Raw genomic sequence first — 123348 nt, 5'->3', positions numbered from 1 at the left:
CTCTGGGCTCTGCTGAGCGTGGGGCCATTGGCTTTTAATCAGGGCTTTCAGAGTGGGGGGCATCGTGTCCAGGTCGTGCACAGGGTGAGCTGTGGCGAGGCTGAAGCTGCTGTGCTAGAGGCTGTGGCGCTGCTGGCTGGCCTGCCCTGCCTGCCCTGCCATGCTCCTGGCTCCCCCCTGCCCTGGATTCGAGCAGGGACCTCCAGTGTCTCCCTGGAGGGTCCTGTTGGGCTGAACCATGGCCCAGCTGGAAACAGCTCCTGGCCTGGGCAGGGGGACACTGCTGGCACGCAGCCCCTGCTCTGGCCCCGGGCAGGGGGACACTGCTGGCACGCAGCCCCTGCTCACCTGTGTGTGCCAGAGCAGCCAGGGAGGGCTTCCCCTGCCCCGAGCCCCCTGGCACCCTGCTCCTGCTCTGCAGCGGGCACTGGGAGAGCACTAGGGCGGTGTCCAGGGCGGGTCACTCGCAGGGGTCCCCGCTCTGTGCCCGCCGCGCCGCCTCCCGCTCGCTCAGCAGGTACGTGTCGATGAACACGAACAGCTCGTCGGGGCTCACCGGGGCGATGTAGCGCTCGCGGTCCGTGCCCGCCTTGTCCAGCAGCACGGCGTTGAAGTGCGAGCGTGTGAGGTGCAGGTAGCGCCTGCAGGTGCGAGGGGTGGCTGCTCAGGGCGCTGAGCCTGCCCGCCTCGCAGCCACGCTCAGGCCCTCCTGCAGTGGGGCTCCCATCCCTCCCCGGGGGCTGGGAGCGCTGGGGAGCTCTGGTGCCGCTGCATTCAGGCTGGCGGGGGTTCCCCTGCTGCACGAACCCTCCGGTGCAGCACAAAGGGGCCGTTCGTGAGCCCAGCTGCCACCTCGTGCTTAGCCATCGCTAGAGGCATTCCCGTTCCCCGTCCCCTGGAACAGCCACCTGGCTGTGCAGGACGGCCCCGCCTGCCCTACCTGAGCTCCTCGATGATGCCCAGGGACAGCCGGTGCTCCCGGATGCGCCCCACCTCGTGCGGGGGCTGTCCCAGCAGCTCCACGGTGGTGACGTGCCGCAGGTCCAGCCCGCAGGCGGCTTGCTGCGGAGGGGGCAGTGAGGGGCGCTGGCTGTGCAGCTGGCCCGGGGGGCGGCAGGAGGCTCTGCTCACCTGCAGCATGGACATCTGCATCTTGTAGTAGCGGTTCGAGGGGTCGGGGGCCGAGATGACCAAGAGGCGGCGCTTCTCGTGGAACTGATCCAGCAGGCTGGCGGCCGAGCTCACGTCCGTGTTGATCTGCATGGCTGGGGCACGACACGAGCGCGTGGGGAGGCGCCACGGTGCCCCCCGTCACCCCTCGGACCCACAGGGCAGCGCCCAAAGCTCTGCCCGAGTCCTGCCCTACACTTACGGGCGCAGAGGGGCTGGGAGCCCGTCCACTGCTGGCTGGACTGGCACACCCGCAGGGAGGTGCCCTGCCGCTCGAAGCCCCCGTCGCACAGGTACTCGCAGGTGGCGCCGTAGTTGTTGCCGTCGGAGGTGCAGGAGATGTACCCGTTCTGCGGGGGCTTGAGGACAGGGCAGCGCCTCACTGCGGAGGGAGAAGGTGCCTGAGGGTGGGCGCGGGGTGCCCTGCAGCGGCACCGGTGCAGGCTGCAGCCGGGGCAGCCCCGAGGGCCTCCGGCAGCGCTCTCACCGTGGACGCGGATGCTGAACTTGCAGCTGGCGCGGTTGTAAGCCTGGTCGTGGGCGGTGTAGCGGATCACATGCTCTCCTGCCGGGAACTCCGAGCCGGGCTCCGGGCCCCGCAGCGTCACCCTGACCCAACGGACGGGTTTGTGCATCGGCACCCCGGGTACAGCCTGCAGCCCCCGCTGGCAGTGCCCGCAGCATGCCCGCCCTCACCTCTTGATGACACCGTCAGCAGAGTCCCTGACCCGGGGCGGGTCCCAGTACACGGTGGCCGTCAGCTTGCCCGGCTCTGCTATGCGCTCCCGGGAGTCTGGGCAGCGGATCTTGGGAGGCTCCAGGTCTGTCAGAGGGAGAGAGGGATTCATGGAACCTGTGGGCGCCCTGGTTGAGCCATGACAGCGGTGTTGAACCACCCCAAAGCCTCGGAGCCACCCGGAGCTGCTGTAAAACCAGCGCTGAGTGCCCCAGTCCGGGCTGGTGCCCGTGCTTCAGGGCTAACGACACTGCGGGGACAGGGACAGGGCTCCCGAGGGAGGGAGGTGCAGAAATGTCCGGGTTGGCTGTGGGGTGACACCTGCAGACACCCCAGGCACGGGTGATGAGCTCCTGCATGCCCCAGCAGCGTGGGGTGAAAACTCACCTACACAGGGTGAGGATTCACTACACGGGGTGAGGATTCATCTACACGGGGTGAGGATTCACCTACACAGGGGGTGAATTCACCGACACGGGGTGAGGATTCACCTACACAGGGTGAGGATTCACCTACACAGGGTGAGGATTCACCGACACGGGGTGAGGATTTATCTACACAGGGTGAGGATTCACCTACATGGGGTGAGGATTCACCTACACGGGGTGAGGATTTATCTACACAGGGTGAGGATTCACCTACACAGGGGGTGAATTCACCTACACAGGGTGAGGATTCACCTACGCGGGGTGAGGATTCACCTACGCGGGGTGAGGATTCACCTACACGGGGTGAGGATTTACCTACACAGACTGGCTCGCTGCCGCTCCAGCGCCCATCCTCCATGCAGACGCGGCTCCGGTCGCCCTCCAGCTGGTAGCCGGGCTGGCAGGTGTAGTCGCAGCGGGAATCCATCTGCACGCCCGCCGAGCACACGTAGGAGCCCCGCAGCACGGCGGGCAGCACGTGGCACCGGATTTCTGGGATGGAGAGAGCAGAGAGGGCGGGGAAGCGGCTGCGGGCCGTGCGGGCGGGCAGAGCCGCAGGGCCGGGTGCCGTGGGGATGCCGGCAGGACACACTCACGTCGGCAGTAGGCCATCCCCGACCAGTGGCGGCTGGGCAGGCACCGCACGGCGCTCGGGCCCACCAGGCGGTAGCCGCGGGCGCAGCTCAGCTCGCAGCGCGTCCCCAGGCTGCTGCGGTACGAGCTGCCCCGCGGGGAGTAGCAGGCGGCCTCTCCGCGGTGGATGCTGAGCGTGGCGCACCACTGGGGCACTGCGGGAGAGCGGGCGGCTGACGGAGCGATCCGCCGTGCCTCGGTGTCCCCGCGAGGACGCAGAGGATGGGCTGGGCGCGGTTACCTCGGCGGTAATCCAGGGCGGGCTCAGGCGGGGGCTCCTCCGCGTACACCTCGTTGGTGTGGCTCTCCAGGTAGTAGCCGGAGCCTGGCGGGAAGGAAGAGACGAGCAGGCTGCGGGGCAGCTCATGGCTGCAAAACGTCCCGCGGCTGCCAAGGAGCAATCCCAGCCCCGGGCAGAGCCTGTCCTTGGGGCTGCTGTCAAGGGTTAAAGCGGGCAGACGGGAGCGCAGTTCCCGGTGGCACGGAGGGCGCTGGCACCAGCCGCAGACTAAACAGCGGCAGCCGCGGTTGTGGCAGGAAACGGGCGCTGGCGCGGAGCGGGCTGGCACCGACCCCCAGCTTCTGCTGCCGGGAACCCCTCCACCGCTCCCATGGCACCGCCGCTGCCACGGGGCATCCCCAGGGAGGGAAGGAAGCTGCTCCTTCTTGCCCTTATCTGCCCTTGCCTGCCCTTTCCTGCCTTTACCTGCGCTTTCCTGTCCTTTCCTGTCCTTCCTGCCCGTCCGCTCACCCAGGAAGGGATGGCGAGCCCTCTGCCCGGCCGGGGGCTGCTGGGGGTGCCCGTGCTTTAGGGGAGGATGGAGCCGCTGGAGGGGCTGGGCCGGAGATGCGGGCCCCTGGCCAGCCGTGCTGCGCAGGGGGCCTGAGGACAGCCCCGTGCCATCCTTGCGGGCCGCCCTGTCCCCTCACGGGCACGGTGCTCGCGGTGGGGAGGGGGCCGTGCAGGGGCCAGGCTGCCGTCCTTGCCCGCGGCCCCTCGGCGCCTCGGCCGGCCGCGGCATTCCCCAGCACTGAGCTCACGTTTCCGCCGCCTTTCCGCCGGCCCCCGCCGGCGCTGCCCCCTCCTCGCCGCCCGCCCGGCGCTGCCCTGGGCACGGGGATGCTCGTTCTGGGCACCCCCAAAGGCCGCAGGCCCGCCGCGCCTGCACCGTGTCCCCCCGTCCCTGCCCCGTTTTGGGAAGGGGATATCGCCGGGGGCAGCCCGAGCAGGAGCCCTCCCGTCACGGGCAGGAAACTCCATGACGGATCTTCCCAAAGTGAACTTGACTGTGGAGCGGCTCCCCCGAGCCCGCCCGTTCCACAGCGCCTTTATCCAGCTGCCCGTGCACGCTGCCGTGGTTCCTCGGGGAGCAGAGGGGAGGGACGGCGCCGTGGGGATGGATCCGTGGCCTGGGGAGCGAAGTTGTTTGCGGGGAGGCTGCCAAGACTCCGGCCGGGGCCTGGGGACAGAGTGCAGCGTGTCCCCGCAGCAGATGTGCTATTTAACGGCGATGTTCCCTTCCTCTGCCAGCGCTGCCTTTTCCTTCTCACCTGGGGCCAGCTCAGCCCCGCAGGAGCATCCCCAGGCGTGCTGCAGCATGGCCAGGGAGGGGATGGGAGCAGGGAGGGGAAATCACCCCAAACAAGGCCCGTGAGCTGCTCGCCCAGCCATGGGTTGTTCGGGAGTGTGGGCTCGGGCCAGCGCACATCTGCGGCCCCGCGGGAGCCGGGAGGCAGCGGCGGGCGGGCTGTGAGGAAGGCAGGCTGGCGTTCTGCTCCTCCCTGGGTGCCTGCCAGCACCCCCTCGGTTCCTGCCCGTACCCACGGCTCACCCGCACAGCCTCCCCATTCCTCGGGCACCGATGCTCCCCCGGCACCGCCGTTCCCGGGCTCCCTCCACCCCTTCCCAGCCCTCAGCAGGAGCGGAGCCGCGCACGCCGCCACCCCCGGGAGCCCGCGGTGCCCACGGTGCCCGCACTCACCTTCGTGCCACGTGGATGCCACCAGCCTGGCGAGGGCCAGCAGCAGCACCGGGGCTGCCATGCCGCGCTGGGCTGCCCCGCGCCGTGCCGGGGCCGGGAGCGGCCGCGGGCCCTGGCGGGGATGGAGCGGGGCTGGAGGCAGGGGACGCCCCCTCGGCCGCCTTGTCACCGCACAGAGGTCTGGCCCTCCTGCCTGGCCGCTCCGCTTCTGCCGAGCAAACTTACTGTCCCCCTTGGCTGCCCATCCCCAACATTCAAAAGCCGTGAGTCAGGCCCAAAATGATGAGATTGTAAAAAATAGTAAATCCCGGGATCGCCCGTTTTGCGACGCGCCTCCTGCTTCTCCGGGGCTTTAAAAAGTTGTAAGAGGCTTTCTCCTGCGAGCAGAAGAGCCAGGAGCCTGTTTGCACACAGGAGAGAGCCAAGCCGAGCCCGTGCCAGCCCTGACGGGCTCCGGGAACGCGGGGCCTGCAGGGGCGAGCAGCAAACCGCAGGAGCCGGGTCCCCTTTCCCACCTCCTGCCGGAGAGAGGGAGGGGAGGAGTGAGGGAGGGAGGAGAGACCCCGCTGCAGACGGAAGGCTCCGAGAAAAGCGCTTCCAGCTGGGGTCTGTTCCCTGCCGCAGCCCGGGCCCCGAGGAACAGGGACCGCAGCGCTTTGTCAGGGGCCGCTGGGGTCGGGCAGGAGCCGGGCATGGGGCTGGGCACCGCGGGGCAGGGAGAAGCGAGGGATGGACTGGCACGGACAGGCAGGAGCTCTCCGTGGGGTGTGCCAGGGGGGACGCGCTGCTCTCTCAATGGGCTAATTAATTAGTGGAGGCCAGGCAGGGAGCGCGCTAATTAATGACTGTCCGGGCAGGAGAGGGCAGCCGGGGGGGGCTGCTGCTGCCGGGGAGGGGAGCCCGCAGCCCCCCGCAGCCCCCGCCGGCCGGGGACACCCCGGCAGGGCTCAGCCCACGGAGCCCGGCGCTGTTGGTGCCATGTGCCGGGCGCGGGGTGGCTGTCCCGCTGGACACCTGGACACGGCGTGGGACACGGCAGGGCTGCAGCAGGAGAGCAGGGACTGGCGCTGGCTGGCACCGCGCAGGAGGTGGCACAGGCACGGCACAGGCAGGGGGTGGCACCGTGGAGGCAGGGAATGATGGCATGGGTCGGGCAAGGGATGGCACGGGGTGGCACGGGACAGGCGGGAGGTGGCAGCGGGTGGCGCCAAGCAGGTAGGAAGTGGCATGAGGCAAGCAGGGGGTGACACCGGCAGGCGGTGACACGGGGGAGGCAGTGGGTGGCACAGGAGAGAGGGTGACACGGGCTAAGCAGGGAGTGGCACTGGACAGGAGGTAGCAGGGATAGTTACGGGGTGGCACGGGCTAGGCAGCAGATGATACCGGACAGGCTGTGACAGGGGAGGGACAGGCGGGCGGTGACACCAGGCAAGGGGGTGTCACAGGACAGAGGATGGCCCGGGACAGGCGGTGTCACAAGACAGATGTGTAATAGGACAGGGGGTCACAGCAGACAGGGGGTGACAGTGGATAGGGGATGTCACAGGACAGGGGGTGACAGTGGATAGGGGGTGACAGGGGACAGTGGTGTCGCAGGACACGAGGTGGCCCCTGACAGTGGTGGCCGGGGCGCCCTCTGCTGGCGGAGGGGCGCAGAGCACGGCGCCGCCGGTACGCTCGGCCGTTTCCGTGAGCGCTCGGCTCCCTCCGGCTGGGGGCGGGCCGGGCCCGTGCGGGGGCGTGTCCGGGGCGTGTCCGGGGCGTGTCCGGGCGTGTCGCGAGGCCCCGCCCCGGCCCGCCCGTGCCGCAGCCGCCCCGTGTCGGCCATGGCGTCCCCGTCGCGGCGGCTGCAGACCAAGCCGGTGATCACCTGCCTCAAGAGCGTCCTGCTCACCTACACCTTCGTCTTCTGGGTGAGCGCCCGCCCGCCCCTTCCCCCGCCGCGGCTGCGCCGCCCTGTCGCGATAGTCGCGAGCCACCGCGGCTTTCCCTTCTCCCCGCCAGGTGTCGGGCATTGTGCTGCTGGCCGTGGGCATCTGGGGTAGGGTGAGCCTGGCCGTCTACTTCTCCCTGCTGGACGAGAAAGCCACCAATGTCCCGTTCGTGCTGGTGGGCGCTGGCACCGTCGTCGTCCTCCTGGGCACCTTCGGCTGCTTCGCCACCTGCCGCGGCAGCACCTGGATGCTCAAGCTGGTGGGTGGCCTGGGACACGGCGGGATGGAGCCCCCTCCTCTCCTGATCCATCCCGACCCGTCCTGATCCATCCCCAAACACCCCGTCCTATTCCTGCCTGGTCCCATCCCTGCCCTGCCCCGTCCCGTCCTGTCCTACCCCATCCTGTCCTCCTCCTGTCCCATCCCGTCCCATCCCATCCCATCCCATCCCATCCCATCCCATCCCGCCCCATCCCATCCCATCCCGCCCCATCCCATCCCATCCCATCCCATCCCATCCCGCCCCATCCCGCCCCATCCCATCCCATCCCATCCCATCCCGCCCCATCCTCCCCTCCTCCACTCTCCCCTCCTGTCCCATCCCCTCCTGTCCTGCCCCATCCCCTCCATCCCCTCCCATCCCATCCTTTCTGCCCGCAGTATGCCATGCTCCTGTCCCTCATCTTCCTCATCGTCCTGGTGGCCGCCATCGTGGGGTTCGTCTTCAGGCACGAGGTGAGTGTGGGTGGTCACTGCCGTCTCCCAGTGCTGCACAGTGAGTTTGATGCTGCTTTTGCCCCAGTGTCACCGAGGGACAGAGGGGCTGCCTGGGAGCGGTGCTTAGCTTGGCAAAGATAGGGTTAAACCAGCGCAACGAGCAGCTTGGTCCCTGTAAGGACCCAGAAGGAGCAGCCTGGGTGCGGGGTCAGTCCAGCACAGCACCTTGTCCCTCCATCAGGACAGGCAGAGTAGCCCTGGACCGTAATTTCTGGCTTTGGTCTATCTTCTGCAATGATTTCAGTAATTAAAGCTCCTGCGAGGGTTTCTGTGCCTGCTTGGGAGGGCGCTGGCCCGGTGCAGCTCCTTGTTATTACACACAGCATCCCTGCTGCCACGGTGCACCCAGCCTGCCCTCTAATCCAGCCTCTAATTGCCCGTGCTGGGAAATGGCTGCTGGCCACGGCCGGAGTCACTGCTGCCATCGGGGGTGACTAACGTGGGATGGGAGGGACAGCAGGGACAGCAGGACAGGGCAGGAGGGACAGCAGGGACAGCAGGGACAGCAGGGCAGGGCAGCAGGGACAGCAGGGGCAGCACTGTGGGGCAGCAGGGACAGCAGGGCCCTGACACCTCTGTCCTACAGATAAAGACCAGCTTTGAGAGCAACCTGGAACTGGCCTTGAAGGACTACAATGCAACTGCAGATCCACACAGCGAGGCCGTGGACACCATCCAGAGAACGGTGAGAGCCCCAGGTGGGGATGGGAGAGAGCCCCTGGCTGCCAGCAGGTGGGAATGCTGCTCTGGCTCAGGGCATCCCCTCTGGCCTCTGTGGCACCAGCATCCCCTCACAGGCTTTGGAATTTGGCAGATGTTGGTGGGATGGGGGAGCCGTGGCAGTGGTGGGGGAGCAGGGCTCGGTTCCCTGGTGTGACCAGGCTCCCCACATGTGCTTCCCACTCCAGCTGCACTGCTGTGGAGTGCAGAACTATTCTGACTGGGAGAAGACGGAGTACTTCAGCCAGAGGGGCATCCCCCGCAGCTGCTGCAAGAACCAGGACGACTGCTCCGAGCAAGATCTCAAAGACCCAAACAAGGCCCAGCTCAAAGTGTTTGTGAATGTAAGTTAAGCTCAGAAAAACCTGCCTGCTGCTCCTAGAGGTGGGAAGGGCAGGGATGGGTGTGTGCAGGGGGCCAGTCTGTCCCTGGCAGACTGGAAAGGACAACTGCCCTATTGATGCTGATGTTCAGTGCCCCAGGGACTCCCCTGGAGTGGGTCAGGGTATGGAATCCTCCCTTCTGTCTGAGGTTTCCTCACTCCTTCCTTCAAGGTCAGGGCCCAGGCAGACCCAAGCTCTGGCCTCTGGGGATGTGTGATTTGAAGAACAGGTGAGCAGGGAAGCAGCTGCCCAGTGAAGTTTGTTTCAGCAGTGCTGCCATCTCTCTCCCTTGGGTGCAAAGTCCTGACCCGGCGCTGAGGGTGTGTGACCTCATCCTCGGGGATGGTTGGGTGATGCAAGGGCTCCTGTGATGAGTCACCTGGCTGGGGCTGGGAGCAGCCCGAGGGCAGTGCTGCCCTTGATAAGGCATCTGGGCTGGGGCAGGGGAATGGCAGTGCTGGGGCCTGGCAGGAGGGGTGAGCCCAGACCCCCCTGCTGCCTGCACAGGAGCATCTGCCCCTGCAGCTGTGGGGAGGAGCTGCTCTGTGCCCCTGGGCTGGAAGGCACTGCATCCACGTGCTTGCTTGGCTTCCTCTGCAGGGCTGTTTTTTCCTGGTAACGTCAACAATGGAGTCCAAGATGAGCGTTGTGGCCGGAATCTCCTTTGGCATCGCTTGTTTCCAGGTAAATCTCCTCGTCTGGCTCGGGAGGAGGGCAGGGTGAAGCCAGCACGTCTCCAGAGGGATTTCATTTCAGTGCAAAGTCTGGTGTGTACAAAGGGCTGGTTTCAGCCAGGGAGGAGCAGCCACTCTGTGGATTCCCCTTGCATTCAGCCTGACTGCTGTGCAGGCCCCGGTCTCTACACCCAGGGCTGAAACTCCAGCTCTGTTTCCTTGAGGGCAGGTTCATTATTATTATTGTCTCCTCTCTGAAACAACAGACTCCAAGAAAACACAAACGGAGATGGCTGAACTCTGTGCCTGCTGTTGGCAGGGATCAGATCTGTGCCCTTCCTTTTCCAACCCACCCTCACTGTTATTGGGGGTGTTTGGCATCACTCTTGTGTGGTGGGGTCACCATGAGTGCCAGTGTGGCACTGCTTGTGCTGGTGACCTCCCTACCCTGCCCTGTGCCCTGTCCTGCAGTGTCTCCTTCACCTTCCCGTGCAGGGCACTGCCTGCAGCAGCAGCAGCAGCAGCAGCAGCAGCAGCAGCAGCAGCAGCAGCAGCGTGCTGGCCAGCCCCAGCCCCAGCCCCAGCGCCAGCCCCAGAGCTCTGTCCCGGCAGGAAGCAGGAGGCCCCTGCCCCCAGTCCCGAGGTGCTGAGGGCTTTCCTGGCTGCAGGATGTGCAGCTGGCCCTGCTCCAGCTGCACTGGGCCAGCCTGCTGGGCTCTGGGCTGAGCAGGCAGCCCTCGTTTGGAGGGGCTCACACTCTGCCTCCCCTTGGCCCGGCACCCAGCGGCTGTGGTGTGAGCATCAGGGTGCTGCTGCCTGGGGCTGGGGACAGGAACCTGTGAGGTGCTCAGCTGTATGAGCCTGTCACTGTGTGTTTTCTGTGCAGATGGGCTGGACTGGGGAGAGGTGGGAGCCTGCAGCTCGTGGTACTGAGGGCTTTGGGAGAGCCCGAGCTGCTCCGCTGTGCCCGCTGCTCCCCGCTCCTCTCCAGCTGGCTCTGGGCTCACTGAGATGTGCCTGATTCACCAGTGCTGACCTGCACACACACTCCCAGCTGCAGCATTGTCTCAGCTGATGGCAGGCTTGGGCATTGTCACCAGTTCCTGGCTTTTATTGCCCCTTCCACAAGCTTGGCTGGGTCACGCCTCAGACAGGGAGCTGATGTGCCTCTAACCTGGCTTGTGGAGGTCCCAGTCATGCAGGGTCTGGCCCTGGAGCCTGCACAGGTGCTGGGAGGCTGCGTTGTGATAACAGGGCACGTATGATAGCAGTACCCTCCTGATGGGAGAGCAGCAGCCTTGCTTCCCCAGCGTCCTTGCAGCAGGGAGAGGTGCTGCCATTCTCCAGTGGCTGTGCAATTGGCCGTGACGCTGCTGGTACCTGTGTAATCTCTGCAATCACCATAAAACAGTCAATGCTTCGTGAAGCAGCTTATAATGGGATGGGACCTGGGGCATCTCTAGTGAGGAGCTTGTTTAGTTGGTGTGCAGGGATCCTGTGCTTCGGCACTGTCGGTGATTCTGAGGCAGGGTGCAGCAGCCTTGTGGTGGTTTGCAAACCCCACTGTCCATCCTTGGATTTCATAAAGCCCTGGATCAGTCTGTCAGGTTTTCTCCTGAAAACACCTCTCCCTGCTTTTGGCTGCCTCTGACATGCAGGGTTTGTTTTTTTCTCTTTTTCAGTTGATTGGCATCATCCTGTCCTGCTGCCTGTCCCGGTACATCACCAACAACCAGTATGAGATGGTGTAGCTGGCCCCCAGGGCTCTGTGCCTGTGGCTGGGTATGTCTGTGAGCCTGGGGGCTGCTGCTGGTCACCCATGGGGTGGGGGTACCACGTGTGGGGGGTTTGGGGTTAGAGGGCACCTGCAAAACCAGGTCTGCCGTGCCTTTGACCCCGTGCCATTTGAGCCTGTGTATAAATCCATGTAAATCCATCCTGCCTGCTAACACTCTCTGTGTGATTGCAGGGAATGGCTGGGGAGGATGCCTCCACCTCAGGTGTTCCCCTGGATGCCACGTCGTGAAATCTTGCTTTGAACTGACTGATCTTCTTCTCAACTAGCTCACAGAAGGGAGTGCAGCAGCTGTCCTGCTGCACTCGGGGACTTGTCCTGACACTACTCTGCTGTGCCACTGCCTGGGTGATAACTGGTGTGGCTGCGGTGGCTGCAGCCCGAGTGCCACCCTGTGCTGAGCTGTCTGTGCTGCTTCAGCACAGCTCCCGGGTGTCCCAGTGCTCATCTTCAGTGCCTCCACTGGGAAAGGGGTGCTCCCCCTTGCCTTGGGCAGCCCCTGGACACCCCCTCACTCTCCAGACACAGTTGTTCTTGAGACAGGGCTGTTAAACTCAGTCCTGCCTGCCTGAAGCCTTGGCTCAGCAAGGTTGTTGCCAAGCTGCCTCCTCCCTGTCTGGGTTTTATATACTTTTTTATAGTTGTACTTCTTTAAGGACGGGCTGTAGTGGTTCTTGTAAGCTGTAGTGAGGTTTGGTGATGTAGCTCCTGGTGCCTTTACCTTGGTAGGTGTCCTTGCACCGATTCAGCTGTGACTTGATTGTCAGTATTATATGCTGCTTCAACTCATTTTATGTATTGAGTAGAATTCTTTTTTGTCCCCAGACACAATAAATATTAAGATATTTTACTCTATGAAACCTCCTTGACTTTTCTTTTCATGTCCTGGAAATTCCTCTGCTTGAAGAACAGCAAATCCCCCCAGGCTGATCTGCTCACTGTGGGCCAGCCAGGTACCTCTGGCCACTGCAGTTTGCATTCCTCCAATGTGCACTGGTGCACTTCTGCCTGCAAATAACTTCTGTAATTGAATTTTCTTCATAACAGCCGTTGTGTAACAGTGCTGGAGCAGAGGGCCTGGAGCTCCCCAGCCCAGGAGCAGGGTGAGTAACTTCAGCCCAGTGTGAGCCATGCTTGGCCTGCTGGCTTGGAGCAAAGGGCAGGGCAGTGCCAGGCCCCAGCTGCTCCCCAGGGCAAGAAATGTGCATGTAAGCTCCTTGTGCCAGCTCCCTGTGCCTGTGCTGGTGGCACCCCTGAGCTGTCGGCAGCTGAACTGAGCTCGGCAGAGCAGGCTGGAACAGGTCAGGCCATGCTGAGCGGCCCCCAGCAGCACCAGGGCCCTCCTCAGGCTGCAGTACACACACTGAGCTCTGGGTGCTCCCGGACGCGGCCCCGCAATCAGATCCCTTCGCAGACCCACCGAGCACCAGACTGACACTAAAGGCCTTCAGTTCTCTTTGCAATCGCTCATACAGGACATTTATTATTGGCCTCTTGCCGCCCAGCCTGGCTCCCGCGGTCCCGCGGGGGCAACGCAGGGTGCGGGATCACGGGCACCGGCTGGCAGGGCTGGAGAATCACCGGGCAGGGTGCGCGATCACCGGGCGCCGGCCGGGCAGGGTGCGGGATCACCGGGCGCCGGCCGGGCAGTGCCCCGCGGCGCTGTCGGTGTGCCAGCGGCTCCTGGAGGCGGGCAGCGGGCACGGCCCGGCTACACCCTGCCCAGCATTGGGCACGGCCCCGCTACGCCCTGCCCGGTTACACCGTGCCCGGTTACACCGTGCCCTGCTACACCCTGCCCAGCATGCGCGCGATCCACCAGTTGCAGGGCATGATGACCCGGCAGATGACCCTGCCGCCCTGGTAGCAGTACGGGTACGGGTGGTAGCCCAGCAGCGGCTCGCACACCCGCCGGCAGTAGCGGTGGGCACGGCGGCACTGGGCACAGCAGTAGCCCAGCTCATCCCACAGAGGGTGGAACTCCAGCCCGTTCTCCGACTGCCGGCAAGAGACGCGGTCAGAGGGGGCTGCGGGGCTGAGGCACCCGGGAGAGGGGACAGGACAACCCCAGGGGAGGAGCAGGGCTCCCCGGGGCCATGGAGACACCCCAGGGCATGCACAGGGCGTCATCATCCCAAGGAGCACAAGCTGGGGCACACGGTGGGCAGGGCAGCCCAGGGTGGGCAGCCCAGGGTGGGTCCCTCACTCAGGCAGGGCAGCCCAGGGTGGGGGTCACTCACTCACTCACTCACTCACTCACTCACATAGGGCAGCCCAGGGTGGGATTCTCTCACTCACTCAGGTAGGGTAGCCCAGGGTGGGCAGCCCAGGGTGGGATTCTCTCACTCAGGCAGGGCAGCCCAGGGTGGGATTCTCTCACTCACGTAGTCATTGACGGGCAGATCCTCCTCGGTGAGCTGCCGTGCCCGACGCTTGGGCCCTGCCCTCGTGTTCTCCTCCAGCTCGTGTTCGTTCCCCCCGTCCAGCCAGCTCTGCCTGTCCATCTGCAGCTCAGGCTCTTCTTCTTCTGCCCCTTCGAGGTTGGCCAGCTCAGGAGCTACAGGGAGAGTCCAAATGTCGCTGTCAATAACCACGGAACAGGGGACAAATGCAGCAGCAGGAATTAATGTCTCTACCAGAATTTGGTGCCAGGGTACACGAAAAGCCCACTGCAAAGCAGAGCTCCATTGCCTCCTGCTGTCACCCAGCCTGGGCAGCGCTGAGGGAGACAATGGCCCATCCATCCGCATGCCCATGGGTGAGAGTGCCCATCTCCTGCGTGGGGCTGTGGGTGTGCAGAAGCACATCCTCCTGCTGGGCTCTGCTGCTGAGGGGTGGGTTTGTAGGGTCCCATCACAGCAACATGATCTGGGGCAGCTCATGCCCAGCTTCAGCTCTCTTAGCTTAGGAAAGAACCGCAGCAGCAAGAATTTCCTTTGCTAGGGAAGGTGCCAGGCAGCCTTGGCACTGCTGTCCTGGCAAAGGCTTTGGATGCACCTTGGCGCACTCACTGAGCCAGGACACTGCTGCAGGGGGGCCCAACAGCAGGGACAAGGAAGCAGAAAGGGGACAGCAGTCGGGGACACCAGCCTCTCTGCACCAGGCAGCTGTGGTGCCCAGCTGCCCTGCAGAGCACAGCTGAGCTGGCCTGTACCTGTGATCCATGCCTTGTGCCTCCGTGGCTGCAGAGCAGAGGGAGTTTGCTCAGCAGGGACTTTTAAACTGCCTCATTGGGCTGGAAGTGGGTTAGAGAGAGCAGGTAATTACAGCAGCACATCTCAGAGGCCACAACCTCTGCGAGGGCTGTGAGGTGAGCAGCTGGAGGTGGCAACCCCGCCGTGTGATTTAGATGCAGATGTCTGCTCGCGCTCTGATGTTCGTGTGGGGACGAGGATTTGGGCGTCCCAGTTTCCAGCAGCGCCGCTTTCTCTGCAGGTACAAGGGATTATTTTTTTTCTCTCCCTTGTTATGAGGAGGGTGGCCACTCTGCAAAGTGCAGGGCGGCGGGGAGCTGGCAGAAACAAGTGCTTTGTGCAGAGGATCTTCAGCCCCTGCTATTACACTGGCCAGGATCTCCTGTGGAGCTCATGCCTGAGATGTACACGAGGCTGTGAAAGTGGGATCCCAGCATGGCACAGAGGGGACATGGCAGAGGGCCACAGGCAGGGCCCTTGGGGAGGAGATGGCTCCTTGTACCTGCTATTGGAGTGGGGTGGATCCAGAAGATGGTCACGTTTTTGCAGATGTCAAAAATTTTGGAGCTCCTCAGGAACTCCTTGTTCTGAATGGGCTTTTCCCCAGGCACCCAGACCACGGACTGCTCAAAGTAGGTGGTGGTGATTTCCTGTCCCTGGAAGAAGAGCAGGACATTACCCTGGTGTGGTGAGACACCTGCCCTTGGCTTAGAGGCACCTCTGCCCTCCCAGAGAGCAGCTGGACCTCACCTGCCTTGGCTCGTGGCGCTCATGGGATGCACATGCAATACCCTGACAGCCCTCACCACCCTGCCCTCCTCTCTTAGTTCATCACCCAAGACCCTTTTCCAGCCCAGTCCCCACTATCTGGAGGAGCCTTTTGGAGCCCCCCTAATCATTTAAAACACAAGATTAAACCACCTCTGCTCTACTTTGCTCCTAGGATTTAATTCCTCTCTCCTTCTGCTGCTGATTTTTTGATCGAACACTTTAATTTACTCCTCACAGAAATTCCTTGCACGGCTGTGTTCAGTAATTTATACCACACGTCTCTGCCGTTGCATTAGTCCATGGTGTGTTTTGGCAGGCACTTAGGGAGGGAGATATATAAAGATTATGGGATGGGTCTGCATGAGCTCTCTGCCAAGGCAACGTTCTCTGTGTTGATGGTGGTAGCCCATGGAGCAACCTGGCAAAAAGCGTTTTTCTCTCCAGAAGGCATCCAGAGCTGTATATCTCTTTTATAGAGTTTTTCCTTACGGCTTTGGGAAGTCACAGGAAGGAGCCAACACAAAGGAGCCAACCCAGTCTGGGTCATTTGTGGAGCCTGGTGGGAGCTGCAGGGTCGGGGAGGTGCTGCCTGCAGGACCTGGCAGCGTGCAGGCTCCAGGAAGACAAGACTGGAGCTTAAATCTACATTTATCTCACCGGCTTTTACATCTCAGCTCCCTACCCGGGGCAATGTTCTGCTACAGCCTGGCAAGTTATATCCCTTTTACGACGGTGGCTGGGAAGATCTATGAGCTTCTTAGGGCATAATCAAAGAATCGGTGTCTGGGAATTTGGGTCATGATTCAGGGAAATGTTTCTGCCCACGCTTCATTTCAAACACGTGTCCTGCTGGCGTTTTATCTGCAGCAGCTTCCCTGGGGGGGATTCAGTCTGCGAATGGGGGGGCAGGAATGGGAAGGCTGTGCCCTGTGCCACCTGCAGGGATGGGGACAAAGGACACTGGTGTCCCTGCAGGCCCCACTGTCAGGGAGGGGTTCAGTCATGGGGCCCACACTCTTCCATGCAGCATGCAAGGCTCCTTGCAGCGGGATGCAGGGCAGTTAAACATGTCAGGAAGCAATCAGGCACATCAGTGGCACAGAGGCCCATGCAGGACAAGGAAATGGCCCCAGCCCGGTGCTTCCCACCTCTCAGGTCTGCATGCCAAGGGTTTTCTCAATTTGCATTTCTTAAACGTGCCTGCTCTTTTAAATCCCTCATTTCTGCCTCATTCTCTTTGCAAGCATGAGGCTCAAATCTTGGGGAAAACAATTTGATTGACTTTTTGGTGCCTGCTAATCCTGAGCTGCCTTACGACCTTTTGACTACAACAGGATTATTGTTCTTGATCTCTGGTATTGTGCTGAGAGGCTTTTGTCTGTTGCTTTCTAATCCCGTCTCTTTTCACTTGTTTTCATAAGCAATCCTCTGAAATAAGATCAGTTTATGAAGCGATCACAACTCATTATTTCTTTATTGCACATCTCTGGGAAGGCGGCAGGGGTGGCAGCCCAATGCCAGGGAGGGCAGTGGGTTTCACAGGGCAGAGGGAGCCCTGCTCCATTCACCTACCTCAAGCTCAGGGATCTTGGCCTCTGTTGTCTCAGGCAGGACTTTGGGCTGAGTTTTGATGAAACATTTCTGAAGTCCCACAAAGAAGATGCCGGTAATTCCCTACAGGATCGAAGCAAACACCCAAAAAGCAGTCAGGGCAGAGAGGAGGATGGATAACCCACTGGAGGCAGGGTACAGCTGGAGGAGGAAGGTTTAGTCATATTTTTCCTGTTGCTATTTTTGTGCCAGTTCCGTTCAGCAGTGCTGCTAAGATGTACTAACAGGTTCTCATAAGGGATATTGCATTTTATGGTTTGGGAGAACTGGGCTTTTTACAAATATTTTAAGGCAGGTAGTCATAAAATTTTACTCTGCTCCTCTTCTCCTGATAACTATCATGAGCTCTCATTATAATAAATAAAAATATGCAGAATAGCATCTGACCGTTATGGTTATATGAACATTCAGCCCCCAGTTCCTGCTAGGTTATTAGCTCAAAATTCTGCCATATGTCACTGCACAGGGTATTTTCCTACAAATTTTAATTAGGTTTCACAGAGAGCCTTCTTCAGTGCCATGAGGTTTTAATGCTCTCCAGACAGACAAATGCACTGGACTCAGATAGACTGATGATCATTGCCTTCCTTTGCAAGGGTAAATCCAATAACTGACTCTGCTTCCAAGATGTATTTCACTGGAACTGAAGCACGCCACTATTAAATACAGGTGGAAGCTCATGTAGATAGCACATCTCCTTTCCTTTGAGAGCATCCCCAGCGTGTCTGGGTCCTGCTGTCCCTGATACAGGAATAAATAGCCCTGGGACTTGCTCTGGGGACTTCAGAGTGTCCTGCAGGAGCCATCAGTCCCTCTGCAGGACTGCAGGGCCTCAGGGACAAGCTGCCACACTCACGTTTTTGAAGTCATGGATCTCCAGGATCTCCTCACTGCCATTCCCGCTGCTGAAGGTCTCTGTCCTGGCCAGGGGGTCAATCTCCATCACAATCTTCTTCTTCTCACCGTTGCTGAAGAACGTGTGCTCCATGTCATAGACCTGGAGGCCAAAGCCACACAGGGGTCTGGTTTCACAGGCTGTCCAGCGGGTGGGCAGGCTGTGCTGGGTGTGTGACCATGGCTCTGGCTGCTCCCTCGAGCCCAGCTGTGAGCCAGAGCAATCACCAGGACAGCAGCTGGGGAGGCAGCTCCCAGGCAGGGCCCGGGCTGGGTGAAAGGCAGGCTGCAGCCAGGACAAGGGGTGTAATTAATGTGTGTCATGCCTGGGAGGAGATGCTGCTCACACACCTGCAGCAGGAGCTCTGCCCCAGCTCAGCCTTGGCCGGTGCTTTCTGTGGCATGAGCCGGGTTACAGCCCAGGCTGGACTGAATTCCCAAACCCACAGGTACTTTGTTCTCCTTCTGCCTGGTCTGCTTGTTGCCCCCTGCATCCCTGGCTGCTGCTCCATCACGGTGTCCCCGGCTCACCTGCTGCACCGCGTCCTCCCCAGCTCACCCGCTCCATCTCTGTGCCTCCTGCTTCTCCCGAAAGGCAGAGGGAAGAGCCTCTCTCTGCCTGGAGGAGATCAAGGACTGCCTGCGGATCAAAGGCCTCCTGGAGGGCTGTTGGCAGCCGGCGGCCCGGCGGGCGCATCCCCGGGGAGCGGCACCAGAGGCGGCAGCGGCAGCGGCAGCGGCAGCAGCGCTCTCCTCTCCCTCTCCTCTCCCCCTCGCACTCGGCAGCCCTCGGTCCCTGCAGAGGCCTGACCCTGCCAGGATGAGGAGCGGCAGATGCTCTTTGAAGCACAAAAACGATCCTGAGAAAAAACGATCCTGCTGGCCCTGGGGAGCCTTGTTTCCCAGATGGAACAGTGCCGCGGGGAAGTCAAAGGGATTCTGCAAATCCCCTCAAGCCCGTGGGGCAGGGAGCAGAGATGGAGACACGGCGATGGGAGAGCCCTGCTCATCCCAGGGCATGGCCATGAACCAAGGCAGGAGATGGAACAGAGATGGAGGCACAGCGAGGGGAGAGCCCTGTTCATCCCATGGCCATGAAACAGGGCAGGAGATGGAGCAGAGATGGAGCAGAGATGGAGACACAGCGATGGGAGAGCCCTGTTCATCCCATTGCCATGAAGCAGGACAGGAGCATGCTGGCCCCACCGGTGAGGGGCAGGAGCTCTGCCCTCAGTGCCAGCCCCCGTTCACAGTCCCGGGTTGCTGCACATCCCTCCCCTTGGGGTTCAGAGCCTCTCAGCAGTGCTCCCAGCATTGGTACCCCCTGTTTGGCCCCCACCTGGGTGCAGAACTGCCCGTGCAGATGGGAACTGATGGGAACACTCAGGCCTGCTCAGAGGTTAGAGGAGGGATGTGTGCCTTGGCAGCCATGGACATCTCCTGATGGTCTGCAGGAAGACTTTGTAAAGACATACAGCTCTCCATGGATTTCATGGTATGGTGAAACAGTCTGAAGCCTACAATGGGTGTAAGGTCGCTGGTTTTGACTGACAAAATGCACACAGTGCCATAAATCACTTCAAGGAGGGCAGGATCCCGGGTGGCACCTTACCTTCAAGTGCCTCTCCATTTACGAGAATGACTTTGGCCAGCACAGCAGCCAGCTAAACCACTCGGGCTTTGCCAGCCCTGCGCTGCTCAGAGAGCTATGAGATGTTTTATAGGGCTAAAGATGACACTTGCTGGTGAGTGGTTGAAATATGTCCCCCTGTGAGGCTGCGATGAGCCCCTCGTTAGCTGAATCATCAGCTCTGCTGGCTGGGACGAGGCTGCTGTGCTGAGGGCAGAGTGTCCAAGGCCACCCCTCAGAGGGACAACTCTTCTTTCAAGCTTTCTTCCACTCTCCAGTTACGTGAAGGAGCTTGAAGGGTTTCATGTCCTTTAAAGGGTTTAATTCCCCTTGGCTGATATCTTTGAGCGTTACCAACGTCCAGCCCCCTCCAGCCTGTTTGTCCTGAGGACTCCTGGGCCAGCTGGAGGAGGCACAGGGACGGGGCAGTGCTGGGCTTGGGAGTGCCTGTGTGCATCCCTGCTGCAGGAACAGCTCTGCTCTCTCCTGACCTCACACACCTCACACCTGCTTCCCTGCCCATCGGGTGCTGCACGGACTCCATCCTCCGCCGGTGAGGACACCCAGGGCTCTGCATGTCCCTGCTGAGGCTGTGCATTGTCTCTGCTTGGAGAAAACCGCCCCTGCAGGGGTTAACAGCCTCTTCCCCTCACGGCTGGCATGACCCCTGTTTTTCTAGGAACAGTAGGGACTTTATAATCGTCTTGGCAGGATTCTGGAGGAACATATGGCTTTTATTGTTTTTCCTTTTCTTTCAGGGGGTATTTATTTCTATTTGCTGATAAGAAGATAAAGTTTCCAGCGAGCAGGGTGCTTCCTTTGCCCGGCAGGAGGGCGGCCTGGCCCGGCTGGAGCTGCTCCAGGACAGTGCAGGGAGCAGAGCGGAGATGCCAGCGTGGGAAAGAGGCTGCCTGGGCTGTGCACAGGAATTTGGAGATGTTCTTGGGAGCCAGCAAACCCCGCTGGTGATGGGGTGCAAAGCGGGGCCTGCTGGATGAGCAGGGAGATTGGAAGGAAGGGAGGATGAGGGGCAGCGGGCAGGCTGTGGGTTTCAAGGTTAAAGGGTGCCCTTGGGGTGTGGGATAAAAGGGTTCTGGCAGCAGTGCCAGGATGCCGGGTAGCAGCGGGCAGAGACGGCTGGGGAGGCACAGACAGAGCGCTCACACAGCGCTGGGCTGCAGCTGGGGATAAGGGAGCCCAATCCTGTTAGCACAGGCTCCTGCAGAAGCTAATCCGTCTCACCGTCCCTCACATTGCAGACACATTAAAGTAAGAAATATAATCCATGACAATCAATCACCGCTGCGTCCTGGCTTTCTCTCCTCTTTATGCGGTGGCATAATGACTTTTCCACCGGTTTCTGGCAAGATAATTGAAATGAAATGGAAAATATTTTCTTACTTGTCATAAAATTTGCTGCCGGTGAAATAAGAGAAACTTTAACTCTTCATGGCGTAGCTCCCATCCCCTGTAATTGTCAACTGGGGAAAGAGCGCGGTGACGGGGGAGAAAACCAGCCTGCACAAAGTAAAAGCTAGTTATGAATAATACAAAGATTTTTAAAAGTCCCACGAATACCTGCGGTCTGAGAAAATGCATTTTGCGAAGTTGCCTGGGTTTTGGAGAGTTGTTAAAAGTTTCAGCGAGCCGAGGGGAGGGGGACAGCTCTGTCTGGGGCAGCGACGCTCTGAGACGCCGGATCGAAGAGTTTTTACTTACTTTTCTGGGCGCTGGGTTCCAGAGGTACCTGACACCAAAAAATATCAGGATGAGGGAGAGGAGCAGCAGGCTGAAGAGGAGTCCGCAGAGCTGGTACCTGGGGCAGCCCTTCTCCCGCGCCTTGGCCGCTTCTGCCTGCGGAGGGGAAAGCGGCGGTGGCCGGGCTGTGCCGAGGGTCCCGGCAGGAGGGACAGCACCCCTCGGGCCGTGCGGGGAGCGGGGACGGGCCGGCCGCGCACTCACGTCCAGAAAGCGGCAGCGCTCCGGGCTGCGCCCCGCCGTCCCTCCCATGGCGTGCGCTCCGTGTGCGAGCGGCCGGCCCGCCCGAGGGGGAGTCACCGAGCGGGGCTGCGCTCGGGGGAGGGCAGGGCCACGGGCACCCCCGGCAGGGACACACACCAGAAATACCAGCTGTCCCCCGCGCCGCTGGCCCCGCCGTGTGTGGCTGTCACACGGTGGGATGGCTGTCACACGGCCGGGGACACGCTTCTGCTGTGATCTGTGCTGCTGCCCCAGCCTGGCCCTTGTGCCAGTGGCTGGAGGTGCCCAGACTGACAGTGCCACATGAGCCTGGGGACAGGGACGCTGCTGCACTGTCCTTGAGTGTGGGGGAACAGCGCGGGAGATGCCAGAGGGGTCCCTGCATGGCAGGGGGACATGGGATGGGAGGGGACACAGGATGGCAGGGGGACACAGGTATAGCAGGGGACACGGGCATGGCAGGGGACATGGCATGGCAGGGGACATGGATCTAGCAGGAGACACAGACATGGCAGGGGACAGTGTGTGCACCCAGGTGTCTGTGTAATGTGTGCAGCCAGGTGAGCAGGGTGTGCCAGGCCATGCACTGTGCCCATGGCCATGCACTGTGCCCACCTGTGCAAGGCGTGCCAGGCCATGCACTGTGCCCACCTGTGCAGGGTGTGCCAGGCCATGCACTGTGCCCATGGCCATGCACTGTGCCCACCTGTGCAGGGTGTGCATGGCCATGCACTGTGCCCATGGCCATGCACTGTGCCCACCTGAGCAGGGTGTACCTGGCCATGCACTGTGCCCACCTGAGCAGGGTGTGCCAGGCCATGCACTGTGCCCACCTGTGCAGGGTGTGCATGGCCATGCACTGTGCCCACCTGTGCAGGGTGTGCATGGCCATGCACTGTGCCCATGTCTGCCATGTGTGCAGCCCATGTGTGGGGTGAGCCCTCAGCTCTCCCTCTCGTGCACAGCCCCACCCCAAAGTTGGCCTAGCCAGGAATTTCCTGACTAATTTTTTTTTCTTTTTTTTTCTATGTTCAAAAATTTCCATTTGTTGAAATGGTAGCGTTTCTTCATGGAAATGAACCCATCTTAAGAAAGGCTTTCAGAAATCCAGCGTGAGGTTTCTGGTCTGAACAGGATGAGGCTCCCTGGTGTAGAAGAGCTGGCATGGACTTTTTTTCCAAGCTGTTTACTCTAATAAAAACCCAAAGTGCATCATGCGCTAATTAAAATTGCACTGAAAAAAGAAAATCCACATCGAATTTTGCTCAGGATGAGAAATGGAGAAAGAAATTGCTTTTAGCAGGTCTGGCACTGGCTTTGTGAGCACTGGGATGTTGCTGCCTGCACGCAGGGGTAAATCCTGGACGGACAGGAGTGGAGATGCTGAATAGGCTGGGGAGAGCACTGTGCACATGCGGGGGCTGGGGGCTGCCCTGCTGTGGATCTGCTCCCTGCAAAGGGGTCTGGGCTCCCTGGCCCCACAGCAGTGCAGGGCTGTAAAACACACTGGGGGGGGGTGATGTTTGAGATGGCTACAGGAGAAGGGAATCATACTGACAAGGTTATTTGGAGGAGGAAAAAAAACAACCCCTTTTTAATGGAAAGCAATCGCAGGCAGCCTTTGAAAACATCTGAAGGGTTCTGGAAATCTAAATGCAGCAAATCTGTGCAGGCACCGGGCTTGTCTGTCTCCATTTCCCACCAGAAAGTTCCATCTCGGAAGCTTTTGTTATTCACTGGAAACTCAAGTATTTGAAAACATTTTCTTTTCTTGTCAAAATTAGAGTTTCAGAGGAAAACTTTGGAGCAGCTCTGCTGAAAGATGGTTCTGATTACAGGAAAGAATTACAGCAGTGCTGCTTAGCAGACATAATTGATCAGCAGATCTTCACCATATCCCCCACTCAAGGCACAGGAAACACTGCAAATACCACTCATAAACCAAATTAGGCATTATTATTTTATTACTGTTGTAAGGTAAATGTCAAGCTTTTTAATGGCAATCACTGCAACTCCATCAGGAGTCGGGTGTCTGAATTAGCTGCAAGAGGTGAGGAGCTCCCAGGGCTGGGAGTTAATAAAGCTCAATAAATACCACAGGCCCCTTGCAGCACTGGCAGTGCTGGGCATGGCTGGCCCCAGGGAGGGCAGGGAGCAGGAGCAGAGCCCTCCACACTGCTGCTCTGCTCAGGGAGTGTTCTGAATAGCCAGCCTGGCTCTGGGGCATTGAGAGCAGCAAACCCCTGTGCAACCCCTGGTGTCCCCCCATCCTGACAAGGAGACACGTGGTTGGGATGCACAGAGGGGCACAAACTGCAGGATGGCACTCATGAAAATGTTGGGGTTTTTTCCCCATTCCCTAATGCTCTGGCTCAGACTTCAGGGTTTCAGAGTGAAAAAAAAAATGTATTTTTTATGAAAAGACAATCATTTTGGGGGAAAACCTCTTAGTGTCCTTAGGATGACAAGCAGGTCCTCTGTATAAAGAACAGTTCTGATGAAGATCTCCCATCAATGCCAATGGAGAGGGAACAATTACTAATTTTCCATGAAGCTAATGAGAGCGAGTGTATATGACAGGGGAGAATTTAATCTGATGTGAACTGGGGAAGAGAAGCAATACTGATATTAATGTGTGACTAATTGATACCCAGAAGAACATTTGAAATGATTAAAAGGCATTTGATTTTTATTCAGGACAATAAGAGGCTCATTGGCTATGACTGGCGCATCCTTTCAGTTTTCCACTCCATGTTCCAATTTGCCCAGAAAAATCTATCATATCTGCAGCGTGGCTTGACTGCCGCATAAAACCTCTGCGCCTGGAAATGTTACACCAAGAAATTCCTCCTGGACAGCACAAAGGATTGTGCACGCTGTGAGCGGGGGTGAGCAGCCTGGCAGAAATAAAATAGGTCCCCAAACCACTGAAAAGCAGCTCCTCAAAGCAGTGGGGCTTGGGCAGCAGCCTCCAGCTGAAAGCCCCTCGTGATTAATATCGTGCTCTTTGTTATAATGAAAAACCCATTAAGGTCAGTGGCAGCATCTCTGAGCAGCACTAAATTGGAACGATGGAGACAGTAAAGTTAAAAATGAGCCATAATATTAATGTGGATAGTGAATTAATTGGGCAATTCCATAGGTAGTAAGTAAATCATATCACTTGCTGTGGCACGTGGTGCCAGGCAGCTCTCAGTGCTGGCAGCGGTGACAGCTGCTCCTGGATGGAGCCACAGCACCCAGGGACCCTCTGAGCCCCCTCCACTGCAGCCCTTGGCCTTGTCTGCCATTGGAGATCTCTCAGTGGGGAAAATGCCTCTTGCTTTGCTCTGTTTGCTGCTTCAGCCCCAAAATGCTGAATGCTGACAGCATGGCTGGAGTGCTGCAGCCCCGCTCCAAGGTGCTCTTCCCTCCATCCTCAGCTGTATTCCTTTGCTTTGGGAATGGCTGCTCCTCTCTTTGGGTGGGTCTCTCAGCAAAGGCTTCCTTAGCCCAGGAGATGTGCAGCACCACCAGACAGCCCTGGACTGCCTGCTGCTGTTGTGCCTTGTGCTGGGATGCATCTGGGGCCGAGGGCAGGGATTTGCACCATGGTGCAGCACTGGCAGCACGTGGCTCAGGCTGAGGGCTCCCTCTCCACTTCCAGCATTATGGACAGCAAACAGAGAAAGGGAAAACTCACACATAAAAGAAAGGTGCTCATTAGCCAGCGCCTGATTAGCCAGGACTGTCTGCACTTCAAACCGTCCAGTTTTGGGTAACATTTGCCAGACGAGAGGACGTGTGCCTCCTCTTATCAGCCAGCCTCAGCCGAGGGTTCCAGCGAGGGAGGCTTCAGTAATTGGCCTATTCATCATTCATTGTTTATCTTAAGTTCACATCGTGGTAGTGAACTCCAGAGACATCCTTGATTCAAGTTAAGAAACTTAATCATGATGATAAAACTGCTCGGGGAGCCGGAGTTCACGTCGGAGGCGCACGTGGCCATGTGGCGCTCCAGCAGCTGCTACTCACAGCAAATTACTCAAAACTGACAAAGCTCTGGGAGCGAGCAGAAAAAGATAAATTCGTGGTGGCCGTTGTGACGGAGGCGCCCAGAAAGTTATTACAGCAGGCACACGCTTGCCTTGCTCACAGCCCATGAAAAATCCCACTCCTGCGAGCTCTGGGGACAGCTGCCTCCGCGCCGCTCGCGCAGCTCCCTCGTCAACAGAAGTTATTAACGGCGCCGGAGAATTTTATCCAAATGCCAGCTTCATCTTGATAAATAACAATTCCACATCTCTGTTCTACCAGGCGACTGCACAGTTTTACTTCAAACACTTAACTTCTCCCGAAATGCTTCCCCATGCACGAGGCTCAGCTCGGCTGTGGAGTGTGTGCTGAGCAGTTTTTATTTTCAGCGGGCTTTGAATACCTGGAATGCAAAGAGCAAACCCATAATCCTGCACCAGCGCCAGTCACTTTCCCAAATAAAGAGCTGCTTCCTTCTGGGACAGCTAAAATATAATTGAGAGTTGCGTGTGTGTTGGTGCCACACCGAAAAAATTAATTATATTATTAAAAATAGTTTGGGGGTTGTTGAGGAATGGTCTGCAGCTCCTCTGGGGTGTGCAGGAAAGCAGAGCAAGGAGAGGATGCCCTTGTGGGACTGCAGGTGTGGGGTGCAGGTGTGGGGTGCAGGTGTGGTCCTGTGCAGGATGCAGGGATGCTCTGGGTACCAGCAATGAAATCATCAGCACCAGGGTCCCTCCTGAGGAACTGCCAGGTCAGTCTCTTCTCCTAGCCCTCTTCCACAGGGAGAAGAAACATTTTGGTGAAAGGGACTACATTGCCCTGGGACTGTGTGAGGAGAATAACCAGCATTTTATCACTGCTTAGCAAACCTAAAGTGTTTAATGTTAACATATTGAACGTTTCCTACTGAATCAGTGCAGCACCACAATGTCCCCTGAATTATTTTACTGTCACCTGCTACATGCATTAATGTTGTTTACTCTAAAGCAAGTAAAGAAAGAGTTGAGATTACTCCCACATGCTACTAATCAAGAAAGGATCCATTAAACTGAAGAATTTCAACACGGTTAATTTTTCTTTGAATGTCATTAACTCTCCCATTGATGGCTTTTACCATTAATTGCCCAGTGATGATGCAAACACCATTTCCCCATGTCCTTTGAGACCACAGCCCAGTGCTGGGAGGGTGAATTCCCCAGCTCTCCTGGGTGCACCGAGGTTCCTGGTGAGGTTCTGAGGCTCAGGAGATGGGCTTTTCCTGGTTCCTCTGGTGGGGTTCTGAGGCTCAGGAGATGGGCTTTGCCTGGTTCCTCTGGTGGGGTTCTGAGGCTCAGGAGTTGGGCTTTGCCTGGTTCCTCTGGGGAGGTTGTGAGGCTCAGGATTTGGGCTTTGCCTGGTTCCTCTGGGGAGGTTGTGAGGCTCAGGATTTGGGCTTTTCCTGGTTCCTCTGGGGAGGTTCTGAGGCTCAGGATTTGGGCTTTGCCTGGTTCCTCTGGGGAGGTTGTGAGGCTCAGGATTTGGGCTTTTCCTGGTTCCTCTGGTGAGGTTCTGAGGCTCAGGAGATGGGCTTTGCCTGGTTCCTCTGGGGAGGTTCTGAGGCTCAGGAGATGGGCTTTGCCTGGTTCCTCTCCATGGAGTCTCCATGCAGCCTCACCTGTTTCCCTGCAGCTCCAGCTCTGCCTCTTTCCCTGCTCTCACACGTACATCAAGCTGTTCGCAGCCCCAGGGTGCTTTTGGGAAAAAACCAGCTATTTTAAAAATCAATAAAATAAATAAAACGAAACAAAGCCAGCACGATTGCCCACGTCTGCCTCAAACAGAACACAGTGCTGGAGGCTCTGTACCCCCGTGGGTTTGGGGTTCACCAGCTGATGCTGGCTCCCCTCTGGGTGCTCCCTGGCAGCCGGGGGGCCCTGGGGTGCCCAGATGGGGGCACTCCTGACAGCCCTGCCCTTCCTGGGCCCTCAGGTGTTCCTCGTGAGCAGAGGTGCTTGGGGCCAACGCTCTCAGCTGCCTGGGGGGGTATTTAGGGGATGGCTGTGGGGTGTGCCCCTGGCTGGCAGAGGGGGGCTGCAGGGCTCGCAGCAGCGACCTGTGCCGGGGGCTGAGCATCAGCCAGAGGAAACAGAGCAAAGAGGTAGGAAAGGGGGGTGGGAGGAGGTTCTGGGGCACGCAGGGCAGGTGGGAGCTGTGGGGCAGGGCACTGAGGTGGGCACTGGCCAGCCCTGTGGGAAGGCTCTAGGGGGACAGCTGGCTGTCCTTTCTGTGCCTCAGAAAGCCCCCAGAGACGGCCCCTGTGCCTTTGGAGCAGGCTGGCAGTGCACAGAGCACCTGCAGCGCCCTCTCTCAGACAACACCCCCCTCTCTCGTTTTTTCCTTGACGTTAAGGCCTGAAGCTCCATCTCACGCTCTTTCTGCTCTGCTCTCTCCTTGCTGTACCTGGCAGGTTCTTCTTCCTCCCTCCCTCCCTGCCAAGGTTCTTCCCTTCTCTTGGATTTCTCTCTCTGCCGTTGCTCTGTTCCCACTCTCCCTCTTGGCTCCTGCTGCCTCCCCTCGCTCTTTCCCTCTCTGTGCCACCTGCTGTGGTCTCCTCTTCCCATTGCCCCTCCAGCATCTCCCCTGCTCCTGCAGCCCCTGGGAAGGGACCCTGGCACTGTCCCTGCTGATGGCTTGGCTGGGATGTGGAAACTCCCAGGGGAATCTGCTTTGCTTTGCCGTCACCTGCAGTGATTGGTTCCTACCTTTCTACAATTTTTTTTCCACCCTGTGAGAAACTGCTCGCTAAAGAAAGCGCATTTTTCTTGCTTACTGGGAGTTCCTGTTTGTCATTTTTATAAATCAGTGTTTATTGGCCTAATTATTGTAAATGCAGAGCCCAATAAAGGTGACTGTGATTGCAATATCTGATAATGAATTTTATAACAAACCTGCTGAGCCTGAAAGCTGCCAGCAGGAAAGACATTATGTCAGGTTAATGACAGAGAGGAGAAATCCTCCTCGCTAAGCTGTTTCCCAGAGCATGGAGGATCTCAGCTGGGGGATGCTGAGGGTCCTGCTGGGCTGCAGCCCCTCGGGCTGGGGGGCTCTGACCCTCCAGTGCTGCACCCTGCAGCTTTTGGGGCTGCTGTGCTGCTGTACTAACAGGGGATGCTTTAGGCCTGCAGGATGGGGGGCTCTGAGGAGGTTCAGACCCTGCCCTGGGTGTGCAGGTTTCAGACACCCAGAGGTGCCTGAGCCTCTGCTCCTGCTGCCCCATCTGATTTAATCCCACCATGCAAATGCTGAACGTGAGGCACAGGGAAAGCAGCTTAAGCAGCACCTAAAGCCAGCTCAACTCCAGCTCTGTAAATAGATTAACTCCAAAAACTCAGTTTTGCCCTGCAGGGGTGGGTTATCCACGGAGACGCTGGTGCCTGCTCCAGCCTTGCACCCTCATGGGTGCCCTCGGGGGTCGGGGTCCCCTCCTGCCAAGCAGGGGAGCGGCCCCATTGCCTTTGCTGGGCTGTGGAGGGGCTGCCCCTGTCCCCCAGCCCTTCCTGCCCATGGGGCCCTGCAGGTGACGTTTCCTGTGCTCCTGCAGGGCCCTGAGGGGTGGATGGATGGGCATTTGTGGGGTGTGGGAGTTTTGCAGGCACCCCCAACATGGATGAGAATCTGACTCCATGTTTCAGAAGGCTGATTTATTATTTTTATGATATGTATTATATCAAAACTATAGTAAAAGAACAGAAGAAAGGATTTCATGAGAAGGCTGGCTAAGAATAGAAAAAGAATGATAACAAAGGCTTGTAACTGACCGAGACAGTCCAGACTGCCGGACTGTGACTGGCCATTGAATTAATTCAAGCTCCAAGCCCAGGGCAGCTCAGCTCCAGCTCTGGCTGATCCCAGGGCTGGCTCTGTCCTGCTGCAGGACCAGAGATGCCTTTCTAGCCCTACAACACCACACCCAGAGTGTGATCAGAGAGTCCTCACAAACCTGGGCTTGGAGCGCTTGATTGAACTCACTCGCCCACAGCAGGGATTGAGTGCAAAAGGGAAAGAATAAAGACTAGAAGAGAACATGTTTTCTCTTCAATAATGCAGGGAAACACGGTGGAGGAGGCTGTGCAAATGTGATTTAGTCCTTTTTGCCCCGTGTTACTCGCTGCTGGTCACTGGTGACCCCAGCAGTGTCCCAGGGCTGGGGAGCTGTTTGCCCTCTCCATGGGTGATGCCCACACAGAGCCTCCTCCTCTCCCAAACCACCAGCAAGGGCCTGGAGCTGCTGCTTTGAATATTTGGTTGGCAGCCACTGTGTTTGATGTGACTCAATGCAAGAGCAAATTGGATTAACTGGAACACATTTACTGGGCTAAGCAGGGTGGGGGGGGGAACAAACCTGCACAGGGTGGTTTGCAGAAACCGCTGTCTGCAGATGTGGCTGAGCCCTCCAGGGACCCCCAGCACACAGCAAGACCCTGCTGTGGGAAAGGACAATGGGGGTTGAGAGGGCTACAAAGGACGTGGCCCACCAGGGTCTCCCTGGCAGCAGTGGGACCCAGGGGTTTACTGGGGTCACCTGCCACGCTCACAAAAATGCTTGTCTCTAGCAGGTGACACTTCCAAAGAGCAGGACAGGGACACCTCAGGAGGTGTGTGCTTGGGTGGATGAAAACCCAGCACTGGGGCTGGTCTCATTGAACAGATCAGGCCGGGTGCAGGGCTCCTGATCAGAGGAACCTGTCTGTGCACTGGGAACGGCCCTGCCTTGCACAGGAGGGACAGGGCAGGGGAGAGCTGCACACAGAAGGAGCTTTTGCTGCTGGAGGCAGAAGGTTTGTGCCTGTAGCTGCCCTGCCTTGCTCAGCCTGCTGCCAGGGCAATGTCCTGCCCTGCTCCCTGCTCAGCCCACAGAGCCCCGTTATTTCATTCATCTCGTGTCATCCCCTCCCCGGCTGAACCAGCTGCAATATTGCAGAAATGACTTCCCACTGCTCCCTGAGGAGCTTCAGAGGCCAGGAGAGCTCTTCCCTCTCCTCCCTGCTTGCTGTGGGCCCCAGAGCTGACGGGAGGCTTGAAAGTCTTTGAATCCTTCCAACTCCTACAGTCAGGGATGCATAAAAAGCAGCTGATGCAAAAGAAAAAAAAATTAAACCAAATGAGTTATTATAATCATCAGACCCCTCAAAATCCCAGGGCACTTAGCAAGGTCTGGATGAAGTCGGGTCCCTTTCCCAGGCACCAAACGTGCCCTGGCCCTGGCTGGTGCCAGCACAGGCTGCCAGGCTGGGGTGCTGTGGGTCCTTCCCCATTCTCTTTGTGTCCCTTCTCCCCAGCCTTCCCTCCCAGGCTCCACGCTGCTCCTCTGCCTGTGCCATGCTCTGGCCTAGGCCTGGGCACCCCAGGGCTGCTGCTTGGTGGGGATTCATTAGCTGCAGATAGATGAGGAGCCAGGTGAGTCCTTACTCCAACCCTTAAAATACTCTTTTAATGCAAAATATATGTCCTGGAGTAAATCCCTGTCTCCATTTACATGTGGGGAGGAGAGCAGTGCTGAATTTTAAGCAGTTTGTCACAGGGAACAATGGCAGCGCTGAGTGAGTGACACATCCAATGAGCACAGCGAGGGGAGCAGGGCTGGCACTGCCACCCCCGTGCCAGGGCAGCCTCTGTCCCTGCAGGGGAATTCTTCCCCAGCACAGAGTGACAAATTATGGGATCAATAGCCAGGCTGATTGTGGTCTAATCTTGCTGAGCCCCACTAAGGCTGGGATTGATCCAGATCTAATCTTGCTTATCCCGGACAAGCCCAGGAGCAGCTCCAGAGCCCGGGGTAATGCACCCCATGCAAATCCAGAGTGGCTCCATTGACGTGCTGGCTGTGGCTCTGCAGAGGGGTTTATCAGCATTATCTGCCCCTTGGTGTGCAATGCAATCAAAGCCGTGCTGGATCTGGATGGAGGGCAGGCAGTGAGTGCCAGCAGCCCTGCTGTGAGCCCTCCCAATGGGTGCAGGGCAATAGAGGGCAGCTCAGGGCTGGCTGGCAGCCAGGGCACCCTGCTCCCCCTCAGCTGGGCTGGGGCAGCTTTCCTGGGCTCTGAGAGGTGACCATGGGGCCGGGGGCGCCTGCAGAAGGTGCAGTCTGTGTCACGGGGCTCCTGCTCCCATCTAGAGCTCCCTGGCCTCCTCTTTGGCCCTGCAGGTTCCCACCTCCAAATTAAGTTAATAGAAGGGTTGTGGCACCTGGCAGTGCCCTCACTTTGCTGCACTGCCCTGCAAGGGGTGGCACCCGCAGCCCATGAGAGAGCTCCAGCTCACACTGGGCTGCTCCTCCTGTGATCCCAGGTGCTTCTGTTCCAAGGCCTTCCTGCCACTCTAATAACTTCAGGAAGGGGGAAAAAAAAAGAAAGTAATTACCTTCTGGGTGGAATTTCTCCAGCCTTTACTCGGCCCACTGGGGAATTTGTCAGGAACACGGACTGTGGTTTTGTTCAGCGATTCCTGACTTACACCAGCACAGGGAAAATGGCATGTCTTGCAGCTTGATGTTTTTGTGATGTCTTTCTTTGCTCTCAGGTTTGAAAGAAAAATACCAGACCCAAAAAAATCTCTCTTCAAAACGCAAAACTTGCCCTTAGCTTAATTCAGTGGAGACTTGAGCAGCTGCTCCTGCATCTCAGAGAAAAAAGGCCTCGTGCTATTAACATGTCTGAAGGAATTGGATGTAGAAATGTGAAGGTCCCTCATCCTCCAAGAGCTGCACTCCCTGCCTGGGGCTCCTGAGCAGAGCTGGGGGATGCAGATGGGCTCCAGGAGCTGACCCTGCTGGGCTGGGAGGGCAATGCTGAGCCCCAGCCCTTTGAGGAGAGCTGCCAGCAGCTGGTGAGGGGCTCTCCTCCATCCCAGAGCTTTTGAGCCCCCCTGCCAGGTGTGCTGTGAGAGATTGTGCTACCGAGTCCTGGGGCCTTGGTGCCAGGCTGAGTGCAGCTGTGTCTGCGGCCCGGACCCACATTTTTCAGAGTGCTTTGATCTGCAAAGTGCTTTAGCAGTGCAAATATAACCTAGAAGGTTCTCAAATGCCCCAGAAATATTCTCCAAGAAAATATGCTGCCTCTCCCCTTCCTTTCCCTTGAAGGGGAAATAATTCCAGCTCCATCCAAATGTGCTTTTCTAATCAAAGGGGCCACTTTGTGCGCCTGGATCCAAGGGGAGGGGATGGGAGCAGGGCTAAAACAAAACTCCTTCTCAGCGCTGCCTTTGTGAGATGGATCTCCCGTGGCCAAATCCATCTGTGTTTCTGCTTTGGCAGAGTGGGGGATCTTCCCCTGCAGCTGGGCACTTCCCCGGAGCCTGAGCTGCTCAGGAGCAGGAGGCAGTGCAGGAGTGGCCCAGGTTTCTATGGCACTGCGTGCAGCCGCCTCTCTCCTTATCTTCCCAACCTGATCCGGAGAAATTGCTTTTGTCAATTTTAATTTCAGCTGAGCTGAGCAGGATAAACAAAGGGAGGTGCAGGAGAAGCAGATGGTTTGTCACAGAGCAGTCAGGAAGACTCTGCAGCTTTTTATAGCATATAATGGCCTTTCCTTCCATCTAGCCATCCATCACCCCGTAATTCCCAAAATAAACTGGGATTGTGCAATGCAATGCGTGAAGTAACCCGGATGGCTCAGCAGGTCTGGAATATTCAGCTGCAAGAGGTTTGGGGGTGTTTGGGGGCATTCACACCAAACCCTTTTGGTGGTTGGTGTGGGCTCCTTGTTTGGAACGTCCCCGTGGTGGCTGCTGGCCCCACAGCTGGGGCAGGGCAGCTCTGCTGGGTCTGGTGAGACCCTCTGGAGATGTGGCAGTGGCTCCAACAGGGGCAGGACAGCTCTGCTGGGTCTGTTGGACCTTCTGCAGTGCTGAGATGTGGCAGAGGCTCCAACACCTCTTGGTGTAAGGGGATAAATGAGGGGTTTGTGCCTTACCCACAGCTCTCAGTCTGATTACCCCAGCCAGGGCCACCCAGACTCCTGGCCCAGGTCGGAGGGGCTGCAGCAGCAGGGGAAGGACAGATCTCATGGCCCTGCCCTGCCTCTCCTCGCCCATGTGGGAGCCTCATGCTCCTGGAGCTCTGTTATCCATGCAGGAATTGCTCTGGGGGTGGACGGTGTGTGCTCGGCCTTGTGCCTGGGCTGGGGTGCCCCCGCCACAGGGAGCATCTTGGCCATGGGGTGTCCATTCCCTGTGGCCTGGCAGGAGCTGCCTGTGCCCGGGATGCCCCAGGCTGCTGCTGTGGCACCGTGCCCAAGGCAGCTGGGGCAGGGGATGGCTCCAGAGCTGCTGGAGATCTGTTTCAATGAGAGCTGGGGCAGGGGATGGCTCCAGAGCTGCTGCTCTCCCTGGTGACGCAGGCTGCTGGAGGTTTGTTTCAGTAAGAGCTGGGGCAGGGGATGGTTCCAGAGCTGCTGGTGACACAGGCTGCTGGAGTTCTGTTTCAATGAGAGCCGTGCTGCTGTTTGCAAACCCTCTCAAACTGCTCCCGGCGTCTGGAGCAAAGTCTGCTCGCAGCGGAGCCTGCGGAAGGGAGGGTGGGGAGGTGGAAGGAGCCTGAATCCCTGCCAGGTTTCCATCCTGCAGGGCCGTGCTGGGGCTGCTGCTGCCTGCCTGGGAACCACGGGCAGCCTGTGCCCCTCCGGAGCGTCCCTGTTAGAGCATCCCTCTGCAGTTCCCAATAACGAGCAAATATGAACAAAATCAAAGTATGTTTGGACTTCGTTAATGAACAGAAAGAGGGATAAATGTTTCCAATAAGCTGTTTGCTGCAAATCTGCTGGATACCTACACCAGCTCTGTCCATTCCAGCTCAGGTTCTGCAGAGCCCGGAGCCGTGAAATTCTCAGTGCTGGGATGACAGGAGCAGCCAGAGCCTGCTGGGCTGAGCTGCTGCTGGTGGCTGTGATTTCTGGAGATGGGGATCTTATTCACAGGGGCTGGGTGATGGCTGTGGTGTCTCCTTGCTCCTCCATCGGGTGGGTGCTGCCCCTCCCCACGTGCCACCCTGGCTTTCAGGGGTGACTCGTGTCTGCAGAAATACAAAATCTCCCCCAAACAGCTCACCAGTCCCTGGGTTTTGTTTACATCACCTGTAAACAAGATGAACACAGGGAACAGATCAAAATTACAGATGATCACAAAATAACAGCGTACAGAATGCTTAGCTGATGTAAATTATCTTTTCCTCTATTTCCTTCCATTAGCCAGCAGCCATTTACCCCAGGCAGAGCTGTGTGCCAGGGAAACACCAGGCTGGATGTGGAGCAGCAGGCTGAGTAAGTGCTGGGTGAAATAGCTCTGCTGATGGGCTGTGATGAGATGGAGTGTGAAAATCAGAGGGACTGGGAGATGGAAGATGCTGCATGTCATATTATCTCTATTTCTTATGAAAAAATGTAGAAAGCTGTTTCTGTCTGATTTGTGGTCTTCTGTCCAGGGTATTGCTTGCTCCAGGACAGAATTTGGCCTGCAGAGCAGTGGGGAAAGTTTGTAGCATTGGCAACAACGCTGTGTGATTCAGGAGCGAGCCCTTAAACAAGATTATTACTCATTTTACCAGGCACAGCTATCCATTATGGTTAATAAAACACTGCATAAGTGATTCTCAGCATGATCCAAACAATATATCTTATGGCCCAGCTGGGCTCACTTTTACCCTGAGCCTCACAATCAGGATAGGTTGGCATCAGCAGGCACTGAGAGATTGGTACCTGATGGCACAGACAGCCAAGATCTGCCTCCTCCTTTCCAAAGGGATGAGTGATGCTGCCACCTCCCCAGCACGTCCTTCTCTCAAGGACAGGGTCCATGGTGGCATGGTGGGACATTGTCCTGGGGTTCTGGGGAGGGGGCAGATCCTCCCCAGGCTGGGCAGGATGGGCACCCCGTGCCCCTGCTCCAGGGCAGCTGGGTGGCCTCGAGGGACACTGCTTTGTGCTTGTGCCCTGCTGGAGCAGCAGCTGCTGCTCTGGGTGCCCACATGGCATTGTCTCATCATCCCAGGGCAAACGGGTGAGTGCTGCCTGCTGGGCAAGGGGAGGAAGAGCAGCCTGGGCTGCAGGAGGAAGGCTTGGTCAGGGCACTCCAGTGGAAATGAGGCCCAGAACTTGCTGTGGAGGTGCAGCTGCTGCAGGGACGGTGGCAGGGCCGCCGCAGGGATGGCGACATGGCCGCTGCAGGGATGGTGGCAGGGACGGTGGCAGGGCCGCTGCAGGGACGGTGGCAGGGACGGTGGCAGGGATGGTGGCAGGGCCGCTGCAGGGCCGCCGCAGGGATGGTGGCAGGGCCGCTGCAGGGACGGTGGCAGGGCCGCCGCAGGGATGGTGGCAGGGCCGCTGCAGGGACGGTGGCAGGGACGGTGGCAGGGCCGCCGCAGGGATGCCGACACAGCTGCCTCCCCATGCCGTGCTGCAGGAGGCAGAGCCAGCCCCCTGCCTGCACGCTGCCCCTTGCATTCAGCATTGCACCTGCCCTGCCAGGCTCTGGGAGCAGCTCGGGGAGTGCTGGGGCAGCAGCAGGAGCTGCTCCCTGCCAGGAGGCTCTTACCCCACAAATAAGGAGCAGGCCCTTGCTCTGCAGCGTGCTGGTGGCAGCCTGGGGGGCTCTGCTCCAGGCCATCCATCTGGCATCTTTTTAGACGCTCGACTCATTTTTTCCACCTTGCCAAAACAAATCCTTGCAGGCTATTAATCACTGGCTTGGAACAGCATCCACCCAGGTTCAGTTGTGCTAAGATATGCCAGCCCTTGTCTGACATCGTGTAGCCATTTCAGGAGGACATAATTACAATTGTTAGGCATTTTTCTAGCTTTTCCTGCCTCCTCTCCCAGGTGATGTTATGTGAGGAATCCCTTTCCCTGACATCCTCAGCTCAAACACCACTGCTCACCCGGCTGTGCTGCAGGGCAGGAGCATCAGGCTCACGGCAGACAGGGCAGGAGGGGAGCCACAACCTGCCAGTCTCAGTTTGATGGGTGAAAATAACCCACGTGGAAATGCTGGGGGACATCTGGGGCTTTGGTGGTGCATTCTGCAGTCTCCCTGTGTCTGCAGCTGCAGGAGTGGTGGGGGATGCAGGGAGGACAGAAGTGCACCGGGACTGGTGCCTGGGTGTGGGATGTGGGCAGGCAGCCTTGAAATGCCAAAGTCAAAACCAGCGAGGAGCCAGAGCCAGAGTCCCTGACGTGGGCACCTTGGTGGGATGGAGCTGGAGCCTGCTCTCAGCCCCGTGGCTGCTTCTCAGCTGGTGCTGGATCTCCGTCGGCAGCTCTGGAGCCAGGACAAATTGCACCAGCTGAGGAATGCTGCTGAAATCCCCCAGCTGACGCTCAGGGCTGCAGCAGGAGGCTGCACATCCCAGAAACGAGTCCTGCCTGTTGGCGTGCTGGGAAGGAGCCTCGTGGCTCACGGTAAAGGCAGATGAATTTTGGGAGCTGTCAGTGTTCTGCCAGTGCCAGGTATCCAGTTTGTGCTGGAAGATGGAAGAGGTGCAGTGTCCCTGACCCCTTGCATGGAGTCAGCAGCAGACTAAGTAGCATCCAGAAATAAAGGGGGAGAAAGCAGAAAGAGAAATGCAGAACAAGTGATTTAGCTCTGCTCACGAGTGTTGTGAAAGATGGACTGGGTGCTGCTGGAGCGGCAGTCGGAGTTGGCTGAGCTCTCTGTGTTATCTGTGGAGCCGCTCAGACTCGAGACACCGCGCTGCTCCGTTCCACTAAATCACTGTCTTTCCCCAGGTGTCTCTATTCCCCGACCTTCACAATCTGTTTGTCCACGCGGGGACCCGGAGCCTGAATTAAGATGTGCTGTTAGTAAGCAGGGCAGAGAGAGCGGAGATTGTCCCATCACCTGGGATAACCTTCACCGGCAGGCGGATCTCCTGCAGCGAGAGCCTTGGCTGCCTCTCCATCCATCCGTGCCCAGCCCGGGGCCGTCTGCTGCTCACCTGCGGGGCCAGCAGCGCCTCCGGCCCGCACGCAGGGGCCGAGCCCGTGTGGGGAGCGGGGCCGTTCCCCTTCCTGCCCCGGGAGCCGCATCCGTTCCTGCCCCTGCCCCGGGAGCTGCTCCCACCTGTGCCGCTCCTGCCCCCGTTCCTGCCCCGGGGGCCGTTCCCGTTCCCGCTCCTGCCCCGGGGGCCGCTCCCGCCTCGCCCCCTGCCCGTGCCCCCGGCACACATCCCATCCTCCCCGAGCCTCGCCTTCTGCCCTCCCTCCCTCCTCTCTGCTCCTCGCCTTTAATCTCTGCTGAAGTTGTTGTGCAGGCGAGCGCAGGGCAGTTAGCGCGCCGTGATGTGTGTTCGGGGCCCGGGCTGGAAATACGGCTCATTACCTGGAGCGGGGAATATTAAGCACTTCTCTCTGTTGGCCATTTGATCACAAGGTTATCCCGTTTGATGGTTTTATGTCCTGGAATTGATTGCACGGGAAATATTTAGGCAGCACGGCTGGGATGTGTGTCTCCCCACGGGCTGCCAGGTGCAGGTGAGCTACTGCGCTGTGGGGAGGCACGCAGGGGTGATCAGCAGCCCCCTCCAGAGCTCCAGGTCATCTTTCCTTGCAGGAGACGGGATTGAATCAGGCAGGCTGCGGTTATTTTGTGTGATCCTGCAGCAGCCAGCGGGACACAGCGCAGTGAGGTGGGGGAAAGGCTGCATCACTTATTGCAGCCCCCTGAGCCATGCAGCATGCTTAGCTTCGTGTCTCAGCTCCAGGAGACCTCAGAGCCCCCTGCAGTACCTGAAGGGGCTGCAGGAGGGCTGGAGAGGGAATTGAACAAGGGCATGGAAAGACAGAGCAAGGGGAAATGGCTTCACACTGGCAGAGGACAGATTTAGGTTAGATATTAGGAAGAATTTCTTCCCTGTGAGAGTGGGGAGGCCCTGGCACGGGATTCCCAGAGAAGCCATGGATCCCCCATGGATCTCTGTGAGTGCTCAAGCACAGCTTGGGCAGGGCTTGGAGCAGCCTGGGATGGTGGAAGGTGTCCCTGGCTGTGGGGAGGTTTGGAACTGGAAGATCCTTCAGGTCCCTTCCAAGCCACACCGTCCTGTGGTGCTGGCTGCCCTTGCCTTGCTCTTGCCCCGTGCAGGCTGGGGAGAGGCAGCTCCCTCCCACTCCTGGCTGTGCCCTGTGCTGTGTTTGTCACGCAGGATGGGGCTGCTGGCTCCTCAGGCACCTTCAGAGAGCCCCAGCTGGTCATTTCTCCCCTTTCCCCGCGGTCGTTCCTCCCCTTTCCCCACGCTGTGCTGCCAGGCTGTGTGAATTGGGAGTGGGTCCAGCGGGCTTCCTCTGGACTGACACCAGAGTTGGAGCAGAGAATCAGCCCTGCACCTGTCACTTTTATAATACAGGCTTTAAATCTGATTATGGCTGCCTGTCTGGCTCTGCATTATGTGCTTCATGATTATTCAGCATTATGTAATCTTTGATAAAAGATGCTGCATCAGTAAAAGTGAATTAAACTATTGAGTGATAGGAGTTTATCGAATTCCTCAGAGCGATGTTGTCCTCTCTTTGGCACTTTAACCTCTTCAGTGCAAGGAGTGTGCCAGACTGTGCCATTGCTGGCAGCCAGGAAACCCTGCTGACTTGGGTGGAATTGCAGGAGTACAAATAAAGTTAGATTTCAGCTTAGAAAGACAGTTTTTTATAGTCTAAAGACTCAATATTTTACAGCAGCGGTCTCTTATCTGCATTGTGTGCAAAGTGCTAACAGAGTTGCACAGACAGATGTCTGCAAGTCCTGCAGATGTTCAATAAGGTTTGGCTCTCAGAGGGCTGATGGGCAGAGCTGGCCAGGATCTCCTTTCTCCAAACCCTCTTGAGAATGGGCACTGAATTCCCATGAGATGAAAAGAAAAATGTCTTGAAATCTAAGCTGAATACTTTGTCTCATTTTCCAAACACCCCCCGAATATAAAAACTTGTATTTTTCTCTCTTTAGGGCTTCTCTTTCTCATCACACAGTAGATGTTTCACGGCTGAATGGTCTGGGGATTTTGCTCTGAGTCTTCCTATTTCTTCACTTCCTTTTTCTATGCCACAGGTTTTTTCTTCTTCTACTTCACTGTGATATTAGAAACATTTCAAGGGGAAGAAAAACCACAAACCTAAACTGTAACTCCTGACACCCGATACTTTGAAAAGCTTTCAAGTTGTGCAGAACTGGATAAGCAAAGAAAGGGAAAAAAAAAATAAACCTACATCATTTATTTTACTTCACCTAGTAGCTAAAAGAAAAGGTGCTGGAAAGGGGAAAAACAACACTTCAGAACTGTGAAACTAAAAGAAAGGTTCTGAAAAATTAAAAAGATAAAGTTCGTCTTTGATGTTTAAAACAGATTTCAAGTTTTCAAGCTATTTTGTGCGTGCTCCCCCCAGTTCTGCAGAGAGACGGGGCGCTGCCTTTGCTCCCCCTGGCTCCTGCAGAGGATGAGGGGGCTGGTGCAGGGGCCTGAGGGATGAGGGCAGGCACTGAACCCCCAGCCCAGCCTGCTCTGCAGCCCCACAGCCCAGGGCAGGCAGGATGTGAGCAAGGGCTGCTCCCTGCCTGTCCTTCCCCATCATCCCCGCACAAGGAATGCTCAATAAAACCCCTGATACCACGGTTTAAAATATACATCTTTCAGATGCTGAGATTCACTTTCTGACAGGGATGAGGGCTGGAGAGGAGTCGTCACGTTAGCGCTCAAACAAAGGGCTGCAAGCTGCACCCTCTTGCCTATAATTCAAACCTTTCCTTCCTCTACAGGGTGGGCAGATCAGATCTCTGTCCCGTGCTGCCCAGCCCCAGCAGTGAGGTGGGTGACAGACAGCTCTGGTGCCATCCTGCTCCTCAGCCTCCTCCTGCGGCCCCGGGCTCCAGGGGGACGATGCAGCTGCGCTGCTGCAGAATGGGCTGGCAGGGCTTTGGCCAGGGGGAACACGGGCACCACCCTGTCCCCAGCTCCCTCCCTGCCAGGCCACAGGAGTGATGCTAAGGGCAGCACCAGGTGCACTGCAACAGGAGTGCTGGGCTTGGCGTGAGCTAATTGTGTTGCGAGGAGCGGAGCGAAGCTTTTGGATCTCAGAGCCGACGTGTGGCATCTTTATTAATGTGCCTACTCGAGTTCCCTGGGACGCGATGTTTTCTCCTCACCCTGGCCATCCATCTGAACCGATAATGGGACTATTAATCCATCCTGCTGACAGCACGCACGGACCTCCAGCGAGGCAGGAGATGGGGAGAGGTGGGGCTGCAATCGATGTTGTTCTGTTCCGAAGGGATCCCTCTGACACGGCGAGCTGCAGGGGAGCGGGTGCAGAGTGACCAAGGCCACAGGGCATGGGCGGCTGGCCAGCTGTGGCCTGGCTTCTCCTTGCTCAGCTGGAGAGCATCCTGCAGGAAAGCTTGAGAGGTGAGATGTTCTACAGGAGGCACACCTGGAGACCTTGTGAACATCACACTGTTCAGGTTCTACACTCCTATCAACCTCCTATCACTTATTGACTTCTAATCCCCCTTTGCACCCACAGAGGTGAAGTTCCTCTGATCTCAGGGCCTTTTCAGCCCTGCCTGGCTTTGAGGTGACTGGCACAGCATCCGTTGTCTGTGGTTTCCTTTCTAGCAGCAGAAATACGTATATGCAATAAAGAAATGCAGGTCTTTTATAGGTGTGATCTATAAAGAAATAGTTCAGTGGAAAAAGAGCTGGGAAATGAGGTGCATCCCTGCCCAGCTCTTGCTCCTCTGCCCAGCCCCTGCCAGTGGCTGATCCCAGGCGCTTTTATATTCAGACTGATCCTGTCTGGTTTTAAATATCTCAAGCCACAGAACTTTCTCCCTCCAGGGAACCACGTCGCAGTCTCATAATTTTCGCTGTCAGCAGAGGGGATTTTTTCCCCCTGTGACATTCAACCTAAATGCTCCATTTCTTCATTTCCTGTCATCCCTTCTGGTGATGCCCCTTGTACTCTATTAAATAATTCCTTCCCTCCCTCTCTATTTACTCCAACCAGCTCTGTAAGGCTCTTAGTTTGTCTCCCCACGGACAGCTCTTAACCAAGCAATATATATATTTAAGCCTTTTAATCTTCTTTCAGAAATCAGTCTCCGCGTGCCTTTGATCATTTGTGTGGCTTCCCTCGGAACCGCGGCCAGCCCGGCCGTGCCGGGGAGCGGCGCTGGGGCCGCACCTGAGCCCCGCACCGGGCGGGACCCCCCGTCCGTCCCCGCACGGCAGCGTCCCCCTGCTGACCCCTGGCCCCCGCTTTTCTCTGGGGCGTCGCTCTGCACCGCGGCTTGGCTTGGCTTGGCTTGGCTCGGCTTGGCTTGGCTTGGCTTGGCTCGGCTCGGCTCGGCTCGGCTCAGCCCTGCTGTCGCTCCGCTCGCCTTCGCGTCCCAGCCGCGCTCGCTCACATCTGTGCACGGCACAGCTCCTCTCGCCGCTCCCTGCCCGTGTTTCTAATCTCGCTAGGCCCTTTTTGTGTTAATTTTCTATGCTTGCTGGAGCTCACAGCACCTCCCAGTATAGCATCATCTGCCAAATTCATTAATGTGTAGTTTACTCCCTCTTTCCAGGTCATTAATGAGGGTATTAAATGAGAGCAGCCCTAACCTAGATCCCTGCAGTACCCCATAAACACCTCCCCCTGCTTCTAATTACCCTTTGTTTATGATCCCTCAGCCAGGTTTTCAATCCGCACGGCACAGTTCAAGTCATCAGAATTAATTTTCTCATGGAAGACTTCGACAGGCCCTTGCCCCTCGTGCCGTCCCCCCCTGCCACCCCTCCGTGTCCCACTGCCACTCCCCCGCGGGTCACAGTGACCTCCGCTGCTGCTTGCCGGACAGGAGAAGGAGCACCTGCCAAAGGCCTTTCCTCTGCCGGCTGTTGTCCCTCTGCTGCAGGACACGGCAGCGGAAACGGGGGCCCTGCGTCCCTGCGGGGTCCCGCGGGGAGGAGCGGGTCCCCTCGGCTGTCCCCGGGCGCTGTGTCCCTCCCTGGACGGGGGCATCTCGTGGGGTGCTGTCCGTGGAGGGACGCTGTCCCGGGGGATGGAGACAAAGGGCGGTGCTGTCCGGGACAGGTGTCACCAGAGAGGTGCTGGGTGTCCCCGGACAGATATTATCGCGCGGGACGGGATCACGGGGACGGTGCCTCTGAACGGATGCTGTCCCAGGGACGGTGACCGTGCATGGATGCTGTCCCTGGCGGCAGGGGGTGTCCCGGTCATCTTCTACAGGCCCTCCCAGCCGGGAGGGGCCCGTGCCGCCTGAGGACCCCGCCCAGACCGAGTGTTCCGGAGTCCCGGTGTCTCGGTGTCCCGTTCTCTCGGTGTCCCGGTGTTCCGGTGTCCCGTTCTCTCGGTGTCCCGGTGTCTCAGTGTCTGGGGGGTCCCGGTGTCCCGTTCTCTCGGTGTCTTGGTGTCCCGGTCCCTCAGTATCTCGTTCTCTCGGTGTCCCGGTGACTCGTACTTTCGGTGTCCCGTTCTCTCGATGTCCCGGTGCCGCCCCCCGCGCGGCCGCGAGATGGCGCCCTTGTGCCTGGGAAGGCGCTGCGGAGCCCGACGGCGCGGCCGGGCCGGGCTGGGCTGAGCCGGGCTGGGCTGAGCCGGGCCGGGCTGGGCCGGGCCGAGCCGGGCGGGGCGGGGCAGGACCGGGCCGGGCCACACCGGGCCGTGCCCGCGGGGCGCGGCACCGCCCAGGTGTCGGTTCCCGATGCCAACCACCCAGTGGGACCCGTGCCGCGGCAGATACACCGGACTCCCCCCTGCTGTCCCCCTTCTCCCTTCGCTGCCTGCCCGCTGCCGACCGGCGGGCTGCGGGGCTTTGCCGGTACCGGCCCCGCTGTAACCCCGGGGAGGGGAGCGGCGTGGTGGGAGGTTTCCGAGCCGAGAACTGCCGGGGGTTCTCCCGGTGACACCTTCCCCCGGCCCCGTACAGAGCCCCCGGGACCCTGAGGACGGCGCGGAGACGGGAGGTAAGGCACGGGCACACGCACTCGGGAACGCTTTATTTCATCGTTATGTTAGGAGGACTCGGTACCGCGGTGGTTTCTCCAGGCATCAGCACGGTGCAGCGAGCGCTGCGGGGCTGGAGCCTCCCGGGGGCGTTGGGCGGTCCCGGGCCCCTCGCCTGCTCCCGGGAACACTGCCCGGCAGGGCGGGGTCCTCCTGCCCCAGAGGGTTCGGTCTCTACTGAACGGACTTTGGGCGTTCCGCGGGACCCTGTGGGCCCCACGCTGCCCGCGAGATCCGCCACCGCCCAGTGCGCACTGGCTAAATAAGTAACCGCCGGTGACCGCGGCCGCGGAGCCAAAACACCACTGCGTCCGCAGCTCCCGGGTAGCGGGACGGTCTCAGCGGGGCAGGGGAGCAGGGACAGCAGGGACAGCAGGGACAGCGGGCTCCCGGCTTGGGCAGCGCCTCCGCCCGGTCCCGCTCGGCTCCGCGCGGCTCCGTGCCCGCTCCGCTCCCGCTCCGCTCCCGTCCGCGCCGCCGGCCCGGCCCCGCCCCGGCCCCGCCCCCGGCCGGCGGCGCTCTCCCATTGGCGGCGGCGCGGCGCGCCGGTCCCGCCCCCGAGCGCCCATTGGCTGCGCCGGGCGCCGCCCGCCCCCGCGCCGCCCGCCCCCGCGCCGCCCGCCGGCGCTCCGGACTGCGGGCAGTGGCGTGCGGCCGCCGCAGCGAGCGCCGGCGGGAACGGGCTCGGCTGGCTCGGCGCTGCGCCGCACGGCTCGGCTCCTCGCTCCTCGCTCCGGTACCGCTCGGCTCAGCGCCCCGCTTCTGCGCCCGCACCCGCTCGCCATGCCCGGCCCTTCCGCGGCGCCGCCGGCACGGAGCGCCTGAGCGGACGGCGTTGGCGTGTGCGCGGGGGACCGCGGCTCCGGTGCCCGCAGCCGCCCGCCCGCCCGCCGCCGGGGCAGCCCGGCGGGCGCTGCCCGCATGAGCGCGGCGGGCCGCTGAGGCGCGCGGCCGGCGGCCGTCGGGGCGCGGCGCGGCGGGCGGAGCGGCGGCGCGGCCATGGGGGCTCTCCCGGCGCTGCTGGGGGCCGCCTTGCTCTGGGCCGGCGCCGGGGCCCTCGTCAACCTCAAGTACTCGGTGGAGGAGGAGCAGCGGGCCGGCACGGTGATCGCCAACGTCGCCAAGGACGCCCGGGACGCCGGGTTCGTGCTGGACCCCCGGCAGCCCGCCGCTTTCCGGGTGGTCTCCAACTCGGCCCCCCACTTGGTGGACATCAGCCCCGGGTCCGGGCTGCTGGTGACCAAGCAGAAGATCGACAGGGACCTGCTATGCCGACAGAGCCCCAAGTGTGTCATCTCGCTGGAGGTGATGTCCAGCTCCATGGAGATCTGTGTGATCAAGCTGGAGATCAAGGACCTTAACGACAACGCGCCCAGCTTCCCCACGGACCAAATCGAGCTGGAGATCTCGGAGACGGCCAGCCCTGGCACCCGGGTGCCGCTGGAGAGTGCCTATGACCCGGACTCGGGCAGCTTTGGGGTGCAGAGCTATGAGATCACCCCCAATGACCTCTTTGGGCTGGAGACCAAGACGCGGGGGGACGGGTCTCGTTTTGCCGAGCTGGTGGTGGAGAAGAGCCTGGACCGTGAGACCCAGTCCCACTACAGCTACGTGATCACGGCGCTGGACGGTGGTGACCCGCCCAACTTTGGCACGGTGGAGCTCAGCATCCGCGTCATCGACTCCAACGACAACAATCCGCTCTTCGAGGAGCCGGCCTACACCGTCAGCGTGCCTGAAAATGCCCCGCCGGGGACGCCAGTCATCCGCCTCAACGCCTCCGACCCGGACGAGGGCACCAACGGCCAGGTGCTCTACTCGTTTCACAGCTACGTCTCTGAGCGGGCCCGGGAGCTCTTCCAGATCGACCCCCAGAGCGGCCTCATCACGGTGAGCGGTGCCATCGACTACGAGGAGGGCCACGTCTATGAGCTGGACGTGCAGGCCAAGGACTTGGGGCCTAACTCCATCCCTGCCCATTGCAAAGTGACCATCAGCGTCCAGGACGCCAACGACAACCCGCCCCTCATCAACCTGCTGTCTGTCAACAGCGAGCTGGTGGAGGTGAGCGAGAACGCCCCGCCGGGCTACGTCATCGCCCTGGTGCGCGTCTCGGACCGCGACTCGGGGGCCAACGGGCGCGTGCAGTGCAAGCTCCTGGGCAACGTGCCCTTCCGGCTGCAGGAGTACGAGAGCTTCTCCACCATCCTGGTGGACGGGCGGCTGGACCGCGAGCAGAGGGACCAGTACAACCTCACCATCCAGGCCAGGGACAATGGCATCCCGTCCCTGCAGGCCACCAAGTCCTTCACCGTCAAGATCACCGATGAGAATGACAACCATCCCCACTTCTCCAAGCCCTATTACCAAGTCATCGTGCAGGAGAACAACACCCCGGGGGCCTACCTGCTCTCGGTGTCGGCCAGAGACCCCGACCTGGGCCTCAATGGCAGCGTGTCCTACCAGATCGTGCCCTCCCAAGTCAGGGACATGCCTGTTTTCACCTATGTCTCCATCAACCCCAACTCTGGAGATATCTATGCTTTGAGGTCCTTCAACCATGAGCAGACCAAGGCCTTTGAGTTCAAGGTCTTGGCAAAAGATGGGGGTAATCCCTCTCTGCAGAGCAATGCCACCGTCAGGGTGATCGTCCTGGACGTCAATGACAACACGCCCGTGATCACGGCCCCGCCGCTGGTCAACGGGACGGCGGAGGTGTACATCCCCAGGAACGCGGGGGTTGGCTACCTGGTCACCGTGGTCAAGGCAGATGACTACGATGAGGGTGAAAATGGCAGACTTTCCTACGAAATGGTGGAAGGAGACAGAGGATTTTTTGAGATCGACCAGGTCAATGGAGAGATAAGGACCACCAGAGCCTTTGGGGAGAATGTCAAAACAGCCTATGAGCTCATCGTGGTGGCTCACGACCATGGGAAAACATCTCTCTCGGCTTCTGCCTTGATTTTGATATACCTGTCTCCAGCCCTGGATGCCCAGGAGTCCATAGGATCTGTTAACCTCTCCTTGATTTTCATTATTGCCCTGGGGTCTATTGCAGCCATTCTTTTTGTCACCATGATCTTTGTGGCAGTCAAGTGCAAAAGGGATAACAAGGAAATCAGGACCTACAACTGCAGGTAAAGCTACCTTTGTTTATGTGCACCTGCGGGTCTGCTTTGATTTTTGCCCCCGCGGTTACTTTTGCATTTGCCGCTGTATACTCGGGGGCGGCGAAGAGGGGTGGATTTGCCTTAGGAGCACAACTGAGGTTCCTATCCCTGCAAGAAGATTTCTTGCAAAGCTTTAAGAAATCGCTCTCTGCGAGGAGAGCGCGGAGTAACGAATCGCCTTAATTGTGCGGCTTGCCAATCTGTTGCAGCGGCGCGGATTCTCCGTGCTCCATCCCCGCTCGCAGCGGGCACAGCGGTTTTCCTGGTTTTCCTGGCGGTTCCGGGGGCACGGCTGGTTCGCTGCCGAGGGGGAGAGCCCCCGGCCCCGCAGCATCCCCGCAGCAGCCGCTGCCAGCGGCATCCCCGAGCCCCGGCGGGCGCTCAAAGGCGCTATTGTGTGCCCGCTGCGGCTCCCGGCCCCGGCACGGAGAGCAGCCCCGAGCGGCTCCGGCACCGGGCACGGCTCCCGGCCCACGGAGAGCAGCCCCGAGCGGCTCCGGCACCGGCAGCGCTGCCGGGCACGGCTCGGGGCGTTTCGGTGCCGTGTGCCCCGGCTGGGCCGGCGCTCCTCGGTCCGGAATGCCGGAGGGGAGGTCAGCCCGCGCCCGCAGCGCTGAAAGGCTGAGCGGGGAAATCCAGTCCCCTGAATATGTAACAGCCCGGCGATTATTGTCTCTCTTTTACTATTCTCTGTGTTACACAAGTTAGGAGACAAATGCTAACCGCACATGAATATCAATCAGATGCCATAAAAGAGCAGCTGCAATGCCTCATAAATGGTTTAATCCTGTTACTAGTGAAATAGCCATGACTTCTCCATTCCTTCGGCACCGAGTCGTTTCAGAGAGCAGGGATGGAAATTAATTTTGCTCTACCTTGGAAACGCACGCTCGCCCCTGGCAATTCAGCGGCGCGGGGGGATGCGCGGTCTTTAAAGTTTTATTTACGCAGAAATAATGCCGGAGAGTCGGGGCATTGTACCCCGTTTTCACAGCGTAAAGTGCGTATATAAGCCTTTTTGCTCGATGGGGGAAAAATCATCTGCAAATAAAGGTCGGTCTGTGCTGTATTATGGGATGCCTCCGAGTGAAAGCTCACAGAGCAGATTTCTTGCCAGCTCGGCCCATTAAAAGGGGATGGGACCTGAATGGATAAAAATCATGTCGTGGTGGTGCCCCTAACAGCTACCCACAAACGCATAAGCCCCGGGTTTACTGTGACGGCTTGGGGATTAATGAAGTGCGGTTTAATTAAATAATTGGTCAATAGAGAAAGGACAGAAAAATGAACGCCTGCAGGAAATAATTGGGCTCTCGCATTGCCAAACTTAAACATTGAGGTAAACAAAACAATTAAAGCTTCATCAGGCATTGTTGGACGAGTCAGCAGCATATAGAGCGTTGGCACAGCAGCAGTCCCTGCCCGCTGTGGTTTATCTGCGCACTCGGGGTGCTGGGCTGTGGTCGGTGTGTGTCTGGGCAGGAGGCAGCTGCAGGGCTGGGCAGGCACCAGGCACCCTCTCCCCACGCCTTTGGGCTCTGCGGTGCCTTGTGCGAGAGATTCTTCACTGGAGCTGCTGGAGACTCTTCCAATGACGTGTTAATTTATGAGGCACAGATGAGGGCTGTTCGACTTAGTGGCATTTTCATGCTCAGGCAATTAGCTTTCTGGAACCAGAATATTTGTCCAAGATTTGCCTTTCCAGATAAACTGTATTATTTATTCGTCCAGTTATTTCTGTTGCAGCTATTGGATTATTTTTTTTAATGCTGTTATCGCAACAAGAAGAGGAGCAAAATCCTGACTTTCAGATGTGCATTTCTGACTGTGCATGGCATTGGATGTGCTTGCCTAGGAAATACCGAGTTGCCCAGTGCTGTGCATGTACAATTAATGGCAGGGACTGTTGTGGTGCTCACTGTGGTGGGAAGATGAGCCACAGCCAGTCTGAGCCGAGCAGACTCAACTAATGCAAGGTGCAAATAATTTGTCATTATTTGCTCGGGTGTTGTTTTGCAGTAACTTTTTTCCTCTGGTGTTTTGCAGAAGGCAAACAAGGCAGTTCATCAGTTGATTCTTTTGGCAGGTGGGAAGCGAAGAGGGAAGGAAAGGCAGAGAAAAACAAGCTTGCAGTGAAATAAAAAGGTCAAAAAGGATCATTTTTCTTTGCAAAACACACGGTTGTTGTTCTCTGGTTTTGAGAAGGTGAAAGCATTTCCCAGCAGAAGGGGATGTGCGTGTCAGTGAGAGGCAGGAATGGAATTCAATTGGAGAAAAGATCAGGTATGATCAGGAGACAGTCAAAACACCAGCAGTTTAGATAAAGCATTAATAAACAAACAGCCTTTGGAGTGTGAGAGAATTGAGCTTGCCAGCTAGGGCTGCTTCTGGGTCTGCTTTATTTACTGCTATGGAAAACGAACTGGGGAAAAAATCTGCTATTCGTTTTGAATTTTCATTATGGGGACCAAATTAAATCACTTTTAAAATCCTTATTACGCATGGAAATGAATGCAGGTACCCTTTTCAGTTCATGGATTTTAACATCTCCATTTTTCTCTTCTGCAGGCTGGACTTTACTTCTAGTAACTAAATATCAGCAATTACATTGACTAGCTCAAAACAGAAGCATTCTCCCTTCCCATTTTTTTAACGTGTTTGACCTGTAAACGTTATGCATGTGAAAATAAGCTAAAGAGTTGTGTTGTTGTGTTGTGCCACCAAACCATGACGTAACGTGCGTGACTGAGAGCCCGCTCGGAGATGGGGCCAGGCCCTCTGGGCTCCTGTGTGGGCGTTTTGCGGGGCTGGGTTTGGGATGCTCTCAGCCTCTCATTTCCCTCTGTCCCCCAGGATCGCCGAGTACTCCTACGGGCACCAGAAGAAATCCAGCAAGAAGAAGAAGATCAGCAAGAACGACATCCGCCTGGTGCCGCGGGACGTGGAGGAGACGGACAAAATGAACGTGGTCAGCTGCTCCTCCCTCACCTCCTCCCTCAACTACTTCGACTACCACCAGCAGACGCTGCCGCTGGGCTGCCGCCGCTCCGAGAGCACCTTCCTCAACGTGGAGAGCCAGAACAGCAGGAACGCGGGCTCCAACCACATCTACCACCACACCTTCACGGGGCAGAGCCCGCAGCAGCCCGACCTCATCATCAACGGCATGCCGTTGCCCGAGGTGAGCGCGGTGCGGCCAGGGCTGTGCCCGGGGTGGGTTCGGGCTGAGCTGTGCCCAGGGTGGGTGTGAGCTGAGATGTGCCCAGGATCAGCAGGGTTTGTGCTGAGCTGTGCCCAGGGGTCTGACAGTGCCAGTGCTGCCAAAACGGGCTGCTGGGCAAACGGGCACTGCTGCCTTCTGTGTGCTGCACGGGGCAGGTTTCGGTGGTTTCTGTGTGGGGGACAAGGCACACTGCTGTGGTTCCTGTGTGTTGTACAGAGCACACTGCTTTGGAGGTTCCTGTGTGTTGCACAGAGCACACTGCTTTGGTGGTTTCAGTGTGTTGCACAAGCACACTGCTTTGGTGGTTTCATTGTGTTGCACAGAACACACTGCTTTGGTGGTTTCAGTGTGTTGCACAAGCACACTGCTTTGGTGGTTTCATTGTGTTGCACAGAACACACTGCTTTGGTGGTTTCAGTGTGTTGCACAAGCACACTGCTTTGGTGGTTCCTGTGTGTTGCACAAGCACACTGCTTTGGTGGTTTCAGTGTGTTGCACAGAACACACTGCTTTGGTGGTTTCAGTGTGTTGCACAAGCACACTGCTTTGGTGGTTCCTGTGTGTTGCACAGAACACACTGCTTTGGTGGTTTCAGTGTGTTGCACAGAGCACACTGCTTTGGTGGTTCCTGTGTGTTGCACAGAACACACTGCTTTGGTGGTTCCTGTGTGTTGCACAAGCACACTGCTTTGGTGGTTCCTGTGTGTTGCACAGAACACACTGCTTTGGTGGTTTCAGTGTGTTGCACAGAACACACTGCTTTGGTGGTTCCTGTGTGTTGCACAGAGCACACTGCTTTGGTGGTTCCTGTGTGTTGCACAGAACACACTGCTTTGGTGGTTTCAGTGTGTTGCACAGAGCACACTGCTTTGGTGGTTTCAGTGTGTTGCACAGAACACACTGCTTTGGTGGTTTCAGTGTGTTGCACAAGCACACTGCTTTGGTGGTTCCTGTGTGTTGCACAGAACACACTGCTTTGGTGGTTTCAGTGTGTTGCACAGAGCACACTGCTTTGGTGGTTTCAGTGTGTTGCACAGAACACACTGCTTTGGTGGTTTCAGTGTGTTGCACAAGCACACTGCTTTGGTGGTTTCAGTGTGTTGCACAGAGCACACTGCTTTGGTGGTTTCAGTGTGTTGCACAAGCACACTGCTTTGGTGGTTTCTGTGTGTTGCACAAGCACACTGCTTTGGTGGTTTCAGTGTGTTGCACAAGCACACTGCTTTGGTGGTTCCTGTGTGTTGCACAAGCACACTGCTTTGGTGGTTTCAGTGTGTTGCACAGAGCACACTGCTTTGGTGGTTTCAGTGTGTTGCACAAGCACACTGCTTTGGTGGTTTCAGTGTGTTGCACAAGCACACTGCTTTGGTGGTTCCTGTGTGTTGCACAGAACACACTGCTTTGGTGGTTTCAGTGTGTTGCACAAGCACACTGCTTTGGTGGTTCCTGTGTGTTGCACAAGCACACTGCTTTGGTGGTTCCTGTGTGTTGCACAGAGCACACTGCTTTGGTGGTTTCAGTGTGTTGCACAGAGCACACTGCTTTGGTGGTTCCTGTGTGTTGCACAGAGCACACTGCTTTGGTGGTTTCAGTGTGTTGCACAAGCACACTGCTTTGGTGGTTCCTGTGTGTTGCACAGAGCACACTGCTTTGGTGGTTTCAGTGTGTTGCACAAGCACACTGCTTTGGTGGTTCCTGTGTGTTGCACAGAGCACACTGCTTTGGTGGTTTCAGTGTGTTGCACAAGCACACTGCTTTGGTGGTTTCAGTGTGTTGCACAGAGCACACTGCTTTGGTGGTTTCAGTGTGTTGCACAGAACACACTGCTTTGGTGGTTTCAGTGTGTTGCACAAGCACACTGCTTTGGTGGTTTCAGTGTGTTGCACAAGCACACTGCTTTGGTGGTTCCTGTGTGTTGCACAGAACACACTGCTTTGGTGGTTTCAGTGTGTTGCACAAGCACACTGCTTTGGTGGTTTCAGTGTGTTGCACAAGCACACTGCTTTGGTGGTTCCTGTGTGTTGCACAAGCACACTGCTTTGGTGGTTTCAGTGTGTTGCACAAGCACACTGCTTTGGTGGTTCCTGTGTGTTGCACAAGCACACTGCTTTGGTGGTTCCTGTGTGTTGCACAAGCACACTGCTTTGGTGGTTCCTGTGTGTTGCACAAGCACACTGCTTTGGTGGTTCCTGTGTGTTGCACAAGCACACTGCTTTGGTGGTTCCTGTGCGCTGCCCACCCCAGGGGGAGGCAGTGATGGAGCCTGGGCAGGGGAGCAGCCAGCACTCACCTGTGGGCTCTGGAGCACCCCTGACGTGTGGCCATGGGTGGGTGTTTGATCCCCAGACACTGCAGAGACCCTCAGAGGTGCCCGGGTGGGACGGGCCAGGCCAGGCTGTCTCCACATGCCCGGGATCCTGGAGGTGGCTGCTGGCGGGAGGATTCCGAGTGTGGCAGTGCTCAGGGGAGCAGACACTCGCCTTCGCAGGAGTTTTTTGAGAAGGCTGTTGGGAGCAGTGTTGGTGGCTGTTCTCTGGAGGCTGCAGGCCCTGCTGGAGGTGCAGACTGTGTGGGATGTCCCACTGTGCCCACCTGCACACCTGGCCCAGTGCTGTCCCTGCACTCTGCAGGACCCTGGCTGGCATGGGAGGGATGGGTGGTACCTGCTCTGATCCACACCATCCTCATCAGTTTCTTCTAATTCTTTGGCTTTCCTGTACATCACAGGCATCATTTAATGTTGCTTGTTTGTTTCTCTTTGAATTATTGTTCGGTTTTAAGCAAAACAATCAAAGGTTTGTCATGTTTCCTGCTTTGAACAGAATAACAAAGCTGAAAAAGCAGCTGAAATATTTATGGCTCACTCTGTTTTGTGTTCAGTGTGCTGGTGTAAATGCAAAATGCTGTTGCTGAAGGCAGAGGAGCTGCTTCAGATTCATCCTGGAGCTGCTTCAGATTCATCCTGGAGCTGCAGAGAGCCAGGCCCAGTGCTCTGCAGGGCTGTGGAGAGGGCTGGTGCTGGGCCCTGCTCCTGCTGTGCTGGTATTGGCAGAATGCTCACTGAACCCTGGGGTTTGACACTTCCCTGGGGCAGAACCAGCTCTGAGAGGTCGTGTACCAGGCTGGCCCACACGAGTGACCACTGCTGTTGTGGGCAGTGCTCCCTGAGCAATTCCTGTGTTCCTGGGGCAGTGTCTTCTGGAGAGGATTCTGGAGTGCATCTCTGGCTGGTGCAATGGGCACTGGAGCATCCTGCCAGCCTGTGATTCACAAACCCATCACAGGCTGGCATTCTCCGGGAGTGAGAGGTCTCAGGTGCCAGGGAGGATGGAAGGACCATCAGCACCATCACAACTGACAAAGTTGGCAGGCAGCTGCATGCAGAAGGCACTGCTGCCTGTGCTTCTCTGGGTACAGCAGCTGGGCTGGGGTCTCATGGAGTGTGCCCTCCAGAGCTGTCCCTGCCTTGCTCACCCTCCTGTGAGGGACAGGGGGTGATTGTTTCTCCCCGTTCTCCCATCTCTCGTGCGGGTGAGGTGCTGTGTGAGGAGCTGTACTTGCCTGCAGACAGAGGTCTGTCTCTTGGAATGAGTGCTGGAGTGCCAGTGGAACAGCAGCCCCGGAGCTGGCCGGGGGCAGCAGGCGGCTCGCCAGTCCTGCCAGGGCTCGTGTGAGAGAAACGGGTCCTGGCAGGGGCTGCTCCCCCTCTGGGAGGGAGAGATCCTGACAAAAGGGCAGGATCGGGGTACGGGGTGGAGCAATCCCAACGGGAAGCTGTTTGGAAGTTCAGTTCAGGGTGGGAATGTTGATGTTTCTTGGCAGAACCCCTGTGTTATGTCCAGCTGTTGCAGGCACGGCTGTCTTGCTGGTGGTGTGGGTTCTGTTGGCTTCTATAAATCCTGGTGACCCCTGGGAGTGAGGTGGCTCATTGGTGCTGGTGTCACCCTGTCCTGGCCCTCGGGGTGACACAGAAACACCTGGCAGCTGTTCCCATGGGGGAGCATGGCAGCCCCGAGCCCCTGCAGCCATCCCTGCCGGAGCAGCGCTGTGCCATGCTGTGCTGTGCTGTGCCATGCTGTGCTGTGCTGTGCTGTGCTGTGCCATGCTGTGCTGTGCCATGCTGTGCCATGCTGTGCCGTGCTGTGCCGTGCTGTGCCGTGCTGTGCTGTGCTGTGCTGTGCCGTGCTGTGCTGTACTGTGCCATGCTGTGCCGTGCTGTGCTGTGCTGTGCTGTGCCATGCTGTGCTGTGCCATGCTGTGCTGTGCTGTGCCGTGCTGTGCTGTGCCATGCTGTGCTGTGCCGTGGGGCTGTGACTGTGCACGGTGCTCTTGGCACCCCTCCTGGGGCTGAGGGTGTAATAACCACACTCCCTGCCCAGAGTTCACGGAGCCAGAGCCTCCCCTGCTGTGGGGCTGTGTCTGGGCTGGTTTGGATGCTCCCAGCGATGGAGCTGCTGCTGTTTCCCCAGGGAGGCTCTGTGAGGTGTCAGCACCGGGGGGAGATCGCTGCTGCTCCACCTAGGAGTGACTCCTGATGGGAAGGCCAAGCTTGGCTTGAGCACAGATGAAATACGAGGTGAGGTGTCTGTGGCAGTGTCACTCGGCACATGGTGGCTGTGGCTGAGGGTGAGCTGTTGCCTCTGCAGCACGTGCTGCCCCGGCAGCGGTGGGTCTGTGATGTGGCTGGTCTTTACCGTGAGCCTCATCTATTTTAGCAGTCAGGAGCCTTGAAATAAAAGTCCCCAAGGATGCCTTGTTTGTGGAGCTTCAGGAAATGTTTCTTCTAGTGCCGTGGCAGGTCTCGGGGCTGGGAATAATTGGGTTTGTTGGGGCTTCTCATCTTCCCCTGGTGATCTGGAAAGGATTAAAGAGGGGTGTCTGAGGGGCTGCAGCCCCGCTCTGAGGGTGCCACAGGAGTCTGAGCCCACCCTTATAAAGCCTTTCCCTTTGGCTGGGGCTGGGCTTGGCTGTCAGCTCTGCTGGGGTACAGCTGCCAAGGGGGGATATCCTGGGGTGCTCTGGCCCTGCTGGGGTTCAGTGGGTGCCAGGGAGCCACTCAGGGCAGTGCCCACAGCCCCTCAGTGCCCTGTGGCTGTAGGCAGCCATGGCAGGAAGCGTCTGGAGCAGCTCTGGTGATCCTGGCTGACAGCACGAGGCTTGGCCCCTGTTAGTTCAGGCTGGTTCTGCAGCAGGGACAGTGGGACATGCTGGAGCTGCAAGGGCATTGCTGCTCAGGGCCTTTGCTGCTGCTGAGAGCTCTTTTCGTCTTCCTTGAGCTGGAGGAGAAGTCAGCTTTGAAACCAAAAGGGCTTGTTGTCAGGTTTTGCGTGTATATCGCTGGGAGTTGTACCAGGATTAAAAATCAAAATTAATGGGAGCCATCAGGCAGCTTCCTTGATAAAAATGCGTGTGGCATTGGGGTGGCGTGGAAATTGGTCTGAGTGCTGAGCCCTTTAGGATCCAGGGCACATGACCTGCATGCAGAGCAGCCCCCCTTGGGCAGCACTCACATGCCTGCATCTTGACTTGGTGTTTGAAAGCAAACAGTGTGTGTGTGATGGCTGGATCTGTTACATGCCAGATTTGCACTGCTTTGGGAGATGGCGTTCATTTGCTGCTCCAGGATGGGAAACACGCTGGGCACAGCAGCTGGCTCTGTGCCCTGGGCCCGCCGTGGTGGCAGGGCCGGGCTGCCAGAGGCCAGGAGGTGTGACAGGGAGAGGAGAGCCCTCTGTGAGAGGGTGGAACTGGGTGGAACTGGCAGGGAGGTCCTTGGCTGGCTCTCTGGGATGGCTCCGTGGTGGCAGCGTTGGAAGTGGCAGCCCTGGCAGTGCTCTGTGAGCAGAGCACGGATCAGGCGTGGTCCTGCTCTGGTGCTGCTTTGGTTGGGCCCACAGGAGGAGAAGGTCAGGATGGAGCCCTCTCTCCTCCATCTCTGACCCAACAGGACCCACACACCCAACAGCTCCCAGAGCTGAGCCGTCCACCTCCTCCCGAGCTGATGGCCACCATCAGTAAGATGGGGAATTACTGGTTTTAGTGGTAATCCCGGTCTAATCCCCCAACCTTGATACACTCCCACATAATCCTCACTCACTCTGATTTATTTAGCTGGGGCTCCTCGTGGCTCCAGGGATTATTTGAGGGAGCAGCAGTGGCAGGATGAGGCCCCGTTGGTTTCAGGTCTGCTTTGTACTACCTGGAAAGCGTTCTGCTCGCTGTGGGAAATGGTTTTCTCAGCACAATAGAGCAATTTTCGTTTCAGGCAGCACCGGCAGCTTTTGCTCTGGCTATCTGGCGGTGTTAACTAAAGCACATTTCTACAGCACACAAAGATTTTTGTTTTGTAAGAAATGAAATCAGCGTGGCTGTTTCTCTTTCTCTGTCATTTCTCTACTTGTCAATTCTTTCTTCCCCTCCAGCTTATCCTCCTCTTCTCCGCTAGCCTTAAAAAGCCCCCAAAGTGTCTGTTATAATCACATTTTGTGCGTTACAACCAGAATGAATGTACTCACTTTAATATGCTGGGTTTGAGGAAATCAGTTTCTGTCTGGTATAACAGACAATTTGTTATAAACCATGCCATTTAGAAGTGAAGGGCCTCGCTTTAGTGCGGCGCTGGGGAAACGTCATGATATATAATTGGAAGGGATTTGGCTTGCTTCTGAGTAATGCTGTGTACAGAGCAGGGAGAAAGGGGAAAAGGAGATGATTTCCAACCCGGAGAAAGTTTTCGGCGTTGAGGCAGGCCGGGGTGATGAGATGAGGCTTATTTTCAGGAGCCATAACAATTAAAGCATTAGCAGGGATGATGTTCCACTCGTGGGAAGGCTGGCTTCGCAGGCAGCGCTGCCAGTCTTGTTTTCTCCTTGGGAGGTCACTGTAACTCAGCACTTTTTTGTGCCTGCCACCGATGCACGGTGCTGGGGAAGGCAGGTCAGGCTCTGCTCTGCCATGCTCTGCTCTGCCCCCCGAGCCCCAGCAGCCCTGCCTGGAGCCAGCCAGCCTCAAACGGGAGTGATGCTCTCAGCTTTAGCCATGCACTGCTGGTGCCCTCCCTGGGGATGGCTGCTGCCCCTGCCTGGGCACCCAGCCCCACTCTGCATTGCCAGGGGTTGGGGTGGTGGGGTGGGACCCCAACGTCCCTCCCTGGGCCCCCAGCCCCACTCTGCATTGCCAGGGGTTGGGGTGGTGGGATGGGACCCCAACGTCCCTCCCTGGGCCCCCAGCCCCACTCTGCATTGCCAGGGGTTGGGGTGGTGGTTTGGGACCCCCAACGTCCCTGCCTGGGCCCCCAGCCCCACTGTGCATTGCCACAGATTGGGGTGGTGGTTTGGGACCCCCAACGTCCCTGCCTGGGCACCCAGCCCCACTCTGCATTGCCAGGGGTTGGGGTGGTGGTTTGGGACCCCAACGTCCCTGCCTGGGCCCCCAGCCCCACTCTGCATTGCCAGGGGTTGGGGTGGTGGTTTGGGACCCCCAACCTCCCTGCCTGGGCCCCCAGCCCCACTCTGCATTGCCAGGGGTTGGGGTGGTGGGATGGGACCCCAACGTCCCTGCCTGGGCCCCCAGCCCCACTCTGCATTGCCACAGATTGGGGTGGTGGTTTGGGACCCCCAACGTCCCTGCCTGGGCCCCCAGCCCCACTGTGCATTGCCAGGGACCCTGGCACCCCCAGGCTCCCTGTGTGCTGCCCCTGCTGGCCCCAAACCCCAGCCTCCCTCTCAGTTTCACTGCTCCCAGAGTGGATTGTGTATCGCTGCGGGTTCCCCGACCTCTCAGAGTGTCACAGGCTGACATTATGGAAATCAGCAGCTCTTTATTCCAGTCTGAGGTCAGCCTGACCAAATTATACATCTCTTAATGCAATCGCCCCAAGCTGTTGTATGGAGAAATTCCCTTCAATACCTTGCAGCAGAGATAAACACAGCAGCCCCCCTTTGTGTTTAACCATGCCACGCTCCCTGGGTGTGGGGCAAGCCCTTAGTTCAACACTCTTTGGCTTTTCCCAAGATCATCACATTATTTAGGGTGGAAAAGGCATTGAGATTGAGTTCAGCTGAGAGCTGAGCATTGCCGTGTTCCCCGGCAAACAGCACATGGTTTGTATTGGTGATGTGGGGCTGCCACCCATCCTGGCAGCTCCTGGGGCTTTCCAGGGGTTTTCTGGGCTGTGGTGGGGTCCTGGTTGGAAGGACCAAAGGGGTTTGCTCCAATGGTCTGTGGGGGATTAGGGCTGCTTGTGTTTAACAGCAAGGCCTGAGTGCTCCCATGGGTATGATCATATTGTTGTATATTACATACTGTGTGTTGTATCTTTGTGATATCCTCCATAGAATCACAGGATCATTTAGCTTGAGGATTTAAGATCATCAGGTTGAGACAGTAACCTGACACTGCAGTGTTCACACCTGTATCCCTATGCCTACAGAAAGTGTGTATGGAATTATTACATATTGCATCTAATTATGTGCGTATATAATATGTCATATAATCAGATACATCTCATTTGTTTTTACGCTACTGCTTTTATGGTTCACTTTTACTGGAACTGGAGAGGCTTCTCTTGTTTTCATGGAATCATAGAATGGTTTGGGTTGGTAGGTTCCTTAAATATTTCCTCTTGGAAAATTTGAATTTCTGATGCACATTTCTAATGCATAACTCGTGAAGTCTATAAAAAAAGCTTCTGCAACTATATTTACATGGCAGATAAGAATTTTCTCTTAAATTGGGAAAGATTTCTAGTGAGGTTTTTTAAAAATTTCATCCAAAGGATAGTCTTGCATGGGCTTTCTTACGGCAGTATCCCGGTGAATCTGTGTTGTATCGAGTGGTTTGAGCCCTGTGGTTTCTCCCTCTGGTTTCCTGTGCTTACAGCACGTGCTCGTGCAGAGCCATCACTGAGGCCAAGTGCAGCAGCCTTTGAATAACCTTGTGCGCATCTGCTTGGCCGGGTGGAAGAGCTGCATTTTCCAGCTGCCATTTCCTCCAGCCCCTCCTGAGGGCTGTGAGCCAGAGCAGCTCCTCAGCCAGGTGCCCTTCCGGCTCCTCGGGCTCCTGCCCTCCCTGGCTGTGCCTGCTCAGCCATTCCTGAATTCCCAGCGGCCAGCAAGGGCAGAGGGATGTGCCCCGCCTGCTTCCATCCCCAGCTTTGCCTGCAGGCTGCCCAGGGATGGGCCTCCCTCTCTCCTGGGAGCCCTCTCTGCCCCGTCATCTCTCCTGGAACCTTCTCTCCTCCATCTCTCCTCCATCACTCCTGGCTTTGCCCTCTCTCCTCCATCTCTCCTCTCTCCTCCATCATCTCTCCTGGCCTTGCCCTCTCTCCTCCTTCTCTCCTCCATCCTTCTCTCCCCTCCCTCTCTCCTCCCTGCCCTCTCTCCTGACCCCTTGCCCACTCTGCCAGCAGCTCCTGCTCTTTTGTGGGGGCTCAGATGTGTGAGACCCCCAGCCCTGCCCGCTCCCCCTCTCCTGCCAGGCTGCTCGTGGGGCTGGCGTGGCCTTGCTGCAATAAATTGTCAGATATTGTTCCCAGTAGAGGCTATAGTTGAGTTCCAATCATTTTCTGTTAATTAAAATACAGGATGGTCTTATTTGTAGCATAAATAGTTGTAATCTGTGTGCTTATAAGTGTAATTATAATTCAAATTAGCGCGTGCTCTGCATAGGGGATGGGTGGGGTGCTGTGCAGGCAGTGCTGCCCTGGCAGGGCTGTGCTGGGGCTGGGACAGTTCCAGTCCCCAGTGTCCCCAGTGTTCCCAGTGTCCCCAATGTCCCCAGTGTCCTCAGGGTCCCCAGTGCCCCCAGTGTCCCCAGGGTCCCCAGTGTCCCCAGTGTTCCCAGGGTCCCCAGGGTCCCCAGGGTCCCAGGACAGCATCACCAGGGCTCAGCACAGGACACTGGGCTGCTGGCAGCTCCCAGTGTCACTGTCCCTGCTGGGGCAGAGCCTGTCTGTGGCACCTGTTGGAGGGTTTGTGGAGAAGAGGCACAACATCTCTGCTCCAGTGTCTCCCTCTGGCTCCTTGTCTGGATTTGGAGCGAAGGAATGGCTTGTGTCAGCTGGACAAGTGATTCATGCTGAGCCTGGAGTGTCTCCTGTTTAACATGGAATTACAGAGAGTTCTCCAGGCCTGGTGAGGGCTGGGGACAGCTGATGCTGCACAGGCAGGTGTGTGACAAGTACTGCACTCCTACAGCCTCTGATGGCAGCTGGGCACCCACAGGTGATGCCAGTGCTGCAGCTGGCACCCAGGACAGGCAGGTGTGTGACAAACCTGTCAGTCACTGTGCTGGGGACTCATCTGCAGGTGAGCTCCTCATCCTGCACCCTGCTGAGATCTGGGTGGGAGTGCCCCGTGTTTCTCACGGGGAGCTGGAGCTGCTGGATTATTCCATCGTTTGTACTGGCAGGTGTATGCCACAGGGCAGGTTGTAAATTCCCGTGTTGGTGGATTGCATTAACCCATCCTAAGTCAGGTATGTAAAATTCCATTAAGTGAAACCCCTCTGGCATTTTCTCACCCGGGCTCCAGCTCTGCAGGCTATGCTAATGCAGTGTGTTTGCTCATCTATTAGAAGGATGATGGCTTTAAAATAATAACATTTATCTTTGGCGGCAGACTTACAATAGTGCACACCGAGTACAATTTTGTGAAAGGCTCTGCAGATGTTGCCTCATTCAATCTGGGTCAAAAAGAGTGCTTAGAATCATAAAGGTTAGAAAGAGATCAAATAATTCGGTGGTTTTATTGCTGAATAATGTACTTGGAAAATATCGTTCACCGTTATTAGACTAAGTGAGTACAGAAAACACAGGACTCAATAGCCATTTCTCAGTATTGGCTGATTTTACTGTTTTTATAATGTAGCTAAATTCCCTGCTATTGATTGCAGCATCGATTATGGATCTGGAGATGTAACTGTAAGTGATGGTGGGAGCACACGGGAGCTGGGCACTTGGGGACTCAGCAGCTCTTCCCTGCAGTGCCTGCTGGTGGGCAGCATGCTGCAGCACACTGAGGCTGCTTCTGGGGAGCTGTCAGGGCTTTCAGAGCTGCTTTCACGAGTGAGGATGAAAAAACAGGAAAACACCCGTTCTGTGTGTTCTTTCCCGTGCCTGAGAGCTTATGTAAACTTGCTGAGGCAAACCCAGATGGGCTGGGACGCCGGCAGCAGGATGGGGCTGGAGCCTCTGTCACCTGCTCCCTCCCGGACCTTTCATATTCAGATTCACATCTGGATGCTCTGGCAGGGACCCAGCTCACACGTTCAGTAAGCAGAGCCTCGGGGCTGTGCCTCAGATACAGACCCGAACCTGTGTGCCCAAAACACATCCCAGGGGTTTGGGAGCAGCTCCTCTGCCTCCTTCCCCAGGTGCTGTGCCCAGGGGCAGAGCCAGCTTGGGCTGAGACTCTCCCTGGATACAAATCAGTTATGGGGACTGGGTCAGTGAGAGCAAAGCCGTGTCCCGTCTGGGCTCTGCGTGCTGTGCTGAGCTGGAGCAGGGCTGGCAGCATCACTGTGGGAGCCACAGGCTCCTGCTGGGCTGGGGTTCAGCCACGCCATGGGTTCCTTTGTTTGGGGGAAAAAAGAGATAAATTTTGGAATACGTTCATCTCCTGTTCCCTGCACTTAGTTGTTGTCAGCATTAATATGCCATTAACACATGCTCATTAGGAGGAGAATGATTGTACCCTGCAGAGTAAGGGGGAAACCTTCATTAGGCACTAACATATTGAAGTGAGCTGCAGGCTTCACTTGGGAGAGCTGGGGAGTGCTCTGCTGGCTTCAGGTTTCCCTGATTCCTCCTTTTGGTCTGGTGAAAAAAGCACCTCATCTTGTGGCATGTATTTTGGTTATAGGTGGGGAGGATGTGCAGGTGAGCCTGGGCTCAGGGTCCAGCACTGAAATCCTTTTGGTTCCTCAAACCCATCTTTCCCCAGCTCTAAACCCTCCCCATCAGCGCTTATTTTGCCTTGCAGAGAGGACACAAGCCCCAGCCACCCCTCCAAGGGCTCTGTTGGCTCTTCAGCCTCAGTGAGATGAGTTCCTCACGGGGCTGGGAGATGCTGGGCGAGCAGATCTGCAGAGAAAGGAGGTGTCACTTGTGCGCGCTCGCTTTTCACACTGTGAGGGCGTTTTAAGCGTTGGTGTGGCCTTGCTGCCTGCAGTCTGCCCCATACCCTGCCCTGTGTGACAGGGCCATTGCTGGCCCTGCTGATCACTGCAGCGGGGCTCCCCTGCTTGCTCACGGCTCCAGGCTGTGCCTGCTGCTCTCCTAAAGTCAGTCAATGGCAATAATTGCAAGTTCAGGTGGGGCTGAGGGAGGAGGGGGCCCTGGCAGACAAATATTTGCTGATCAAGACCCTGTTCAGGTGCAGATGCCTCTGTGGTAGGTAAGAAGGGATGGACAGTAAGGAGCATATGTGGTATTTAATCAGAGTTTATTCTAAATGGAGTGATTTCTTAGATTCCCACAGAGCTGGCAGCTGTGCTCTGTATTGGGAGTGAATGCCCTGGCTCTGTCCCTGCCCCAGTGCCCTCTGCCCTGGGGCTTTGCAGAATTTTTCAGCGTGGGTGCAGCGTGGTCCCACCCTCTCTTGGCTCTGTGTAGGCATAGCCAGAGGGAATTCCACAGATCAGTGTTCACCCATAAACCTCAGCAAAGCCAAAATGACATTTGACTGGGCTGGGCTTGCTGTTGTGAAGGGAAATGAGAGCCTGGCCCAGACTGGAGCACAGGCAGGTCCTGGAGGAGGAGGCAGCTCCTCCTGCGGCTCCTCCTGCAGATCATCTGTCCTTGTCAGGGAGGGAAATGAGCAGGTGAGGTGAGATACCACCATGAGACAGGCTGGGTTTGGAAGCTTTTGGTGTCTCTGTTTGAGGACCATCTCCAGTGGTGTCCAGCTGGCCCTGCAGCGGTGCAGGAGGCAGGTGTGTGGCTGTCCTGGCTCCGCCCAACGCTTGGGTATTTTGGGTATTTTGGGTATTTTGGGTATTTTGGGTATTTTGGGTGTTTTGGGTATTTTGGGTGTTTTCTGTCTCCCCCTCATCCCGCCACGCTGTCTGCAGAGCAGCCACAGGCTGGATGCGGTCCCAGCTCTCCATGTTGGGGATGTGGCTGTGTCCATTTGCTGGCTGCTGCGTGACTCATGTAATCACCGTGCGAAATGCATCATTCATAAACTGTTTAGCGTGACCTTTTGTACAGTAGCACTAATTATTATTATCACAGAAGCCCAGTAAACTAGACTAGTAATTATCAGGGATTTATTTGAATGGACAGCTAAGCTATTCTTGGCAAGTTAGTCAAAGCAGTTGTCATGACAGCCACACAAATGTGTCTTATGAATTGGGTTAATTAGGGTAATTAATAACTGTTGTTTTGCCCTTTTTAACTAGGTATTGCTGAGACACTATCAAAAAATAGCAATTGTACCTAACAGAAATAGTCTTATTTTAGCAGCAGCCCTCACATCACAAAACAGAAGCAGTAAATACCTGTTGGGTTGTTGTTTCACAGAGAAATGTGCCATCCAACCTTGTCTTTGAGAAAAAGCAGGGGGTTAGAGGCTCTGCTGTAATTTGTGCTTCCCCTCCTGGGCCATATTACCAAGAAATTGATCATCGTCCCCGCTGATATTATCATTATTTATTGCAGTGCTGTGCTGCACCGAGCCGCTGTCACAGGGAGGTCAGGGCAGTCACGGGTGGTCAGGGCAGTCCCAAGGTGCTCCTGTCGGTGGGAGCAGGCTCCACAAGGACTCGGAGCCAATTTTAAAGTTGTGGCCATAAATTAGAGCAGTTCTGCTGATGCATCGTCACCGTCGTCATCAGGACAGCAGGTGCCAAAGCGCCGCGTCCTCGCTCGGCAGAGCATCTGCTGCCTCTGAAAGGAGCTTCTGCTGAATGCGGGCATTTGCTTCTCTGAGAGCCTCAGAGGATCCTGGGCTGGAAGAGACACACACGGACCCTGAGCTCAGAGAGACCCACAGAGATCCTGAGCTCAAAGAGACCCACAGAGATCCTGAGCTCAAAGAGACCCACAGAGATCCTGAGCTCAGAGAGACCCACAGAGATCCTGAGCTCAAAGAGACCCACAGAGATCCTGAGCTCAAAGAGACCCACAGGGATCCTGAGCTGGAAGGACCCACAGGGATCCTGGGCTGGAAGGACCCACAGGGATCCTGAGCTCAGAGAGACCCACAGAGATCCTGAGCTCAAAGAGACCCACAAGGATCCTGAGCTGAAAGAGACACACAAGGATCCTGGAACACAACTCCTGGCTCCCTCCAGAAACAAAACCATGATGGTCGTGCTTGTTGTTGATACTGAGTAATGGTAATTAAAGCTCATAATAACCAAATAGCATCAAAAAGCCTCAAAAGGAACAAAAGCCATAGTGCCCATCTCAGGGAGCACCCTGGGCACCCTTGGTGGCCTCATAGCGGGCTGCAGCCTGTGATGGGTGATGGTCCTGTCCCACTGGACCCACCGGGTGCTTTCAGCACTGTCTCCCCAAGGACTGCAAGATTTGGTGCTGGTTATTAAAAATGACCCAAGATTATGGATGCAACTGAGGAATATTACGTAAGTTTTGTAGAAAAATGACCTGAATAGATGAGTGAAGGCTCGGGCTGGTTCTCCAGCTGCACTGAGCTCTGTCTATTTATATCACCCCTGGGCCTTCCAAGCCCTCTTTTAACTAAAGCTCATTTGATAACGCATGTCTTTTAAAAAGAAAATAATAATAATAATAATAAAAAGGAGGAATAAAAAAGAAAGAAGGAAAGGAGGAAAAAAAACCTAAAGAAAAACACCTCTATGGAGAAGGTAGGGTTTTAATGAAGAAATATTTTATACTATTCTCCTACAACCTTAGGGCTAATAGCCTGGAACTGGTACTTTGGCTCCTTAAAAAGCCCAACAAGACAAGCCAATTACGGCCTCTGAAACATTTTTATTTTTAGTTCCTTGTAATAGCAATTTATCCTCGGCCATGGTACATTAACTGGAAGGAACAAGAAGTAGTAAGGTTTTGGCATCTTTGTAATAACCAAGGGGCTGTGTTTACCAGGCTGTGAATAATGTGGGGTGGCTGTGGGCAGGGTGGGGATGGGAGAGGGCACCCAGCGAGTGCCAGGCTGAGATCCATCCCCTCGTGTGGTGAGGGCTGTGTTGTCATTCATTCATTTCCCTGCAGTTTGTTCTGGGAGAGCACAGGCTCCTGTTAGCTGAGTTCCTGGTTTCTGCTGGCCCAGAGCTGGTGGCTTTGCTCAGAGGGGCTGTGCAGAGGGTGCTGCAGTGTCCCCAGGGATGCTGGGGCTGGTGGCACCTTTGGGGAGGGCTGTGCAGAGGGTGCTGCAGTGTCCCCAGGGATGCTGGGGCTGGTGGCACCTTTGGGAAGGGCTGGGCTGAGCAGAGCCAGCTTCACATCCCCTCCCCATGCAGCTGATGGCAGTGGGAGGAAGGCCAGTCCTGCTCGGGTTTGCTGCCAGCCTCATGGCTGCAGGGAGATTCTGTGGGCTGAGAGCTGAGCTTTCCTGCACCAGTAGGGGAAAAAAGCATTAAAATAGGGGAAAACTGGTTTTGATAAAGAGTTTTGTTGTGAGCGAAATCCCCCGGAGGCTTCGAGTGGGAGCTGCCTGAGGCTATCCTGATTGCAAGCCTTCCCATGCAATTGCAGATAAACACTGAGAACGATAAAACCATGAGCACAGGACAGGGTTTGTCTGGCTTTGATTATCTGCCAGGGTGGGGGGATTGCAGCTGAAGCCAGGCAGGAGCTGCTGCTGCTGCAGAGGTGCCAGGGCTGGGTCTGGGCTGTGCCAGGGGCAAGCCTGGCACCAGCTCTGGCCTCTGGTGATGCCATGGGAGGAGGATGGGGCTGTGTGGGTTGGGAAGCTCTGTCTGCTTGCCCAAAACCAGAATAAATGGGGTTTGCTCTGGGAAATGGGGCAGGGCCAGGGTCCCTGTGGGCCCTGGGTGCCCCAGGGCTGGTGCATGCTCGGGGGCATCCCCTGGCTCTGATGTGCCGAGCTGGCAGCACCATCTCACGCCTTCCCTATTTTTAACTCAGCTGCAATGGTTTTTGGGTTTTGGTTTTTCTTTTTTTTCCCTCCTCCTTTTTGCAGTGACAAATCTGTGATTTCTCCTGTTCCCTACGAAATGCATTGGCCTGACCTGCCACTCCAGAAGGTGAATGACAGGGAGTTTTATTTAGCCCTGGAGATGGGAACATTTATAAAAAGGTTCTTCTGTTATATTTGTTTTCATTCCTAATGGCAGGAGGCAGGGAAAGGACAGCTCTGAAGGGTTTCCTTAACAAATCTCCAAGTCATGCCCCATCACCCTGGGCCTGCTGATCAGATCCAGGTTGTTTCTCTCACTGCCTAGGGAGGGGTGCAGTCTGTGCTGGGAGCTGCAAGTGTGGATCCATTGCACATCTGAAAGTGCAGGTACAGGGAATGGGAGCACCCCTTTTATCAGGTTTATTGGGTGTTATGTCCCTGCAGGGAGCTTTCCTTGGCACGCTGAGGCAACAGCCCTGTGCAGGAGGCTGTGCCCCATCCGTGGGCACAGGGAGGGAGGCATTGCCCCTGCTGCCCCCAGTCCCTCCTGTCCCAGCCAGGGTGGCTGCCAGGGCATCACCAGCCCCTGTGAGAACGTGTCTGGATGCTCCTCTCTAGAAACCCTGCCCCACTTTTGGGTCAGTATTTTGCTTTTCAATAGACTTTGAGGAGTGGTGCCAAGCAGCTATCTGCTGTGATGGTTCCAATGGAGGGCCCCTGTGCCATGCCCCCCAAAAAGCTTTGGGGTTATAGATACCATGGGGATGTAAGGCAGGTGTTTTGGGATTTTTGCTCTTCATAACCATACTGTAGATTTCTATCTGCTGGCAAATCCAGCCTGGTGACACAGTTTGTGGCTTTGTGGGGTGTAATTTTGGCTTTGTTGTGTGCGGCTGCTCCTGGATTCAATCTGAGTTTTTAATCCTATACCTCTTTTTCAAAATCACATCTCAGCAGCAGCTTTTCTCTTGCCTCCCATCCATTTTCAAACAAGAAATGACAAAGCCTGTGTTTATTTGGGGAGGGGACAGGAGTTCAGCTTGGATTAGTGGGATGCTTGCACTGTAATAGAGTCTGGCTTGATACTGCTGCTTAGTCTGATGAGAGGAGTGATGCTAAAGGATGAACTCTCCCAGTGATTTCTCTGCAGTGCTTTTTATTTCATCAAGAGAAAATGGAGGCTGGACTCAGTTCCTCCAGTGTTTAATAATGTCCATCAAAACGGAATGCCCTTTATTTAAGCTGCAGTAGTAATTAGAGGCTTGGTGGTGTTAAGTAGCCATAGAGTCTGGCTCTGAGGAATGTTCATTGTACCTCATTAAATTTGGAATTACTACTTAAAAGGCCAGAAATAAATACTCTGTTTATATTTTGGGGCTAGTAAATCTAAATGGATGCTGTGTTTGCACATCCTCGTCTCTGCTCGTTCCTGCTGAAGTGAGCCAGGCACTGCTCCAGTAGGCTGAGGCAGCAATCAGTCTGCAAAACAGCCTAACCCCAAACCCAGAGCTGGTTTCATTGATCAAGGGCAGGAAAATGATCTGCTGTATTACATCTAATTATAAACCATCAATATCAGATGCTAGATGCACTTACTGGTTCCGAGGCACTGCGCTGTAGCTCGCAGTTGGCAGGCTCCTGTAGGAGAGGCTCTGTCAGAGCTGGGTGTGGGCAGAGGGCTGCAGAGGGACATGCCAGAGGCCAGGTCCCTCCTGCTCTTCCAGGTGATGGCTCCTCAATGCCCTTTAAGGGCTGAGTTGCTTCATGTGTTCCTTCCGTCCTGCTGGGGCTGTTAGCGGTGTGTCCTGCTCCTCTGCCCCCTCCTGGCTTGTGCTGCAGTGCCCACGGGGCGGCTGCAGCTGCTGATGGGCACCAGGGGCCAGATGGGTCCTTTCCAAAGGTGCTGACCCTGCAGGGGTGTCAGAGGAATAGCACAGGGACACGTGGTGGGTTCCTCGCTGTGACCTGGGCATCGCTCCCACACTGCGTCTGTCAGCGTTTGCTGGTGTTCCCCCATGGTGGAAGCCCCAGTGGCTGTTTGGTGGGGTTTGCACTGGTGTTTAACCCAAAGCCTCAGGCTGCTGCTGCTCCCAAACCTCTGGCACCCACCATGCCAGGAGGTGCCACTATGGGGGGATCAGGGCCTGGGGAGCAGGGCTTTGGCATCTCCCAGCTGTGCGTGGCTCTGGGTGCTGCAGGGGCTGTCAGTGCCAGAGCAGGAGCAGAGCTCCTCTCGTGGGTCAGGCCCTGCACCTGGTCACGGTCCTGGCCCCTGACCCCGCTCTGGGGCAGAGGAGGGCTGGTAGCACGGGGCTAATTACTAATTATGAACCATCACACAGAACTGGGGAAATCTGTCCTGACATCCTTTGAGTGCGCTCCCAGCCCGGAGCTGGATCTGATGGGTCTGTGCTGCTGTGCAGAGGGACACCAGCCCTGGATCTGCTGGGTCTGTGTGCAGAGGGACACCAGGCCTGGATCTGCTGGGTCTGTGTGCAGGGGGACACCAGCCCTGGATCCGCCTCTCCTGTTGGTGTGCAGAGGGACACCAGCCCTGTGGCTGGGTGTGAGAGCATCAGCCCCAGCCTGGCTGCTCCTCTGGCCCCTGGGCTCCATCCCAGTGCTCCTTGGGGTTTCCCACTGCGCCTGCTCCCTGCTGGAAGGAGTCTCAGACCTCTTCCCTATTTCCCATGGGCTAAATAAGCAGCTTGCTAAATGATAATGACTTTCCCTCATTGCTGATGCATACTTCATTTGACCTGGTCCCTACTTTGAAATTTTCACTGTTTCCCGAGTGCAGCTGGAGCGTTCTTATTTAATTTGCATGAATTTTGTATCACCCACAATGTAATTCAAACCATAAGAATTAAATGCTGGTGAGATCTCCTAACAGGCAGCATCAGTTCTATTGCAGATGCTGGAGCCTGAGATTGAGTGGCCCACGGAGAGCAGGACTGAGGATACACAAGGACCAGGAGAAGTGCTCTTACAAGCTCTACCCTCCCCAGCAGGGAGGCCCAGTGGACTTTGGGGGACAATTTGCCATTTCTGTGTTCCCCAGTGATGCCTGCAGCACAGAGGGGAGTCGGGAGACTGCTGCTCCGGGTGGAGATGTGCAGCTTGGAGCAGAGGATGAGGAGCCGTCGATGTTTCTGGAGCATTTTGTGAAACCAAAAGGAGAGATGCACATTGCAGCCTTGGAGAAAGGTCCGCTTTGTTTTTTGATAATAAAGGGTGACATGCAAGCTTTATTAACAAGGCATGTAGGGGAAAAAAGGCTCAAGGGATAACCCTGAAAAAGTGGTGCTAAATGTGTCATTTTTATGAAGCTGATTTTGTGAAGAGTCCCTACATGCTTTGGCAGGAGGTTGCAGCAGGTTTACAGTAATTTGTGGAAAGACAGAAATGTTTTCACCCTGAAGTGAGAAGAAGGGCAAAAAATCCCTGTGTGGAGATGCTTTAGAGCCGTGTTCTGAGGCAGGGCTGGCAGATGGATGGATACCTGTCACTTCGGGTCGGCAGAGATGGCTCCAGCTCCAAACGGCCGTGGACTGTGCTGGGGGCTGATGTGCAGGAACCAAAGCCTTCATCGAGAGCCTGCATCCACCTGCCGTGGAGAAAGCTGGATTTTCACCTCTGTGCAGTTTGCTTTGGAAGATATCCCCCATCTGAAACTGCTGAAAGGAGGAAGAGTGACAAAGAGCCAGCTGCCAGGCATTGCCCTGAGGCGAGCAGGCTGCAGGGACACCCCTGTGCTGCTGCCAGGCTGCTGGCACGGCCCAGGACCCGTCCCTGACACCCTGCACTGACCCTGCCTGCATCCTCTGTCTGTGCAGAGCTGCTGGTGCCCGGAGCTGCTGCTGCCCTTCCTGCTGGCACTGCCTGAGTTCCTGCTGAGGCGCCTTTGGATGCTTTATTTTCTGGTTTATTTCTGGTTTATTTCTGTTTCCAAGGCAGGGAGTGAGCAGTCCTTAGAGCAGTGCCCTGGTGCTCACAGACCCTTTGCTGTCGGGGAAGTTGTCCCATCGATATCCAGAGTTATGCTGACGTTTGTACATCTTTTTTTTTTTTTTTTTAATTTAATGGAATTGGCAGGCCTCAACCAAAAGCAACCGCTAGGGGAAAAAAAGAAAGTTTAATATTTCCCTCCTGATTGCTCAGTTTGGAGTGTGTCTGTTGTTATATTTATATTTGTGTTGCTAAGGCAGCGGTTAAGAGGGTTTTTCAAATTAGGCACTGGTAAGGTTTGGGCAAGCCAGGGCTCTCTTTGGCACTGCCACCAACACGTCTGCATCTGGAAAGCAAGGACAGCCCTGTCCCTGGAGGACAGCAGGGCTTCTCTCCTCAAGAGAAATGCATGCTGAGGCCTCAGGCTTCATGCAAGGTGTTCCTCAGCGTTTCCCATGTCTGGAACTTGTTGTTTATTCTTGGCACGGCAGCTCTGGGGCTGGTGGTGACAAGTGTGAGCATCCATTCTTCAGCTACAGCGAGGAGATGAGAGCTGCCAGCATGTCTGGGAGGTGCTGGCTGTGCCTGGCTCTGAACATGGAAAGCAGAGGCTGGACTTGGGGCTGGGCTCCCCTTTGATTCCTGCAGGAGTGATGCTGATTAGTGAGAAAGCGACAGTTCATTTGCTTTTGCCAAAATAATGAAGAAGATGAGGGCCAGCCTCTCAGTGATGCACTTGATGAAGAGCAGGCTTTCATCGGTGCCAGCCAGCCTTACCTTTTCCCTCTTTTTTGTGCTTTGACTTTGTTCTTTGGGTCTCATTAAGAGAGGGAGTGGATCCTTTCCCAATTAAAATGTTGACATGTCGAAGACGCTCTCCTTTCCCATCGTTTTGCCTCTGTTTGTGAGTGGTTGCACCTTGCAGGAAGAACTAGAATTAAATCAAGTGAACTTTGATTGAATAATGCAACCCTTCTCCATGAAAAATCTCATTTCTGTTTTATTTTTTCTGGTTTGATCCCCTAGTCTGCATGGAGATAACCTTGACAGATAATCCCGTGGCTAAGTAAAGAAAAGGGCTGGAGGGAAGGATGAGCAGCCCACCCTTGTGCCAGCGTGGGCAGCACAGGCAGCTCTCACCTCTGGGGGTGCAGGGACGAGGATTTCCCATCCTTGTGGCCGTGTCACTCCTCGTTTAGCCCGAAATCTGGAAGTAATTATCATTACTGTGCTGTGTCCAGCGGTGGGGAGTTCCAGGCCTGGGAACGGATGCTGTGTCCAGCCCCTCAGAGCCCTTTTGTTCTGAGTGCATGTGGGGGTTCCTCAGTGCTGCAGAGCATCCTGAGCAGGGCCCACGGGGGGCAGGAGTACACAGGAAGGACATTTCTCCAGTCCATTGAACAGAAATCAGGGAATTTGCTCGTTGGTGAACGAGCTGAGCCAGGATATGGGCTTTGGTTGTGGTTTGCAATCAACAGCAAAGCTCCCAGGGATGCTGGTCTGAGGGGGATGATGCCAGGTCTGGGCTGGGGCAGCTGGATGGCAGCACGTGTGGTGTCTCCTCTGCCTCTGGGGTTTTGGTGGCAGCGGTCACACTTTCCCTGTGGATGGCCTTGGGTGTTCCTTGGCCCCTGAAGCCTTGGCCATGCAGTGTCCATGCTCTGAGTGTTTTAAAGCTGTTCAGTGTACCTGTACATATTGCAATTTGCTGTCTGCATCCTCTCCCCCAGCTGTTCCTCCCCTGGCTTTCCCAGGGCTGTGCACACCCAGGGGTGGAGGTGATGGAGCAGGGGTGGGTGCAGGGGTCTCGCTGCTGCTGGGGATGCAGGGATGGAGCCAGCTGGGGCTCTGGGCTTGTGATCCCATGTCTGCCCGTGCTGGGTGATGGGGGGCTCCCCACCCTGTGAGGATTGTGCCAAAAGTGGCTCCCATCCCTTCTGCCATCCATTGCCTGGCTGCTCTCAGCTCATTTGCAGGGCTGGGGGCTGCTGTGGGACCCCCTTGGCATGGCAGCCCCGGGACAGACGGACAAACACAGGCCAGGTGATTTCTGTGGTGTTGAGGTTCTCAGTACCATATATAACTCACTCCCTTGGCATGGACAGACAGACAAACACAGGCCAGGTGATTTCTGTGGTGTTGGGGTTCTCAGTACCATATATAACCCACTCCCTTGGCATGGACAGACAGACAAACACAGGCCAGGTGATTTCTGTGGTGTTGGGGTTCTCAGTACCATATATAACTCACTCCCTTGGCATGGACAGACAGACAAACACAGGCCAGGTGATTTCTGTGGTGTTGGGGTTCTCAGTACCATATATAACCCACTCCCTTGGCATGGCAGCCCTGGGACAGACAGACAGACACAGGCCAGGTGATTCCTGTGCTGTGTGGGCTCTCAGGTATCACAGGCTTTGAGAGTCCGTGTGTCTGTCTGTTCTGAGCTCTCAGCACCCCAGTCACCGGCAGGAGCAGGGGTGCAGGAGTGCAGGGCCAGCGGTGTGTGCAGTAAACCTGCAGCGTGGCTCCCAGCAGTGATTGCTGTGTGCAGCAATAGCAGAGCTGTGCTCAGCGCTGGGCCGGCTCCCCCGGCTCGCTGCTCCTCGCCTGCCTCTCTCTGGGAGGTTCCTGCTTGGTAAATTGGCCATTGTGCTGTGTTTCAGCAAAGGTTGCACTTCGCCAGGGCTGTCTGTGCTTTATGGTCTTGGCAGAGCCGTGGAACCTCTGCTGGGGCACCATTGGATTTCACATCGGGCTCTGCTGCGGCGGCCCCTCTCCCTGCATCCTGCCATTGTGACTACGTTAGCAGCAGACTCTGCTTTCCTTTATTTATTGAGACATTAAAGATGCATGCGTTTATTTTTACCACGTTCGTAATTGCCATAAAAACAGGCCGTGGCATCCCAGAGCAGCTCTTTGGGAAGGAGAGCAGCCATGGGGCGAGGAGCAGCGTGGCACAGAACAGGGCTGGGGCAGGGGGATGCTCCCTTTTCTGTCCTGGGAGGATGCTGCTCTTGTCCTGGAGTGAGGGGAGCAGAGCAAAGCCTGCTCCTTTTGCTGCCAGCCCCAGAGCCCCAGGGCTGTGTAATCTCGGGTTAAAAGATGTGTTTCAAGTGCAGAACGAGTTGGTGGGGTTTTCTTGCACGTAACAACTCCTTTGACTTTTCTCCCCTTCTTTTACTCCCCTCCAACTTTTAAGCATGTCACCCATTGTTTGCTTTTTTATTAATAACAGAGCCCACTGTCTCTGCAAATGAAATGATGTAAAACAAAGAAAAGTGCCCGCATTAAATTCTCCGGCAGGGGATTACCTTGCTGGCATTTACATATCTATGCAATAAATATTTTAACATGTTAATTATACACTAATAAGAAAAATACCTTTTGAACTTTCAGTCAAATTGACACACACAGAACGGAGTCCATCAGGGAATTAAAAGCAATTAGTTTTGTAACTGAGCATAGCCACATTGTTTCTTCTCTGCAAATTGTTCTGTGGTCACCAGCCAGCTTTTTTATTGGTGAAAGTTGCTGGGAAGACTGACAGGTGCTGGGGTTCTCCATCTCTGTCCTGCTCCCAGGGGCCTGTGCCACCATGGGATGCTCCTTCCCTCCCCAGAGGTTTCATCCTGGCCCTGCACACCTGGCTCTTCCCACTCATGAGAAATCAGATTTGTAACCATCTCCGTTTTCTTTTCCTCCTTGCAGACTGAGAACTACTCCTTTGATTCCAACTACGTGAACAGCAGAGCTCATTTAATAAAAAGGTACGTGGGCTTGCTTGGAGGGCTTGCTTTGCCCAGCCACATCCCCAGGGTTTAATGTTCTTTCATGCTGCCTTATATACTGCTTGCTTATTTTAATATGCAAAACTTTTTAAGAGTAATAATTTGCTTTTAAAACAGTACTTATTTACCATTAAGTCCCATTGCTCATGGCTTGCAGTAAAGGAAATATTTTTTTCCTTCTCATTGGCTTCTTCATGCTGGGAAGGTGCAGTAAGTGAGGTAGAGTGCTGTTACCCTGACAACTTTCAAATTCTGAGAGTTTATTCCATTTGAATGCACAGGAATAAAAGGATAGATTTGGGTGGTGAGATCTCCCTGCCACGTGAGGCGGGGAAAATTAAAAAAAAAAACCACCAAGTTGTTTGGGGGCAGGTAATTGGGTTGGATGCAGCTCGTGGCTCCAGCTCACTGGTTTAGTTTGAATGCCAGGCAAACAGCACTTGGCCAGGCTGAGTTTTCCCCATGTGTGAAAGGAAACAATCAGTTCAGCTGCAGCCTGGCAGTCACCCTTGGGGACGCAGAGCCCTTTGGGTGGAACGCTGCTGTCCTCAGAGCCTGGCAGTGTGAGGGATTGTCTCTGGGGGTGTCACACCGGGGTTACCAAGCTCAGCCCTGCTGGGCTGTGCTAACCCAGAGGTGAGCATCGCCCAGGGCAGGAGCTCAGGAAGGGACATGCAATGACCCAGCGTGGGCAGTGCTCCTCACAGGGCTGCAGGGACAGCTCCTCACACAGGAGCAGGTGCAGGGTGGGCCCAGCAGCTCCTTGCCCACCTCCCTGCTCTCCCCAGGGCCTGGCCAGGTGTGTTGGGACCAAGCCATGCCCATGGCTGTGCCCGTGCCCAGCACGGCTGTGCTGGTGACTCTGCAGAAGCCATCACTGAACCACGGGTTTGACAGAGAGCAGAAGCCAGCCCTGAGCTGCTGAGATCTGATCTGAGCAGTCGAAATACCCAGTTACGTGCTGGCTGGGAGCCCGTTTGTTTACACCTCGGCAGCGCGAGCAGCGCGGGGCTGCGGGCGGGCTCAGCTGCGCAGGGCAGGTGTGTGTGCCCGAGTGCCCGTGCTGCTTAACCGTGCTAACGTGACACCGAGAGAGCTGGCTGGCCCGGCCACGCTGCTCCTGCCACAGAGCCTTCAGGCACACTGAGAAACCCCAAACCCATTAATCTTTCCCCGTTCACACCTCAGATAAAGGCAGCAGCGCTCACCTGTGCAGGGGGCTGACTCCGAGCCTGGATTGTTTGGGAGATGCTGCTGCTGCTGCCGATTCCCCCAGACCTGCCCGTGCTTTAGGAAGTGTCAGCCGTGGAGGCACGTCAGGGGCTGCTGCATGACAGTCTGGCTCACTGCAGGGAGGATAAATGCCTTGTAGCACAGTGCATTACGAGCAGCAGCTCCGTGTAGGACAGCGCTTCCCCTGCTCTCTACCTTTGTCTTCTATCTTAAGTACAACGGGTGCCAGGAGTGCTGTGCAGACATCTGAGAACAAAAAATATTCTCTGTAACACACTGTGGCATCATTTTCATCCTTTGCCTTTATGAAGATGTTGTAGTTCTGCTATCTTTGGTGAGTGAATCTTCTCAAATCCAGCACTTAATTAATCTATTTGTACTTTTCCTGTGTTGTCTGCCTGCCTCTCCCGCTCATCTACGCTCACACAAATGAATTGTAGATTTGTAGTGCTTTCTTAACTTAAAAATCTTTGATGTCACCTGGAATCAAAGTCAGCGGCTTCAATAGGGACATCTTTATTTAAAAGGTAGTGTTTGAAGGTTTACCAATTTATATGTATTTCAGAGCTCCCCCCTCGTGTGCTTTTGCAGAGCATTAGATGGTAGGTGGTCTGCTTGGTTTCCGTGGAGACACAAAAGGGCTTTTCAAAGTAATGAAAATCTCCAGCTCTTTGGGGCTTTGAAGCCCAGGCTGAGGCTTTCCCTGACGTCTCGCACCACATCAGCCACTGAGGAAGTTCAGAGAGGCGGCTGCAGGTGGATCCTCCCAATGGGGGCAGCTCTGCCATGCCAGGCTGGGTGTGGAAGGGGCACAGGGTGGGTGTCCCCCAGGGACACCCTGATGGCTGTGCCACCTGGGGCAGGTGTGTCCCACGGTGTCGCTGCCGCTCACAGCACCCCTGGTCCTGGATCAGGTGTGTCCCACGGTGTCGCTGCCGCTCACAGCACCCCTGGTCCTGGATCAGGTGTGTCCCACGGTGTCCCTGCCGCTCACAGCACCCCTGGTCCTGGATCAGGTGTGTCCCAAGGTGTCCCTGCCGCTCACAGCACCCCTGGTCCTGGATCAGGTGTGTCCCAAGGTGTCCCTGCCGCTCACAGCACCCCTGGTCCTGGATCAGGTGTGTCCCAAGGTGTCCCTGCCGCTCACAGCACCCCTGGTCCTGGATCAGGTGTGTCCCAAGGTGTCCCTGCCGCTCACAGCACCCCTGGTCCTTGGGCATGGCCCCTCTCAGGGTGTTGGGGTCCCAAATGCAGCCATAATGCAGCTCTTCATAGAGTCACAGAATGGTTGGGGTTGGAAGGGACCTTAAAGCCCATCCAGTGCCACCCCTGCCATGGCAGGGACACCTTCCAGGGTGCTCCAAGCCCTGTCCAGCCTGGCCTTGGGCACTGCCAGGGATCCAGGGGCAGCCACAGCTGCTCTGGGCACCCTGTGCCAGGGCCTGCCCACCCTGCCAGGGAAGGATTTCTTTCTAATATCTAAATACCATCTCTCTTCTTCTTCCAGTTTAAAGCCATTCCTCTTTGTCCTATCACTATCTGCCTGTGTAAAGAGTCACTCTCCCTCTGTTTGTGTGTCCTATCACAATTTGCCCATGTCAGAAGTTACTCCTTTGGGAGCTGAAGGGGCTCTGTTCCCAGAGCATTGTCCAGGGTGAGCAGTCCCAGCTCCCCCAGCCTGTCCATGTAGGAGCTGCCCTCCCTCCGTCCCTCCGTCCCTCTGGCTGCACTCCAGGGGCTGCTGGGGCTGCTCAGCCCTGGGGAGGTGTGGGAGCAGCTCGGTGCTGGGTGCTCCCAGCTGCGCCTGCGCTTGCAGAGGATGTCAGGGGTGTCTGACTGCGGGTCAGATTTCCTTAAAGCTGCGTGAACTTGGACCCACAATCACTGGTTTATTTTTAAAAATGAGAATGCATCATCATGATTAAAAGGCATTCCTGTTTCCAGGAAGACTTTTGTTTTTGAGCTTGAAGTGATTAGGACTTGGCTTATAACCTAAAAAAATGGGGTTTAGATCTTGTGTGACTTCGGAATGAGGTAGTGCAAGTTGAGAGAGCCAAGTTGTAGAAGCAGCTCACTTCATGTATATTTTTAAATTTTTATTTCAAATCCTGCTTCACTCTGAGCTTCTGCAAGATGCAGGGCAGCCTGAGGGTGCCCACAGGGGCATGGGCAGGGGTGGTGCAGGCTGGATGCTGTGTTTGGGGGGCAGAGGGGCCCGTCAGGGAGTGTCCCCCCAGTTCCTGCCCAGCTCTCTGTGCCTGGCAGTGCCAGTGGGTGTCACTGGGTGCCAGTGGGCGTCACTGGGTGCCAGTGGGTGTCACTGGGTGTCATTGGGTGCCACTGGGTGCCACTGGGTATCATTGGGTGCCACTGGGTGTCACTGGGTGCCACTGGGTGCCAGTGGGTTCCAGTGAATGTTACTGGGCATCACTGGGTGCCACTGGGTGCCACTGGGCGTCACTGGGTGCCACTGGGTGCCAGTGGGTGCCAGTGGGTTCCAGTGAATGTTACTGGGCATCACTGGGTGCCACTGGGTGCCACTGGGCGTCACTGGGTGCCACTGGGTGCCACTGGGTGCCACTGGGTGCTGGGGGACAGGCACCTCCCATCCCCGCAGCTCTCGCTGCAGCACCCCGGGGTGTCAGGGGCCGCCGTGTCCCACCCAGGCAGTGACAGCTGTGCTTCCCCAGCAGCTCCACGTTCAAGGACTTGGAGGGGAACAGCCTGAAGGACAGCGGGCACGAGGAGAGCGACCAGACGGACAGCGAGCACGACGTGCAGCGCGGGCTCTACTGCGACACGGCCGTCAACGACGCGCTCAACGCCAGCGTGCCCTCCGTGGGCTCCCAGGGCCCCGAGCAAGGTGAGCCCGTGCCCTGGGGGTGCCCGCGGCCCCCGCGCCCCTCGGCTGCCGCCCCGGTGGGTGAGGGTGCTCGGTGCCTGCTGGGGATAGCGCTGGGCATCGTCACAGTGCTGGGTAGATGTTAATTGATCTTCACGCCACGCCTGTCAGGTGAGCCAGCAGCTGGGATTATCCTCTGCTCACAGGCAGGAAACCTGAGATGTGCCTGACAGGGAGGGAGTGCTGGAGCTGGGATTAGGGCGGGAATTAGGGCGCTGTGCCCAGGGCTGGTCCCTGCCCGCCTCCCCTCCGGAGCACCGATGGTTTTCCCATCCCAGCCCTCCATTCCCAGCCCTCCCATCCCAGCCCTCCCAAAGGTCAGCAGAGCGTGTGGACAGCCAGCCAGGCATCCCACAAGGGATAAGCTCAGGCCAGTGGGCGAGGGTTTGCATCTTTTCCCCTGCAAAGGTGGCAGCTTCCAGCTCTTCTCGTCCCCGTGTGCGGGGATGGAGTCCCGCTCTGAAGCCAGACTGGTGTTAGCTGGGGGAAGGCAGTCAGAGGAGTTCAGCTGAGCCCAAGTGCCGTTTGTACTTGGGCATGGATGTCGCTTTCAGTGTCTGAGGGATGCAAACAGCCAATGCAAACATCCTGTCCGTTTCAATTAAGGAGGTTTGGTGCTCGGGAGCCTCGGGGCACTTGGCTATATCTTGAGATAAGCTGGAGCTGAGGCTCCACTGGAAGCCCCACTGCTAAAAGACTTAAGGATATGAAAACAAAATGCTGTGATTATGAACTGGTCTTCAGCTGTTTAATTCAATTCATGGTAAACATCATTAAAAGCCTTTGTTTTGCTGTCATAAAAGAGTCAAACGGGGGAGAGAGAGTTCTTGCCATCTGCGGCACCGGGTGTGGGATTTTTCTGGAGATTCTGATGGCTGTATTAATTCTCGATGGAGTCTGTTAAATGGCCACAGTTAACCCTGTGAGACTCCACGAGGAGGGGAACACAGAGGTCACCTGCACATTGCACGCTGCCAGCCGCACTAATTGGAGAGGGATGGCATCCGCAGCGATAATGTATTTCCAGACAACTCTACTGTGGCCAAAGATGAAAAAAATTAAACATTTATATAACTGTACAGTGGCAGTTTAATTCTCTGCGGACCAGCACCGTGTCAGGGAATGCAGGCTGATAGCTATCATTTATTATTCTTCTATTACAAAGAAATGCTTTTTCATTTCAATCAGGAGAGGGTTTCCTAAGATGCATTTGTAGTAAGGGATGACTGTGGAAGCAAAAATGTTCATAATTGATTCCCATCCTGGTGAATGGTCTGAGCAGCATCTGTTAATTTTTTGTCACATTTCTTCAGCAAAAAGCCCAATCTCAATGGGCTGCAGATAGGGTTTTACAGGGATTACATTTCTGATAACTCTGCGTGCTGGCTCTGATAACAATGCAAATAAGTTAAAGAGGCTGAGTTGGAGGCAGAGCTCCTCGGAGGAGTCAGACGGGAGTAAATATGGTTCAGTGCATTGTAGCATGGACTCCTCACTGCATGCAAAATACACCCAAAAATCAGGTGTATTTCCAGAAGGTGACTTCTGAAAGCAGTCTGTGTGTGTCCTGGTCCTGCAATGGCCCAAGGGGTTGGTGCTCCTGGGTCTGGTTTATTCTGGGAGGAAAGCTGCACTGGCACCCAGCTGCACCTGCAGGCAGGTGTGCCACCATCAGCTCTGTTATCCTGCAGGGCCCACACTGCCTGGTGGGGAAGAGCTCGGGGTGACCCGGTGAGGTTATCGGGGTGCTGGTGGAGCAATGAGAGGAAGTAAGTGGTTACTGTCACAGAAGCTGGAAAAGAGGTTAAAGAGAGTGTTGCCTGAGCTGATTTGTGAAACAGGAACTGCAGAAAATAATCAGGAAAATCAAGATGCTGAGATGATGGTGATAACAGCAGTTCCCACATGATTAAAGCGATGGTTTTCACTTGGTAATTTTTACCTGATTTTGGGGCAGACTGGCAGGGTGGGGAGAAAACACCAGAAATTCATTGAGAAGGATGTGCAGGACTGTTGGCTGACTACTGCTCCAAACACACAGCCCTTGTCTGGAGAGCAGCCTGGCATGTACCCATACTTTGCTTGCTGTCCCTGCCCAAACTGCATCTCATGTAATCCCAGAGAAATGGGGTGGGGGAGTTGTTGTTGGAGTTTGCTTGTTAATGGCAATGATCTCCTGGCTGGGAGCCTGGTGTGGCTCCCCTGTGGCCAGTCTCTGCTGGGCTTGGACCTCAGCTTGAGGCACCACGAGTCCTCCATGAGTTGTGGCTGGCAGAAATCCCTGTAGCTGGCTGGTAGAGGACGATCCTGTGTGGTGGCTCAGGGTGGTCAGTGTGCACCTGTATGGCCAGCCCTTGCCTGCTGAGATGCTGCATTTCCTGCAGAGGGAGGTGGGCTTGGATGGATCCAAGCTCCTTTGTTGTCTTACACCAGTGGTCAGTGCTTGGGCGTGGGAGCCCCAGGGAGCTGCTGGTGTTTGACTGTCCTGGTGCCACTTTGGGTGGGAGTGACACCAGCTGCCAGTCCTGCTGGCAGGAGCCCTTTCTCCTCCTTTGGAAACGACCTAGATTGCCAGAAAAAATGGCAAACCGTGGCATGGAGAGTGCTGAGCTTTAGTGGGTAGCAGCAGGTCATCAGAAATGCTGCCTGGAGCTCGGCCACGTTGCGTATTTTGGGAGCAGGACTTCTGCCCAGTCCCTCTTTACCTCAGGATCTTAATTATTGATTATAAATTCATCTGATGAAAAGATGGCTTTAATTGCTCTAATATGTACCCAATTTGGAGTTCATTACAGGCCAGGATTGTTTTCCTTCCCCTGCTAATTGGCACGAATGGGATGCAGAGGGAGGCGGGCACTGGTGCCGTTCCACCTTCAGCGATTGCCTGGCTGCCTGTAATTGTTTGTTTGTTTGTGGAGGTGCTAAGTGCTGCTGGAGGTTCATATGTGCTCAATTCCTGAGAGTCCTCAGCTGAACCTGCAGGGTTTCTCTGAGAGAGGGGTGTTCAGGCAGCTGCTGGGTCCCAGCGATGGTTTGGGGTGGCTGGGGAAGCCTGCTGGAGATGGGACTCAATCCTGGGCTCCCCTTTGTGCCTTGGCCTGTTTCCCTGCAGGATGGGGTGGGTTTTCTCCGTACCCTGGTGTGTCTGAGGCTCCAAGTGCAGCTCTGGAGGCAGCCCTGGGTTGCAGGAGGAGCTCAGGTGTGGAGCTGGTACAGGAGCTGCCCCTGAGGACAGGTGTGGGGTGAGCCCTGGTGGGAGCTCCTGAGCCCCGTTCCCCCCAGCACCACGGGCAGAGCTCGGTGGGAAATGTTTCCCAGCCCTGCAGACTGTGGTGGTGGCTTTCCCTGGACCAGATGTTCACAGGGTAATTGAAAATTCCATTTTATCAGAAAGCGTTTGCTGTCAAAAAGTTTTATCTCTACTTCAACAAAGAGGCTGATTAGATCCCTCAGGACCTGAATTAGCATCTTTGAGGCTGGATACTCTGTTTTGTGATTCAGGTAGTTATTCCTCCCTTGGTTTTCCTCATACTGGTACTTTTTTCTTTATATCCCTTTGCCCTCTTCCAATCACAGTGTTTGTGCAGGTTTGGCTTGTTTTCTTTGTGTGGATGTGCACAGGCACCTAGATATGCTTAAATGTATTCTGCTGCCTTTTTCACCTTGCCTTGAGCAAGAGCCATTCTCGTACTCTCTGAGTCGTGAGAGCCAGCACAGAAATCAGAAAGGAGATATTTCCAATATAAGTTTTTAATGTTAGAAGCAACAGATTTCACACTTATCTTAATTCCCAGTGCTGGCCAGTATTTTGGCCATCAATTACAGAAAGAAAATCATTGGTCCAATGAAGCAGTGATTCACTGTTTAAGACAAAAATAGAAAATATGAAAATAATAAGCACACGCTAATCAGAAAACGGCAGTGTTAGAAATAGTCACCACCGACATAAAATAGTGAAAAAGCTTTAAATCAAAATGAGAGGGTTTTAAGCAATGTCAGTAATGGATCTCTACAGAGAATTGCTTCTAAAAGCATCACTTCCACTTTTCTGGTGCCAGATCAGCAGTAAAGGTTCACGTGAAATGTCATCTGGAAAGACCTGATCCCGCATTCATTTCCACATCTGTGTAACTTTGCTCACAGGGGAGATTTAATTGTGTCTGAGTCCCATAAACTCCAGCAAGATGTAGGGTTCTTTGAATAGAAATGGGTTATATTTAAATAGTTACGGTAAGTCTTCTTTATACTATCACACAGTATAGAAATAAGATTTGGGTGTAAAGGAGAAATGGGCCTGTGATAGTCACTGAAACTTTTCCTGCTGGTTGCATCCCAAATTATTCAGAAGTATCATCATTTAGGGGATCAGGTTTTATCTGGAATATTCCAATTGGTTCTTATGCTCATCTCCATAGTGTCTGGGCGTATTTCAGTTGTGAATTGAGAACATGACTAATGGTATTAACTGGAGGCAAACACAGGTATTAGAAACTGTTGATTTTTTGTAAGCTGATTTCCAGCAGTCGTTCTGCCTACAGCCCCCTTTCACTCTGCAGAAAAGCCTTTCTGTAGAGCACATAAAGACCTCAGTGACATATTCTAGGGCTTTGGGGGCTGCGTTCCTCTGGAAGCTTCTACAAATTAATAAAAGCGCCTAATTTCTTGTATTCATACATGCAGCACAAGACATAAAGTATGACATTAATGTGTGAGTGACAGCACATCCCTTAAGATGGATGAATGCTGTGAGCTTTCTTTCAGGGCAGTGTCAATTATCCCAGCTCCTGTGATTTCTGTATTATTGCACAGCTCTGCTAAAGCAGCCTCAGTGAGCTCAGTGGTGCTCCTGCAGTGGCCAGCCTGGAGGCAGCAATCAGCTCCTCACGTACCCTGAGAGCCCTGAGGAGGATTTTCCTGACCAGTGGGTAAGCTGCTCTTTGGGCAGAGGAGTTCATTGTCTTGTGATTCCCACACTTTTAATGATTGTGTGTTGAGCCTCTGAGTTCAGCTCTGTGCGGAGGTCGCTGGTGCTTTTGTCCATGCTCTCTCCATCCTCCCCGAGCTCCTGCTGACATTCCCTAACTGGGGCTGTGGAGGGCATAATGTCTTTTGTGGGACCATTGCCTGGGGCTCAGCTTCTCCTTCAGGGGGTGATGTGGGCAGCATCACAGAAGCACAGGATGGTGATGTGGGCAGCATCACACGTCACATCCCTGGACAGAGGGACGGGTGGCCCCACCTTGGGCTCAGCTGCCTTCACCCCGTGCTGCAGCAGGGCAGGGGTCCCTTCAGGAGGGTCAATCTGTGCATGGAGTTGCTGCTTGGCACAGACACATCCCTGTGCTGCTCTCCCTGGGCACAGCTTGGAGAGTCCTTGCTGAGGGTTCTGGGGACAGGGGTGACACTGAAATCACCCCCGTGGCTGTAAGTGAAGCCAATCCCCCTCTGCAGGAGCAGAACTAGATAACAAACAGATGTGCAGCCTCCTTTGTTTGCATGAGAAGCATTGTCCTGTATCCCACGTTCCTGGCGCTCTTCCTTCAGCTTTGAGGCTCCTTCAAAGATGGTTCTTGTGGAGTCTTCATTATGAAGTTGCTCCATTCAGGGTCGCAGGAGTTATAACCTTTAGATCCTCAAGTTTTTTCCCCCTAAGCACAGAGAACACTCAGCAGATGTGAACATTTTGGCAACTTGGAGAGGAAAATTAAAACTTGAATCCATGCCCTGTTGTGTAGGTTTGCAATGGATGAATGATCAGCCCAGAAATTTGGAGAGTTTCTACTGTTTTATTGTACTTTTTAATGAGATTTTGTCAAATTCAGTCATTGCTTACCCATATTTTTACTGGGTGACTGGAGAGCAATTTATGGGAGATATGAGGAAGAGGTATTTCAGATTAGAGAATTTCAGCTTCTATTTCTGCTTGGTTTTGTTCACTGTTCCTAAACTCCAGCCCAAGGAGAACCTTTGCAGAGAAGATCTTTGTCTCAGATGAAGATGGGGTGGTTCTAACCCTGGCTCTGCCAAAGCCTCCTTTTCCACAACCACTGCCCAATACTTGCATTTTAAGATATTTGAAGATAAATAAACAATTTAGGCAAGCTTGCAGCTTCCTTTGCCTTACAAACAAGTCAGAAAAGGCTCCTGTGGCCTCTTTTGCCCCTCTGCCAGCAACTTCTGAGGAAGCCTTTAACACTTTCCTTCTCACAAAGTGGTCAAGGTAATGGCCATCAGATTGAGCAGTGGGGAAGGTATATGAATAAAACCAAACCTTCTGCTAACACAGCAAGCCAGCACTTCCCAATCTCCTCCTGTAATCAATCTACATCGTTAATGACTCTGGAAACAGACTGAACTGCTGGGGCTGGCACTGGGAAACTTGCATTACAAACTAACATCTCTTATTAACCTTTCGGTGTTTCCTTCACAGCACTAATTAGAGCCAAATAAAACCAATGTTTGTGGAACTCTTAAGTTAAAATATAATTTTCAGAGAAAATATGGTAAACTCCAGAGCTCCTGTTTGCTTGGCCTTTCTTTTTAATTATGATAGGGGATGGCTGTTACTTGTTTTACAGAGGCTTACATGATTAATGCTGCAATGTTTCTGTAATTAAAACAGCAAAAAAAGAGATGTGATTGGGGCCTGTATAATTTACAGACATCTCGGCATTCTGGTGGCAGAGCCGCTCTGAGTGTTGCGAAGACGAATCATAAAAATTTATTCTAATTAAAATTGCCAGATTGACTAAACAACAGGTGACTTATATAACTTGAGCGACTTGCACTTGGGGTGAGAAATCATCAGAAATCAGTGAATTATACAAAGCTGCCTATTATTCTGCTAAATGGGAAAGTGTGTGCTCGCCATGGCAACCCGCATCAATTTTGCAGCCTCTGGAAAATACAGGGCCCTTTATTAAAGGCATCACCAGCCCCAGCAGCGTGGTGACCCCGGGCTCTGCAGGGGCAGGGACAGGGCCCGGGGGCTTGGGGGCAGCCCCTGGGCACAGGTGGGGCAGCAGGTGGACCCTGCCCTGGTACCTGGGGGTTCAGGTGTGTGCCAGCCTCTCCTGAGGGGCTGCCACAAGTTGGGTGCCTGCTGTTTTACCCTCCAAAATGTGGTGCAGTTACATTTATGTGTGTGATAACTATACATTGTTTGGACCTCTGCTGATGAGGCTGCATGCTGCAGAGAGGGACTGTGTCTCCCCTGAGTGCTGGGGAAGGAGCCCACCCGTCTCCAAAATGTGGTATGGGTGAGTGTCTGAGCTGCTCCAGCTCCTGCAGGTGTCTGCTGAGGGGAGACACACCACTGGGTTTGTATGTAGGTTGTTTTACTAAATGATCTATGTAATAATATATAAGTCAAAACTCTGTAATAATTGGCACCAAACAGCACAGAGAACTCGCAGCTTTTATCTGTCTTGAGGGAAGTGCTGCCACTCAAAACTCGGGAGTGCTGTATTTTATTTCTCATGCAGCATATATGAATGTGAGACTAGATGGTTTTAAATGGGTCACAGAATTATTAAGAAGTTTGGCAGCCTTTCCTCCTGGTGCACGCAGGTATGTGGGGAGTGGGTGGGCGGGCAGCAGGAGCGTGGGCTGTGCCAGGCTCTGGCTGGCTGTGTGTTGCCTTTGCTCAGTCATTTCCCCTTCCCTCCTGCATTTAACCCCTGTGTCTGTTTGGGAAATAAGTTCTTTGTACAAGTATTATTATAGATGTGTGTGAGTCACGATGTGTATAATCACAGCACTCATAAGGTGGCCCCTGTTTTTGCTGAGTGTCTGTAATGGTAGTGATCGGTTTCCCCACTCTCAGCATTAGCTCCCTCAGTGTTTTTATTTTCCAGCAGAAACCCCTTTTTGTTCCATTTTCCTTGTTGTATTTCACCCTTTTCCAAGTGTGAAGAACAACTTGCTTTCCTAGCTGGCTTCACTGGCTGCCAGCAGGTCGTGTTTCATGACCAGCATCCACAGCTGGCTGGGGTGCTGGCACGTGGCAGCAGGTGACAGCAGGTGACACTGTGTCACCTCACCTTGGGTGGCAGCCACACCTGGGCTGGGCACTGGGGCTGGCTCAGCCTCGAGGTCTGGGTGTCACAAACTGGGAATATTCCAGGTGTATGCGATGACTGGCTGTAGTGAAACCAGAGCTTCATCCCAAAGAAATCCTGGCTGAGCGTCAGTCCCTGCAGGAAAAAGAGTTTAAATTGAACCACAGGGGAAAAAAAAAAAAAAAAAAGGGAAAAAAAGATGAAAAGCCCCCTCTCTGAATTGAAGCAATAGGAAATGAAAACTGCTGAGACACACTGTCATGTGGGTAGTGGTGCTACCAACCTTGTGCGGCAGTAATTACCCCTGTGCATGCAATTTGTGCTCAGCTACGACTGATTTCCCACATCATCCGGTGCCCAGGCTATATTCAATCGGTCCCAGCTGGAGGGAGCTATCTTGGATCATTTGGTGAGGTTTCACCACAGATGCTGCCTGGCACGCCAGGGAGGGCTGCAGAGCCCCCTGGCACAGGGGAGCTGTGGGGACAGTGACAGCAGGGTCCCTGTGCCCAGGGACACGGGTGCCAGCGCCCATGGGTGCTGAGCACCTGCAGCTGCTGGGGATGAGTGAAAGGTGAGGAGCTTCTGGCACTTCTGGGGAGAACCTTGGCTGTGCTGGGTGCGTGCTGGAGGCAGAGCAGTTTTGTGGCTGTTCCTGCGCCGTTTCATGTGAAAAATGAAAGAGTGAGAGCGTCGGTTGGGAGTGTTCGTGAGGAGCCAAGGGAGGTGGGTGTCCTCATCTCCTGCAAACCAAAATAGGTCGGGCACTTGATTTCCTCTGCCCGCTTGGGAAGCGTCAGCTTCAGTGAGGAGCTGAGCAGAGCCGGAGCTGTGTGAGTGGGGCGCTGCCCATCTGCTCGGGCTGGTTCTGGCAGCTCCTCAGGAGCCACGGGGCCCTGAGCCATTGTCCCGGGACAGGAACTGCCCCAGCTCAGCTCCCTGTGGTCCTGGACTGGGCACAGCTTGGGGAGGGGTTATCAGGGGCAGCTCTTGTGTGGGAACAGGAGTTGGGCTGGGAACCTGAAGTTAAACTGTGCACAGAAGTAATAACTGTCAGAGAAGGGGTTTTTGTGAGCAGGAGCTGCATTATTGGAGGGTGCAAATACTGCATTATTGGAGGGTCAGGCATGCTCTGTGTGTCCTGGAAGTTTACTATATATATGTGTATATATATATATATATATATATATATATATATATATATGTGTGTGTGTGTGTGTGTGTGTGTGTGTAGTAACTATGTGTACTAACTATATATGCTAACTACTATATAGTTACTATATATATATATAGTTATATATACTAACTATATATAACTATATATACTAACTACTGTATAGTTACTATATATATATAGTCCAGTATACTGGACTTTGATTTGTTTTTTACTCTCTGTGTTTACCGGTCCATCATCATCATCATCACGCAATGGTTTGCGTGGGAAGGGACCTTAAGGATCATCTGCAGGGACACCTCCCACCATCCCGTGTTTCTCAGAGCCCCATCCTGCCTGCCTTGGGCACTTCCAGGAGTGGGGCACCCTGAGATTCTCTGGGCAAGCTGTGCCACAGTAAAGGATTCATTCCTGATGTCTTATCTAACCCGTGAAGCTATTGCCCCTTGCCCTGTCACTCCGTGCCCGTGCCAGCAGCCCCTTCCAGCTCTCCTGCAGCCCTGTGTTTGTTGTTTGTGCCCCTGCTGTTCCGTGGGAGCTGTGTGAGCAGGGTGCCCTGCTGTGTGTCCTGGCAGGCTCCCTGCAGCACTCACAGGTGACTGCTGTGTCCTGCGTTGTTCTGACAGGCTCTGCAGCCACGCTCAGGTGAGCGTGGGTCCCACTCATTTGCAGACCCTTCCCGTGCAGGGCAGCTGTCCCCATGACAGGCCATGAGGCACATGATGACTCAGCAGCCTGAATTATTCAGGCAAATTGAATGTGTTTGGCTTGTTCCAAGCTTTTGTTTCCTTTCAGTGCTGTCAGGAGCACGGGTAGCCCTGATGCTTGTATTGCAGCTCATTCGAGTGCCAAGGAGACACAGACAGCTCGAGTATAACTTGTGTTTTACCTCGTTTGTCACTTACTTCCACCTTGCTGGGCTCTTTCTGGGCCCTTCTGTGCCTCATGAAAATGTTTATCTTGCACCTACTGATTGCTCCCCTCTGGTATGTGCTGGGTTCTGGGAATTCTCTGCGTCATGTGCTGGAAAAGCCCCTGTAAAATCCAAAACCAATTCTGTATCAGTTCCACCCTTTAGCGGAAGTCTATTCACTCATGCAAAAATTTTGACCCCTTAGTCATCACTGTAGGATCCAGAAACCTCATCTTAATGAAGACAAGTAATTAAAATTAACAATTCTACCTACAATTCCCTCATTGCCTGACCTGTGCTTTGTCAGTCTTCCTCCATTGTTACTGGGTGGATATGTTGAATTAATTCACTGTAAAAATCCACACAAGCCCTTCTTTAGCAGCCTTGCCTTGCAAGGACCACGAGCTGTGGCAAGCACATGGACAGGAGATGCCCTGTCAGTGCAAACATGTCCCCTGGCTTTCTGGACACTGCTCAGGAGCTTCTGGGATAGGTGAACAAATTGCCTTTCACCCCCCAAACACGTGTCTGGAGATTCAGGAGCTCACTCAAAGCCTTTTGAATCCACCAGGATTCTCTCAGCTGAGACCACTGGGCTTGAAATAGGAGCCGAGGGAGATTGGCATCCTGAGGGACGTGCTCTGAGCCTGGCTGGAGACATTGGCCATCCAAGCCTGTGCTCAGAACCAGACTGAGGGAAGAGATCTCTGCTGCTGAGCACCTCCCTGACTCAGTGAGCAACACAGAGCCTCGGGAGATGGAGATTTGCCTTGGAAAATTCCAGCTGCAAATGAGATGCATGATTTTAGGAATTAGAATAATTACCCCCTGGAACAGGTTCCCAAGGGATGTGATATATTCTGTATCACTTAGAGTCTTTAAATCACATTTGCATGTTTTTCAGAAAAGCGTGCCTAGTCACTCAGAGTGCTTGAGGAGCGCAGTGTGACAGGGCTGAGCCTGCCCTGCTTTTCACCAGGTCCTGCCTGGGCTGAGCCCTGCGGGTCCCTGCAGCAGTTTGGGGCCTGGCACACCCTGGAGGGCAGTTTGGGGCCTGGCACATCCTGGAGGGCAGTTTGGGGCCTGGCACACCCTGGAGGGCAGTTTGGGGCCTGGCACACCCTGGAGGGCAGTTTGGGGCCTGGCACATCCTGGAGGGCAGTTTGGGGCCTGGCACACCCTGGAGGGCAGTTTGGGGCCTGGCACACCCTGGAGGGCAGTTTGGGGCCTGGCACACCCTGGAGAGCAGTTTGGGGTCTGGCACACCCTGGAGGGCAGTTTGGGGCCTGGCACACCCTGGAGGGCAGTTTGGGGTCTGGCACACCCTGGAGGGCAGTTTGGGGCCTGGCACACCCTGGAGGGCAGTTTGGGGCCTGGCACATCCTGGAGGGCAGTTTGGGGCCTGGCACACCCTGGAGAGCAGTTTGGGGTCTGGCACACCCTGGAGGGCAGTTTGGGGCCTGGCACACCCTGGAGGGCAGTTTGGGGTCTGGCACACCCTGGAGGGCAGTTTGGGGCCTGGCACACCCTGGAGGGCAGTTTGGGGCCTGGCACATCCTGGAGGGCAGTTTGGGGCCTGGCACACCCTGGAGAGCAGTTTGGGGTCTGGCACACCCTGGAGGGCAGTTTGGGGCCTGGCACACCCTGGAGGGCAGTTTGGGGCCTGGCACACCCTGGAGGGCAGTTTGGGGCCTGGCACACCCTGGAGGGCAGTTTGGGGCCTGGCACACCCTGGAGAAGAGCTCAGGGCTGTCCCTGGCCGGGGCTGGCGGCTGTGCAGGAATGTGCAGAGCTGAGCAAGGAACGTGGGGATGATTCAGAAGCCAATTCCCCCAGCCAAAATCTGCCTTCTCTTCCCAAACACACGCAGTCCCTTCCTCTGAATCAGATGTCCCCAGGCGCTGAGCAATCCTGGCTGGATCAGTGTTTCCAGGACCTTCCCTCCCACCACCCCTGAGTGATGAGAATATTTCTGTAGATCTCATTTCCTGCCCTTTCCCTTTCATCTCTCAAAGCAGCAAGTAAATGAACAGCCCTTTAGTTTTTAGTTACTGCTCTGCACCCAGCGAGCTATCAGAGGCTGTTGACAATGACTTTTCTCTTTTCCGTGCTCCTGCCTGCAGGATTTGGGGAGATAATTCATTTGGTCCTGGTGCTTTGTCAACTTCCAGCACTTGTAATTGCCTAATGATCAGTGCGGATGCTGTTGTTAAGCCTGTTAAAACTTTGTCCTGCTGAACAGCCAGGCTGTGCCTGTCTCATCGTGCCGTGCCTGCTGTGCTGCCTGGGGCTGCCTTTGATGCTCCCACCCTGGCCCCCTCTCTGCTGCTGCTCCCACCCACCTCAGGGGATGGATGGATGGATGGATGGATGGATGGATGGATGGATGGATGGATGGATGGATGGATGGAGCAGGGTGCTGCCCACGCTCAGGAGCTGCACCTGGAGTTACAAATAGCTGAAGAATGATCCCACAGAGAGCCAGATGCTGTCCAGGATGAATCCCCTGTCGGCCCCAAGGAGCCTGGAGCTGGCTGGGGAAGGTGGGCTGGTGTCTGTGCCCTGTGGGGTGGGTGAGAGCAGCTCTCTGGAGCAGGCTGTCACTGCTGGAGCATTGCTGTTGAGCCACATGCTGCTATTTCTGCTTTTCCATCTCTCTTGTGCCTTTTCCACCATCATTATAGCTTTTTTAGGGCTCTAATTGGCCACATTTCACGCCACCACCTCTTTTGCTGCTCATCCGAGGTGCCCAGCTGGCTGGTGCCATCTCTGGAAGCCCCTGTCGCTCATCCTCGCCTCCTCCAAGGCTGCTTTTTAATGGCACACACTGAACATCAGTGCATTGCCATCCCTTTTCCAAGAGCAGTCTCCATCCACTCTTCTCCCGTCCCCCAGTGCCTCATCCAATTTAATTAATTATCCTTAGTATATTACGCATCCTGTCAAAGTTTTTCCTTTCCGAGCTTTAATGGTTTTTTAATTCTAATGCAGGCTGCATGTGCGAGTGTTGGAGCAGTGAGGGAGCGTGCAGTGGCAGGGAGGCAGCATTGCAGCAAGTGCTGCAGGCAGCCAGGGTGGGTCCCTGTGGAGAGGGACTGCAGGGCTGAGCTGCTACAGGACTGAGCTGTCCCCTTCCCTGTGTGCAGGACTGAGCTGCCCCATCCCTCTGTGCAGGACTGAGCTGTCCCCATCCCTGTGTGCAGGACTGAGCTGTCCCCATCCCTGTGTGCAGGACTGAGGTGCCCCTTCCCTGTGTGCAGGACTGAGCTGTCCCCATCCCTGTGTGCAGGACTGAGCTGTCCCCATCCCTCTGTGCAGGACTGAGCTGTCCCCATCCCTCTGTGCAGGACTGAGCTGTCCCCATCCCTCTGTGCAGGACTGAGCTGTCCCCATCCCTGTGTGCAGGACTGAGCTGCCCCATCCCTCTGTGCAGGACTGAGCTGTCCCTTCCCTGTGTGCAGGACTGAACTGCCCCTTCCCTGTGTGCAGGACTGAGCTGCCCCATCCCTCTGTGCAGGACTGAGCTGTCCCTTCCCTGTGTGCAGGACTGAGCTGCCCCTTCCCTGTGTGCAGGACTGAGCTGCCCCATCCCTCTGTGCAGGACTGAGCTGCCCCTTCCCTGTGTGCAGGACTGAGCTGTCCCCATCCCTCTGTGCAGGACTGAGCTGTCCCTTCCCTGTGTGCAGGACTGAGCTGCCCCTTCCCTGTGTGCAGGACTGAGCTGTCCCCATCCCTCTGTGCAGGACTGAGCTGTCCCCATCCCTGTGTGCAGGCCTGAGCTGTCCCATCCCTCTGTGCAGGACTGAGCTGTCCCCATCCCTGTGTGCAGGACTGAGCTGTCCCCCTCCCCCTGTGCAGGACTGAGCTGCCCCTTCCCTGTGTGCAGGACTGAGCTGTCCCCCTCCCCCTGTGCAGGACTGAGCTGCCCCATCCCTGTGTGCAGGACTGAACTGCCCCATCCCTGTGTGCAGGACTGAGCTGTCCCATCCCTCTGTGCAGGACTGAGCTGCCCCTTCCCTGTGTGCAGGACTGAGCTGCCCCATCCCTCTGTGCAGGACTGAGCTGTCCCTTCCCTGTGTGCAGGACTGAGCTGTCCCCATCCCTGTGTGCAGGACTGAGCTGTCCCCCTCCCCCTGTGCAGGACTGAGCTGCCCCATCCCTGTGTGCAGGACTGAACTGCCCCATCCCTGTGTGCAGGACTGAGCTGCCCCATCCCTCTGTGCAGGACTGAGCTGCCCCTTCCCTGTGTGCAGGACTGAGCTGTCCCTTCCCTGTGTGCAGGACTGAGCTGCCCCATCCCTCTGTGCAGGACTGAGCTGCCCCTTCCCTGTGTGCAGGACTGAGCTGTCCCCTTCCCTGTGTGCAGGACTGAGCTGCCCCTTCCCTGTGTGCAGGACTGAGCTGTCCCTTCCCTGTGTGCAGGACTGAGCTGTCCCCATCCCTCTGTGCAGGACTGAGCTGCCCCATCCCTCTGTGCAGGACTGAGCTGCCCCATCCCTGTGTGCAGGACTGAGCTGCCCCATCCCTCTGTGCAGGACTGAGCTGCCCCATCCCTCTGTGCAGGACTGAGCTGTCCCCATCCCTCTGTGCAGGACTGAGCTGCCCCTTCCCTGTGTGCAGGACTGAGCTGCCCCATCCCTGTGTGCAGGACTGAGCTGTCCCTTCCCTGTGTGCAGGACTGAACTGCCCCATCCCTGTGTGCAGGACTGAGCTGCTCCATTCCTGTGCTGCTGCTCAGGGGCACAGTCAGGCAGGGGGACACGTTTGGGGTGAGCCCCTCACCCTTGGTGCATCTGGTGGGACAGGAGCTGGCCGGTGGCTCAGCCCCAGCGTCCTCTGTGCAGCTGCTGAACTCAGGGTAATGAACCTGACTCTTCTCCTTGTGCTGTGTCTGAAAGCACCAATTCCATCAGTCGCTGCAGCCCTGCCTTATCCCTGTGCACAAGGGCTGTGTAAAGGATGTGGTGGGGACTGGTAACACTGACTGGGGCTGGTTCCTGTCGCTCTGTATTTCCCAGAGACGCTTAAAAGGCTTGGTCAGGAAGGTGGCTCAGCAGGAATGACTTTGTGGGGTCTCACACTGACTAGCTTTGGGTATTTCCAGATCAAACCTGCTCGGACTAAGAGGGTTGTGGGTTGGTGGTTGTTTTTTCCCTGCCTGTCAGTGTTGCAGAGTGCTTAGGTTTTGAAAATCCAGCTGGGCTCTGTCTGTCTGTCACACCCTCACTGAGAGTGACGGTGCTGTGGTGCAATTTAGCTGACAGCCCTGTGAGCTGGGGCCAGGAGCCAGCACCGTCCAGCCTGGCGTGGGGGCAGCGCTGCAGGAATGTGCCCCAGGAACCAGAAACCCTCAGGGGCTGCGCTGGCAGGAGCTGGGGCAGAGCTGAGCACCCCGTCCTGGGGAGCGAGGGCATCCCACCTCTGCATGAGAGCCACAGCAAGGGGTGTGTGGGACGATGCCAGTGGGGTGTGCCGCCCCCAGTGGGACCCAGAATCACTGCCCAGTGCCCACGGGTTGGCAGCAGCGTGGCCGGAGCTGCGGGGCTGAGTGCTCTCCTTGCAGTGCCCGTGCAAGGCATGGACATGCAGTTATTTTCCATTCCTGTTGTTGAGCAGTCTCCCCGTGGCTCTGACAGCCCCAGACACACTGCAGGGCTTGTTCTCCATCTCACCCCCGTGGCTGTGGGGCCAACAGAACGGGGTGGGGCAGGATGAGACCCCAGCTGGATTGCTGGAATTGAGCTTGTCCATGACTCACAGGTAAAGACATTTCCCCAGGCTTATAATGAGGTTTTAGATTTAACTATTGACCTTAGAGTAGTTTTACATGCATGTTTATCTGCCCTTTGGATTAATGAAGGTAAACTTAATTGCCAGAACAAAGTTGCATCTAATTAAATGGATCAGATTCTCAGACTCTGGCAATTGTGTCATGTCTTCTGTTGGCCCTGGGGCAGTGTAACCCACAGGTGGCATTTCCCTGGCATTGCTGTTATCCCTCGTTGGTGTGGAGCTGGAGCTTGCTTTGAGCCCTCTCTGCAGCTCCATGGCCATGCAGAGAGAGCAGGAGCGTCCCTGTGAGTCAGGGTGGACAATGTAGAGCGGGTTTTGCAGATCTGTCCCTGTCTCTGTGGGATTTTCTGGTGCTCTCACCCCCCTAGGCAAACATCTCCTCGTGGTCCATCCCTGTGCTTCAGAGTAAAGATCCACCAGCATGGAAAAACCCTGTGTTCATCTGAAAGAGACTTAAAGTAGAGCACCAGGGAGGGGAAAATGCTGAGCTCCAGGGTGGAGGCGTGAGAGGTCAATGTCACGATGAGAGATGGCCGGCAACCAACATTTCGGTGTTTCAAGAGAAGTGTAAAATTCCCCAGCTCTCCCTTGCTGGTGGGGAACGCCCCATTGTGCTGGGAAGCCTTCCAGCTCCCTCCACTCCTCAGAGCTGCACACTTCAGGAAAGTACAAAGAGCTTCTCATAATGTTTTGCCTTGTGGGTACGTCTATGATTAATTCCGTGCAAGCATTACTGGTGCAATAACAATACTGAAGGTCCTAAAACTGCAAAAGGAAACACATTTGGCTCGTGCTTCATACACAATCACTTACACTTAAGCTATTGATAGCTGATTGGGATCTGTAGACTGCTGGGCTGGTGCCACTGGGTTTCTGAGCGCGCTCAATGGCTGGAACAGACAGCGAGGCTGTAGGCTTTGGCAAGCTGTGGCTCTCATTAGTCAGGCTGACTGTATCTGACACCAGAGATTCCCATCCACCAAGATGAAGCTCACTTCCCTAGGCTTTGGCTGACATCCCAACAATATTTACATGAAGGACAACAGAGGATCAGTGTTAGATTAAGGCTGTGAGTTTCCAGTAGGCAGACAGTTAAATATTCTATTGAAATACTCTTTTGATTATTTAGATAATAATGAAGTTTATGCATGTCCTTGAGAAATCTGGGGAAAGGCAGTTGTTTTATGCTAAGCATGCAAAGATGTGTTTAATCTTGATAATAGGAGTAAATTATGTATCAGCGTTTGTAACCTCACTCCTTTATTTCTCACTTGTTGTGTGGAGCCACCAGAAGCCTGGCAGGGAAGGAGGGAGCAGCATCCTCCCCAGGGCACCCTGGCCTTCACATCCCTGCAGGAGGAGCATCAGGATTGTTCTGTTTTGTCCTGGCCAAGGGAGGTGCTGGCTGAAGTGAGACATTAACCACGAGCCCCCGAGGAGAGGGCAGGGATGTGCCCTGACAGGCTCTGGGCCAGGAGCTGGCCCAGCACAGGCATCCAGGAATTGCTTCTTATCTCCCCCAACTGTAATTTCTGTTTTGTTGGATTTTTATCAGGATGGTTGAGTTGCCATTTTCTGACCGGTGCCTGATTTTGAATAGGACTGAGTAATAATTTGATTTATTGCTGCCGTTGGAATGCGGCTGCCTGGCTGGTCCTGCCTTACCCTCACAGAAAATGTGAATTTGCTTCGTCTATGACAATAGCAGAGAACAGTAACCTTTGGATTAATTTGTTTCAGCGAATAAAGTCCCATTAAATGGGAGGCAGCTGGTGTCAGAGGCATAAACTGAGACAAAGTTTTGCTCCCAATTGCGGGAAATGTGTTTAAACAGACTAGAAATGTTTCCATCTCTGCAGGGTATAATATACTCAAATGGCTGCATTACCATGAAAAAAGTCTAAGGAAGGGTGTATTTAGGACAATCCCTCTGTATCCCGTGCTAATGAAATTGAATTGCAGTAATGAAGTCAGGGGTTGTGTCTGTGCCCGCGCAGGAGCCGTGCCCGAGAGTGGTGGAGCACTAATGGCTCGAGATGGAGGAGGTCCATCAGAGCCCAGAGTGCTCTCCCCTCGCTCCCAGGCTGGATCCCACATCCCAGACCTGTTAGGATGCTAATGAGCCCTGGATGGAGGCACCAGCGCTGGAGTTTCAGAGGTGGAATCCACATCCCGCTGCTCAGGGGCCAGCAGAGCTCCACAGACCACTTAAGAAAAGGATTAATTGGAGTTTAAATGGTGTGTTCCGCCGGCCTTCTGAAAGGGAATTAATTTTTCCTTGTGAATGAGGTGGGGATTGGCCTGCGGTCCTGGATGAAGGGGAGCAGCCAGCATTAAATTGCATTCCAGCCCGTAATTCCTCCTGGGTCTGACTCTGGCGCGTGGCACACCCGCAGCACGGCTCCTTGTGGTGATCGCCCTCCTTGCCACAGCCTGCTCCTCACCCCGAGGCGTCAGCATCCCCAGGAAATGCTGGGCATCGGGGCTGTCCCTCCCTCTGGGTGCAGCTCCCAGGCACCCAGGGGTGCCTGTCCCCCCTCAGTCCTCACTCACAAAGCAGGGACGGTTCTGCAGGAGGGAGGGAGCTATTCATGGTGGGGCAGAGCAGGGCAAGAGGGGAATGGGCCAGCTGGTGTGAATCAGGGGGAATCCTCAGCGTTTCCTGGGAGCTGTCTGTGTCTGCAGAGCCCCCTTGCACACCTCTGCTGACCATCCCAGCAGCACTGCCCATGGGCTGCATGCAGCTTATGGGGGGTCCTTAGCAGCAATTGCTCAATAAATTAATCTAAATGACAGCCCTTGTTTCATTAAAATAATTCCTGTGCTTTGTCCAAGCGCTGTTGACCTTCTGTGTTGGGACAGGCAATCCAGGATTAAAAATACAGCATTTTTAGCTTGCATAAATCCTGAATAATGGTGAAAGAGAGGAAAAGAAAGGCTTCTTGTTGCAGTAAAGAGCATTTGTCACTGTCCCTGGTTATTAGAATCCTCTGAGCATTGTGCAGGGGAAGCCACGCCAGGATTACATTGCTGCATTGACTGGAGATTTCTTATTAGGAAAGGCAAGGAAGGCTCTGTGAAGCCCACAGGTCACAAATATAATACACTATTCCCCACCTCTCGTTTCCTGATGTTATGCTATTAGAGGAGATAAGGGAGAGGTGCAGAGTCTTAATTTACAAGGGAATGATGAACCACGGCTGGGGACTGTTTGTATTTTGCTGGAGCTTATTATTTTATCTGGAGTGTAAAGCAGAGGATCGCTGCCCCTGAGCCTGAAACAGCCGCTCCTGTTGGGGTGGAGGGTGTGGGCTCCTCTGGTGTGCTGAGGGTGCTGGGTCCTGAGGAGATGAAGGTGCTGGAGTTGAAAAGAAACCCCGAAGTAGCTGGAAGAGGAGTGTTAAATAATGCAGCTGCGCTTTGTCCATGAAAGATGGCTAACCATGAGTAAACAGCCACAACAGTGTTTGATCCCTTCGTGTTTACTATTTATTCATATTTATTATTCATAAATTCTGTCACAAATGTTGGGCCCGCACCCCAGTGAGAAATTTGCATTTTATTTTAAGTTTGATTCCCCCCGCCCGCCCCTCAGTTTCATGAACTGAGATTTAATGATTTGCTTTTCCACATTGCTCCCGTGCTGGCTCTCCCTGGTTCTCCTCTTCTTGTTTCAGGAAGAGATTTCTAACATGGAAAAGTGATATTTGAATAGATTCCCCTAAGGCAATCAATTTACTTCTAATTTGTCTGGAACTAAGCTTTTCTTTGTTGCAATGAGAAAGGATTGAAACTGCTGTAAAATTTATTAGCTTCCAGGAAGATTTTGAAATGAATTTTTTAATGATCGTGCTGTTTGCTGTACCCAGGAGCAGTGTCATCGTGATTACAGTATAATCACACGGTTGCTGAAGGAACTCCGAGATGTGGAGCTGGAGCTGGGCTTCAGCACGAGGGGACCTGTGGCACTGCCCAGGTACGGGTACCGCCCAGGTATGGGTTGTACCCAGGTATGGGCACCGCCCAGGTACGGGTACCACCCAGGCATGGGCGCTGCCCAGGTATGGGCACTGCCAAGGTATGGGTAGTGCCCAGGTGCAGGCACTGCCCAATACAGGCGCTGCCCAAGTACTGGCACTGCCCAGGTACTGGCACTGCCCAGGTATGGGTATTGCCCAGGTATGGATAGTACCCAGGTATGGGCACCGCCCAGGTTTGGGTAGTACCCAGGTATGGGTAGTACCCAGGTACTGGCACTGCTAAGGTACAGGTACTGCCCAGGTACTGGCACTGCCCAGGTCAGGACATCACCCAGGTACAGGCACTGCCCAGGTACTCTCACTGCCCAGGTATAGGTACTGCCCAATACAGGTACCGCCCAGGTACCAGCACTTCCCAGGTGCTGTCACTGCCCAGGTGCTGTCACTGCCCAGGTATGGGTACTGCCCAGGTGCTGTCACTGCCCAGGTGCTGTCACTGCCCAGGTATAGGTACTGCCCAATACAGGTACCGCCCAGGTACCAGCACTGCCCAGGTGCTGTCACTGCCCAGGTATGGGTACTGCCCAGGTGCTGTCACTGCCCAGGTGCTGTCACTGCCCAGGTATAGGTACTGCCCAATACAGGTACCGCCCAGGTACCAGCACTGCCCAGGTGCTGTCACTGCCCAGGTATGGGTACTGCCCAGGTGCTGTCACTGCCCAGGTGCTGTCACTGCCCAGGTATGGGTACTGCCCAGGTGCTGTCACTGCCCAGGTGCTGTCACTGCCCAGGTGCTGGCACCATGGCTGGCACTGTTGCGGGGCTGGGGGCTTTGGGCTGGGGCAGCTCAGCACGACTCTCCCCTGCCCCATGTCCCAGCAGGCTGGGATCCCTCAGTCCCTCGTTTCTCCCCTCATTTCTGGTTCTCAAGCAGCTCCTGCTCCTCTTCCCTGCTCCCCTGTAACAGCACAAACGAGCTCTAGTTATCACCCCAGCAAAGCTGCTCTGACACGGATTGGATTGAACCGAGCGCCTGTTTGGAAATGGAAACTCCAGGGACTATTGTCATCGCCCAAATTGCACCTTAGATTGTATAACAGCACATGTCATCTGGCCATTTATCAGGAATATTACATTCCCAGGCACTTGCACCTTGCTACGATTTAACTTTGTCTCTTCGGCCAGCGTTGCAATTCCACTGGAGATAATTCAATTGCCGGGAGCTGAGCGGGCACCTCGCGCACCCGCTCGGCGTTGCTGTGCTGCAGGTGTGGGACAGGGACTGGGGGATTTGCTCACCATGGACATTCCTCAGTCCCCCTGTGATGAGGGAACAGCCCGTGCTGCGTGGAGCTGGGGGCTCTTGCTGCAGTGCCCACCACGTGTCCTGCCGGGCTCTGCCTGTTGGGCATCCATCCCCTGTCCCTGCTCTTCTGACCAGGAGCTTGCACATGGCATTGGGAAGTGCCGAGGGTCTTGGCTGGGTGGGGATTTTTATCTCTCCCACCAGGTCTACCTGCAGCAGTTGCCTTTGTGCTGGTCTTCTGAGTTGCTAGTAGAGATCTGATTTGAAATCTGGAGCTTAATGTGGATTTTGCTTGACTTGTTGAGGGACGTGTTTATTCCAGAGGTGGCTGTGGATTTTATGTGAGTTCATATTTGCTATGCAAGAGCTTATGTTTAGTAATGACATTTTTCCTGCCAAGTCTGACTTCAGGATAGCTGCTCACCTCTTGATGAAAGGGCCTGTGCCAGGATGTTTTGTCCCTGGGGAATGTTTTAGAAGTGACCCTGCCCTAAGGTGCCCTGAAACAAGGTTGTGGGTTTGTGCTGGGTGAGGGCAGTCTGGCTGAAACACGGGTATTGCTGCAGTGGGACCTGCACATCTCTGGTACAGCAGCTCCCATGTACAGGCGAGCTGCTCAGCGTGTCTCTGGGCCAGCTGGGTGCCACATGGGTGCCCCTATGGGTGTCCCCACAGCCTGACTGGCAACAGAGCTATCCCCCTTGGTGTGTGCAGTGTCCTCAGCACCTCAGAGAGTGCAGCCCAGGTCATGCTCTGGGCCATGGTGGTCTCCATCCCTGGACCACGGTGTTCTCAGTCCCTGGCCATGGTGTTGTTCCCCAGCCCATGCCAGCTGGCAGGTCCTTGCCAGCCTGGTGCACTGGTGCCCTTGGGGGCTGTGTGTCAGGATGAGGTGCTCACACTCACACAGAGCAGTGCCAGAGCTCACACAAGGTGCTCACACTCACTCAGAGCAGTGCCAGAGCTCGGGGGTCTCACCCCTCTTTGCCCCTGTGTTGCTCCCCTCCCTTTGCCCGTCTCCAGCCCTGGTCAGCAGCAGTTTCAGCCTGCTCAGCCCTGCCATGAGCACAGGGGTGGGAGCTGCCTACTCTGGCTGCCGGGCACTCACCATGTCGTGCTTCTGGTGGTTATTACCTGGGCTTTGCTCCGTGCACCAAGAACATTTTGTCACTGCAGACAGTAACAGCTGTATTGACTAGGGCAGGTCTGGGGCTGTAAAAGAATTTCCTGTTGTTCTATTTCTGATTGTTCAAGTGGTAAAGAACAAGACAGAGCAGTGCAGTGATGTGAATGTGGACGTGAATGGCCGTCCTGGGTGCCATCAAAGCTGGGTGAGTCAGACTGAGCTGCAAAGGGCAGCACCAGGAGCGTGCCCAGCAGTCCCTGCCTGCCTCTGCTTGGGGCGGGAGCAGCATGCAGGGATCAGCCCTGGGTCAGCTGCTGGAGGGGCTCAGACCCTGCCTTTGGATCGGGGACAGCAGAGGAATGGTGTTTGTGTGTGTCCACAGGCCTTGCTCAGGCGTTTGAATAGGATTTCATACCAGCTGGGGGCTGAGACAGTGATGGATGGGTGGCTAGCTGGGGATGCCCGTGGTGCCCTGTGAAGAGGCTGCTGCTGGGGGCTCTCTGCTGGTCCCTGTGTCTGCTGCAGGTCAGGGCTGCTCTGGGCAGCCTGCACACATGCTGTCCCCGAGAGCAGGGTGGTTCTGGCTGCGGGGCAGGTCTCAAAGCTGGCATGTGTGCTGAGCACAGAGCAGAGTGACAGAATGTGCCGTGGAACTACCCGTTGTCTCGGGTCTGTGGATGGTGGTGACCTGTGACCCTCTGCCTGTCAGCGTGGCCTCTTTGAGACTTGTTAACATTCCCTTCCTCATACAAAAGATTGAAACAGTATAATGTAATGTAATGCTTCTCAGCTCCTTTCCTCCCTGCTGCAGGTTCTAGACAAGCATTGCAATGTCCAAAACTGATCATCTCCCTGGCAGAGGGGCACCAGGCCCTTTAGTGAGCTGTTGTTAAAGCACAGGTGCCTTTGTAGGCTTTGAGGAATATCCACTTGCAGTAATCAGGGAAGCCCTCCAATTGTTTCTAGCTGTAAAATGTGGCCGCTGGAATAAATGGGTCAAGGCAAGAGCAACCTGCCTGTGCTCCCTCTGGAGTGAGGTTTGCCTCGGCTATGGCAGTGCCCTGGACTGGGGGCTGAGCTGTGCTGCTGGGCAGGGGAGGTGAGGAGAAGCAGCTCCCCTGTGCCTGACCAGCCAGCCCAGCACACTCACAGATCCAGCTTTTCATGTTTGTGGAGAGACTGAAGTGATGTGTGCTCCAGCAACACGCCCAAGGTCACACAGCACAATAAATCAGTGTCTCATCGGGATGAGAATCCGAGATATTTCTGTAGCCCCTCCAGCCATCACCAAGTCCTCTGCTATCACAGCCAGACTACACAACTTTGTATGCCTGTAGCACCCTTTTGAAGTTAAGCTGTGGATAAATAGGGAGACAGCAATATTTTCTGGGCAATTCTTCTTTTTTTTTTTTTTTCTATTTTGCTCAAGTACTTGAAATTAGCAGAATCAAAGTATAAGATCATGGGCTTTTAGAGCTCAGTGCTGGTTGTTCAGTGTGTAGGGCTCAGGGCATCCTTCTCTCAAGCTGCTGTAAAGGCAGCTGCCAAAACCCAGACCTCCTCCCCTCCACCCAGCCCCTTGCTCCACATCACTGGCTTGCTGCTCTGATGTAGAGAAAAAGCTGATGTTTTGCCCATATATTTTTCAATTAATTGGCTTCTTCTCTTTCTTTAGAAAACCCTTTCTTGGTGTTTTTTTTTTATTTTTTTCTTCCTTTTTTTTTTTGAGGTCTGCCTTTTACTCGTTTATTCTCTGTAAGTGTTAAGCTGCTCATATTTTGGTGCATTGTGTTATGTGCTGAGAATTTTTATCAGCCGCCCTAGTGCTCGCATGTGGTGGAAATACCAATGTGTCTGAGGAGCGGAGGTTATGCACACAGATGTACAGAGCAGCACAAGGAATGGTTTGCAGACGGAGGGAGGGAAATCTGGGCTCAGCCTGCACCTTCCATCCATCAGCCCACCCCCGACCCAGCGTGGGCTCCTGGGGGTGATGGCATTGGAGCTTTAGTGCTGCTCTGTGGGTTATGGGAGGAAGCAGCCACGTCTTTGCATGGGGAAAGGCTATGCTTTAGGAGGGCAGCTGCAATTACAAGCTCTTATCAAATGAAGGACTGAAAAGCAGCCAGGATCCTGCGGTGTGAGGCAGGAGCCACGGTCGGATGCTCAGCAAAGGCTGAGCGTGGTGAAACTGCTGAATTTCATTTCCAGCTTTGCACTCGGCTGAGCCTGGCTGCTTCCCCGAGCCTCGGTTTGTCCCTCTGTGATGTGGAGGTGAAGCTGTGCAGCCCTCTGGGGCTGACTGGCAGTGCAGGAATGCACACAGGCCCCGGGCACCAGGGTTTGCTCTCGCCTGGGAGCCCTTGGACCTGGTCTTGGAGGGTCCTTGGGAAGGGTTAAACCACCAGTCCATATTTCAGCACTGTAAAGTGGTGTTGGGACGACAGCCCCAAGTCGAGAGAAGGAATCTTTATTGCTCCTGTATGAATAAAGCCCCGGCACTGGGAATGACACATTTAATCTTCAGTGGAGTGGACAATCTTGGAGATTTATAAAGCCTCTGTTGTGTGAGAGGTCAGTGGGGATTAAGCAACAAGTTAAAACTCACATATACAGCAGAACCACAGAGAACCTTCCCTCCTCCCCCTTTTCTTTCCTCCCTCTGTTCCCTTCCCCTCCTTGCAAAAAGCCAAGCTTAAATGTCACGTCAAACCAAGCTTAAAACATGGTGGCTTTTAACTCTGGCCACTAAACCCGGGAACCACTGGCTCTGAGGGCTTGACACACCGGCAGCCCTGTTGTGATGGATTTGCTGCCGTCACTCCTTCTCCAGGCTTCTGTGCTGGTGCTGACAGGTGACACACAACCTGTTGGAAATTAAACTCCAATCTGTAGAGCCTTGAGACTGAAGGGTGTTTGAGGTTCAGTCAGTGCAGTTTGGGGTAGGATCCCCTCTGCAGCGCCCGGCTCGGTGTGGTGCCCCCTGCCCGGGCAGGCTGGAGGCTGTGGGCACCCCATTCACCGTGCCTTGTGCTTTCTCCCCGCAGAGCAGAGCGAGGGCTTCCACTGCCGGGAGGAGTGCCGCATCCTGGGCCACTCGGACAGGTGCTGGATGCCGCGCGGCGCCGTGCCCAGCCGCGCCAAGTCCCCCGAGCACGGCAGGAACGTCATCGCGCTGTCCATCGAGGCCACGGCCGTGGACGCGGAGCCTTACGCGGACTGCGGCGCCAAAAGGACCTTCGCCACCTTCGGCAAGGAGGGCGGCGAGCCCCCGGCCGAGGAGCGCCTCGCCAACCCCAAAGGCAAAAGAACGGTGGACTCGGCCGCCTGCTGCAGCCCCAAGGTGAGCGGCGCCGTGCGCGAGGCCGGCAACGGCTGCGAGGCCGTCAGCCCCGTCACCTCGCCCCTGCACCTGAAGAGCCCCGTGTCCGGCAAGCCGGCGGCGCCCTACGGGGCCGGGCACTGCGCCGGCGGCCGGGAGCCCTTTGGGAACAGTGGCCCTTCCCGGCCCAGCGAGGCCGAGCCCCGGGGCGCGGACAGCGAGAGCGGCGGGCAGGAGGGCAACCCGCTCCTGCAGGCCGGCCGGGAAAAGGACTCGCCCGGCGCCCGGAGACTAAAGGACATCGTCCTCTGAGCGGCACGAGGATGAGGATGAGGCTAAAGGACATTGTCCTCTGAGCAGCGCTCGGCCACAGGAGGATGAGGATGAGGATGAGGATGAGGGACCGCACGACTCCCAGCGCAGATTGTTTTTATCGCTTACCAATGGTTCACAGATTGCTGTATTTAAAAGCTTTCCCTAAATGTATTGTTTATAAATGGAGCTATCGTTGATGTGACAATCCCACGTGTCTCGAGGGTGGCGGGGGCGTGCAGCCCGAGCGAGGAGCCGTGCGCGGCTTTGGCCGGGAGGCGGCGGGTGGCGGGGGCACAGGCCAGGCCCCCCCAGTCCTCAGGAGCGCTCGGTACCCCCTCCTCGGAGTTTATATATTTTTGTATCTCAAAACGAAGATAAATTTCCATTCCCGGAGAGAATTGAGTGGCCAATTCCCTATTCGGACATCTTTAGTAACCACCCCGGCGGTTTTGTAGTCTGGATGGAGTAGCGGCTGTTTCTTGTGTGGGACTGTTCAAAGTGACAGTCGGGTGAGTTTCAGTTCAAATTCACCCAGCACGAGGTTGTTTGTCTTTTAAGGTGTTGGTGTTTTGCTATGGACACCCCTGCATTTACGAATCCTTTTGCTGTCACATAGTTATCTGTACTATTATTGTATTTGATATTGCAAATTACTGTACGTCTAGTGATGGCAAAAGGCTTTCAGGCTTAAAAAAAAAGGAATAAAAAAAAAATAAATCACAATCATCTTAGTTAAACCTTGGGGAAGCTGCAGTTTGCAGCCCCGGTGGAGCAAGCGCTTCTTCCAGCCCCCACCATTGCCTGCAGCCTCCCCCGGCTCCTGCAGGAAAATGTCAGGGCGTTGTGGGAAGCCGTTTTTGGGAAAATCCTGCCTGGATTGCAATTGTCGGATGCACTGTGCTGAACTTTTCCCCTTACCCGTTTCTTTTGCATAATTTCAAGGCAATGCATGGAAAGGTTTTTTTTCCAGAAGTTGGCTATTTTGGTTTTTTTCCAGTTCCCAGATTTAGATATCCCTCGCCTCCAGTCATTTCCAAGTCAAAGAGATGGAATTATTTTAAGAGATCTAAATTACCTTCTCAATTAGACACACACACTTCCCAGTCAGCGTTTCCCAGCCATGATTGCACCACGAGGGTGTGTGTAGGTATGACATCATGGCATGGATTTTAGACCCTTCTGATTTCTTTCTATCCCTGCATCATAAATAAGTATGGAATGAGCAATAGTGATGTTAATTTAGGGGCAGACAGGTGATACGTAACAACGCTACTAATTCAATTAATGTGCCTTCTTAATGGAGAAAAAATTAAAGCAATTCTTTATTTTTTCTCATAATTAAGGACTTTTTTGTGTGGGTACAAATCTACTCATGTAAAATTGATTTGAAAATTGAGCTACTTTAATAGCCATTTTGTAGAAGGGAGAGAGGGAAGGGATTCCACAGCTCTCTGCTCTCTTGCAGTGATGATTCCTCAGTGAGGTATGAGTAAGGTAGGAGGATTTCAGTTAGTGTATTATTATTATTATTATTGCTATTATTATTAACCCTTCACTGAACAGATTTTTCCTACCCTCAATAATGTTTCCTAGAATTTAAAATCGATTCTGGAAGGAAAAATATATAGCTCTTGCCAATGTTTGCTGTACCAGCAAGTTGAAATTAGTGGTTTCTAGAGAAAGAGTCTTTCTAGGTCTACATATCATGATAAAGTATTTGTTACTTGATTTATTTAAATGAAAAACAACCAGAAAACAAGTTCCAGTTGTTATCATCCTCAAAATAAAATTAAACTCCAGCCATTTATTTCTTCAGGGCAGATTGATCTTGCCTGAAGCCACAGCTGGTCTGAGACAGGTCCAGAGTCAGCCTGTTCCCCCTGCCACTTGCTAGGGCCAGGAATTGGGAAAGAATCAACAACAAAACAGTTGTCTAATGAAATTTGTGATGCTTCCCTCACTGGTGTGATGACTACCTCATTCAGCTCCCATCCCACGTGCTAACATGATGTCCTGCACCCCTCCAGGAAGCAAACTGGGGGTTTTCTCCCCTCTTCTGGATTCTGAGCCCATTTTTCAGGGATATGTTGTTTCTGTTCCCGCTGTGTTTCCTGCCTGTGTACTGTTACTGCTGTCATTTATTTCTGGTTTTTTTCCCCAGATGTGTGTGTTATTATAACACGAGCAAAAGAGGAGAGGGGCTGGCTCGGGGCTCTTGGAGTAACTGGGTGTTCTGCAACTGTTCAGCTGAGTTTGCTCTGATGTTACCTGGTTTTGTCAGCTCTGGGAGGTTTTATTTGGAGGGGAGGATCTTCTCCCGTGTGTTTGCTGAGAGACAGAACCTGCCTTGCCCATGTGTCAGGTGCTCTTGGCTTCACAGGGCAACGGCTCCATGTGGCCTGATCATCACCCACACCTCTGCCAGGAGGGGACCCAGCTTCCCCATGGCCCGGGGTGGGCAGTGGGGTCCCCCAGGTGCCCATCACCATCCCCAGGTGCCATCACCATCCCCAGGTGCCTGGAAAAGCACCAGCCTTAATTCCTGCCTGCCCCCTGCCTGCGGAGCTGCCACCACCAGCCTTGTGTTTCGGGTGAAAAAATAGATGCTAACTGAAAAGGAAGAGAGGAAAAAAAAAAAAAAAAAGAAAAAAGAAAAAAATAGAAACATTTCTCTAATTTACCCAGAGGAAACGTTCCTTGCCACTCTGAATAAAAGCACAGCCGAGAAAGAATGTGAAATAATTCTGTATTAAAAGGGGGCATTAAAGAGGTCAGTAAACCCTTATGCCTCCAAGAAAAGCATTTAAGCACCAGTTTTGTGGGCTGACCCAGGCTGCAGTGGGGGATGTGAGCGAGGGGCCCTTCCCTGGTGTGGCCTTGCTGTGCAGGGCCAAGGGGAGACCCAGAGAGCTGCCCTGGCCTCGCTGCCTTGGCCCTCTCCAGAATATTTTGGTGCTCCTGTCACTGTCCCTCTGTGTCACTCGAGATGAGTTCAGGCTCCTGGGCAAATCGCAGTCCCTTGGGTTTTTTTCCTACTTGCATCGAAACTGGCCATGCAAAAAACGTTCCCGAGCTGCGGGGCGGGCAGGAAGGCTTTTTGGAAGGGTTCCAGATGTAATTATTGTGCTTTTTGATAACTCAAACCTGTCCTCAGATTTGGTTTAGGAAAAGCCGCTGGGATCTGTTGGTTCCCTTCAGGCAGACTTGCTCTGCTCCTGTTGGCCCAGGAGAGCAGCGAGCACCGACGCTTCTCCCCCGAGCATGACGAGGACCCGTCTGGAGCAGCTCTGGGGCTGGGGCCAGGGCTGAGCTCTTCCCTTGGGAGCCCCTGGCCTTTCCTCGGGGCTGCAGGGCTGGGCTGGGAGGGATGGTGGAGGGCTGGGGGCAAACTGATGGCTGGAAAATCCCCCCTCCAAGCACTGTCTGCTGAGGTTGTTGCCGTTCCCTGTTTGTCGTGAGCTGGAGGTGGCCTGTGGATCACACTTTGTGCAAAAGTGAATTCCTTTCTTTTTTAATTTTTATTTTTCCAAACAGGAAACGAGTTGCTTTTGTGAAGAACACACACTGTCTGATGAATATGTTGAAATTATTCTTGGAGGGGGTGGGGGCGGGGTGGGAGGGAGAGAAAAAAAAAAAACCAATCTAATTTTGAATGGAAACACATTTGTCTGTCATTGGGGAAAACTGATGGTCTTGTTGCTACAGCTGCTTTTGCAGCTCTGGGTAATCTCTGATCCAACCTGTGAGCTGTGGAACCGCCGGGGAGAATCCCCACTGCCAGCTCTGCTGGGGCTGAGACGGAGCCTCCGCCGGTGTCAGCTGATGTTCAGCTGGTCTGAGCTGGGGCAGGGTCTCAGACACCCCTCCCTCCCAAACCGGCTCTGTTCAGCTGATCTGAGCTGGGGGAGAGGCTCCAGACACCCCTTCCTCACTCCAGACACCCTTCCCTCCCAAACTGGCCCTATTCAGCTGATCTGAGCTGGGCTGGGGTCTCAGACACCCCTGGGCTGGGTCCCAGCCCCCCTCCCTCAGCAGTGCCCCCAGCAGCAGCAGCACCCCCCCGGCGGCCGCGGCACCGAGCGCGGTACGTTCTCGTCATGGTGTCTCCGTTGCCGAGTATATGAAGAATAAATTGTTGTATATGCTGATATGTATGTTATGTACATTTTCACAGTGATTGAATCATTGTAAACAACAAAATGGAAAAAGGAAAAAAAAAAAAAAAGAAGAATCACCATTCTGTCTATTTTATGAAGATGATAAAGCAGCTTTATTAAATTATTATGATTCTGTTTCCAAATGGTGTACCTGCCACATTGGGATTTTTTCATCTGATGAGAACTTTGTTTTCCACCTAAATGTGATTTTCTTTTCTCTGCTTTGAGCATCTAATGCATTTTAGTATTAAAGCAATTATTGAATAAAATGGAAAGTAAGTGTTTGGTTAAATATGCCTCAGTGGGTTTGCTTTGATGGGCTCCAGGTGCTGGTCCTGCAGAAGCCATGCACGGCTGGGTGCCACTCCAGCCCCGTCCCTGTCCCATGGCTGGTCAGCTTTGGCCCCCAGGAGGCTGCAGACCTCAGGCAGACCTTTCCTGGTCCTGAGGAGGGGTCATCACCATCACCGTCCCCAGTGGTGATCAGCTGGGACAGGCAGGCTCTGAGCCCCCATGAAACTGGGCACGGTGCTGGTCCTCTGCTGTGCAAGGGGAACACCACTGTGAGAGGGTGAGCACAGGTAGGAAAGGCCTCCAACACACGCTTTTCCACTGAGGCATGGCAGAGAAGACTTTATTTTCTGCAGTTTTTCAGGAGGGTGCTTTGGAGGAGATGGCGAGGAGCACGCACTGCCTCTGAATTAACAGGTTCATGGACCACATTTACACACAGAGCATCCAAGCACTTTGTGGCTGCCAGGCTAAATGCTCCCACAAGGTCTCTGCTCGCTCAGTGGCTCGGTCAGGGTGACACCAAATGGAACTGGCGCAAGAGCAGTGGCGTGGGAAGCCCTTTCCCTGGCGCGGGGAGATGCTTGAGCTGCACACCGAGCATCGTCCTGCCTGACAGGGACACAGGAGCAGAGGTCAGCTGCAGGTAACCACACCTGGGTGAGGCCCCATCGCTGCCCGGCCTGGGCTCAGCTCTGTCACAGGTGTGCGCTGGCACGGACACCCCACAGGTACCGGTGCACAGCCAGCCCGGCACCCGCACCTGCAGCTTGTTTGCACCCTCATTAGTGACTCATTTGGCAGGTGGGTAAAGGAGATCATCCGGGCTGTGCGAGGGAGGCCGCTGTTTGTTTCAGGGGGGTGGATTGCCGCCGGGCTGGGGAGCAGCGGTGCCGCAGCATCGGCGGTTCCGTGCCCGGGGAGGCACCGGGTGGGTCCCGCGGCATTGCCGGGCTGGGACCGTGCCTGCACCGGGACCGGGAGCCGGAGCTGTGCCGGCACCTGGACTCGGCTGCCAGGTAGGAACTGAGGCTGTCTGGGGAGGGGCTGCCCTGCAGCGGTGGGCGGTGGGCTGGGGGCTGCCCAGGCTGAGCGGGGTTCGCTGGGGGTGCAGGGCACAGCCCCAGCCCATGGGCCGGCTGGGGGATGCGATGGGGCTGAAACCCTCTCGGACGGAAGGTTTTTCTCGTGTATCGCAGCCTGCCGGAGCCCTGCGGTGCCGGGTTTGTCCTGGTTTAGCCGCCTCCCTCCGCTCGCTGTGCTGGCTGGGGATCGGCGATGGCAGCTGCAGACGGTCCCCGCCGTGCTCCCCGGCCGGGTGTCACTGTCCCCTGTGTCCCCGTACTTCGTGTCCGTGCCAGCTCCGGAAAGGCTGGGTGGGCGGCCCGGGAGGGATTGAGCGTCTGCCGCGGATAAACCCGGGATTGCCTGTCTGGAACTGGGGATGTGCGGGAGGGAGCTCGCTGCGGAGTGCGAGGGGAGGATCCCGGGATGCTGCGAGCCCCTGGCACTGGGGGCTCTGCCCAGGGCTGTGTGTGGCACTGCTGGGGATGCTCTGTGAGCCCCTGGCACTGAGGGCTCTGACCAGACACTGCTGGGGATGCTCTGTGAGCCCCTGGCACTGTGGGCTCTGGCCAGGCACTGCTGGGGATGCTCTGTGCCGCTGCTGATAACGGAGCGCTCGGGGCACAGACTCGGCTGCTGCAGGTGGGCTGCACACCCAGGGAAGGACCTGTGGGCATCCATCGCTGGTGCCCTGAGCTCCCCACCCTCCCCAGGACACGGTTCAGGGGTTGGACAGGTGGCTGGGTGTCCCTCTTCTGTGTGAGAGAGTTTCTGGGGTGCTGCCGTGCACCCCGAGGCACGGAGCCCCCACCCTGCTGCGCCTCTGGCTGCAGTGAGGGGCTCAGCGTGAGGCCAGCGAGAAAATAAATTAGCAAAGAAAGCAGGCAGCCCTCACCAGGCAAGGTTCAGAGCCATGGACCTCGTTCCTGTTTCTTCTGGACGTTATTCTATATTACATTTGATGTTAAACTGGAATATCTAAACAGAGCCAAATTGGATTAAGAAGCAATGACTTATTGTACACTCTGACTGTTAAGCCCACAAAGACAAGAATAAATAAATTGGAGGAATCAAAGGCGTGAAAGCACAGAGCAAAAATATATATAATATATCTCTGTTTGAAGCAGGGCTCTGCTCAGGGCCTGTTGTGGGCCCAGAGGGGCAGGTGATGGTCCCTGGTCTGCTTTTCTGTTGTCTGGATTTGGGTTCTGCTCTCGTGTCTGGTGCTGGACCAGCTGCCTGCTTGCCTTGGGCAGGAACCAGCGTCCCACAGCCCCAGCGGGCTCCCGCTTGTTTAACTTGCAGCTGTTTTTGTTTTGTGCTGTTGTCCTTTCCTCCTGAACGTGATGTAAGCGAGCGTCCCCAAAGAGCCGTGGCAGAACAAACACGGGCAGGTGCACAATTACAGAGCTCACCTCTGCTGCCACACGCAGCCTGCTCAGCTCCCCTCCCTCCTGGCTGCTGGAAAGGCTCTTTGGGGACAAACCCTGGGCTTTGGGGCAGCATCACAGGGGCAGGGGGGTCTGGGCAGCTTCTGGGGGACACAGCACGATCTGCTGTGCTGCAGAGCGATCAGTCGCTGCAGCCCAGCCTGCAAAACGCAACACCCCAAGAAAGCAGCACTGTGGTGCTGCTGCGGAAAACCCAGCCGTGGCAGTTTCCATTAATACAGATAAAAAATTGAGACACAGGGCAAACAATATTAACCCCATCACTGATCAAGCTTAAAAGCTTTTCCCAAGAAAAATTGTCTCTGGACTGCAGTTAAATAATGGGCAGGGGGGTGGCTGCCTGCAGAAGCCTCTGCCGTGGTGCTGGCAGGTGCTCCTGGCCAGGCCAAGGGAAGGTGGCTGGGGTGGCAGCACAGGGTCAAGCACCAGGCTGATCCCTTGCAAAGCTTCAGGACATAAGAAGCTCCAAGAGCTCTGTGCTTTAGGGGAAAACGGCACAGAAGCTGATCATCAGCCTTGGCAGAGGCCAATCTATGCTGCCTGAGGGTGATAAATTGTCTTCCAAGGCAAAAATAAAAAGGAATTATGATAATAAAACCTCCGAGAGAGAAGCTTAGTGTGAGGGTTCTCAGCTTCCCAGGCAGGAGGGATGGAGGCTGATTGGTGGGAGCTCATATCCACAAACGTGGGGGTACCTGGGGCAGGGGCTGCCCCTCACCTGTGCCAGCCCTGGTGCGTGTGAGAGCCCAGCATGCCAGACCTGCTGGGCACTGCGCTGCTGGAGCAGCTCCATGGGCCAGCGACCACCTTGGAAGGGCTGGATGGGAGGTGGGGATCTGGGCAGGAGGCTCCAGGGATGGGCGCTGCAGCAGCTCCATCCTGGCACTGCTATCAGAAACCCTCTGTGCCCACGAGGGGAGCAGGCAGCAACAGGGTTGTTTTGACTGAGAAAGGGAAAATGAGCAAATAACATTCTCCAGCTTCTTTTCTTTTTTTCCTTTTTTTTTCTTTCCTAACTCTCCTGATAAGGAAAGAACCTTTTTTTTAAACTCCCCTCTCCGTGTCTGCTGCACACCAGCTCAAAGGCTGTTCTTTATGTATTTGATTCTCTGTAAAATTGATCTTATTCTCTTTGGAGGAGTTAGGTTTAAATCACAGGATGAAATTCTGGCCACAGTGAATCAATAACAAATCTCCAATCAACCTCGGCCTGGGCTAGAGACTTTGGTCACAGAACTTTGGTTCCCTGCTCCCCAGTGGGAAATGCCATCTGTTGATGGAGGACATTCTTTCCTTGCTCAGTGAGCGAGTCCCAAGGTCTCCATTAGAGCACTTTGGTTCTTCTGTCTTTCTGCTCCAGCCCTGCCTGCCTGTGCGTGGGACTGAGAAAAGGGATAAAGTCTCAGCTCTGAATTCCAGTGGAAAGCCTCCAACAAACATGCTGCCATTTGCCTCCCCAGCCTTCCTCTGGGTCACTCCCCACCTCCGTGCCGTGTGAAGGCTCAGCTCGGCAGTGGCCGGCCTGGCTGGGCGAGGCTTTGCTAAGCCAGCAGCGAGCTCTGGCTCTGCACCATCCATCCCTCCTCCATCGTTGGTCCCAGCCTCCAAACCCTCTGCATCCTGCAGCGCCTCATCCCTGCCTGGTGGTGTAGGGAAATTGGCCAGCATTGACACTCACAGCCATTCTGAGAGGATCTCCCAAGCAAAAAAACAAAAGAATGTTTTATTATTTTAGTTTTTAAATTTTTACTTTTTTTTTTTTTTTTTTAATTCTTTCTTCTTGCTGCCGTAGTGAATTCGTCCACCTCCTTAAAGGTGATGGGGGCTGGCTGGACAGGCTTGTCAAGGCAAGGATCACCCTGGGTCCCCTCAGCTGCAGTGCTGGGCTGGGTGATGGCTGTCCCCCCACCTGTGCAGGGCTGTCCCCCCACCTGTGCAGGGCTGTCCCCACCTGTGCAGGACTGTCCCCCCCTCTACACGGCTGTCCCACGGCAGCCCCGTTCCCCCTCCCCACCGCCAGCACAGCGAGGATCCCCCGAGGCAGATGGTACAGCAAAGCTGTGTCTTTATCGGGCGATACCGGTAGTGTTCAGCTGCTTTTGAAGTCTCCAAAGAGAGCTGGGATATTTCTTGATCTGCTCTTAAATAACTCATTGGCGCTGCTGTTAGCTCGCATTAAGCACGGACGGTGCGGGGAGGCAGCGGGACCCGAGCGGGGCTCGCAGCCCTGGGCCAGCCTCGGGAGGAGATTTCGGGCTGCTCAATATTTGATGGGAGAAGTTTATTTTAGCCCGAGCCGGGCTGAATCGCGGTGCCGGCACTGTGCGGTATTCGGGGGAGCAGCCTCGCGTGGTTCAGGCTGGTTTTGCTCCTCAGTTTCTCATTTCCATGTCACCCTCGGTCCCTGCGCATCCCTGGCCCCAGGGCTATGCCCGAGCCCTGCTGCGGCTCCCTGGCACTCCCTGCCCATGCCCACACCTGCTGGGCACCGCGTCCCTCCCAAAGCCCTTACAGAGGCAGGAGCTGCTTTCTGCTCCAAGCTCCGTGCTTGGCACCGGGGTACCCATTAATTCCTGGTGCTTTGCTTGTGCCGAACAGTGGAAGGAGGAGGGTTTGGGAGGCTGAACCCGTGCCCCATGTCCGGGAGGGATTCGGTGCTAACAGGAACATTGACAGGTCAGGCTGTGTGTTTTTTAAATGCGCCTTTTTCACTTTTGCTCGTTCCCCTTGGACTTTCTTCCCACCAGCAGCACCTTTAGCATTTATCTCATTCGAGTCCTCTAAGCAAATCTTATCTCTACATTTATTGCATCTTTGGGAATAGTAATTTTCAAGTCAGCTTTCACATTACTCCATATTTGTTACCAGTCCTCTGTCGAGGGAAAACCTGGCTCTTTATTAGTTCTCTGCCTGATACAAAACATTTAATTTGAACAGAAACCACCAGGAGAGAGATACATATTGCTTTTCATAACCAAAGTGTCAACATCTTGACCAGACTGTAGCTGAAGCAATCTTTACCATATGGTGGATTTTTATACTTGAACGTCACATCTGCATCCCCGCTGCCTCTCCTTTCATTCCGGAGATGCTGTGCTGGTGATAAAAGGCGCTGTCTCCGTGTCCTTCCACAACACAATCACAAAAGGACCCCTCAGCAGATAAGGAACTAAACCAGAGATACAATAGCTGTGGCTTCCCACTGGCTTTCTGCTCAATAGCTTTCTGCTATGCAGTTCACACACACAAAAAAAAAAAAAAAAAAAAGGAAAAAGAAGAAGAATAGCAATGAAGGAGCATGTGTTGGGAAAATAAGCCCCAGTAAATCCCAGGGAGGGCACGGCTGCAGAACATGCTGGGAATAGCGACTAGAAGTGGGCTGAAACAAGATGAAACATTTTTTTTTCCCCCCAGATTCCTGGTAAATGGGATGCTCCCCACAGCTTCACTGAAGCTTGGGGACCTTCAGAGTATTCAGACTTGGTTTCTGGGAAAACGGGGCTGTGCTGGTGTTGAGTTTTACTGCAAGGTAATGCAGAAATCTGTATTAGGCTCTGTTGGATGCTGGTAGGAACAGGCTGTACCGAGTTTCTCGCTGGATAGCGTGTTCAGAGCGCAGGGCAGGGGGAAGGAGCCGTGTGTGGCTGTCCCTGAGCAGCAGGAGAGGCTGTGCACAGCCCCTGCTCAGCCAGGGCCTGCCAAGAGAGCTCCAGTCCCACCTCTGCTCTCTGCCTGCTCACGCGCTGCCCCTCTGCTGCTCCCCAGCCCTCCTGAAAGATGTTCTGCTCCTCGGAGAGGGATGGGAGCTCAGAGCCCTTCCTGCAACAGGATTTCTTGCCATGCTGCGTAAATTGGCTGCAGACGCCTGATTTTGTCGTATGGAGGATACAAAGGCTCTGCTGCCAGCTCTTCCCTTCTCTCACCTGTCTGGGCTCTCACCTGTGAGCTATCCCACTGTGCTTCCACAGTGGATATTTTCACTCTGCCATTTCCATTCCACAGTGGATATTTTCACTCTGCCATTTTCACTCCACCTTTCTTCCACAGTGGATATTTTCACTCTACCATTTTCACCCCACCGTGCTTCCACCGTGGATATTTTCACTCTGCCATTTTCACCCCACCGTGCTTCCACAGTGGATATTTTCACTCTGCCATTTTCACCCCACCGTGCTTCCACAGTGGATATTTTCATTCTGCCATTTTCACCCCACCGTGCTTCCACCGTGGATATTTTCACTCTGCCATTTTCACCCCACCGTGCTTCCACAGTGGATATTTTCACTCTGCCATTTCTCAGACTCCTCTCTGCCCTCTTTCCCACCCCTGGGGCCTCACGTTTTGCCGCTGGCCTTCCCACACTGCTCTCCACATCCCTGCTGTGCAGAGCCTGTGGGCTTTGCTTGGGTGCAAGGATTCCAGGGTTGGGCTCCGGGCTTGGCACGTGCCCCAAACGCTTGCCTCAGCATTTTGCATGCCGCAGAGGATTTTATTGTATTGCTTTAATGGGAAGTCATGCAGCTCTGAACCCCAAATACACAGCTCTGTAAGAGTAGTGGCTGGAGGAATCCGCAGATAATTCAGTCCTGCCTCCCTTAAGTGAAATAGGATGTTAATACAATACAGTGGAGAATCGCTAATACAATCCTATTTTTATACTAGCACTTTCATGTCATATTAGAAGAAGATTCGACTTTTAGATCTTTTTTAGCAATTTAGCACAGTGAGGATTTCATTATACTGACAGAACTATTGACAAAAAGAAACACATTAGAATTGGGAGGATAATGGTCCTGGGGAAGAGGAAGTTTTGCAAGGCTTTTTATTTAAAACTGGACTGGGCAAAGTAGCAGGCGCTGTGCTGAGGGGAATAATCCTGCATTAGCAAAGGGGTGGACTGGCTGACCTTTTAAGTCTTGTCACAGACTAATAGAAGTCAGAGATGGAAGAGACTTTTAGGTCACATCAAACACTTCTTCCAACCCAGCGCAAGATTATTTCTCGATGTATTTGATGGTGTTTTTTTTCCACTTCTAAAAGTTCCAAGTCACGAAGCTCTCTCTCCTAAGGAGCCTTTTCACACTGTTTTACCCAGTAAGCGTGCGCTTAACTTTGCGCACTATCGTTAATTCCCCTGAATTAAAGTTGTTAAATCCTGCCGAGACTTAAATTGGATTACTCGCAGCCTGCAAAGTTAAGCACCTGCATAAGACTTTGCAAGAGGGAGGTTTAACAGATCTTAGCATTAAGTTCTTCTCACTTTCCCACCTCAATCTTTATTTTACTTCGCAGTCCTCTCACCTTTCCCTTGCCTGGTTCAGCTCAGCCTCTCCCTCTCCCTGCTCCTGATGCTCTGACAGTTCTCACCTTCCCCGGGGTCTGAGATCTCCTCCCAGGCTGGCTGTGGCTCTGCAGGCATGTGAGACACAGGAGCTGCCTTGGCAGCAGCAGCAGCGTGGCTTCTGGCACCGGGTTCAGCTGGGATGGCCTTGCCACGGTGAACAATTAAAGTGCTTTTGCCACGCCCTGCTCCATGGCACAGCTTTGGAGCGAGAGGAGAGGCAAGCACGGGGATGGGCGCCGAGCCTCGCTTGCTGTGGGTCTGTGACAGGAGGAGGAGAAACTTCCCTGCTCCATCTGCTCCCAGCCTCCCTCGCTGGGTACCCATTTCCACACTGAGAGCAGATGTTCCTGCTGGAAATAGGCTTCCCTTCCGAAGCTGGAGCCATCACTTTGCATTAGAGCCTGCGAGCCTGCCTCCTGCCTCATAGTGCTTTCCCTGCTGACAGGGTGTGAGGCACAAAACATTTTAAATGAAGATCTTTACAATTGTGAACATGCTGCGATAAATATTAATGCTGACTAGTTAAATGGCGAAGCGGCAGTTCCTGCAGTGGCTGGGGACGCCTCTCCTGAGGTGACACGGGACAGCTGGGTGCTGCCCTGTGCTCCCAGCCTTGGCTGCTGCTGCCCCTGCTCCTGAGGGCTTGGAGCTGCTCTGGCTGGCTCCTGGATTTTCCTGTGAACATCCAGGAGGGTTTTAGGGCTGCCCTGCACTGCCCACTTCAGCTCAGACTCCCTCTCACTCTGTTTAATCACCCCAACGGGACAGACAAGTATAGCCATCATATTTTCTGAAAAATCCCTTTGCCAGGATTTTTCCCCTGAGAAGGTGAGAGGCCTCAGGAACAAAATGTAAATAATTATCTGCTGCTGTGGAATGCAACAGGTGCACCTGGGATTGGTCTCATGTGGTTTTTTTCTCATTAATGGCCAATCACAGTCCAGCTGTCTGGGCTGTCTCAGTCGCAAGCCTTTGTTATCATTCCTTTTCTATTCTTAGCCAGCCTTCTGATGAAATCCTTTCTTCTATTCTTCTAGTATAGTTTTAATGTAATATATATAATAAAATAATAAATCAAGCCTTGTGAAACATGGAGTCAGATCCTCGTCTCTTTCCTCCTCAGACCCCTGTGAGCACCACCACAGACAAGAGCCCCGTGTAACTGGGTTCTGGGGGTGCAGATGAGCACGGGTGGAATTATCACTGAATGAAAGGCTGCTCAGAGGGTGACCTGTTGCTGTTAATTAATGTATTACATTAATATGGTGGAGCTCTGAATGGGCAGACCAAAGCAAATGCTCGGGTTCAGTTGTTCCCTGGTGAGCTCTGGGGCTATCAGCAGAGTTTGTCCAGGCTGCAGCCCAGCTCTGACTGCCTCTTGCCTGCTCAATAGCCCTGTATTGTCCAGGCAGGAGGTGGATTTTCAGCAGAGACAAAAGCAAGACAAGTTCCTTTTTGAGATTTTAAGCTTGAGTTCATCCAGAGGAGACAATTTACTTCTCTTTGTTGTTTCCAGCATCATTCATCCTTTCTGTTTGTGCTCTGTAGACGCTGAGCCTGGGATATCATCTGAAAGAAGTTTCTCTTTCAGGATCTTTGATGTTAGGTTTGTTATATGTATATTTGAAAAGTACTTCTGCAGCGACAAAGCTCGGCACTGCTCCTGCTGGGCTGATGTGTGTGTGAACCTCTCCAGTGAGTGGCAGTGATTAATCCTGCAGCACCATGTGCTTTTGTTGCTGCACCCTCCCAGTGTGGGCAGAGCAGCAGCACTCGGGTTTGAGCTGTGACAAAGGGGATGGAGTGGCTTTCCTCCGGTGTGGAGGAGTTTGGGGTGGGACGTTGCTGTGCCCTGCTGGGGATGGATGGGCAGGGCAGGTAAAGGGTGGTGTGTGGAATGCTGCAGGGCCCTGGTGAGCCTGTGGGGATGGGCTGCCTTGTGCAGTACACTGATTTCAAACCAAAATAAAGCCCTGCAGGTGGCTCCCCCCAACCAGGAGGGCTCCGCTGAGGATCTGAAGCATCCCTGGAGCCCCAGCCCTGCTCCTGCCAGGGCGCCACCGACTCCAGGCTGGCTCTTTAGCACCTTGCCACCCCTGAGCAGGGCAGAGCAGGGCAGGGGGTGCCTGTGCCAGCCCAGGGCTCGGCTCTGTGCTCAGCCTGCAGCGGGTCTGGCAGCAGGGTCTGAGCTTTCCTGCGGCAGAGCTGCTGCCTTCCAGCAGGGAGGGACGGGATGCCCCGAGCCAGGGATGGCAGCCAGGCCAGCTCATCCACTCCCTGTGTGTGTGTGCTGTCTCTCTTGAAGCAGCTCGTGCCCTTGGCTACCGCAACATCTGGTGGCAATAAACAGTGCCGTGCAATTGTGCTCTGTGTGGAAAAGGGTTTCCTTTCTTTCCAGTTTGAATTTACTCGTTGTGGCACTGGTGGTAATTTGTGGGGTGTTGTTTTTGCCACAGCCCGTGGTGCTGTGGAGGACCTGACGCCCGTGGGGACACGCTGAGTGCACCCAGAACGTGGCCCTGCCAGGCCCTGCGTCCCCGCTATAGGGGCTGAAACCTGCTTTTGTTTGCTAGGTGCTACATAAATAAAATCCAGATCTGTCACATTTGCTGCTAATTGGCTTGCAAGGGCTGCTTGTTTGAATTGTGGAGCTCTCACAGAAATGGGTGACCTTTGGCAGCACTAATGTTTCCAGAGAAATCCCCAAAGCTCCGTGCCTTCCGTCACTCCTGCTGTGAAAATCTGCTGAGAGGAGCGGCTGCCCTGCTCTCCCATGCCTTCCCCTCTCCCATTCTCCCGTGCCTTCCCCACCACTTCAATGACACATGCCAGGAATGCTGCTCATTAATTAACGAGTTAATTAATGAGCAGCAAAAGGCCAGGCTCAGAGTTGTTAAGAAAGGGCACTGAAGAAAACATTCTCAACATTTTTGGCTCCTGGGCTGTTTCTGAGGTATGACTCAGGTTGCTGGCACATCTGTAGGTGTTTCCCAGGCTGGAGAGGAGCAAAAATTTCCCTGCAGGAGAAAATCCTGATGTGGCTTGGACTGTGATGTGCAGAGGATCTGGATGGAAGGCAGTGTGCTGCCCAGCCCTGTGTGGCCTGGACTGTGATGTACAGAGGATCTGGATGGAAGGCAGTGTGCTGCCCAGCCCTGTGTGGCCTGGACTGTGATGTGCACAGGGTCTGGATGGAAGGCAGTGTGCTGCCCAGCCTGTGTGAGCCAGCTGTGCTGCTCCGTGTGGGGATGGGGCTGTGTGCCTCTGGAGCAGCCCAGCTCTGTCATCCCATGGGGCTGTATTTGTAGGTTTGGTTTTTTGCTGGTTCAGCTGCTTGACTCAGCTCAGCAACCCACCAGCTAAGCACTGATGCTGGGCCAGGGCAGGGTGAGTGGGACAGCACCCTAAACCTGCCCCACAGCACCCTACACCTCCATGGAACTGCCTGGAGCTCAGCAGCATCTGTGCTTTTATCCTAGCAGAGTAGCCGGCTACTTCTTTCCCATCTGTCCTTGCAGTGTCTCTCCTTATTATTCCTTTATTTGTATTGATTTTAGTTCACTGGAACCTGAATTGCTGGGTGTGTGAATTGCTGGAGTCTGGCTCTCCCTTCTGTGTGGCTCTGACCCGGGGTGCAATCCCCAAAACAAACCCCCCAATGGGTCAGTGTCCCCATGCCAGCCCCTCTGTCGTGTCCCTCCATCCCTGCCCACTGTCCCGAGGTGTCCCTGGGTTGTGCTGCTGGCAGGGAGCTTTGGGTGATGCATGCTCAGCCCCTGCTGTTCGTGCTCTCCCTTCCCAGCCTAACCATGGTGATTTACATGGCAACCCGATGAGGCCTGGCATTTCAGTGCCTTTATGCATTTAGCGGCATCAGCTCCCATGTAATTTAATTGTCTGTGTTTTAGACATAAATCAGCAAACTGTGGGCTGGAGCAGAGCAAACTCCTCACTGGGCACGGAGTCTGCTCCTGCTGCCTGCCCCTAGGGTGAGACACGGCCTGTGCTGGTGTCCCTGCTCCTCAGGGATGTTTCTTGCAGAAAATGAGGCTTTGGGGGTGTTTCAGTGAGGCTTTGGGGGTGTTTCAGTGAGGTTTTGGGGGTTTCACGAAGGCTCTGGGTGTTTCAGCTGCATGAGCCTCCCTGCAGGGCTCTGGTTAGGTCAGCATGGAGCTGGGTCCTGGCAGGTTCATCCTGGAAGGCGGCTCCTGCATCCCCCCCTCTGCAGCCCCCCAAAGCCCCTCGGAATGTGACACCTCCGTGGGCTCCCCTTCCAGCCAGCTTTTGTTTGAACTTGGCCAAGGGGCTCAGGATTCATTAGGCACTGTGACTAATGGTTGTGACTCAGGCAGCCTCATTTCCTGAGGAAATTGGGCTAAATGCTTCCCCACGAGTTCACGGGGAGCCGCTGCTCTCAGCAAGGCTTTGATCACCCCGTGTCAGGCATCCGGGCACAATGGTGTTTGGGTTTCAGTGGCCTCTCCTTGTGCGGTGGCTCCCTGGTCGGAGCAGGGTGAGAGCAGCACCCGTGCTGCGCTGTGCCATCTGCTCTCCCACAGGGCATGGGGACAAGGTGCCAGCAGAGTGGCAGTGAGAGCAGGGCTGCGCTAACTGGGCAGTGTTTGGGCTGGGGGACAGGCTCCCCCTGCCCTGCCGCCTCCGGGGGGTTTCTGTGGCACATCCCCAGTGCCACAGCTGTGTCCCTGCCAGTGGTGCTGGGGAGCAGAGCCAAAATCCTCGAGGGCTCTTGGCCCCGCTGTGCCTGCATCCCTGGGCAGCCGCTGCGCCGGCCAAGGCCGCTGCTTCCCACCACAGCCAGGGCCAGGGATGGGCTCCTGTCCCTGCCAGGTCCCAGGGCTGAGGGCAGCACACGGGGGCTGATCCCACCCTGGGCGAGTCACAGCTGCAGCCTTGGAGCCAATGATGCTTTTCCCAGACATCCCCCAGCGTGTCCTGCCTTCAGCCCAGCGAGGGGAGCTGGGATGGAACTGCTTGTGTGGCCACCCTCGGACTTCTCTCACCCCTTGGACTTCTCTCTCACTCCCTTCCTTCACCCCTGGCCAGCTGTGTCCAGCCCACAGGAGCAGCAAATATCACTGCTGTTTTACCCTTCTTTTGCACTCTTCCACAAAGCGTTTTGCAGCCTCTTTGGAACTCATAAATCCTCCCATGCAGGGTAAATCAAGGACCAGAGGGAGGTAAAAAATAACTTGGGGAAAAAATAAACCTCACACTGCCAGGTCTTAGCAGATGTATGTCAGGGTACACGTTACACTGCAGCTCTGGCAGTAAGGAGCTTCTCTACACTAGCTTTTTGTAAGCCTTTTTGTCTGTGAGTGCTCCCTGTGGGGTAAAGCAGCTTCCCGGAGCAGTTATCTCCTGCAGCAGCAGCACGGCATCTCCACACACGGCGGGGTCAGGGCTGGGCAGGTCCTTGCAGATAGGGCTGTCATGGTGTGGAGCTCTGCAGGGTCAGGGTTTGGCAGGTCCTTGCAGATGAGGGTATCTCAGTGTGGAGCCTGCTCTGTGCGGGGCAGGAGCGGGGTGTGCTGTAGCCATGATATTTTCTGAAAAATCCTTTCCTTGGGATTTTTCCTCCTGAGAAGCTGAGAGGCCTCAGGAACAAAATGTAAACAATGGTTATCTGCTGCTGTGGGATGCAACAGGTGCATCTGTAATTAGTGTCATGTAGATGTTTCCAATTAATGGCCAATCACAGTCCAGCTGTCTGGACTGTCATGGTCAGTCACAAGCCTTTGTTATCATTCTTTTTCTATTCTTAGCTACAAGCCTTTGTTATCATTCTTTTTCTATTCTTAGCTAGCCTTCTGGTGAAATCCTTTCTTCTATTCTTTTAGTACAGTTTTAATATATATCATAAAATAATAAATCAAGCCTTGTGAAACATGGAGTCAGATCCTCATCTCTTCCCTCACCCTCAGACCCCTGTGAGCACCACCACAGTGCGCAGCTGATTTCCATAGCCAATTCAGCTCCGTGGCTCTCCCTGGAGGAGGTTGGTATTTTGGGATGCAGCAGGTGTGAGTCAGGGTGAGCCAGGTGTGACCTGCCAGCATTGCCACGAACACCTTGCTGGGCTGGGGCCAGGAGGGCACAGGGTGGCTGGGGGCAATTTATTCCCTTAACGCCGTTCACGGTCTGCAGGCTCGAGCAGAGAGTGATCTATTTTTGTGTGCTGGGTCTCTGCCCGTGGAAAGGCTTGTCTCGTGTCCTTAGCACAGAGCATGTGGCTTGTGCAGGGCAGAGTCACTCTGTCTCCCAGGATGGGCTGGAGGTGTGAGAACAGGCCTGTGCTACAAACCCTCCCCTTGCTGAGGCTCTGCTCCTCGTGGCTGGTGCCAGCTGAGTCTCCCCTTGGTGGTGCCCAAGGTGCTGCTCCCCATCCTTGCAGGAGAGCCTGGAAGGGGATGCAGGGTGATGCTGGGCAGCTGGAGCCAGCCTGGCAGGGCCGTGCTGGGCACAGGCACTGGCAGCAGAAGCTTTATCCCTGCCAGCAGTGGGGCTGCAGTCCTTGTGCAGCCAGCAGGAGGGCAGAGGAGGTGGCACTGTGTTTTGTAGAGACAATCACAGCTCCAGACAGTGTGAGAGCGATGCAGAGGCTGCACCCCGACAGACAGAGCTGCCAGGCACGCTGACAGCAGCTCGTGACTGGGGCTGGCTGTGCTGAGGGATGCTCTGAGCCTCGGTCTCACCTCCCAGACGGGGCCTTTGCTGCGTGGGTCGGGCCCTTGGAGCACAGGGACGGCAATGGGCACGGCCAGCACAGCCTGGCTGCTCCTGGAGCCTGGGCATGAGCAGGAAACCCTGCCAGGCTCGCTGCCCTGCTCACCCAGCAGCTCCTGGGTAATTTACAGCAGCCTCCGCTGGATGAATACTTCCCATCATGAACGCCGGGCTCATTTTCACGTTTTTCTTCTGCTCTGTTTATTTGTTTTTATCATGAGAGATCCACTCTTTGCCTCCTGCCTAGCCCGGGCTGTGTCCCCTGTCCTGGCCATGGTGTGTTCCCCTGTCCTGGCTATGCTGTGTCCCTGTCGCTTTTCTGGCTCCTTTCAGAGGTCCGTTCGGGCAGCGTGGGGCAGCGACAGCCACAAAGGGAAGCACAGAATCCTCCCCAAAAGGCCGGGGAGGGAGGCAGGTGGCCAGTGAGCATCGGGCAGCCAGACAAAGGGCCGGCAACAATGGGAGCTCCGGAGCACAAATCGCCCCTCTCGTTATCCCCCTTTGCCAGAGTCACCCCAGCGCTGCCGAAAGGGAGGTTTTATCTCCCAGGGGCTCTGAAATGGCGCTGGAGGCTGCACAGGAGCGGGTCCCCGGTGAGAGGGGATGCGGTGCCATTGAGGA

At 55.3% G+C, this 123348-nt stretch overlaps 4 protein-coding genes across 6 annotated transcripts; 2 read left to right on the top strand and 2 right to left on the bottom strand.

Moving 5' to 3' along the window:
- Positions 1-460: 460 nt before the first annotated feature.
- On the bottom strand, positions 461-6777 carry SRPX2 (sushi repeat containing protein X-linked 2). Its single transcript, XM_054289444.1, has 11 exons — positions 6625-6777; positions 4950-5061; positions 3209-3292; positions 2931-3122; positions 2650-2826; positions 1867-1993; positions 1658-1779; positions 1373-1552; positions 1132-1265; positions 941-1062; positions 461-641 (listed from the first exon to the last, which is right to left on the bottom strand). Exons 1-11 carry the CDS (start codon positions 6775-6777, stop codon positions 461-463), a joined length of 1584 nt encoding a protein of 527 aa, XP_054145419.1.
- Positions 6760-12042, top strand: TSPAN6 (tetraspanin 6). Of its 2 annotated transcripts, XM_054289738.1 has the most exons (8): positions 6760-6862; positions 6954-7142; positions 7544-7618; positions 8247-8345; positions 8569-8724; positions 9364-9447; positions 11120-11219; positions 11407-12042. In XM_054289738.1, exons 1-7 carry the CDS (start codon positions 6776-6778, stop codon positions 11186-11188), a joined length of 759 nt encoding a protein of 252 aa, XP_054145713.1. In that variant the 5' UTR covers positions 6760-6775; the 3' UTR covers positions 11189-11219; positions 11407-12042. The 2 variants fall into 2 exon arrangements, with proteins under 2 accessions (XP_054145713.1, XP_054145714.1); XM_054289739.1 differs by lacking the exon at positions 7544-7618.
- Positions 12043-12893: 851 nt separating this feature from the next.
- Positions 12894-21366, bottom strand: TNMD (tenomodulin). Its single transcript, XM_054289819.1, has 7 exons — positions 21295-21366; positions 21052-21186; positions 17665-17805; positions 16770-16871; positions 14929-15082; positions 13617-13789; positions 12894-13230 (listed from the first exon to the last, which is right to left on the bottom strand). Exons 1-7 carry the CDS (start codon positions 21340-21342, stop codon positions 13021-13023), a joined length of 963 nt encoding a protein of 320 aa, XP_054145794.1. The 5' UTR covers positions 21343-21366; the 3' UTR covers positions 12894-13020.
- Positions 21367-44341: 22975 nt separating this feature from the next.
- On the top strand, positions 44342-108124 carry PCDH19 (protocadherin 19). 2 transcript variants are annotated; one of them, XM_054289617.1, is made up of 5 exons: positions 44342-46486; positions 49373-49700; positions 73472-73530; positions 77478-77647; positions 103086-108124. In XM_054289617.1, the coding sequence occupies exons 1-5, from the start codon at positions 44346-44348 to the stop codon at positions 103670-103672; spliced, it is 3285 nt and encodes a 1094-aa protein (XP_054145592.1). In that variant the 5' UTR covers positions 44342-44345; the 3' UTR covers positions 103673-108124. The 2 variants fall into 2 exon arrangements, with proteins under 2 accessions (XP_054145592.1, XP_054145591.1); XM_054289616.1 differs by having other exon boundaries at positions 77475-77647.
- Positions 108125-123348: the final 15224 nt, after the last annotated feature.

Source organism: Melozone crissalis, unplaced genomic scaffold (genome assembly GCF_028551555.1).
Source record: "Melozone crissalis strain CALT ecotype California unplaced genomic scaffold, PUWL_Pcris_2 ptg000068l_1, whole genome shotgun sequence".
Classification (NCBI taxonomy): Eukaryota; Metazoa; Chordata; class Aves; order Passeriformes; family Passerellidae; genus Melozone; species Melozone crissalis.
This window is presented reverse-complemented; position numbering and strand designations above follow the sequence as displayed.

Bases quoted from the DNA above. Each gene is read 5' to 3' on its own strand.
- TSPAN6 (XM_054289738.1), top strand. From the start codon at position 6,776: ATGGCGTCCCCGTCGCGGCGGCTGCAGACCAAGCCGGTGATCACCTGC. The intron at 7,143-7,543 runs GTGGGTGGCCTG...TTCTGCCCGCAG, and splicing joins GCACCTGGATGCTCAAGCTG to TATGCCATGCTCCTGTCCCT. The intron at 8,725-9,363 runs GTAAGTTAAGCT...CTTCCTCTGCAG, and splicing joins AGCTCAAAGTGTTTGTGAAT to GGCTGTTTTTTCCTGGTAAC.
- SRPX2 (XM_054289444.1), bottom strand. From the start codon at position 6,777: ATGGCCGACACGGGGCGGCTGCGGCACGGGCGGGCCGGGGCGGGGCCT. The intron at 5,062-6,624 runs GTACCGGCGGCG...CATCCCCGCCAG, and splicing joins GCTCACGGAAACGGCCGAGC to GGCCCGCGGCCGCTCCCGGC. The intron at 1,553-1,657 runs GTGAGAGCGCTG...CTCCCTCCGCAG, and splicing joins GTTCAGCATCCGCGTCCACG to TGAGGCGCTGCCCTGTCCTC.
- PCDH19 (XM_054289616.1), top strand. From the start codon at position 44,346: ATGGGGGCTCTCCCGGCGCTGCTGGGGGCCGCCTTGCTCTGGGCCGGC. The intron at 46,487-49,372 runs GTAAAGCTACCT...TCTGTCCCCCAG, and splicing joins ATCAGGACCTACAACTGCAG to GATCGCCGAGTACTCCTACG. The intron at 77,648-103,085 runs GTGAGCCCGTGC...TTCTCCCCGCAG, and splicing joins CTCCCAGGGCCCCGAGCAAG to AGCAGAGCGAGGGCTTCCAC.
- TNMD (XM_054289819.1), bottom strand. From the start codon at position 21,342: ATGGGAGGGACGGCGGGGCGCAGCCCGGAGCGCTGCCGCTTTCTGGAC. The intron at 17,806-21,051 runs GTAAGTAAAAAC...TTTGGCCTCCAG, and splicing joins GGAACCCAGCGCCCAGAAAA to GTCTATGACATGGAGCACAC. The intron at 16,872-17,664 runs GTGAGTGTGGCA...TCGATCCTGTAG, and splicing joins AGATCCATGACTTCAAAAAC to GGAATTACCGGCATCTTCTT.